The 144,179-nt window shown below is 45.6% G+C and overlaps 2 protein-coding genes across 3 annotated transcripts; one reads left to right on the top strand and one right to left on the bottom strand.

The window, feature by feature from the left end:
* Positions 1-18,210: 18,210 nt before the first annotated feature.
* On the top strand, positions 18,211-25,885 carry MRO (maestro; the record flags this gene model as incomplete). Of its 2 annotated transcripts, XM_082641015.1 has the most annotated exons (6): positions 18,211-18,309; positions 19,585-19,731; positions 20,798-20,980; positions 23,664-23,819; positions 24,893-25,000; positions 25,390-25,885. In XM_082641015.1, the coding sequence occupies 6 exons, from the start codon at positions 18,211-18,213 to the stop codon at positions 25,441-25,443; spliced, it is 747 nt and encodes a 248-aa protein (XP_082497141.1). In that variant the 3' UTR covers positions 25,444-25,885. The 2 variants fall into 2 exon arrangements, with proteins under 2 accessions (XP_082497141.1, XP_082497142.1); XM_082641016.1 differs by lacking the exon at positions 23,664-23,819.
* A 40,870-nt stretch (positions 25,886-66,755) lies between these two features.
* MAPK4 (mitogen-activated protein kinase 4) lies at positions 66,756-141,577 on the bottom strand (the record flags this gene model as incomplete). Its single annotated transcript, XM_082640786.1, has 5 exons — positions 141,017-141,577; positions 77,175-77,319; positions 75,279-75,440; positions 70,439-70,640; positions 66,756-67,461 (listed from the first exon to the last, which is right to left on the bottom strand). Exons 1-5 carry the CDS (start codon positions 141,560-141,562, stop codon positions 66,756-66,758), a joined length of 1,761 nt encoding a protein of 586 aa, XP_082496912.1. The 5' UTR covers positions 141,563-141,577.
* Positions 141,578-144,179: the final 2,602 nt, after the last annotated feature.

The raw sequence follows: 144,179 nt of genomic DNA, 5'->3' as shown, positions 1-144,179 counted from the left end.
AGAGGGAGTTCACGCAGGGGTGAATCGGACCATGAGCTCTGTAAATCCAGAGGCACATCTTGGGGCTTTGTTCACCTGGATGAGCTCAATGCCCAGAGAGAATTGACATCAGAGCACTTAAGTTCAGCATTACTCTCTGCATGTTAAAGCATTTGCAGAAAACACTCAGCACTCTTTAGGGGCCACCAATGCTGTGCCAGCCCTACCGTTTGTCCTGGGCATTCCGCCATCGTGACGATGGAGGGGCACACATTGCTTCTGCAAAGTGACATCTTTCAGAGACTTGGCGGTTTTTTTAGATATGCACACTTTGGTGGTCTGGGCGGTGAACTTGGAGATTTGAACCTCGATTTGCATGATTCTGTCAGCTTCCTGGGTCAAGTGAGTAGCGAAGCATTTTCAGAGATCGTTGCAGGCTATTTACAGAAGAGTTTGAAATATATTCTCGCATCCCAGTACTAATAAAGACTGCCAAGTAATATAGTCAGGAAAACAGAAGGCAGGACAGCTGGACGGTGGGCTGGATAAGAAAACAGCTGAGAGCGGCTTTCTGTTCATAGTTTGTAGAACTGGAGAGACCTCACAGGCTCCTGCTTCTCTGTGCCTGAGGGTATTTGAAGAAGAGGGATAAAGCCGGCGCTTCTCCCTGTGGCATCTACTATACTCAAAGATTTGAAACAAAAAGACTGTTGCTTTTATATTAAAATAAACCAGATATGTAGTAGAGTGGGAAGCAAACAGGGGGTGGGGGGGTGACGTTTGAGAAGAGCTTCCCAAGGGGTGTCTGCCTGCCACGGGCAGCTCTGGGCTTCCATCGGTGCTGGGGCCTCGCGGAAGAGTCTGGGGAGCACGAGGTCCCCTGGTTCATCCAGGGTCCTCCATCTGGGGCCACGCGCCCGTGCTCCTCCTGTCTCCTGGGACGCCTTTGCCTTTCTTCTCTGCCTCTCCCTGCTAAGCCAGTATGCCCAGGTGCTGATGCACCTTCTTTTACGAAGGATATCCTGAGAGACTGCTCTTCGTCACCTCCTTTCCATGGCTCTTACCGAGACCATATCTCACCTGCGTTCCCAGTGGTCTCCAGAGGGCACAGCGCCACCTGATGCACGCTCTGCCTTGTTGGAAGTAGGATCTCCATAAGCATTTGAAGAACAAGGAACGAATCAATGAGAAGTTGGCATTCCCAATTAGTGGCTCAGCAGACAGCCAATTTGATTTCTTTTTAGAAGTGAAAATCAAGACAGTTTGGCCTGACCTGGGGGTAGTTCCTGAAAGAAGATGAGAGGGAAGAAATTAAAAACCATTCCTTTTAACAGTTTCCTGATGAGACTACACCCAGGGAGGGGCTTCTGAAAATCCTGACACTAGAGATCAAGCCATGTTGATTGCTGCCGTCATTTGTCTTCACTTCCCAAGTCTAAATCAAAAGTGAATTGCTGAACTTCCCTGGTGGCACAGTGGTTAAGAATCTGCCTGCGAAAGCAGGGGCCACAGGTTCGAGTCCTGGTCCGGGAAGATCCCACATGCCGCGGAGCAACTAAGCCCGTGCGCCACAACTACTGAGCCTGTGCTGTAGAGCCCGCGAGCCACAACTACTGAGCCCACATGCCACAACTACTGAAGCCTGCACACCTAGAGCCCATGCTCCTCAACAAGAGAAGCCACTGCAATGAGAAGCCCGAGCACCACAACAAAGAGTAGCCCCCGCTCAATGCAACTCGAGAAAGCCCGCGCGCAGCAACAAAGACCCAACACAGCCATAAATAAATAAATAAATAAATAAATAAATAAATAAATTTTAAAAAAAGTGAATTGCTGATTGATTAATTCTGCCTGTTGCCCTTTTCATCAATAATGCAGACTCAGTAATTACCCTCTTTTGATTTTTTCCAGTGGCATCAGCCCCTGCACTTCTGACAATAAGGAAATATTAATTGAGAGTGAAAACCGAGTTGTTAAACAATAAAATTAAATAATTATGATATGTGAAGGACATCATGTCATCAGCCCATCAATCTGTTGCAATCGAATTATCAGAGAGACTTCCCCTCTCATTCCCAGAAGAACTGTACTGTGTCATAAGGCCATGTTAGGAGAACCTTTGTTCTTTTGGCATCATGTCCTGGTCTGGATGCTTCCCAAGTTTGTGCTGTGTCTGGGACTCTTTGGGGCTGTTAGCTGTGTCCTTTGTGGGAAGAGTTTAATAGAGCTGAATTTGGATCAATAAGTCTCCTGGGTACCAATTCTGGTTGTGCCCTGATTTTCTCTGTGACCTTAAGCTAACCAGGAAAACTTGTCTGCCCTTTTGTTTTTCCATTTGGCAAGTGAGGAAGACATTATTTCTCTGCAAAATGTCTCAACACCTGAACACAAAGAAACTTTAGACATGAGGGGTTATTAAGAGTCTATCTCTGTGACAAAGTGAGAGAGTGTCATGGACATATATACACTACCAAATGTAAAATAGATAGCTAGTGGGAAGCAGCCACATAGCACAGGGAGATCAGCTCGGTGCTTTGTGACCACCTAGAGGGGTAGGATAGGGAGGGTGGGAGGGAGACGCGAGAGGGAAGGGATATGGGGATATATGTATATGTATAGCTGATTCACTTTGTTATAAAGCAGAAACTAACACACCATTGTAAAGCAATTATACTCCAATAAAGATGTTAAAAAAAAAAAAGAGAGACTATCTGTTGTATTTCTGTCCATGGTGTGTGTGTGGGGGATTTCAGTCCTGAGTCACCAGTGAGACTTGGCAGAGAATCCTTATACTTGCAGCACAGATTTTATTTCTCCAGCTGCTTCTGTGGCCTGGTTTAATTTTATCTGCTTTTTGGTCATCCTAAGCACTACACGGATTAGTTGAATGCAAGGATATGACCTCCTCAATTTTATTCTCACTCTTGGCAGATAACCCAACTCTGGTCTTATTGAGAAGACGGAGGTGGATTTGGATGAATTGAACTTGCTCATCCTGCTCATTTTCACGCTGATGGATCTCCATATCTGCGGTTGTCTCCCAGTCTCAGATAAAAAGAGGAGGCATCTCTCCCCCTCCTCCCCAGAGCTAACCCTGTCCCCTGTTCCCTCCCTTCAGCTCTTCCTATTTCGCTTTTCACTGCTTGCATTACCCACCTCTTAGGGCTCCCTTGCAACTCTTTTCAAACATGCCTAAGCTTTATTCTATTTTAAAATCACACAACAAAACCGAAATGGCTTTCTTGCTGTCTCTTCTAGTCTATTTATTACCTTCCTTTTGCAGCAAGATGCCTCCATTTCCTCTTTCCACATAGCCCCTGAGCTCTGCAGTCTAGCTTCTTTGTTGACTTTTTTTTTTTTTTTTTTTGCAGTACGCAGGGCTCTCACTGCTGTGGCCTCTCCCATTGCGGAGCACAGGCTCCGGATGCGCAGGCTCAGCAGCCATGGCTCACGGGCCCAGCTGCTCCACGGCATGTGGGATCTTCCCGGACCGGGGCACGAACCCGTGTCCCCTGCGTCGGCAGGCGGACTCTCAACCACTGCGCCACCAGGGAAGCCCCTAGCTTCTTTGTTGAAATTGCATTCTCAGTAGTCACCTGGGTGCCCTTGTGCACCCAAAGAGGGCTTTGTTTTAGCCTCATTCTTATTTTCTCAGGGCATTGGTTTTCTATCCCTCTGCTTTTTTCTTCCAACCTTCCACTCTGATATACTTCTCTGGTTTATATTTGCCCATCTGACTCCTAGTTAGAGTTCCCAAACTTGCCCACTGCCTAGCATTGTGACTAAGGGTCTAGGTTCTGACATAAGCCTGCCTGTGGGTGATTCTAACTCTGCCACTAATGAACTGTGTGACCTTGGGCAAGGTCATCTCTGTGCCTCAGTTTCCCCATTATGAAAATGAGGATCATAATAAGAGTACTAACATAAGGGTCAAACAAGATAGTCTATGCAGTATTCACCTCAATGTCTGGCACATAGAAATAGTTAATGAACATTACTTATTAGCATAACAATAAGCTCCTAGAGCTTTGAAAATATAACGTTTTCCTTTTAGGACACATTGCCCACATCACCCAACACAGAGCCAGACAATAAATAATTATTGGTAAATAGATTCTCACACTTGGATGGAGAGTCCAGGGAAGGATGGGGGGAAGGAAGCTCCCCAAATCTGCAAGTACCCCAGGTTTTTTTGGTTTGGTTTTCCCAATAAATCATTTAAATTGTTGAGAGTTTAAATCAGTCGTTTCAGGTCCTGTGGTGTTTGTTGGGCTGGAAGGGGCATCAACGGTAAAGCTTTGGCTGGTGGTACCCCAATCAGTCACAATGAAGCTACTTGGCCTGGAGCACAGTGTCCTGTCCTGAGATTAAAAGCTGCTCCAACAGGGATTAGGGAGGGAAGCGCTGCAGCAGCTGCTGGGTACGGAGGCTGCCTGGAACCGGTCCATTGAGTGATGCCGCCATCTAGTGGTCTCACGGGGAACGGTGCTGGGCAGAGCCCTTTCATTCGGTGCAGGGGGAAGGACCTTAGAATTGCAGTCTTTTCTTTAGAAACTGTGGGTGGGACTCGGAATGAGGGACGAATAAGGGGCAAACACAGCATAGGAAAGGAGGAAAAACACCTCAGCACAGTTTGGCGAAGTAAAGGGCCCAAGGGATGCTTATTCCCACCTAGAACAACCTTGTGGGTATCAGGGGACAGTTCCTTCCCCCACTTCAATTCCATCTACATTTTCTTTTTTTTTTTTTTTTCCCTCGTATGAGTCTCTCTTTCCAACACTCTGCGCTGACCCGTTATCCTGAACAGACCCTGCTTCACCTTCTCATTTCCCTTCTTCTATGTTAGGAACTCAGGGCTGGGAAAACTGACCCGACTCATGCCATCTGGCTGCTGCCCCGGAACAGCCGCTCTCCGCGCCTCCCAGGACCTGAGCTTCGGCCAAACCGCGTTTCTTCACCACGTGACCGCCGCAGGTAAGGGCCGGCTGCTGGCTGCGGCGGCCCGGGCTGCGGCGGGAAGAGGCTGAGGTCCACTTGGGTTCCCCAGTCCCTTCTGGAATGTCACTCAGGTCGTTGTATCAGAGAGCTGACGTTCTCTTTGTAAAAATGTACTAGGCAATGTTGATGAAGCCGTTTTTTCTTTTCACAAACTATGTCAATCCATCTATGATCAATAGATGGATTATAGATCGTTATATTAAGATCACTGTATTAAGAGCTTTAGATGGGAGGGGACTGAAGGGAAGGTACGGATGCTTCAAACTGAAGTGTCTCTGCCGTGTGTCCTTACCTGGTCAGCACGCAGGACACCGTCTAGGAGCTGGATATAGGCTTAGAACATAGTTATGGAAAGTATAGATGTTGGAGTCTGGAACTCTACTTTGCCACTACTAGCTATTTTACTTTGGGTGAGTTGTTTGTATTACTCTAAGCCCCAGTTTCTCCTCTAAAATGGGCGTAAGTAAACCTGCCTCTCAAGATGATTGTAAAGGTTAAGTGAAGTACAGAAAAGACCTCTTATTTGAGAGATTGGGACTGGATTTTTTTTTTTTTTTTTCGGTACGCGGGCCTCTCATTGTTGTGGCCTCTCCCGTTGCGGAGCACAGGCTCCGGACATGCAGGCTCAGCGGCCATGGCTCACGGGCCCAGCCGCTCCGCGGCATGTGGGATCCTCTGGGACCGGGGCACGAACCCGTGTCCCCTGCATCGGCAGGCGGACTCTCAACCACTGCGCCACCAGGGAAGCCCTGGGACTGGATTTTAGAGAGCTTATGGGAGAAGTTGGTTAAAGCAGTGAATCATAAAAAATGATACGTAATCCAACATTTTACCTTAAAATATAGAATTTCCCAGTCTTTAATGTAGGGCCATGGCCTTTTCTTTGAACATGGATCCTCTAGTGGGCATTTTTTTTTTTTTTTTTTCCCGGTACGCGGGCTTCTCACTGCTGTGGCCTCTCCCGTTGCGGAGCACAGGCTCCGGACGCGCAGGCTCAGCGGCCATGGCTCACGGGCCCAGCCTCTCCACGGCATGTGGGATCCTCCCGGACCGGGGCACGCACCCGTGTCCCCTGCATTGGCAGGCGAACTCTCAACCACTGCACCACCAGGGAAGCCCCTAGTGGGCATTTTTTGATATGTCTCTCTTGCACAAGCCCCACGCATAATGCTTCATCTATGAGTTCTAGTTTTGGTTTCTGTCCATATAGTGAGACTTTAAAGGCTTCTGGGAAGACGCGTGTAAAATCTCTTTCTGTAAGATCATCCTAATTCCAGTAAATCATTCCAGATTATTAAGACTGTTTCCAAACTTCCGTCCACACGAATCCTGATTGGACAGCAGTTATTTTTAGCAGCTTCCCATTGTTGAATCCTTCCAAAATATTCAATTTTGCTTTCACAGAAACAACTTCCTTTCTTTGTATACTCCTATTTCATCAGTTTCTATAATATTTAAATTTCACAATTACAGTAACAAGTACAGCTGTCATAAACTGATTCTTGGTAAGCCTATGAGGACTGGTGGAGCAGAAGTTGGCAGTGAGTATTGTCAGCCACAAGCACTGGTTGGTACCGTTGGTGGAGGGCCTGCAGAATACGGTTAACCTGACAAGTTGGTTAAGTAGAGGTCAGCTAAACAGGCTCTCCTGCAGTGTACACAAAATGCTAAGTATAGGGCTTCCCTGGTGGCGCAGTGGTTGAGAGTCTGCCTGCCGATGCAGGGAACACCGGTTCGTGCCCCGGTCTGGGAGGATCCCACATGCCGCGGAGCGGCTGGGCCCATGAGCCATGGCCGCTGAGCCTGCGCGTCCGGAGCCTGTGCTCCGCAACGGGAGAGGCCACAACAGTGAGAGGCCCGCGTACCACAAAAAAAAAAAAAAAAAAAAAAAAAAAAAAAAGCTAAGTATAGTGCCTAGTATATACGATACGTGTCCAGTAATAGTAGCTACTAATATTATTATCATTAATACCTTCAGTGTTGGAAGGATTGTTACAAATCTAACAGTTTCTTCCCCTCATTTTACAGATAAGATCAAAGTATTATGTAATTTTGGCCTTCATAATATAGATTTTGGCTTTAATAAGTTAAAGGATTATTGACGATAAATATAATATTTTGAGTCGGGAGGATTTAAATTTGCAAAGGCATCTGGGAGTCAACATAAAGCACAAAACTCATCTAAGTCACCCCAAATCCATGTCTGTTCAGGAAGACCAGGTAGGACCACAACATGGCAATGGAGACAAGCTGCAGGGTCGTGGTGACGGTGAAACTGTCCCCATCGGGGACAGGGCATTAGCACAGAGAGAAGGACTTCCCAGAGGGGGAAGAATTCATTGAAGAATGTACGCAGGGATGAATGAAACTACAAGCAGAGCCTTGCCTTAGGTGTCCAGGTGTCCTCCCAGACTCAGTCACACTAGACAAGGTACCTGGGAAGCCCAGAGCAACCTGCCAGAAGGAGGACCCAACACTCCCAGCAAAGAACGACTGTTTGGGGGTGCGTGGGTTTGTAGGTGGAGTTATGAACACCTAAGGATTCTTTGAATCCATATACTCTGTTTCTTCATAGTTTATTTACAACATTCCTCTGAGAGCTCCTGTATTGCAACAGGTTTGTTTGATTGGGTTGGGTCAAAAGGACCTAATTTGCCAGAGAGGAGGAGGGAGGCCGGCAGCAGGGCACTTGGGTGGAGGGAGGCCTTTAAGAAGCTGCAAGCTCAGGAGACACAAAACTCAGGTAAGGGGCTCTGCAGCCCCGAATGAACTTTTCTTCTGTGTTATTCTTTAAGCAAACTTTTTTTTTTTTTTTTTTTTTGTGGTACGCGGACCTCTCACCGTTGTGGCCTCTCCCATTGCAGAGCACAGGCTCCAGACACGCAGGCTCAGCGGCCATGGCTCACGGGCCCAGCCGCTCCGCGGCACGTGGGATCCTCCTGGACCGGGGCACAAACCCGTGTCCCCTGCATCAGCAGGCAGACTCTCAACCACTGCGCCATCAGGGAAGCCCCTAAGCAAACTTTTAATTTAAGAATAGTATCCAAGAGGTGTGTACAAATCATAGCCTGTGCAGTTCCATGTGATTTTAATTTTATTTCGAAAGAGAAGTTCAGTGTGCTTCACACACATGTGCCCTCCATCCCCAGTTCTCTGCAAAGACACTGACCTATCCCCTCTTGTGCCCTCTGGCCCCAGCTGCTCCTTCCACTTCCGGGATCTCATCTGCCAGTGGCCTCAGGTGAGTGGAGTATGCCACTTCTGGAGGTAGTTAATTTCCTCTGGAGTATTCCGGGGGTTTCTTCTACACCAGTGTGTGTGTGCCATCACAAGGCACCTTGTAAAAACGGGCAGTGCTCAGGCCCTCCACTCCCTGAGACTCTGATCCCGTAATTATGGAGCAGGCCTGGGGCTTATAACAAGCACTCCGGGGGATTCTGATGTAGGAGGCCCAGCCAAAGAATGCTTTGCTTTCTGTGCGCCAAAGATGGAGATGAGCCCTGATGACCTGAGATTGAACTAGATCACAGTTTTTATCTTGTGCTGGGGAGGCCGGAGGTGGGAGGTGGTGAGCCCTGTGTTTTTCTTTCTTTTTTTATTAAAACTATTCTTATTTATTTATTTATTTGGCTGCGCCGGGTCTTAGTTGAGGCATGCGTATGGGATCTAGTTCCCCGACCAGGAATTGCGAACCCTAGCCCCGAGCATTGGGAGCGCGGAGTCTCAAACACTGCGCCACCAGGGAAGTCCCATCCTGGTTTTTCTAACCACACGCTGAATCTCCCAAGCAGGGGGCTCAACCCTCATGTACTTTGCTCTGCTTGAGAGCCTTCCATGACCTTAAATTCTAGACATGGCTTTTAAGAAGTGACAAGGCAGGGGCTTCCCTGGTGGCTCAGTGGTTGAGAGTCCGGCTGCTGATGCAGGGGACAAGGGTTCGTGTCCCGGTCTGGGAAGATCCCACATCCCACATGCCACGGAGCGGCTAGGCCCATGAGCCATGGCCGCTGAGCCTGCGCGTCTGGAACCTGTGCTCTGCAACGGGAGAGGCCACAACAGTGAGAGGCCCGCGTACGGCAAAAAAAAAAAAAAAAAAAAGAAGTGACAAGGCAGGATGCTTGGCTTCTGAGGCCTGGGGAAGTGGCCTTGGGTGGCTAAAGCCCTCAGCTGCTGTGCTAATGCTGCAAGAGAAGGCCAGTGTGAAGAACAGGGAACCACGTTTGCTTTCCTTCCCAATGGAGAGAAGCTTCAGGCATGATTTTCTTATGCCTCAGAACAGGGACACCAGCTGTTTTTTAATGAGGCCTGTGCCCCCCTTGGTGAGTGACCAGCAGCTTGAGGGAACTTTGCTTCTTCTAAGCCCCCCATACCCACTGTCCGGCGCCCATTGGCTCTGATCCAGAGCATTCAACCTGAGGAGTGGCAGGTTCCATTGATACAGAAGGTTGTGTCCAGAAATTCCCCAGAAAGAAACGACCAAGCATGTTTTTTGCCTGTGTGAATTTTTAAATCCTCTTGTTCTGGAGAGGAATCGCATAGTAATACTGGTTTCTTTCTGTTAATGCATTGGTTCTCAAAGTGTGGTCCCCAGACCAGGAGCATCCCAGCATCACCTGGGAGCTTGTTACAAATGCAAATTATTGGGTTCTGCTTCAGATGTACAGAATCAGAAACTCTGGGGACTGGGTGTGGGAATCTGTGTTTTAACTAGTCCTCCGGGTAATTCTGATGCGGACTCGGGTGTGTGAACCACTGGCTTAATGTAAAGTGTATGGGAACATCTTTTCACTCAAAGAAAATCTTGCTAGTTAGTGGCAGTACAATTTTCTGTGGGGGGTGGGTTAGACTCCTTCATTTCCATGGTGAGGGGAGGTCTGCTGGCCAGAGATGGAGAAGAAATAGAGAATGTGGCTCTGGGGTAAAGAGGTGTATTCATGGTTCTCTTGAGTGTCTTCTGACAAGAGAGCATGACCTAAACCTGCTGGGGGGGAGGGGCACAGAGATGATGGAGAAACCAAATCCCCATGTACCTCCAGGTCAAACAGAGTCAAATGTTCCAAAGCACAGCTGTTTAACAGGACTGGGCTCTATCCGTAGCTTGCATTAAATAAGTTCCAAACTCCAGTAAAATCAGCATGGCCAACTTGCCCTTGTTTGCCCAGGACTTTCCTGGTCTTAGCACTGAAAGTCCCATGTCCCAGGAAAGCCTTCAGGGCCAAGCTCCAATGTGTGTTTTTTGCACACCACCAATCAGTTCTCCAGTTCTCGGTGGATACTGACCGGGTGTCCTACAATTCAGTTCAATTCACTTCAGTTCAACTCAGACACTACTTGAAAATTGCGTCAGATCCCACAGGTTAAGGGCTCAGTCCGCATACTTTAGGGGCCAATCACAAGTCCATGTTGTCACCTCTGCTTGTGACCAACATGCTAAAGATTGAAGGTTCCCACAACCCTGTCCTTGGGTTCGATTAATTTGCTAGAGCAGCTCATAAAACTCAGAGGAACATTTTACTTCCTGAATCACTGGTTTATTATAAAAGGATGTAACTCAGCAATAGCCAAATGGAAGAGATGCATAGGGCAAGACATGGGGAAAGGGCGAGGAGCCTCCATGCCCTCTCCAAGTGCACAACTCTCCCTAAATCTCCATGTGGTCACCAATCCGGAAGCTCTCTATCCTTTTGTTTTTTTGTGGAGGCCTCATTACCTAGGCACAATTGCTTAAATCATTCACCACTGGTTACTGAACTCAATCTCTAGCCCTCTTCTCCTCCCAGGAGAAGAGGGGGTGAGATTGAAATTTCCAACCATCTAATTACAGGATTGGTTCCCCTGGCCATCAGCCCCCACCCTTAGGTGACCTAGGGTCACTTCATTAATATAATAGAAGATACCTTTAATCACTTAGGAAATTCCAAGTGTTTTGTGCCAGGAATGGGGACCAAGACCAAATATATATTTCTTATTATAAATCATAATATCACAGGGACAAAACAAGATGATTGGTCACTGGTCACCCTATTCAGTGACTGCCCATTGGAATTACCTGGTGAGTTTTAAAAATTACTGATGCTCAAGCCCACCTCCAGATATGATGGTAGACTTGGTCTGGGCTATAGAGACAGGGCATTAAAATGTTTAAAAGTTCCTTAGGGGATTCTAATGCAGCTAGGGTTGAGAACCACTGTTATTTCTCCTACTAAAAAAAAAGTTAAAAACCAAAACAAATAAAGGTCAATAGTTCTGATGAAGTTGAACCCCTACTGTACACCATACACAAAAATTGACTCAAAATGGATCAACAGCCTAAGAGGTAAAACTATAAAAATTTTAGAAAACATAAGGGTAAATCTTCATGACTGGAGTTGGCAGTGAATTCTTAGATATAGCACAAAAAGCCTGAGCAACAATGACAACAACGAAGATAGATAAATTAGACTTTGTCAAAATGAAAAACTATTGTGCATAAAAAACATTATCAAGGGCTTCCCTGGTGGCGCAGTGGTTGGGGGTCCGCCTGCCGATGCAGGGGGCGCGGGTTCGTGCCCTGGTCCGGGAGGATCCCACGTGCCATGGAGCGGCTGGGCCCGTGAGCCGTGGCCTCTGGGCCTGCGCGTCCGGAGCCTGTGCACCGCGGCGGGAGAGGCCACGGTGGTGGGGGGCCCATATACTGCAAAAAAACCCAAAAAACAAAAAACCATTATCAAGAAAATGAAAAGCCAACATACAGAATAAGAAAAAAATATTTGTAAATCATATATCTGATAAGAGCTAGTATCCAGAATATATAAAGAACTCTACAACCAAAAAAACCCAAAAGGATAGACAACCTAATTAAAAATGGGCAAAGGATTTGAATAGACATTTCTCTGAAAAAGGTACACAAATCACAAACAAACATACAAAAAGACACCAGTAGTCATTTAAAAAGTGCTAATCAAACCCATAATGCCATACCACTGTACACCCACTAGGCTGAATGTGATAATAATAATTTTAAAAACTGGAAAATAACAACAGTTGGTGATGTGGGGAAACTGGAACCCTTGCACATTGCAGCCACTGTGGAAAACATTTTGGCGGTTCCTCAAAAAGTTAAACGTAGAATCACTCTATGTCTCAGCAATTCCATTCCTGGGTATATACCCGAAGAATTGAAAGCAGATACCAAACACTTGCACACCATTGTTCATAGAAGCTCTATTCACAATACCCAGAGGTGAAAATGACCCAAGTGTCTAACAACAGATGAATGGATAAACATATGTGGCCTATCCATATAATGAAATATTGTCCAGACCTAAAAAAGAATGAAGTACCCATACATGCTACAACACGGATGAACTTCAAAAACGTCATGCCAAGAGAAAGAAGCCAGACACAAAAGTCATAATATTATTTGATTCCCATTTATATTAAATATCCAGAATAGGTAATCCATAGAGACAGAGAACCAATTAATGGGACTGGGAAGAGGGCAGAATGGGGAGTGATTTCTTAATGGGTATGGGGTGTTCTTTTGGGGTAATGAAAAAGTTTTAGGACCAGATAAACCTGGTGATTGCACAATGTTGTTAAAATAGCTAATTGTATGTTACATGGATTTCATCTCAAAAAAAAAAAATCAATGGTTCACCCCATCTACAAGATACAGTTAAAACTAAACTCTTTAGCAGTCAGTCCTTCACAGCTGGCCCTTAATTACTTCCTGTAGCCTTATCTTTTACCACTCTCCTATTTTAACTGTTATTACTACCACTACCATGATACTTACTACATAGAATCCCATTAGAATCCCAATGTGTGAAATACACTCTGCCTCTCCGTTAAAGCTCACCCACGTGCAGTGGAACGTCTCTACCAGTTCTTCCAGCCCACAGTCCTCTCTTATCTCTTGGAGCTCCTAACTTTGCATCCCTCAGAGCGTGGTACTTGGGACCCGGCAGCATTGGTGTCACCTGGGAGCTTATAAGAATGGCAGAATGTGGAGCCCCCGCCCGAAACCCAGAGTCCGAACCTGCATTTTAACAAGTTCCTCTGATGATTCAACTGCACATCAAAGTCTGAGACGCACTGGTTTACTTTAGTGGTTTACTGGTTTACTTTAGTCTCAAGTCAGGCTGTAGATCAGAATCACTTTGCAAGCTGTATTTATTTATGATGTATATTTTAAATAGTATATACACATGGAAAAATTACAAATTCTATACCTCATAAACAAACAGCATTGCTCTGGCCATTCAGGTTTTGTGTTTCCATACAAATTGTAAAGTTTTTTGTTCTAATTCTGTGAAGAATGTCATTGGTAGTTTGAGAGGGATTGCATTGAATCTGTAGATTGCTTTGGGTAGTATAGTCATTTTCACAATATTGATTCTTCTTCCAATCCAAGAACGTGGTATATTTCTCCCTCTGTTTATGTCATCTTTGATTTCTTTCATCAGTGTTTTATAGTTTTCTGAGTACAAGTCTTTCACCTCCTTAGGTAGGTTTATTCCTAGGTATTTTATTCTTTTAGTTGCAGTGGTACATGGGAGTGTTTCCTTAATTTCTCTTTCTGATTTTTCATTGTTGGTGTATAGGAATGCCAGAGATTTCTGTGCATTAATTTTGTATCCTGCAACCTTACCAAATTCATTGATTAGTTCTAGTAGTTTTCTGGTGGCATCTTTAGGATTTTCTAGGTATAGTATCATGTTATCAGCAAACAGTGACAGTTTTACTTCTTCTTTTCCAATTTGGATTCTTTTTATTTCTTTTTCTTCTCTGATTGCTTTAGCTAGGACTGCCAAAACTATGTTGAATAAGAGTTTCGAGAGTGGACATCCTTGTCTTGTTCCTGATCTTAATGGAAATGCTTTCAGTTTTTCACCATGGAGTATGATGCTTGCTGTGGGTTTGTCATATATGGCCTTTATTATGTTGAGGTAGGTTCCCTCTATGCTCATTTTCTGGAGAGTTTTTTTTATCATAAATAGGTGTTGAATTTTGTCAAAAGCCTTTTCTGCATCTATTGAGATGATCATATAGTATTTATCCGTTAATTTGTTAATGTGGTGTATCATATTGATTGATTTCCATATATTGAAGAATCCTCGCATCCCTGTGATAAATCCGACTTGATCATGGTATATGATCCTTTTAATGTGTTGTTGGATTCTGTTTGCTAGTATTTTGTTCAGGAGTTTTGCATCTATGTTCATCAGTGATATTGGTCTATAATTTTCTTTTTTGTGATATCTTTTTCTGGTTTTGGTATTAGGGCGATGGTGGCTTCGTAGAATGAATTTTGGAGTGTTTCTGCATCTGCAATTTTTTGGAAGAGTTTGAGAAGTTTATGTGTTAGCTCTTCTCTAAATGTTTGATAGAATTTGCCTGTGAAGCCATCTGATCCTGGACTTTTGTTTGTTGGAAGATTTTTAATTACAGTTTCAATTTCACTACTTGTGATAGGTCTGTTTATATATTCTAATTCTTCCTGGTTCAGTCTTAGAAAATTGTACCTTTCCAAGAATTTGTCCATTTCTTTGTGGCTGTCCATTTTATTGGCATATAGCTGTTTGTAGTAGTCTCTTATAATCCTTTGTATTTCTGCAGTGTCAGTTGTGATTTCCCCTTTTTCATTTCTAATTCTATTGATTTGTGTCCTCTCCCTTTTTTTCTTGGTGAGTCGGGCCAAGGGTTTATCAATTTTGTTTATCTTCTCCAAGAACCAGCTTTTAGTTTTATTGATCTTTGCTATTATTTTCTTCTTTTCTATTTTTTTTACTTCTGCTCTGACCTTTATGATTTCTTTCCTTCTACTGACTTTGGGTTTTCTTTGTTCTTCTTTCTCTAGTTGTTTTAAATGTAGGGTTAGATTGTTTATTTGAGATTTTTCTTGTTTCTTGAGGTGAGATTGTATTGCTATAAACTTCCCTCTCAGAACTTCTTTTGGCTGCGTCCCATAGGTTTTGGGTTGTCATGTTTTCGTTGTCATTTGTTTCTATGTTTTAAAAAATTTCTTCTTTGATTTCTTCAGTGAACTGTTGGTTATTTAGTAGCACACTGTTTAGCATCCATGTATTTGTGTTTTTTACAGTTTTTTTTCCTGTAATTGGTTCCCAATCTCATAGCATTGTGGTCAGAATAGATGCTTGATACGATTTCAACTTTCTTAGATTTTCTGAGGCTTGATTTGTGACCCAAGATGTGATCTATCCTGGCGAATGTTCCATGTGCACTTGAGAAGAAAGTGTATTCTGCCACTTTTGGGTGGGATGTTCTATAAATATCAATTAGATCTAACTGGTCTATTGTGTCATTTAAAGCTGTGTTTACTTATTTATTTTCTGTTTGGGTGAACTGTCCATGGGTGTAAATGGGGTGTTAAAGTCCCCTACTATTATTGTGTTACTGTCGATTTCTCCTTTCATGGTTGTTAGCATTTGCCTTATGTATTGAGGTACTCCTATGTTGGGTGCATAAACATTTATAATTGTTATATCTTCTTCTTGGATTGATCCTCTGATCATTATGTGGTATCCCTCCTTATCTCTTGTAACAGTCTTTATTTTAAAGTCTATTTTGTCTGATACGAGTATTGTTACTCCAGCTTTCTTTTGATTTCCATTTGCATGGAATATCTTTTTTCATCCCTTCACTTTCAGTCTGTATGTGTCCCTAGGTCTGAAGTGGGTCTCTTGTAGACAACATATATATATGGGTCTTGTTTTTGTATCCATTCATCCAGTCTGTTCTGTTTGGGGCATTTAATCCATTTACGTTCAAGGTTATTATTGGTATGTGTGTTCCTATTACCATTTTCTTAATTGCTTTGGGTTTGTTTTTGTGGGTCTCTTGAGAAAGAAAAACTTAGTTGGAGGAATCAGGCTCCCTGACTTCAAACTATACTACAAAGCTACAGTAATCAGGACAGTATGGTACTGGCACAAAAACAGAAATATAGATGAATGGAACAGGATAGAATGCCCAGAGATAAACCCATGCACATATGGGCACCTAATTTATGACAAAGGAGGCAAGAAGGCTTCCCTGGTGGCGCAATGGTTGAGAGTCCACCTGCCGATTCAGGGGACACGGGTTCGTGCTCTGGTCCGGGAAGATCCCACATGGCGTGGAGCGGCTAGGCTCGGGAGCCATGGCTTGTGAGGCATGTGCGTCCGGAGTCTGTGCTCTGCAATGGGAGAGGCCACAACAGTGAGAGGCCCATGTACCACAAAAAAGAAAAAAAAAAAAAAAAGGAGGCAAGAACATGCAATGGAGAAAAGACGGCCTCTTCAGTAAGTGGTGCTGGGAAAACTGGACAGCTACATGTAAAAGAATGAAATTAAAACACTGCCTAACACCATACACAAATGTAAACTCCAAATGGATTAAAGACTTAAATGTAAGACCAGACACTATAAAACTCTTAGAAGAAAACATAGGAAAAAACACTCTTTGACATAAACCACAGCAAGGTCTTTTTTGACCCACCTCCTAGAGTAACAGAAATAAAAACAAAAATAAATAAATGGGACTTAATTAAACATAAGTGCTTTTGCACAGCAAAGAAAAGCATAAGCAAGACAAAAAGAAAACCCTCAGAATGGGAGAAAATATTTGCAAATGAAACAACAGACAAAGAATTAATCTCCAAAATATACAAACAGCTCATGGAGCTCAATAGCAAAAAAAACAAACAATAAAGTTAGAAAATGGATGGAAGACCTAAAGAGACATTTCACCAAGGAAGACATACAGATGGCTAAGAGGCACATGAAAAGATGCTCAACATCACTAATCATTAGAGAAATGCAAATCAAAACTACAATGAGGTATCACCTCATGCCAGTCAGAATGGCCATTAACAAAAAATCTAGAAACAATAAATGCTGGAAAGGGTGTGATGAAAAGGGAACCCTCCTGCACTGTTGGTGGGAATGTAAATTGATACAACCACTATGGAGAACGGTATGGAGGTTCCTTAAAAAACTAAAAATAGAACTACCACATGACCCAGCAATCCCACTACTGGGCATATACCCTGAGAAAACCATAATTCAAAAAGAGTCATTACCAAAATGTTCATTGCAGCTCTATTTACAATAGCCAGGACATGGAAGCAACCTAAGTGTCCATCGACAGATGAATGGATAAAGAAGATGTGGCACTTATATATAACGGAATATTACTAGCCATATAAAGAAACGAAATTGAGTTACTTGTAGTGAGGTGACGGACCTAGAGTCTGTCATACAGAGTGAAGTAAGTCAGAAAGAGAAAAACAAGTACCATATGCTAACGCATACAGATATAGAATCTAAAAAAAAAATGGTACTGATGAACCTAGTTGCAGGGCAGTAATAAAGAGGTAGACATAGAAAATGAACTTGAGGACATGGGGTGGCAGGGCGAAGCTGGGGTGAAGTGAGAGTAGCATCGACATAGATACACTACCGAATATAAAATAGTTGGCTGGTGGGAAGCAGCCGCATAGCACAGGGAGATCGGCTTGGTGCTTTGCGATGACCTAGAGGGGTGGGATAGGGAGGATAGGAGGGAGGTTCAAGAGGGAGGGGATAATGGGGATATATGTATACATATAGCTGATTCACTCTGTTATACAGCAGCGACTAACACAACATTGTAAAGCAATTATACTCCAATAAAGATCTATATTTAAAAAAAAGAGCATTGCTCACCACCCAGTTCCTCAAGAAATAAGTCCTAACCCACTGCAGTCTGACCGACAGTGCACTCTCAGAGGTGTGAGGTGATCCCTCCTTGTGGTTTTGGTTTGCATTTCCCTGATGATTAGTGATGTTGGTGTTGCTCTTTATCTTTTTTTTTTTTTTTTTTTTTTTTCTTTTTGCGGTATGCGGGCCTCTCACTGTTGTGGCCTCTCCCGTTGCGGAGCACAGGCTCCGGATGCGCAGGCCCAGCGGCCGTGGCTCACGGGCCCAGCCGCCCTGCGGCATATGGGATCCTCCCAGACCGGGGCATGAACCCGTATCCCCTGCATCGGCAGGCGGACTCTCAACCACTGCGCCACCAGGGAGGCCCGCTCTTTATCTTTTGATGCGACTGTTCCATCTGCTCACCAAGGTGACGTCCTGAGGAGGCCTCAGGGATGCGGCTTCTTTACATTCTTACCCTGGCACAGGGCTTTGTGTGATGATGCTTGTTAATGATGAGGCTTCAAAGAGTGTTTGTGGCTCGTATGCTGATTTATTCTTTTTTAGTTCCATGGACCAAACACAGAGAAGAATGCTGGACCAGCCCCTTTCCATCCCTACTGCTCAGCCCAAGAAGAAAAGGACATCAGTGATATCTTTCTTTTCCAAGGTCTGAGACAAATTATTATGAACAAATGTCCCTGCTCAGCAGCCACTTTGTGTGCTTGCTGTTCTGCCTTCGTTTGGTTCCTTCCATTCCTTCTACTGAGGTTCCTTCTCCTGAAAAAAGTTTGATGACAGCTCTTTTAACACGAATAGGATGTTTATATGATAACAAGAAGATGAGTTGGGAAGAATTTAGCTTGCTGCAAACTTAATGATAAAAATATAGAATGAACTGCAGTGAATATTCAGAAATACTGATGAGACTTGGTAATCACCTGAATACCAAATAGGGCTGTGGGTCTCCTCTCCAGCCCCCACCCACTAATAAGGATGGTGAGGAAGTAGTTTGTTCTTGGATCTTGTCTGGATCTTGGTTCTGACTCCAGGACATCTTGGTATGTCCTGTGATGCACAGAACACCAGGACCTTCCTAGCATCAGGGGTTAAATGCTCTAAAAACCTATCTCTTACCTTGCAGTTAGAGTTTAGTCCTTGAAGTACAGATTTCTGCATCAGCCACACAGTGCTTCCAATTTGCATTATTTATGAATTTCTTTTCCTAATCTTAATTGCTCAGATGCTCGCATTCTGAGGTAGGACATCCGTCAGGTGTCCTGAAATGCCTGTAGATGTGCTTTGCTAATTGTGTCAAATGCTGTTGAGAGGCTGAGTGAGGTGAGCTCTGAGAATTGACCCTGGGATTTAGCTACACTGGGGGGGAGGGGGTGGGGAGCCGGTATGGATGCCATCAACCTGATTGCAGAAGGTTCAAGGGAGAATGGAGGAGAGCAGCTGAAGAAAGCAAGTATAGACATGTCTTTCAAGCTTTAGCTACAAAGTAGAGCAAAAAAATGGGGAAGGGCCGGGGGAGGGAGAAGGGTCAAGGAAACTCTGAGACAGGAGGAACACAGCTTACCTCGTCCTCTTAAAGGGATCCCTATTCTCAGATCACATCAACACTTCTAAAGCCCCCTTTTCTCAGCTCTGTCGCACCCACAACTGCCTAGACACCCCTCTCCATAATGCCCCCAAACCTACCTCAACATTAGCTCTGCATTATTTTTCTCCACCCTTTTCCTCTTCCTCCATCCATTTCTTCATTATGTATATCAAACTAATATATTCCCAGCAAAAACAAGATGTCTTTAGGTGGAGAAATAAGGATTAAAATTGAGCGGGCAACACAGGATTTTCTTTAGAGGGAGGGATCAGGGTTGGCGATGTGTAGGGTGTGACTCTGAACACTCCCAAATCAATACATTTTTGACTCGCCACCCAGGTCTCTTGGAAACTGAGGCTCCAGAAGCAGGAGCCTCTGAAGAATGTGTTTTTCAACTTGGCAGAGAGAGCCTGGGACCCCAGTTTTAAAAAGCGTCATATGGCAATAAGAAGCCTGGGAACTATGGCCTGTGAGACCCCGGACAAGGTAGGGAGGGCAGGGGGGGCACTTGGCCAGCCCTCATGGCCTGGAGTCCTCAGCACTGGGATGGGGGCTTCAGGTACTAGCTGTCTACTGCTGTGTAACAGTACATCAGGGGCCTGGCATTTATTATCTCACAGTTTCCTCAGGTCAGGAGTCCAGGTACCACTTAGCTGCATCCGCTGCTCAAGGTCTTGCAAGGCTGCCATCAAGGTGTGGGCCAGACTGCATTCCTTTCTGAAGTTCAGGGTCATCTTCCAAGCTCATGTGGCTGTTGGAAGAATTCATTTCCTTCTAGTTGTAGGACTAAGGTCCCTATTTCCTTGCTGAGTGGCCGCCCTCAGCTCCTTGAGGCCACCCTCTCACAATATGGCAGCTCACTTCTTCACAGCCAGTGGGAGAGTGTGTCCCACTCCTGTCTGCTAGATGGAGTCTCATATAATGTAAGGGAACCATGGGAATGACGCCCGTCACCACTGTCATGTTTGAGAGGCCACAAGCAAGTCACTGGCTCCTTACACACTCAAGGGAAGGAGATTGTACAAAGGCACACATGACTCATTTGGGGTCATCTTAGGGTCATCACACCTCAGTATCATCAGCCTTGGGAAACAGAGCTGCAGGTAGGATTAACACACAGCTGGACATCACCCTCTAGTGAATTTAATTTTTCTAATAATCAATGCTTGTTTAGTAAAAGATGTTTTCCCCACCTCTTCTTTCAGCATCTGTAGACTTAAGTGACCATTTCGCCTTATCCCCTGTAAAGGTACCCAATACACCCAGATCACTAGATCGTCCAGGTCCACCACCCTCCTTGACGTGCCCTCCCCAGCCTCACCCACCCATAGGCCATGCTCCAGACTGCTCTCCTTCCAAGACCGAATTGGGTTCTTGGGTCGGGTTAACGGAAGCATTTGTACTTTGCTGAGAGTTGTGTCAGCAGATGCTGAAGAAAGCCATGGCCTCTTAGTCCAAGTCCCGGGTTATTGGAGGATTAGGAGTGGAGATACTTTTCAACTCATAAGGAGCAACTCCTGTGCTGCTAATGCTTTCCAAACCTTGGTAACAGGTGAGAAAGTATAAAATGATTGTCCTGGACCTGCTGGTGCATGGACTGTATGAGCCCGTGAGTTCTGAAGTCATCCACGAGAGCCTGAAGACCCTGACCATCATCCTGGGCAAGATCCAGGGGAAAGCCTTGGGCTCCTTCTTCATAGACATCACCCTTCGGACCAGGATTTTGTTGGATGATGTAAGTGAGACAACACAGGAAGATTCCAGGTTCTTAAAGTCAAATGTGAGCCCTGGTTGGTGTGTTGCTCAGGAAACAAGGCCTCTATTGTTCACTATTTATTAAGAAATCTTGTTGAGAGACTGGTACTGTGCTGGGGGTTATGGAAGACGTATAAAGACATGTAGGATTTCATCACCCTCCGCAAGGAGTTTTCACTGTAATAGAGCAGTGAGTACATATACGCGGATGATGGTGATGCACACGTGTACTCAATGATGTCTTATAAATGTAACAATAAGAGTAGTTTGTGCTTAGTGAGCCCTTACTGTGTGCCAGGCACAGTGCTGGGCAAGTTACATGGATTGTCTCATCTAATCTTTACAATAACCCTGTGAAGCAGGCACTGTTATCTTCACTTTATAGAGGAGGAAACCAAGGCCTAGAAAGGTTAGGTAACTTGCCCACGGTTCACAGAGCCAGTAAGTGGATATGAAGCCAGGCTCTTTGCCCAGGGCCTGCACTCTTAACTGCTGGGTGACAAGGCAGGTGGAGCAAAAAGTGCACAGATACAGAAAACGCGAGGACTCAGAAGCTAATCAGTTAGCTTACCCCAGTTACACACACACACACACACATACACACATACAGACAGAAAGATAAGACCTTTAGAACAGGGAACAGAGCCACAGGGAACTTGCATTTACTCACAGAGCGTCTTGCGTGAGTTCCCAGCACCTAATTGCCCAGGAGTAACCCAGCGAAAGAAAGCGAGGTGCCTGCACCTCACGGGAGGAAGAGAAACCTCGAAATTATAAAACCTGGAGCCTATAGAGGAGCTGCTGGGACATTTGCCTCTCCTCACGCTCAGAGAGGCAGAGAGGCCTTTGCTCTGGGATGTAAACCAGCCGTCTCTGGGGCTGGGAGAGGAAGGTGTCTACTCCACCTCCCTGGAGTATAAGCAGATATCTCCGGGTAAGTGTCTCTAAATCTCTCTGGAGGTGCCATCTTAATGGCCAGGGCTTGTTTGCCACGCAAGTATTTTTTAAACCCAGGTCGACTGTAATTTTTTTTTTTTTTTTTTTTTTTTTTGCGGTACACGGGCCTCTCACTGTTGAGGACTCTCCCATTGCGGAACACAGGCTCTGGACGCGCAGGCTCAGCGGCCATGGCTCACGGGCCCAGCCGCTCCGCGGCATGTGGGATCTTCCTGGACCGGGGCACGAACCCGTGTCCCCTGCATCGGCAGGCAGACTCTCAACCGCTGCACCACCAGGGAAGCCCGACTGTAATTTTTGATCAGAAACTCCTTGTCATGGTGAAACCTGGGAATACTCACAGGGAGCTGTTTCTGACAGTTTGTAGCCCTGTCATGGTGCTGTTCACTGCCTGCCTGGGCTGTGCCCCATCAGATGATTGTCAGACTCCCAGGGGGACAGGCACCCCCTTACACATCTCTGTACATCTCACAGCGTTAGGGTCATGCTTCAGGTAGAGTTAGGTCTCCATAAGTACTAGTTGAATTGAATTAAACACATACAATTAAACACATACACACACACACACATGTAGAACAGTGAAGAAAGTGCAACACTAAAGCAATTTCTGTATGTGTCATGTGTGCTAAAGAATTGTTTTAAATACTTCAGAAGATGATCAGCGGTCTCCACTCTTGCCGAGTGTCTGTGACCCCCATTTCTAGGTGAGGAGGCCTGTCCCAGACCAGTCCCTTCTGGTTCACTTGGAGCTGGACAAGATCAAGAAACATTGATATAAAAATCCCTTCACCACGAGTCAGGAGGCTGAGTTGCTACCCTGGTTCGCTGTTCCCTGATGGTGTGACTCTAGGTGAATCACTGAAATGCCCTGGGCCTCCGTCTCCTCACCTGGGCAGGGAGATACTCGGACCAGACAGCTCCCCTGGGAGAGGGAGGAAGTGTCGAAGCCACTGACTTGCAGTCAGGGACAAACCAGCGAATCAGACCCAGAGCAGGGAGAGCTGGCAGGGCGTCAGGGAAGAAACAGAATGGTTATTTCTGCGGCAGGTGGGAGAAACTCAGACCAGGGTAATGAGAGATGGCCTGGCAAACATGCTGGAAGTAGTAAGCAGGGGATGGGTCAAATGAATTATGGTGCAGCCAAAAAAAAATCCCTTTACGTATTGACATGGAAAGAGCTCCCAGAGAGAATGATGAAAAATCAAGGTGTATAACAGTGGGATGGTCCACATCCATTTGTTTAAAAATGTGGGAAAGGGCTATGTAATATATATTTCATTTTTGTCTTCTTTATGTTTTGGAGGAATCACTCAAAATTTATGACTTTGTAGGGAGGGAAATTTGGTGGCGGGTGGAGAGGTATAGGAAGGGAGACAGTTTTTTATAAACCTTTTTGGTTATTTTGAATTTCGGACCAAGTAAATAGAATCAATCTCCAAAATGTTAAATAATGAAGAAAAAAGCTGGGAAGCTGGGAGTAGCACCAGTGAGCCCCCCGTCTAACCCTCTCGTCTGCTGAAGGAGTTTCACTGAAGACTCAGCCCGTCTCCGCTCTGCCCCGGAGCCCGGCTGGCTGAGCGCCAGAGACTGGATCTGATGTCCCGCCTGTAACATGCAGCAAGGACCCAGGGCTGTGCTGTTCTCTGATGCAGCTGCCTTTTGGTACTGACCTGAGGTTTCTTGTTTTGTTCATGGGGGACCCACAGGAGAATGACAGCCTGAGATACTCGGCCTTTGTCTTGTTTGGGCAACTGGCTGCCTTTGCTGGGAGGAAATGGAAGAGATTTTTCACCCGTCAGGTGAAGCAGACTCAGGATTCTCTCCTGACCCATTTACAGGATAGGAATCCCCAGGTTGCCAAGGTGAGTCCGTGACTCTAGCCAACAGCATGAAACCTCAATGCCATTCCTCAAGGGAGTTGGAATGCAGCCCTGCTGAGTCGAGATACCAGGCCCTCAGTTTCTGCCAGTTCAGTTACGGACACTCAGCCGTGTATCCATGTGAATCCTGGAGAAAGCGCCTCTTCAATGGCTAATCTCTCTCTGAGCAGGAGTATTATTTTCCATTTGCTCTTGCCCCACTTGCCCGGTCCCAGCACCTGTCAAATGCCAGATACACTCAGGTTAATGGCGGGGGGGGGGGCGGGCAGGGAGGTGCTGCTTGCTCCGTGGGGCAACACCTCCTATCAGAGGAGATTTATTCATACCCAGTTAGCTTTTGTCACTGCACCTGGTACAGATTTCCCACCCTTGGCTTCTTAGTTTCCTATGAAGCTTTTGTGTTATTCTTGGAGAAAATGTGTCCTAACCGGGTTGGATCAACCTCAGGGCTGCTTTGGAGCAGGTGAGTGTTTCAAAACCATCAGGAGCAAAGGTTCCACCAAATCACCTGCCTTCTTTAAGGTCATGCATGAGGGAGGGGGAGAGAGAGAGGGAGAGAAAGGTTGAGATTGAATTTAGGAATCCAGCACTACTTTTTTTTTTTTTTTTGCGGTACGCGGGCCTCTCACTGCTGTGGCCTCTCCCGCTGCGGAGCACAGGCTCCAGACGTGCAGGCTCAGTGGCCATGGCTCACGGGCCCAGCCGCTCCGCGGCATGTGGGATCCTCCCGGACCGGGGCACGAACCCGTGTCCCCTGCATCGGCAGGCGGACTCTCAACCACTGCGCCACCAGGGAAGCCCCAGCATTACTTTTGATGAGACAATAAGGTCTGTGATAAAGTGTAAAGCTTTGCCCTCCCTACCAGCCCCAAATTACAGACATGGTCGTTTTATAAGCATAAATCCTTTAAGATTCAAGTTTTCAAACTTCCTGGAAGTTACTTTCACTCTTAGTGGCCCCCAGACCACAGATTGGGTGCAACACTTTTCCTTGCTTGGGATTATAAAACTCTCTAATATTTTTGACAATAAGCTGGTAATATTATTTCTCTCAGGCTTGCAAAACAACTTTTCGAGCCTGTTCTCCGTATCTGAGACAAAGGAAGGACTACAGCTTCCAGAGTGAAGAGGATCAAAGGAACCCTAAACTCTGCCGGCAGCTGGTGAGTGAATAAGGGCAGGAGAGGTTCTCCCAGGTTCCCTGCCCTCCCAGTGTTAATGCAGAAGGTGGTTGGACACACCAGGGAGTTACCCCCCTAAAACGACTCAGGCCAGATATGTTTCAACTGTAATTGACCCATAATGCAATGTAAATGGCAAAACACCCAGAGGATTATGCATAAAATATATTGGCAGTTCCAGCTTAGATCATTGGGTGAAATATATTGGCAGTTCCAGTTTAGATCATCATTTGGATAATGATGCCTCCTCAGCTGAGAATCTGAAGGTTGTTTATCCTCATGCTCTGCCTTTGACAACTGTCTACTCGTTCTAGAGTCAAGGAGGTTTACTGACTCCCTTACTCACGTGTCCCTTTGCCAATTTCTTTCAGAGCCACTATCATCCAGAGCTCCTGCAGTTCTTCTATGCAAATAAAATCCTGTAAACACAGAGCAGCAGGGAAATGGTTCCAGTGAACACATTGCTGGGGGCTGATATTCCCCCTTTTAACTCTTTGGATACTTCTGCTGCTTCTTGTGATTATGATAGAAAAGGGGATGTTGGGAGAGCAATTGATGGCAAAAAATAATACAGTGGAATTGTATAATTACACCCAAAGTACATTCTAAATAGCTTTTATATGTCTCATTTTCTCCCCACACAAATTTTATGAGAAGGTGCATACTTTAAAACATTTAAAGTATATGTAGATTCAGTGCTTATTTCTCAGCTATTTTCTTCTTAAGGATATCTCTGTCACCAATTTTTATTTTTAATTTTACTTTTAATTTCTAAGGCTTAAGAGAATAACTACTACCTGAAGTGTTTTTTTTTTTTAATCTGCTATTGATACTTTGCCATTTGCTATTAACACCTTTTTTTTTTTTTTTGCCGTACATGGGCCTCTCGCTGTTGTGGCCTCTCCCGTGGCGGAGCACAGGCTCTGGACGCGCAGGCTCAGCGGCCATGGCTCACGGGCCCAGCCGTTCTGCGGCATGTGGGATCTTCCCGGACCGGGGCACGAACCCGTGTCCCCTGAATCGGCAGGTGGGCTCTCAACCACTGCACCACCAGGGAAGCCCAACACCTTTTCTTGGCGAGACCTATTTAAAGTTGGCCAAGGTACCAAGACATTGGTGTGGAGGGGGATCATTAGCTTCTCATCATCTTCAACAGTCAGTGCCTCCAAGATCATTCCAAACAAGAATTAATAAAGAGAAAAAAATCGATGAACATGTGTTGAAAAACCTTAAGTTAATGGTAATGTGTGGAATAATAATAATGAATAACATATATTAAGAATGTTTGTACTTTACTGGGCACTCTCTAAGCGCTTTGCGAGTATTACTTAATACTCACAGCAAGCTGTGAGAAAGGTACTGTTACTACCCTCACTGTGTAGATGAGAAAACTAAGGCACAGGGAAATTGACCAAGATGACCAGTAATTGATGGAGCTGGAATTCAAACCCTGATTTCTGGAGCCTACGTTCAGTCATCCTGTGATACTGCCTTGTTATGGAATAATTGACGGATGGTTAGAAATGTAAAAAAATAAAAGAAATTGAAAAAACCTGCCACTTCTGCTCTTCTGTTTGACTCAGTTAACTTTCACTTTTGTATGTACTAAGTACACATTTTTATTTAATTTGTGAGCTAAGTGTATATTTTTATTAATCATGTCTTGGCTATTATGTCAGTTTTTTGGTGGTCAATCCTAGTTATAAGTAGGGTCACATTACTCTTACGAAAAGTTTCAAGAAAACTCTCATAGTCCCTCTCACCTTCCCTCCAACCAGATTGCTACCCAACCTTCTCCCGGAAATCCTGTTACTACCACTGAACTTGGCGTTTGGGTCATACCTGGAACAACTATGTCCAGTATTGAAAATGGAAAACACAAGAAGGTCACACATGCTACAGAGGGATCTTAATGTCAGTCTGAGGACCAGGAGCTCAGTTTTTCTGCCCTAGCTCTCCAGAGACAGGACCATGTAACACAGATGAGGGGCGAGGTGTGTCCTAGAAGAGACGGGATGTGGGAGGTGGCCGAAGGGGCAGTTGGGGCCAGACACGAATGGGGTTTCTTTCTTCCTGTTTTGAAGCTTGGGTACTTGACCAGGAGCTCTTGGGAGTGACCCAGGCTCAGGAGTGAGCTGGTGAGATGCTTCTGAGCTAAGAGCCCTCTTCATTCCTAGATGTTGGTCTGTTTGAAACTATGTTGCAAGGTTGGTTCATTCTAGAATCTGATGCAGTTCTAGTAAGTGATCAGTAAGTGGTGTGAGAAATGACTGCATTCTGCCAGCATTCAAAAAGGCAGGGGTAGAGCAGGGCAGACAGGTTACATGCCCTAGAGTACAAACATCTGTGCACTGAATGCCCCTCAGTTGATTAAAATTGTGGAAGATGCTGTTGAATTATTTGACTTTAAGACATGTGGTAGACTGTTGCTTTGGTGGCCTCCAATGAATCATGCCTCCTGATTCTCATGTCCTTGTGTAAATCTCTCCCCTCAGATCTGAGCTGGCTTTGGGACCTGCTTTAACCATTAGCATGTTCTGGAAGTGCCATGTGCTAGTTCTAGGCTATGCTTTAAGAGCCCAACAGCTTCCTCTTTTGCAGTGTGGGTTAAGCCAGCTGCCATGTAAGAAGCCAGACTACCAGAAATGAAGAAGAATGTCTAAAGTCTCTATTTTGGAAGGAAGACCAAACTAACCTCATGGAGAGGCCACATGGAGGAGAACTGAGGAACCCAACTGTACGGTTCAGCCACTCAGGACGGCTCTTCTCTTGCTCTCTGTACATGCCCTGCTTTGCCAGACCCTGCTTCACTCACATGACTATCCAATCCTCTTAATTATAAGGCTTAATTAGCCCCTGGTAACCAATGAGCCCACCTGATGTCAATTCTGCCTATAAATGGTAGCCGCCTTCTCCCCTGAGTAGTAAGACTGCTGGCATGTCCTGCCTGGAGTCTGTTGCACATGGTGGGGTGTTCCTCCAGGACCCTTTGTGTAAGATCCCCCTGTCCAATAAACGTCCCCGCTGCCGTCTCCAGGCTCTTTCTTTGGCCTCAAGGCTGGGCAACTACAAGGCTTGCAGGCCTGCGAGGTGCAGCCCAACACCAACCCATAGTGAGGCCTGAGACCCAGACATAGGACACAAGTTGGCCGTTCCAGCCAGATCCCAGCTGTTCAAGCTACTCCAGCTGTCGTCATGTGGAAAAGAGACCAGCTGTCTCCATCAAGCCCATCCCAAGTTGCAGAATTGTGAGTAAGTAATCAAGTGAGTGTTATTTTATTTATTTATTTTTTTGCAGTACGCGGGCCTCTCACTGTTGTGGCCTCTCCTGCTGTGGAGCACAGGCTCCAGACGCTCAGGCTCAGCGGCCATGGCTCACGGGCCCAGCCGCTCCGCGGCACATGGGATCTTCCCAGACCGGGGCACGAAACCATGTCCCCTGCATCGGCAGGTGGACTCTCAACCACTGCGCCACCAGGGAAGTCCTAAATGAGTGTTATTTTAAGTCACTAACTTTTGGGATAGTTTGTCACTCAGCAATAAGTAACCAAAAAAAAAAAAATTCCTTGTCACTAGTGTTGTCTTTTGGTCAGTTTTGTTTTGCTCTTAATAAGTCCTCTTTGAGTTTATACTTCTAGAAAGTTATGTCGTCATGGAATATCAACATGGAGAGCAAGGGCCCATGCCTTGTTTTTCTTTCCGTATCTCACTGTATCTATCCCAGCACCCAGCACATAGCAGATGATGATAAGGAAACATTTGCTAAATGACTGAATAGTTCCAAACTAGTGGGAATAGAGTCCAAACATTAGTTTGCCATTCTGGGCTCTCAGCCATGGGCTCACACTCTTCCTTGCCAGCTTTTTCTTCTGTTACTCTCTTTGCTTCAGTGAAGTTTGGCCCATCTCTTCCCTAAACACTGCTGGGTCTCTTAGGTTCCCTGCCTTTGCTCAGTCTGTACTTTCTGCTTCGAATCCCTTCACTCCCACACCCAGGCACACTCACACGTACACACACGCACATCTTGCATGTATTTCTTGTCCCTACTCCAAGACCTGGGTCAAATGCCTGATCCCCTCAATTAGGGAAGAACTCGCATCTCTGAATGCCCAGAATATTCTAGCAATCTTCTGCCACTTAACATGTTTTACCTCATTTGAAAGTTTTTTAACCTACAGGTCTTTTCCCCCTCCATTAGATTGAAGCTGCTAAAGGTTGTGCCCTATTTTGTATATTTTTGTATCTCCTATATGACCTCAAAGGTGCTCAGTAGGTGCTTAAATGAATGTTGATTGGGGGTGAAAAGTCAGAAAGTCATCTGAAGCTATTGCCCCTTGGGAGGAGCCTGTTTTGACAAGTGAGGGTGATCATTTCTCTCCTTATAACCAATTTACAGGTTACTTTTACGCTTATGTATTTAAAGTTTTTCTTCCCCCATGAGATGCCTGTTAATTTGAATGCCAACCTAAAGACAATGCTTTGACATTTCTTACTTTGAAACACTAGACATAGGATGGTTGAATGAATGAAAGAGAAAGGAAAGTTCAACTGCTACCATGCTAAGTGGTCAGGGAGGGGTGTGCATAAAACTTGGTCCCTGCTTTCAGGTCGCTCATGAAATCGGTCTTTTTAAAGGGAAAAGAGAAGGGAGAGAAAAAGGCACAGAAAGAAGTTGAGGATCTAACAAGTGTGATCAGTACTGGTCATCGGTGTGAACAGAATCCTGGGGAGTAATTGAGGGAATGCTTTACACGTTATAAGAACACTAGAGTGTGGTTTGTAAAGAGGAATGGGCAGCCGAGTAGGAGAGCCAGCAGGTAGTGTTGGTAAATAAGGCAGACACATATTTCTGCTCTTCTATATTTTCCAAGTTTTCTGCAATAAGCATGTATTACTTTACAATCATAAAACACATGCCAAAATGCTCTTTTAAAATTAAAGGTAAAAATGTCATGTCTATTGATGTGTAAAGTGATATATTTTGGAAAGCTTGGGATGGTTATTTTTCACTCTCAGTAGTATGTGTTTGCCTTTGTCCTTTTGTGGCATTTTTTTTCCTTTATTTTTTGGCTGCATTGGGTCTTAGCTGCTGCACACGGGATCTTTGTTGAGGCATGCAGGATCTTTGGTTGCGGCGTACAGTCTCTTCATTGCGGTGCTCAGGCTTCTCTCTAGTTGTGGCATGCGGGTTTTCTCTCTCTAGTTGTGGTGCAGGGGCTCCAGAGTGCATGGGCTCTGTAGTTTGAGGCACGCGGGCTCTAGTCGAGGTGCACGAGCTCAGTAGTTGTGGAGCAGGGACTTAGTTGCCCTGCGGCATGTGGGATCTTTGTTCTCCGACCAGGGATCAAACCTGCGTCCCCTGTATTAGAAGGCAGATTCTTTTACTGCTGGACCACCAGGGAAGTCCCCTTTCATGGCATTTTTGTTTTAACTTGTTGATGATATAACTTGTTGACAAGTGAAAGGGCTTATGGGTAATGATCAGGGTATTGATGTTGCTGAATTTACATTCTTCCAGTCTGACCATAGGAGAATAAGTCTCTTGTTTCTGTATTTATTTATGTGTTAAATGTTCTTAGAAAATCCTTGGGTTCTAGATAAACCCAATACATCCCAATTTACTGAGGAGAGATGGTTTGATACTCAAAGGCCCCTGTTATTTACCAAGTTAAGCACAGACTTCCAAGCCTGACATGTAAGGCTCTTCAGAGTCAGCAACCTCTAACTTCCCTTGACTCTTCTTAAATTCCTGCTTCCTGAATGCTTCACCCTCCATGTCCTTGTTTCCACCCACCATTCCCTGGGCTGATTCCAAATGCCCTTCTTCTTCCGAGGGAGGACAAAGCAGTTGGGAGGATGGGGCCTGGAATTAGCCACCCTCCTGCCCGCCCCCCCAGTGTGAATCTGGCTCTGCCACTTACTCATGTGATTCTGGGTAAGCCAGGGCACCAAGCCTCAGTTTGCTGATCTCTGAAATGGACACACTAACCCAACTCAAAGAGTTGCTGTGCTACACATATTCAATTAAATAACTTCACACAGTGCTTGTGTAACAGGGAAGAACAAAATCTGCCTCCATGTTGGATCTGTTTGTTTTACACTTAACCTTTGCTCTTGTTGCTTTTTGTTACTATAATCACTAAAATGATGTTGTCTATAGCTGTTGGCATAAATAATGTCACGCCTAGGGGGACCCTGCCCGTCTCCCTGAATGTTAAACTAAAGTGCCTTTGTTCAGCTCACAGGGAGACATTCTGACAGTGCCCACCTGTGAATGGCTGCAGAAAAGGAGAAATTATCACATTCCCTCCCTGTTGCTGGCCAAGCCAAGAGATATTTTGCAAGACTAATGGCCTCTTCGCTTTACTTCCTCACCTCCTCCCCCTCTCTGTTCTATAAAGGAAACTGGCATCCATACCTCGATAAGATGGTACTCTAGGATATTAGTCTGCCATCTTCTCAGATGCCTAGCTTTCCGAATAAAGTCGCTATTCCTGGCCTCAGCACCTCGTCTTCCGATTTATTGTCCTGTTGTGTCAAGCAGAGCAAGCTTGGACTTGGTAACAAATTTGGCTTATAGAAGGTGCTCTGGAAACTCTAGTTAATTTTGCTTCTCACCTGCAACCAGCTCTCCAGATATTGTTCCTTCTCTTTCTGAAGGCACCCAGGTCTTCAGCAAGGCCCATTCTAGCCTGCAGTATGGGGATGTGAGTCTCATCCCAATTCTCCCCAATGAATGACTGGAGTCCCAGGGGTAGCTGTGCATCCTGCTCCTCACCAGGCCCCCAAGGCTGTAGCTTTGAGCCTGGCCCACCCCCCACATTCAGTGAAGATGGTTGAGTTTATTGAATTGCAAATGCCGGTGCCTCAACCAAGCCTGAATCTGTCACCTTGTAGGTGTTGGAATGGCTTAATACATCTTAATAAGAAAGAATCGTAACTGAATAAGAACAGCAAGTTGTTCTTTTCCACTGGGCTCTTGCTGGGGTGCTGTGACTGCTCAGAGCAGGAGGTGGGCCTTTTCGTGCGCCTTTTCTTGCTCCAGAGATAGCCTCAAGGGCTCTCTTCATTCCGTCCTAACAGTCCCAACAGCTCTGTTAATCATTCTGTGTTGTATCTTGGGAGTGATCTCTTGTTAATAATTAACGCCTTACCTTCTGTTTCCAAATGTGACTGCTGTAATCATGTTCCTTTCAAGCTAATGAGTTTCCTGCAGCACTTTGCACATGTTAACCAGAAAATGGCCCAAATGTCTCCCTGCAAGAAGAAATGCTTTTCAGAAATGTAGATCAGAGAGTTAAAATGTCATTTCTTAACCCATGCTACTAGAGGCACAGGCCTCTGCCATAGCAAAAATGTGACCAGAAGTCCAAAGCTTTCCACGTGCTTATATTGACTGCATCAGCAGATATAGTCTCCCTGGAGAAAGAGAGAAACTTGATTCCCAAATGTGACATCGTGTGCACTGGAAGGACACAGGACTTGGCAACAGAAGACCTGCACCCTGACTTTGTCACCTACTGGCTTATTACCTTCAGCAAGTCACATAATCTCTCAGAGCCTCCGTTCCTTCATCTGTGAAGTGGGAGGAAAACTCACCACACAAAATATTCTGATGATCAAATGAGATAGTCTGTGTAAACTGTAAAATGTTACCCCAAGATGAGGTGTTATTTACATGGTAGCCACTCATTATTGTAGCCTAATTATACAAGGGAAAGCGGTGGAAAGAATGAAATACAATATTAACACAGGTTTCTATTTAAAAATAACGAACAATCGGGACTTCTGTGGTGGTCGAGTGGTTAAGAATCCACCTTCCAATACAGGGGAAGCAGGTTCGATCCCTGGTTGAGGAACTAAGATCCCTCATGCCATGGGGCAGTTAAGCCCGCGTGCTGCAACTACTGAGCCCACGTGCTCTGAAGCCTGTGAGCCACAACTAGAGAGCCTGTGTGCTGCAGCTAGAGAGCCTATGAACTCTGGAGCCCACACACCACAACCAGAGAGAAGCCCACGAGCTGCAACTAAGACCTGACGCAGCCCCTCCAAAAAAAAAATCCATATATAAAAATCTTAAAAATATAAGAACAGTAAAAATAGGTACACTACATGGCTTTATATCAAGATGCTTTGCCAGATAACAAGTACCCCTGTTACTCTGTGAAATAGGATTCCATTTACAAGTTCAAGATGGATCTATTTTGGACAATTAATTACACCCAAACCTTTTCTATATGATAGGAAGAGTAATGTTCAGAAATCATGGCGATTTCCTTTTGGATCACTCGAATATTGGGATCAAATTTAACTCAAAACATTTGTGACTCTGTTAAGGAAAAATAAAAGTTTCAATCTGTTTAGATTTAAAGCTGCTAGAGTGACAGTTTATTTATTAGACCCTTATAAGCCTGAGAAAAATGAACCCAGGAATTGGAGATTTTCTGACCAGCGATAAAATCTATACCATGTGCAGAATGCTGGATTAAATTAATTCACTAGTGAGCTCATCTTACAACCTTAGCAGACAAATTCAATTCCCTAAACAAAAATTTTATGACATAAGGGAACAAATCTAATTTCCTGTATGAAACACAGTTTACTTGTTTAGATGGTTAACCTATTTTATTTATGTGTTGCTTCTTATTAGCTACCAGTAAACAAAGAAAGGATATTATCTTGATAATGGAATATACACAGTTAAGTCTGTTTTCAGGTGTACCTCATTTTATTGTGCTTCGTTTTATTGCCTTTCCCAGATATTGTATTTTTTACAAATTGAAGTTTTGTGGCAACCCTGCGTTGAGCAAGCCCACGAGTGCCATTTTTCTAACAGCATTTGCTCACTTCATGTCTCTGTGTCACATTGTGGTAATTCTCTCAATATTTCAAACTTTTTCATGATTATATTCGTTATGGTGATCTGTGATCAGTGATCTATGTTGTTACTATTGTAATTGATTTCGAGGGGTCACAAACATGCCCATATAAGACGACGAACTTAATAAATGTTGTGTGTGTTCTGACTGCTCTACCATCCGGCTGTTCCCCTATCTCTCCCCTTCTCATTGGGCCTCCCTATTCTCTGAGACACAACAATATTGAAATTAGGCCAATTAATCACCCTACAGTAGCCTCTCAGTGTTCAAGTGAAAGGAAGAGTCACGTATCTCTCACTTTAAATCAAAAGCTAGAAATGACTAGACTTAGTGAGGAAGGCACGTTGAGAGCACAGACAGGCCGAAAGCTAGGCCTCTCATGCCAGTTAGCCAAACTGTGAATGCAAAGAAAAAGTTCTGGAAGGAAATGAAGAGTGCTACTCCAGTGAACACATGAATAATAAGAAAGTGAAACAGCCTGTTGCTGATGTGGAGAAAGTTTTTTTTTTTTTTTTTGGTACGTGGGCCTCTCACTGCTGTGGCCTCTCCCGTTGTGGAGCACAGGCTCCGGACACGCAGGCTCAGCGGCCATGGCTCACGGGCCCAGCCGCTCCGCGGCATGTGGGATCTTCCTGGACCAGGGCAGGAACCCGTGTCCCCTGCATCAGCAGGCCGTCTGTCAACCACTGCGCCACCAAGGAAGCCCTGATGTGGAGAAAGTTTTAGTGGTCTCAACAGATCAAATCAGTCCCAACATTCCTTTAATCCAAGGCCTAATCCAGAGCAAGGCCCTAACTTTCTTCAATTCTGTGAAGGCTGAGAGAGGCCAGGAAGCTGCAGAAGAAAAGTTTGAAGCTAGCAGAGGTTTGCTCATGGAGTTTAAGGAAAGAAGCCATCTCCATAATATCAAAGTGCAAGGTGAAGCAGCAAGTGCTGATGTAGAAGCTGCAGCAGATTATCCAGAAAATCTAGGTAAGATAACCAGTGTGGGTGGCTATACTAAACAACAGGTTTTCAATGTAGATGAAACAGCCCTCCCTATATTGGAAGAAGATGCCATCTAGGACTTCATAGCTAAAGAGATGTCAATGCCTGGCCTCAAAGTTTCAAATGACACGCTGACCCTTTTGTTAGGGGCTAATGGCAGCCAGTGACTTTAAATTGAAGTCAATGCTTATTTATCATTCTGAAAATCCTAGGGCTCTTAAGAATTATGCGAAATTTCCTCTACCTGTGCTCTATACATGGAACAACAAAGCCTGGATGGTAGCATATCTGTTTACAACATGGTTTACTGGATATTTTAAGCTGACTGTTGAGACCTATTGCTCAGAAAATAAAGATTCCTAGGGCTTCCCTGGTGGCGCAGTGGTTGGGAATCTCCCTGCTGATGCAGGGGACATGGGTTCGTGCCCCGGTCCGGGAAGATCCCACATGCTGTGGAGCGACTGGGCCCATGAGCCATGGCCACTGAGCCTGCACGTCCGGAGCCTGTGCTCCGCAATGGGAGAGGACACAACAGTGAGAGGCCTGCGTACAGCCAAAAAAGAAAAAAAAAAAGAAAAAGAAAAGAAAGATTCCTTTCAAAGTTTTACTGCTCATTGACAATGCACCTGGTCACCCAAGAGCTCTGATGCTCCATGTACAATGAAATTAATGTTGTTTTCATGCCTGATAACAAAACACCCATTCTGCAGCCCATGGATCAAGGAGTGATTTTGACTTTCAAGTCTTATTCTTTAAGAAACACATTTCATAAGGTTATAGCGGCCATAGATAGTGATTCCTCTGATGGATCAGGGCAGAGTGAATTGAAAACTTTCTGGAAAGGATTCACCATTCTAGATGCCACTAAGAACATTAATAAGAGTTTGGAAGAAATTGATTCCAACCCTCACAGATGACTTGGAGGGTTTTAAGACTTCAGTGGAGGAAGTAACTGCAGATGTGGTAGAAACAGCAAGAGAGCTAGAATTAGAAGTGAAGCCTGAAGATGTGACTGAATGGCTGCCATCTTATGATAAAACTTTAGTGGAGGTGGAGTTGCTTCTTCTGGATGAGCAAATAGAGAGGTTTCTTGAGATGGAAGCTACTCCTGGTGAAGATGCTGTGAAGATTGTTGAAATGGCAACAAAGGATTTAGAATATTCCATGAACTTAGTTGATAAAGCAGTGGCAAAGGTTGAGAGGATTGACTCTAATTTTAAAGACGTTCCACTGTGGGTAAAATGCTTTTAAGCAGCATTGCATGCTAAGAGAAATAGCTCATGAAAGGAAGAGTCAGTCGGTGTGGCAAACTCAATACGTCTTATTTTAAGAAATTGCCACAGCTGCCCCAGCCTTTAGTAACCACCACCTCGATCAGTCAGCTGTCATCAACATCAAGGCAAGACTTTCCACCAGCAAAAAGATTATGACCCACTGAAGGCTCAGATGATGGTTAGCATTTTTCAGCAGTAACGTATTTTAAAATTAAGGTGTGTGCATTGCTTTTTCCGACACAATGCTGTTACACACTTAATAGACTACAGTATAGTGGAAACATTCATATGTACCGGGAAACCAAAAAATTCATGTGACTCACTTTATTGCAATAGTTGCTTTATTGCAATGGTCTGGACCTGCAATAACTCTGAGGTATGTCTATAAACTTAAAAGACCTTTGCCCTACTTGGTTTATTTCTGGACCTAACTATTGACTAAGCTCCTCTCTCTACCTTTCCCAAGAAAAGTAATGGCTGGCCTAGCATTTTGGATTTCACAAGGCTTTTTATTAAATATGATTTAAACTTACATGTCAATAAATGAAGTCTGCCTGAGAAATCAAAGCCTGTAACTTCTGGTTTCCCCAACATTGATGTAAGGCTGTCCCCAGCTGGCTCCTGGGAAGGCACTTCTCAGACTGTAGCATGGGGAGGTGTCAGAAGGGGGGACGTGGGGTTATACCTTTTCTAAGGGGGCATCCAAATCTTACCCTTCAGGCTTCTAGGTGTTTCTAGAGCTGGAGCCCGTGGTGTGGCAAATGACCCACAGTCCACGGCAGGGGACTGAGCTTTGGGGCTTTTTTCATTTATAATGTTCTTTTAAAAGAGCAGTGAATGGTGATCTCTCAAACAATTAAAGGCACCCGGCAATTTTTTTTCCATGCGTGGGCGTGAAACAGCTATTCAAAATAAAAAAACAAACTGGCTGCCCCCTTTGCCTCTTCTTTGGCTCATCCTTCCAGTCTCCTCTTTCTGGCCCTCCCCTGGCTCCCCTGGGCTGAATAAATGCAGTTTCTGTGCTATGTGATGTCCTTGCATGAAGGGGTGGTGGACAAGACAACATAGGGGGCTCACCGGAAGTGGGGGTCTGACTAGGATGGGATTTGCCTGCTGGGTCTGTTGGGTGGAAAGTAGAAATCGTTTCTGGCCTCAAAACTCAACTCCTCCCTCCCCGCTATGAACAGAGCTGCCCTCAGGGGCCCATCAGGCACTTTTCCTTGTTCTTTTGAGCACAGCCCTTTCGCTTGAGGTCAGCTCCGTGAGTGAACACTTATTATTCAGTTTAGGCTTCGTACTCTTCTGCTGGGTTATTCACTGTAGCCCTGCCTGTTATGGCAGGTTTGAAGGTTGCCTGAAGAACTCCGAGTTCCTCACGCTGCCCTGTCCTTTCTAGGACTATTCAACAGCACAAGTTGAACTAACCACGCAGAATCTGCAAGGAAGGCAAGCGTAGTCAATTAGGATCACTGTACACCTCCTCCTGCCATCAGACTGTCACTTCTTGCCAAACTTAAACCTATTTCTTTGGTATTAATTCCAAAAATCAGTGGGGCATGAATGTGTGTGTGTGTGTGTGTGTGTGTGTGTACAAGGTATGGTTGGGTAACTGCAGAGAGAAAAACTCTTCCAAGCATACTCTACTTATTAAGGAACCTGTATCACAAAGAGTGCTAGAAAACTCAGTGCAGCTGCTTTAAAAACACCTCCATCCCACCGCAACAAATAGCCCAGTCTAGCCGGGCTCCCATTTTGTCTTCTCAGTTTTTTCTTCTGAGGCGCTTAGGATTTGACAATCTACTTTTGGGCTCTAGGGATAAATCCCTTCTCTGATCCATTCATTACATGCAGGGCCCTTAGAGACCATCCAGGACCTTGGCGCCCTCTTGATCTCTTGAAGAAGGCGTTCTATATTAAGAACTGCTGCTCTTTCCCTGGGACCCCATTTGGAAGCGCTGCCCGTAGGATTCTGCCTACGTGGTGCTGATATGAGCTAATGTATTCACTTCAGCTGCATGGAATGTTCCTGGGACGAGAGGTGCTCTGAGTGGATGACGGCTAACAATGTTGTCAGCTGAGGCAGCCTAGCTGGATGGGGATGGAGGCGTGAGGCCCTCCTCATCTCTCTGTATGGCCCCGTGACCCCCCTTCTCACTTCCTCTTCTGAAAGTCGTCGCCAGGGGCCCTCAGCCCTGGGTGTAATTACCCTCTTGCAGCCCCTTGGCCTGCTATCTCAGACCATGGATCCAGGTGGAGAGCTTCTAGTGTGGGACCCCTGCCCAGAGGCGGGTGGCCACAGCCCCAGGTGAACCTACACTTCTTAGTCTGGCCTTGACTTTTCTCTACTACAATCGATAATCAATAATTCCATATCCTATTTCATAAGGGCCCTGTTCCCTCTGACCTCCAAGGAGACAGCTGTTGGATTATGACACATGAACAGTGATTGTGCAGTAGTACCCTCCTCAGGGATGTTTGCATTGTGTCCTGGGCTTCTAGTATACACAGTCCAGTATGGTAGCCACCAGCCACAAGTGGCTACTGACTACTTTAAATATGGCTGGTCTGAATTAAGATGTGTTGTGAGTGTAAAAAAAGAAACTCGTAGTGCTCCACTGTGTGGTTGTATTACGATTTATTTAACCCGTCTCCTACTGAACATTGAGGATTTCCCCACCTTTTGTTATTAGGAGCTGTATTGCAATAAACATCCTTATCATTTCATCCATGTAGAAGATATATACTTGATGATACGTGAAAGTTGAATTGTTGAGTGAAAGCCTCTGTGCATTTAAAATTTTGACAGTTATTGCCAAGTTGTTCTTTGTAGAGGCTGCACTCATTTTCACCCCCATGTGCAATGAATAGGAAACGGCCTGGCTTTGCCAACTTGGTAAATTATCAAACTTTTTTTTTTTTTTGGCGGGCTGTGCAGCTTGCAGGATCTTAGTTCCCTGACCACGGATTGAATCTGGGCCATAACAGTGAAAGTGCTGAGTCCTAACCACTGGACCACCAGGGAATTTCCTTATCAGACTTTTTGATCTCTGCCAATCTGGTAGTAAAAAATAGCATCTCACTGCAATTTCATGTTGCGTTTCTCTTATCAATTGTGAGATTGAGTATATTTCTGATGGTTTATGGATATGTCAAAGTAAAGTGGTCAGCTAGTAAAGGCTGTATCTTTGGGCGGGCAAGCTAGTCGTGATCTCTCCTGTTACCCTGAGCGGGCAGCTCTTTATCTACATAAAAGGTCCAGGGCAGAAGTTCCTGGGTCTGGGCAGCCCCCCATTAGGTCTTCAGAGATGAAATGAGACCACCTGAGACAAAGGGGACACCTGTTTGCCAGTCTGATCTTTGTCACTGGCCTGGGAAGAAGAGTCTTCTTGGTGAGCAGTCCCAGTGGCCCTCACTGTGTCTGGGCAGATTGAAGGAGAGAGTGTAGGAGAGTTCCCTCCCTAGGAATGGAAGCTGGGGTCATCCCCCATTTATCACCCCACAAAGGAGAAGTCTGGCACTACAAATGAGAGGCATTATATCTTTGTAATTTCTCCAGGTTCTCAGTAGGGATTAGTTGTGAACATGGAGGAGGGTGTGAACCTGTCTTTTGAGCAGCGAGTAGAGGGATGTGGGTGTCTGCAGGGTCAGATGGGAGAGGAGGACGGGCTGGGACCCAGGAGCCTGCCGCACGGGAGGGTGGAGGGTGCAGGACACCAGAGTGTGTGTGTGTGTGTGTGTGTGTGTGTGTGTGTGTGTGTGTGTGTGAAGGGGTGAGGGGACAGCAAAGGGTGTGCTGCCTTCACAACCCCAGTCCCTTAAGCTTCCTGAACATCTCAAGACCCCAGAATACACACACAGAGTGAGGGGGGGACCTCTGGTGCCTCAGCCAGCGGGTAGTAACCACCTTCCGGGTGGTTTTCTCAGAGGGAGCAAACCAGAGCTGCTCAGTGACCAGAGGAGGGCGACAACACCCTGCCTTTCACCTTCTAAGAGGCATTCTTCAGGTGGTGGTGATGGGGGGAGGATGACTGAGGATTTCCAGGGCACACTCGGAATTCTCAGGGGAGAAAGGATATGTTCTTCTGCTGCAGGTGAAGTGGGGAGGGGGAAGTATCATTCTTCACTGCAAAGGCAGGGAGTTTCTTTCATTTCTTTCTCCAGCCCTTCAATAGGAATTTGTTGAAGTCTTTTATGTGCTTAGTTGGCAACTGCCTAAGGGTCACCTTAGGCAGTTATGTGGAAATTGCAGGTGCACGTCTGGACTTTTGAGATGTCCCTGGCCTGCGGCTCCCCTTGGTCTGCGTTGCCCCAAGGGAAGCACCTCTCCCTGTTTCCTGCGGCTGGCTAACACCCCCTCACTCCATGCCAACTCCTTTTCCATATGTTTTTTGTTTTGTTTTGCTTTTTTGTGTGTTTTTTTTTTTGGTGGTCATATTCATATAACATAAAACTCACCATTTAAATCACTTTAAGTGTACAATTCAGTGGCATTCAGTATAGTCACAATGTTATGCAATCATCACCACTATACAGCTCCAGAACTTTTTCATTACCGCAAAGGAAAATGCTATACCCTTTAAACAGTCACTCCTATTTCTCATCCACTCCCCCCTCCAACCCAATCCTTGGCAACCAGTAATCTACTTTCTGGATATTTCTTATATGTAAATGGAATTGTATTGATACAATATATGGTCCTTTGTATCTGGCTTCCTTTGCTTAGTGTAGTGTTTTTAAGGTTCACCCATGTTTAGTGTTGTTATGACTTTGTGAAATGAACATTTGTTAAGTGGAGCACAGGGTGCTGGTGAGCCCCCTAGTTCAACAGACCACAAGAGAAATTGAAATAGAGATGTTCATTACCCACAGGTTCTGGAGGAAATACATGGCATACCTCAAGGGGCCATGTGGGCGGGTCAAGGCAGGGGCAGATAGAGAGAGGCAAGACCCGGGGCACATGCCTTTATTAGGCTCCATGGATGGAGTGTTTTGTTTTGTTTTTGTTTTGCCATAGAAGTGTTTTATTATTCCATGTCATCTTTCCTGAATTCTTTTTTAAAATTTTATTTTAATTGAAGTATAGTTGATTTACAATATTATATTAGTTTCAGGTGTAGAACACAGTGATTCAATATTTTTAGAGATTATACTGCATTTAAAGTTATTATAAAATATTGGCCATAGTCCTTGTGTTGTACAAGGTATCCTTATTTATTTTATAAATGTAGTTCATACCTGTTAATACCCTACCACTATCTTGCCCTTCCCCGCTCCTCTCTCCCCACTGGTAACCACTAGTTTGTTCTTTATATCTGTGAGTCTGTTTCTGTTTTGTTGTGTTCATTCATCTGTTTCATTTTTCAGATTCTACATATTAGTGATAATATATGGTGTTTACCTTTCTCTGTCTGACTTATTTGACTAAGTATAATACACTCTAGATCCATCTATGTTGTTACAAATGGCAGAATTTCATTATTTTTTATGGCTGAGTAATAGTCTATTGTATCTATCTACACCACATCATATCTTCTTTATTCATTCATCTGTTGATGGACACTTAGGTGCTTCCATATCTTGGGTATTGTAAATAATGCTGCTATGAACATTGGGGTTCAAGTATCTTTTAGAATTAATGTTTTAATTCCCTTCAGATATATACATGGGTGGAGTGTTTTGGGGTGCCTGGCTTAGGGCCAGATTGATCAATTCATAACAAAAGAGTAGGGTTTTGGTAAGCTCCACAGGGGGTCTCTCCTAAGGGACGCCTAAGGAACACAAGTTCTGGGCAGTGGGGAGGCTGTTGATCACAAGGGCTGTTGGGGAGACATATCAGGAACTTACATATGCTTGTAACTCTGGATGCCATCTAGGGCATGTGCTTGCATGAGGGGATAGTGTCAGTTTAAGGTCCCTATAGGCAACTTGGCCAAACAAAATGGATGCCGAGGCAGCAATACACAGGAGTAGCTTAGCTAAACTCTTGACAAGCCTGCATCAGTACTTCATTCCTTTTCATGGCCGGATAATATTCCACTGTGTAGACATACCACACTTGGTTTATCATTCATCTGCTGATGAATATTTAGGTTGTTTTCACCTTTGGGCTAGTGTGAATAATGCTGCTATGGACATTGGTGTATAAGTATCTGAGCCCCTGCTTTCAATTCTTTGGGGTATATACCTAGGGGTGGAATAGCTGAGTCATATGGTAATTCTATGTTTAACTTTTTGAGGAACACCCAACTGGTTTCCACAGTGGCTGCAACATTTTACATTCCCACCAACAATGTATGAGAGTTCCAACTTTGCCACATCTTCACCAACATTTTATTTCATGTTGTTATTGTTATTATATCCTTCCTAGTGGGTATGAAGTGATATGTTATTGTGGTTTTCATTTACATTGCTCTAATAACTAATGATGTTAAGCATCTTTTCATGTGTATGTTGGCCACTTGTATATCTTCTTTAGAGAATTGTCTATTTAAATCCTTTGCCCACTTAAAAAAAAATTGGATTTTGTTTGTGTTTTTGTGGTTGGATTTTAAAAGTTCTTTATGTATTCTAGATACTAGAACCTTATCAGATATTTGCTTTGCAAATGTTTCTCCTGGTCTGTGGGTTGTCTTCACTTTCTTGATAGTGTCCTTTGATGCACAAAAGTTTTTAATTTTGATGACATTAAATTAATTTAATTTAGTTGCTTGTGCTTTTGGTGTCATATCTAATAAACCATTGCTAAATTAAAGGTAACAAAAACATTAACTCCTATGTTTTCTTTTGAGAGTTTAATAATTTTATTTCTTATATTCAGGGCTTTGACCCCTTTTGAGTTAATTTTTTAATTTGGTATGAGGTAAGGGTCCAAGGGTCAACTTTATTCTTTTGCATGTGGCTATCCAGTTGTCCCAGCACCATTTGGTGAAGAGACTATTTTTTCCCCATTGAAAGGTTTGGCGCCCTTGTTGAAAATCAGTTGATCATAGATGTATGGTTTCTAGATTCTCATTTCTATTTCATTCCTCTTTGTTTTTAAGCCCCCCGGGCTATTTGAGAATAAGGTGCTTCCCTTCTATTTTCCTATTCCTTGTCACTCTTCTTAGTTACTATCGTTGATGCTCTCTTTTCATTCACCATGTGCTCCCCTCCAAACCTTTGCCTAAGATTCTGTAATGTCTGTGTCCATGTAAACAATTCTATTTATGACCTGATCTCTCAGGTCTGAAGCCTCTTCTAGTCTAGTATTTTTCCCTTACCCTACCGTATCTGCCCACTTCCACTGATATTCCGTTGACCTTGTCGTCACCAATAGCTCCACTCTCCATAATCATAGTTTCAGAAATCCCAGGTTTCAACCATCAAGTCATACATCATTAGAGGATTGCAAATTAAAACAATGAGATACCAATACACGCTTACTAGAATGGCTAAAAGCCAACACACTGATAACACCAAATGCTGGTAAGGATGTGGAGCAACAGGAACTCTCATTTATTGCTGATGGGAATGCGAAATGATACCGCCACTTTGGAAGTATCCGTCTTGCAACTGTAATAAGGCTGAGCACAAGACCAAACTCCCCAAAGCAAACAGAATTTTTAAAGTCCCATCTTTGAAGATATTGAAGGGTAAGATTAACCCCAATCCTTTCTCGTAAGAAAATAAATCTCTCATTGTTGTTACTTTTAATTGATCTTCATTTACCCTCAGTTGAAAACATCCTAAACCATGTATGAGTCTAATTAACCCATTTTATACGTAAGTAAACTGAGGTTAGGAGAGATTCATTGCTTTTAGGTAGATAAACTGCTTGTCCAAGATCACACAGCAATAGAAAACTAAAAAAACTATCCCTTGCATGAGCCATATTTTGATTCTCCACAATTATGTAAATTGTGTTTTACAAACCTTGACATTGATACAAATATTAGATTTATGTTTCAGATGGGTAAACAATGATTCTGGAATGAAATAATTTGCCAGCAAGAGTTCTTATTTTCTGTTTTGGATTTCAGAAAAAAACAAAAGAAATGTGTGTCATTTGAACTGAACATAATTAAACTGTCTTTCTTGAGAACTTGTATCAATCTGATTAGCAAGCAAATTGTTTTTGCTTTTAGTTCCCTGGGTTGTAAATATTCTCTCTATCTTCTAACTCCTTTTTCCAGAAGGGATTGATGACATAAATAACACAGTACTTTCTGGTCCCAATGATTCGTTTCATAGTTTTTTTTTTTTTTTTTTTTTTTTTAATAATGAAAAGCTTATCCTATTTTAAAGAGACCCATGCAACTGATTTTATATTTCTCTTTCTAAAATAGGGACTTAAATACGCTAACTATATGCATAGACCTCACGTAAGCAATTCCTGTTAACAGCCCTCCACCAGACAAAGGGTAAAATCTCTTATATTGTGGAGGTGTAGCTGAGATGCAGCCTGGAGGGAAGAATCATGATTTCCTAGCCCGGTCACCCCAACTCACAGGTTTGACTTACAAAAGTGAGATTCCGTTAAACTGAGGACCAAGGGGGTGGAGAGAACTCCAAAGCCAAGTCCAGGCCCGATTCTAGACCATGACATTAAAACTGGCCAAGAACTCTGGTTTTGGGTTACTAGCATGTGGGGCTGACTAGAAACAGACCGGAATGCCATTAAATTTTAAGGAAGCTTTATTGCCAAAGAAATTCCAGAGCTGGCAGACAATCACTAGGTCAATCCTTAAGTGGCTCACAAAGAAAACGCTGCCAAACCTGTAGGATCCTCAGAAAGGACATTCTTTCCAATGGCCACCTGAGAAGTGACTGTGGAAGACAAGCTTCCCCTTCAGGGAGCAGAACTCTGGGCAGACACTGGACTGCCACCAGGATAGGGAGTCCTTGCTATTTCTATTCTAGTGACCCCGGTGTGTGGTTTACCTTTCTTTTTCCAAGTGGGAGTTCATATTGCAGTTATCCTTTTCTCTTCATAGCTGGATTTTGGGCTTGATGGGATAGATTGCTTCTTCTTTAGCCTTTGGTCACTGACTTGCTCCATCAAGGCCTGTTAGGGGATTGGTCATATCTCAGTGATCCTCTGTTTGAAGGTGGATGAAGCAACTAGCTCAGCCTTTAGGTACTCTCTCAGGGAGGGACTGACCATACAGCATATGGCCTGAGCTTTTGGAAAGTGCACTTACTAGAAGAAGGACATAAATGGAAGTCAGGTAGCCAAGGGCTGAACTGTATTAGATACTTTCTGGTTGTCTCTCTCTCCTCCATTTCTGCCTTTTCACCTGGAAATTTCTGGTGGTCTCTTTCTCCCCATTTCCGCCTCTTCACCTGAAAATTCCTTATGGCAACCGTGAAAGTGGGTGCCCATCTGATAATAGTTCTTTGAGAAGTTGACCTCTCTCCTGTCATTTGTATGACCTTGGAAGTTATGACTGTTAAGCTAGATAAAGTCAGAGAGATCTGCAGAATCCAATCAAATGTCATTTTGATGGATTCAAATGGATTCATGGATTGTAGGGCGACCATGAAAAGAATTCACAGGAGAAATAAGTAAATAGACAGTGAAATCCCATCAAGTGGCTGCCAGTGACTTAGGTACACAATCATTTAGATTTAATGAGGTAAGGTGTAATGAATTCAAGCAACTTAATCAGTAGGATCACCCTGTCAAACGGTGGTTAAGGTTAATCCGTTAGAACCACTTGACTAATAAATGCATATTGCAAGTAAAAATGTCCCTTTAGCTATGTGCCTGATGTTAAGAAAACTGATTCAGTCCTTTTCTATGAGTTGAGTTCCTTTGAGCCAGACAAGTGCTGTTATAGTGAATTAATTTGTCACCAAGATTGCTGGGAAAAATCAACTTCCTATGACAAGTGCAGCTTATAACTCCAAGTGAACAAACACCATTTTCTGCAATAAACATCCTCTCAAATGTAGTTACACAAAACAAACATATCAGTCTTAAGATTATAAGTCAAAATCCTTGGAACTGTAAGAATAAAACTTTTAATACTACAGCAAAGCTCCTTGTACTTTTTAGCAAACTAGACAGGATTTCAACTGTGATGACAAGATACATACAGAATGTGCATAGAATTAGCTTATGTTATCTGTTCACAGGCGTGTAAATATTCACTACTATTTCCTTTTCTACCTAATAAGATTTAATGGCTACCCCAGGACTTATGTTTGCAGGGCACCTGTATCAACAACCTCTCATTTTCTCAGGAATCTTCTTTAACAATGGCTGAGTCTTAGAGATTCTGCTTCCTCCTCCATTTTCCAGCCAAAGCTGAATGAAAGAATTTGTAGGATATGATCTGTGTTTCCATAATTCCGTTCAGAAGGCATGGACTTGGATTCACACTGGCCTAGTGACTGTGGACGATGTTTCTGTGTCTCCTCATCCTGGAGAACCACAGTTTCTGTTCTCACATCCTGCCAGACTCTCTGGTCAATTTGAGAACTGGTCAGCTGAAAGGTAACCTCAAAGTTTGCTTGGAAATCCACTAAATTGATGAGAATAACTTAATTGTTCCCTTAGTGTTGTTATGAATTGAATTGCGTCCTCCAAGAAAGAAAAATTGAAGTCCTCATTTCCAGTATCTCAGAATGTGATCTTATTCGGGAATAGGGTCTTTGCAGGTTTATCCAAGTTAAGATAAGGTCGTTAGGGTGGGCCCTAATCCAGTGAGTGGTATCCTTATAAAAAGGGGAAATTTGGACACAGACACACACAGAGGGAAGACAATGTGAAGAAACACAGTGAGAATGCCGTGTAAAGGCAGAGAGTGGACCTGACCGATGAAGCTGTGAGCTGAAGGACTCTAAGGATTGCTAGCTGCCACCAGAGCCTGGGAGAGGTAAGGAAGGATTCTACCCAGAGTCTCAGAGGGAGGAGAGCCCTTCTGCCACCTTGATTTCAGACTTCCAGCCTCCAGAACTATGAGAGAATAAATTTCAATTGTTTTAAGGCACCCAATTTGTGGGACTTTGTTATGGCAGTTCTAGTGGGTCTTTAAACCTGGGGATGACTTAGAATTGAGAACAGAGATTATGAGGCAAAACAAACCCATGGTATCACTATTGTGTGAAATCTGGGAATCATATGTGTGTACTGGTGTTTGTCTTAGCCTGCATCACCCCCAGGAAGCAGAGCTGTTATGATGATGGCGTTTGGGCAGGTAATTTGTTTTGATAAGGAATCCCAGGGAATAGGAATAAAACAATAAAACTGGGTGCATAATTGAGTCGGTCATTGCTGTGGGTCACTGAGGCTCCATCCTTCAAGCACCTCTGAGGAACCTTGTGGAATGTGCCATAGAATTGTCTGCCCAAGGAACAGTAGAGGAGAATGTGGAAAGAAGCACTGGCTTCTTTCTCCCACTGGATTTCCCCTACATGACATCAAATCCCTTACACTTCTGGGTCTGTGCTTGTATGGTTGCAGAGTGGTTCCCAAGGGGTCCTTGGCCTTGGGTCTGAGAAGCAAGACAAGGGTGAAAAGCAAGAGAGACTGAGGATGGGAGATGCTGTCAGGCCTCGTCTGTGCAAAGCTAGGGGCCGCAGCAGTGACTAGTGCAAAGGATGTGAGGTGAGACACAAGAGTTATCCAGAAGGATTTGGAGAAGTTGGCTTATTAGAGTTCCAAACAATTAATTCTGATTTTAAGCTGAAAAGCGCAAAAGAGGTGTAGTCTATAAACAACATCAGAACATTTAGAAGAACTTAACCATCATATTGATAAACTTTATTAGATTTCTAAGAATTACTTAAGTACTTGGAAAAGTTGTTCGGTTTGCCAGCCACTGACTTACTTTAAAAAGGAAATTGAGTATGCTGGATTTATCCATATAGTTAAAAATAGTTAAAGGAATTTAATTAAATTATAAAAGTCTCCTTAAACATTTTTGTGGAAATTTGAAAGATGTATAAATAGAACTTATTTCTAAATTGAACTTAAAAACTTAAGGCGAACCAGGACTTTGAGTGATTTGAATATTAACTTTAAATACCAAAGTAGCTCCTGAGTGTTCTTTTCTGTAAAAAAAAAAAAAAAAAGCCACTCCTAAAGACTAAAAAAAATTCATAATTACATCTTCCAATCCAATGGAAATCATCATTCTTTCCTATACTGTTCAACTGAAAAGTGGGGATAAATATAACATATCCATTTAATTTACAGCTTAAATTTTGTTTTAGTTGGGGTTCTTTGGTTGCAAACAACAGAAAGCAATTTTGGCAAAACAAAGGGAACTTACTGGAAGGATTCTGGGTAGCTCAGAGAGTCAATGAAAAGGCTGGGATGCAGTCTCTGAAATGGTTAGGAATCACGTTTGCTTGGTAGTCTAAGCAGGGTGCATGGACTCTGCCCCAGCGCGATTCAGTTGCAGGTATCAGAAGCCACTCTGGCTCTCGTCTGTGGAAAAGGATTTAATACTGGGAGTTGGGTGCTTCCGAGATCCATGGAAAGGCCAGAGGAGCGGGATGTAGAACACCACCAGAAGACTCACCTGCCAAAGGAGTGCTAACTTCGCCACTGCCAGGAAGTCCGAGAGTCCTACGAGCTGTCCTTCCCTCCCCATAGCCTCACCTTTCCTGGTACCAGAGCATCTAAGTTCCCCACAGGTCTCTCCTGGTGCTGGGATGACTGGAGCTCAAGCCACTTTCTCCTGCTGTGCACTGGAGAGTCGTCCTCAGCACCTGGGGCTGGCCCAGTGTCCTCAGCTCAGGCCTTTGTTGTGATTGATTCATTGCTGCAAAACAACTATGCTGATACCTCGGGGTGTAAAACAATGACCATGTTATATCACAGATCCTGTGGGCCAGCAATATAGACAGGCACAGAGGACAGGGCTTCCTCTGCTCTGCAGGGTCTGGGAAGACTCGAATGGTTAGACTCTGGAGTCACTGGAAGGCTTCCTTGCTCAGGTATCAGGTGTCTCTCTGAAGGATGGGCTAGGCAGGGGCTGCCATCCAGAGCTCACACATGTGGTCTCTCTGGGATGCCGTCTTAGGGTAGTGGAATTTCACATGTGGAAGCTCAGTTCTCCAAGGGCGCAGGTTCCAATGAGCAAGATGGAAGTCCAAGGTCAAGGTGCCAGCAGATTTGGTGTCTGGTGAAAACCCACTTCCTCATAGGCGGCCTCTTCTCACTGTAACTTTACATGGCAGGAGGGGCACGGGAGCTTTCTCAAGCCTCTCTTATAAGAGAACTGAACCCGTTCATGGCTCCACTCTCATGAACTAATCACCTCCCAAATTCCCCATCTCCTAATACCATCACCTTGGGGGTTAACATTTCAACATGAATTTTGAGGGACACAAACGTGCAGCCTATAGCACCCACTTTCTCCCCAAGACCGCCATCATAGTCTACCTCCAAACCTCTGGGCCATCTGGGCCTCCAACCTTGGAGGCTCAATTCCATAGCCCAGTCCAGCCACGGACCAGTCATGAAGGCGTGGACAGAGCGCTGAAGCCCCCTCCCTCGGAGTTCTTATCTAGAACTTTCCTGCCTCCCTCCTGGGCTGTGTGGGGTCATAGTGGAAGCCCTCTCTGCAAGTTCAGAGGCTTCTCAATAGGGAGGCACATGTGATTTTTTTTTTTTTTTTCCCGGTACGTGGGCCTCTCACTGTTGTGGTCTCTCCCGTTGCAGAGCACAGGCTCCGGACGCGCAGGTTCAGCGGCCATGGCTCACGGGCCCAGCCGCTCTGCGGCATGTGGGATCTTCCCAGACTGGGGCACGAACCTGTGTCCTCTGCATCGGCAGGCGGACTCCCAACCACTGCGCCACCAGGGAAGCCCCACATGTGCTTTTAGTTGAAGGTCTGTAGTATTTATCTGTTTTCCCAGGTCTCGGCCCCAGTCGCCGGGATATAGTAGATCCTCACTCCGTATTTGTTCATTGAGGGAATCGTTGAAGTGATTTTAAATTGCCCTGGTTTTGCACCTCAGGAAATAGAGGCACGGAGGCGGGAGAGGCCTGACCTGGGCTGAGGGACAGGTGAAGTTTCAGATGGACACTTGCTGAATCGCCCATTGTCTTGGCCCCCAGATGTCCTCCTTTCTTATTGTCCGTGTCGGTTGGAACAATGAGACCCGAGGATCAAATTCACACCGTGGCTGCGAGAGCGCTCAGGCTTTGTCAACTCAGCATCTCTTTCTCCTCAGTTCAGCCAGTTCCTGCTCATTTCATTTCGTCCCTGATTCTGATGGAAGTTTGGCTCTAGGTGCCGGGTCTGCAAGTCAGGTTCTTGGATGCAGAGAGAACATTCCTGGCCGAACAGTGCAGAGAAGAGCAGAGACCCACCAGCTGGGAGTTAGAGGTGATTGGTGCAGACTCCTCTCGCAGGGGTCTCATTCCAAGGGCAGGAAAGGCTCGTTCCACGTCTTTCTCCTGTCCTCTAGTTTTCCCACTTGGTGGGTGTGTTTTGCATGTGTCCAAATAGATGTCTGTCCTTGGCCTCCAGAAGGGCAGGTTGTGAATTAGGGGAGCTGCTGGGGAGTGTGCTGTGAGAGACACTGATTAGAACAAATAGCTCTTGAGGGTAAGTACACAAAAAACAAACTGAGAGACATTCTCATTCATATGAAAACAAGCCCCTGGGTCACGGGCGCCAGATGAGGCAAGTGGAAAACATGATGTCATTATTCAGGCAGGAGTCTCTCTCTCTCTCTCTCTCTCTCTCTGGCACCCCTTCCCCCTCCCTTCTGCTCTGTGTCTTTTTCCATCACCTCTTGTTGCCTCCCTCCGTCTCCCACTCCTTTAATCTCAGGGTAAGCTCTCCTCCTTGCCCTCTCTCTCTCTCCACCAGTCTTGGGGGCATCTTCTCTCCTTCCCTTGGGCCCTTCTGACAAGACCCATGCAGGGTATCTCCCTTCCTTTAAGATAAACTCAGTAACAGTGAGGTGCCAACGACTGACAAGGCATGAAATCTGTTGGTTTCCGAGGGTACTCTATTGGCCTTTTGACAGGTGACACGCATCTCAAAGCCTCCTCCCCAAAGGAGAAAAGGGGTCTCTGATGGTGGAACTTCCTTCCCCATCCCAGGAATGCGGGGTGCTTTTCTGTGTTTGGGCCTATTTTGGAGTCGTATCCTACAGACCCTACCTACGAGGCTGGCAAATTCAGAATTCAGCTGAGTCGAAGCATCTGGGAGGTGGGAAAGGAAGGGACACAGTGAACTCGGCCCAGAAGCAAATCTGGTCCGTTTTGCGGGCCTGTGGACCTCCCGCCACCCCTCCCTTCTGGAGCAGGTGGTCAGTAGACCCTGGACAGGAGGTTGGTCCTGCCTGTTCCTTTGTCTCCGCTCAGTCGGGTCAGATCTCATTTTCCTCTCCTCCAGGTCTTTGCAGCAGCTGCTGGCTGCTTTCTCCTCGGCAGTTCCCCCCGCCCCCAGCCTGCTGCCCTCACTTCTCCCCCTCCCAACACCCTCAGTCCTCCTTGCACTTCCTAGTAATTCCATCATCAGGCATTTGATCCAATTTTGGGTGCACAGCTTCCCAGGAGTGGCAGATGGAAGGCACCAGAGTCCCCAAGTGAAGAGCTGGCTTGGGATTTCCCCTGAGTCAGACTGGAGATGCTTGAAGCCTAGAAGCAGCCATGGTGGATCAATTTCCAACTCCCTTCACCTGGCTGCCAGGTCCTTTAGGGGAGGAGTGGATTGGTTTTGTTCATGCTGCATCTCAGCTCTAAGCACCATAAAAGTGCTTCATCAACCGTGTCCAGCGTGTTCAGTGTTAACTTTGTCCTGTCCTGCCTGAGGCTCTTGTTGCTGTGGAGACTTGCCCAGCGGAAACCTCTTGTGGCCCTAGAACCATCCATCCAGGTGTGTGTCCACCTTAGCTCTGTCTTGTGAAGTAATCTTTCCCACTACACGTACGTACAGGACTTCATAAGAGGGCACACTTCTGGACCCATCATCTCGTGCAATGGACACAAGGCATGGTGCACACTCCCCATGGTACAGGTGGGCAGGCGAGGGACCCAGAACTCGTATCTCCTGGCCCTGAGGTCATCTCACTACTATACATACATGTGCCCCAAGCCTCCTTTACATTTCTGCTTTCCCACAGTCCACCTCACTGGAGAGTGAATCCACTCTCCTTCCCTCTGTCTGGACCAGCCATGCCAGGTTTAAACCTGGGCTCTGTCGTCTAGCCCTACATCTCACAACCAGAGCCCTGCTTCCCTGACCCAGCTGCTTGGATTTCACAAACGCTGCCCAGGGCCCCTCTCTGTCTCAGCCAGATTCCCCACGTACTCTTTGACATCCTCCTCAGCATAGCGAAGGCCATCTTCTGGCCCTGACCTGAGGATTGGTCCTCTCCTTAACACCCCCCGACCCCTACCCCCTCACGTTTCACACTGGTTCTGTGGGTAGTTTCCAGCAAATTCTTAGCTTCTTGAGATATCTAAAGATAATGCACCTCCTCCCACTGTTTCGAACTGCCAACCCCTCTGCTCAGTATGTGGGGTTTGCATTTCAAAGCCCTAATTAAAATTGCTTAACATTCCTTTATAGCTAACTACCCCTAACCACTACTTCCCAGGCTGGTTAGGAACAAAACAGCAGTAAAGGTAGAAGCTATGGTTCCTTTGACAGTGGTCACTGTTGCTTCCTCGCACCCCACTCTTCCTCCACATCCAGCCGAAGGGAGCCGGGAGCCATGGTGGGGTGTGGGGAGTGACAGGAAGATGAAGGATGCTCTGGGCAGGTGAGTGCACAGTGAGGGCAAGGTGCCTTTGATGGAAACCTAGCGCGACGGCTCCGTGTGGAAGCTTCATCCTGGGGCAGTCGCTGAAAACTGTCCCCTTTCAGTTGTGAAGGAGACCAGAATACGCCACCCCCAAAATATGCCACTTTAGCATAAAGATTATTTTGAGCTGAAGGCAATTGAGAATCAAAAGATACAGAAAGAAACCTCCTTGGGGCTGCTTTCCTCATCTGATTAAAAGCAACAAACTCTGGGAAATAAGCCTGCCGTAAAGTTCTTCTACAGGGCAGATCTACCCCCCAGAAGGGAGAATGCGAATAAAATCCACATTAAATCTCTCCTCTAGGGGAGTTTTGAGGCCCTGAAGGAGATGGAAAATTTATTCATACTTGTGCAGACAAACACTATCACAAATTTTATCACTTGATTGCTCTCCTAAAAACTCATTTATTTTTTCCAAAAGCCCATAAAAGACTTTTCCTTCCCCTATCTTTCCCCTACTAGAGGTATATAATCCTCTAACTTCACCTACAGTTGACCCTTGAGCAATGCAGGGGTTAATCTGTGTATAATTTGGACCCCCGCCTCAGAGGTTCGTCTGCACCTGTGGACTCAACCAACCCTGAACCGAGTAGTACTGTAGTATTCACTATTGAAAAAAATCCATGAATAAATGGACCCTCACAGTTCAAACCTGTGCTGTTCAAGGGTCCACTGTACTGAACAAGCCAGTTACTTCTTTTGTTGGCTTTCATGTGTACACAAATAAACCTTTTTGTCTTGTTAATCTGTCTTTCTTCAGTTTAATTCACAGACCCCAGCTTAAGAACATAAGAGGGGGGAGGAAAAGTTTTTCCTCTCCAACAGTCACATGTCTTGATGTGGAGAGTGACAGCCAGCAGCTTGGACTCTGGACCCAGGTGTCAAATTTTTGGTTGGCAGTGAGAGTCCTTTCTGGGACCTCCACCTTCCCAGGGGAACACCTCACTCACCTTCTCTGGACTACTGCAGATGATTTTAATTTAGAACGGCATAGTTTTCCACTGCCCATTACCTCAGCCCCCAAAGTAAACACATTTAGCCTTCATCTTGGGTGGTTTACAGAGGGAGGTTTATATATAAGGTTTATATATATATATTATATTATGGTTTATATATATTATTATTATATATAAAAATAATAATGTCAATAATAATAATAAACTGCTTCATAATCTTTACACACAAAAATTCATACTCACAATCATTATTTTTCAAAGCACCCTTGAACTGGAAATACAGCTATTAAAATCAAGGCCTCCAAAAAATGAGAGTTTGTCACCATATCCCAGTCTCATCACTTGTTTGGTTCTCATTAAACCTCCATAGAGCTACGAGCCATGTAAACAGACAGTTAAAATGAAGCATGGCACTTTGCAGGGAGGGGTGAGGTCTGGCCCCAGCACAGTGGAGCAGTGGTGTCCTTGGAGAGAGTGAGAGGCTGGCTTCCAGTTCTTTCCTCTCTTGCCATCTCACTTGCGTTTGGTTCCAGGAAGTAAATCAGGGGCCTGGGAGGTGGAACTGCCTTGGGGTTACTCCAGGTCTAGTTACCTAGTAAATCAATTCTCTCAAATGGACACTCCTTCAGGGTGCCTGGATCTTCAAGCATTCCTATGGGAGTCCTCCTTGGTCCTTTCTGTTGTCAGTCAGATGGTGTCACTAAGTCAGATGGTGGAAGCTCTGGCCTCTGGGGCGCATCACCACATCTGGACACCAGCGGGGATTTGCAGGTGGGGCTGAGCCCTGTTTGACGGATGATACGACTGAGCTGCCACTTAGAGCAGAGAATGCTGAGCTTGATCCTGATCTGTCAGCCCAGTCTACCCAGGAATCCTCCCCCTGGAAGGGTCAATTCCTGAGATTCCAGGCCATGAATATTGATGGCCCATCTGTCATCCTACTGGTTTGTGCAAAAGAAATGTCTCCCCCAGGCTGGACTGCAGCAGGTGAGAGAATAAGTGATGGGGAGACACTGAGGTGATTGATTTTAGCCAGTGGCCCCCGCAGAGGGGTGTGACAAGAGAAGGGAAAACAAAAATTACACGAAGCAGCTAGGAAGTGTTCCCTCGCAAGCTGCAGAGGTGTTAGCAGTGAGAGTGTCCTGCTCGGAGCTGCTCTGGGCATGGAGGCCTGGCTCCTGCCTCGCCTGTCCAGGCAGAGTCAGGCTGGGGCGGGCGGGAACAGCAGGGAACAGCTGGCGGGCCGCACAATGATCACCTCACAGCCAGGCCTGGTGTTCCTAAACTTGAATGGTGACTTCACAGAGTCCAATCCCGTAGCCTGACAGGATTTCCCCCTCCTTCTTTGAAGTCAATAGACTTTCTTTCTAGAAGAGAAGATCCAAGGAAGTGACCTGCTTCTTACTTGCACAGCAGGGACTCTGGATTGGGCCCCAGAGCACAGACAGGACTGGCCGCTCAGAGGCAGGTGGGGAGGCCCTGCTGGGACTCTACCTCAGGGGACTGAGCCTTCCCGCTCCCTCTGTCTAAGTGAAGGGAGCCTTGAAGCAGTAGGAAGAGGCAGGAAAAGGAAGAATGGCTCTATGTATAGAATTTCTGAGAAGCTCTGGCAGCTACAGGAAGGGGCTCTGAGTAGGGCTTCACTGTAGCTTCTCTGCAGCTACTGCCACTTGGACATTCGTCCCAGGGTCCTCGCAGCAAACACGGCCTCTCAGAGCCTGCGCTGAAGAGGGGAGACATGGTAGGTGTCAGGAAGTGGCCAAGATGGCGTCTTTGGTGCACAAGTGGAGAAGAAGTTGGCTAAGGCTGGGAGTCCTGCACGATCTAGAGAAGAGACAAGAAACACTGTCCCATTGCTCTTGCTGCAACAGGCCAACTCAGCTCTCCGGCTACGCGGCTTGGGAAACATGGCGATAGAGTTTCTAGAAGGAGAAATGGTCAACTTGGGCTTTACTACCACGGAAGGATGCACTACGGGGCTCCAGATTAGCAGCCAAGCCAACCCTGGAGGCAGCAACTGAAATATTGAAGGTTCCCAGTGTGGAAGAAAAGAAGGTGAAGCTCTGGGGCCTCACATTGCCAAGGGTTTCTGATCTGAATGCTCCTCCTCTATCATCCCCACCTTTTCATAGTCTCTCCTGGGATGGATTTCAGAGCCTTTGTCCAGAAAAAACTTTTCCCAGAGGCCCTTCCCCACATCTCCCTGTGGAAGTTCCCCCTTCATTCTCAGCCCAACTCAACCTCCTTCATCAAGTGGCCAGTGATTCTTCCTCCTGGTTTCCATCTCTCTTCCTTTGAAGAGAGGTTCTCGTAGGGGAGGCCAAACTTCACCTCTAAGCATCTTAGGTTTTCAGGTGGGACCCTAACAAAAAGCTTAGCAAGAGAAAAACAGTTTATTAACATACAGTGCATATCACATGGGAGAAACCCAAAATGAAGAGTAATTCAAAATGGTGGCTCAGAACTCTGGTTTATATAGCATCTTCAACAAAGGACAATGCATCCGTAGAGAAATGACAGACAAAGGAAAGCAGTTTCAGCCTTCCAAAGGTGGCAAGTGGCAGGAAGGTAAATTAATGGGAGGAAATGGAGGGAGGTTTGTTTGCAGATTCCTCTGGTGCCTTCTCTGGGCTGATAAGAGTCTGTCTCCAGTAAAAGGAAAATTTATATCTTCTCTTTAGTCAGAAAAGAGGACAGATACGGAGAGCTGAGCTTTCCTGCGCTTGCTGCTATTTTTTTTTAAAATTAATTAATTAATTAATTAATTTTTGGCTGCTTTGTGTCTTTGTTGCTGCACGCGGGCTTTTCTCTAGTTGCGGTGAGCGGGGGCTACTCTTCGTTGTGGTGCGTGGGCTTCTTATTGCAGTGGCTTCTCTTGCTGCGGAGCACAGGCTCTAGGCGTGCGGGCTTCAGTAGTTATGGCGCATGGGCTCAGTAGTTGTGGCTCGTGGGCTCTAGAGCGCAGGCTCAGTAGTTGTGGCGCATGGGCTTAGTTACTCCGCCGCATGTGGGATCTTCCTGGGCCAGGGATCGAACCCATGTCCCCTGCATTGGCAGGCGGATTCTTAACCACTGTACCACCAGGCAAGCCCCATGCTTGCTGATTCTTCACTGCCTTCAGCTCAAAATAAATTTTAGGCCAAAGTGGCTCATTTTGGCCTGGTATATCCTGCTACTCTTCATTCCATTGCAGGTCACACTAGTTGCAGGACAAGTTTGGGTCTCACCCGAACTGGTCTGACCTCTGTCGCCTTCTCTTAGGCCTTGCTCTCAACGTAGCTGGTGAAGGATCTCATGCTAATGCAACGTGTTCTTCCTTCCAGGTAACATGGTGCACGCAAGAATGGCAGGACTGGAATGTGAGAGGTGTTGGCTCGGGAAAGAATGGAGGAGGGTCGGTGAGGGGGTCTCCTCTGCAGAGCTTGGTTCAGTCCATTCCGGGAATGTCTGCCACCCACACGAGAGGTCTAACCTTGACTGCTTTTTTAAATCTGACCAGGTCCCATTAGGGTTTTAAGGGATGACGTTTTGTTTAGACAGTCCTCCACATACGCAGATCTTTGTAATAATGAGTTATCTTAACGAGTTCCCTCCCTTTTGACCTAATTTTACAAGCTCCCTGATGGTGAGGACCACCATTAAATCAGTGCCCATTCTTGGCACAGCTCCTTCTGCTTTCTGATTCAGACTGAAATGTCCTCTGTGCACACCAGGCAGACTCATCTCATTGTCAAGTCTAACATATAAATCACAGCTCAGCGTGACGGGATCCAATGTAAAATGCAGTCTCTGGCACCACTGGAGGTAAAATAAATTACCTGTAATCTGGTAAGCAGGTCATCTTGATCCTCCACTCTGTTCTGGTGACTTCAGTGATTGATTTTGCTAAACTCAGAAAAAGCAGAAGGATGTTCAGGTTCAGGGCTTCAAGTGAAATGAAAGTGGTTGGGTGGGCCAGGAGATGAGATAATAAAACCCTTTGCAAAGGGAGGTGAAGAGAAGAACTCTGATTCTTGGCTTCTCCAGGGCTTCTGTTTAAGTCCCTCATGAGGCTCGATTCTGCTCTGGCCTTCAGATTTCAAGAGCCACTATTGTATCTGTTTAATAAACACTATTTTTTTGTTTGTTTGTTTAGGGCAGTTTAAGTGGGGCTGCAAACAATCTTTAAGACAAGAGGCCAACATGATCTGATTTGATTTGAAAGAGACCTGTTCCACATAGACTGCTTGGGGCCTGGAATTCTGGGGTCACTCTTTTAGTTTGAGAAGATGGAGACCTCACTGAAATGAAATATTATTGCAGAAGAATTAAGGCCATAGTCAGCCCATAGCATTCTAGAACTGTACTGTCCAACAGAAGTATAATGCGGGGCACTTATATAATTTTAAACTTTTGTATTAGCCAGCCATGCTGAAAGAAGTAAAAAGAGACAGGTGAAGTTAGTTTTAATATATCTTATCTAATACGATTTCAAAAATGTTATAATTTTAATATGTAATCAATATAAATAATTATGAATGAGATATTCTACAGTCTTTTGCAGGGGGCACTAAGTCTTTGAAATCTGGTGTGTATTTGACACAGCACCTCTCAACTAGGACCAGCTACATTTCAAGGTCTCAGTAGCCACATGTGGCTGGTGGCTACTGAATTGGACAGTGGCTGGAAGTCATGAGGGAATGGGACTTGCAGATAGGCACTTCTCTGGATAGACGTCTATCTTCTCCCAGGAAGTACAAAGGTGGGAGATAGGAGCAGATATGAAAGCCAGGGAGGAGGACTTGTAAATCGGGGACTGCGGCTATTTCTGAGTGGAGCTAGGTGTCCAGTAAACATCTCGGGAAAGAGGCTGGAGAAACAGGATGGCTAGAGAACTATAGGTTAAAGACACAATAAATAATGCAAGAAGGTTTCCCTGGGTGACAGTTGGGGGTGAGAGCAACATTTGGCTGTCTCTACAAGGGTGCCCAAACACTCATTTTGGTTGGGAACTTTTGCACGTATGTTCTAGGAAAAGCCAGGTTCTTTGCAATAAAAGGCATAACCCTGAGCAGAAATATGCCCCTGGGGTCAGCCAAGAGTCTATCAAGCTGCAGGAGCCCGGACTGTAACAGTGACAGGAATGAAGCAGAATAAGATAGTGGAGGAATTAGAGACCTTCAAATAAGTATTCACTGGGATGCTTTCAGCTGCCAGTTTAAGAAATCTTGTAACTGAAGAGTAATGACTTAATCACAAGGATATTTATTGTTTTCTTAACAAACAGTCTGAAAGTAGGCAGTTCTAGGGCTGGTTCAGTAACTTCATGACATCATTATGAACTTGGGCTCTTTCTATCTCTCTTTTTTCACCCCCACAGTCTGTTTAACTTTTGTACTTTGGCTTTGTTGCCTCATGATCTTAAGATGGCTGCTGCAGTTCCAGCACTGCATCCAAATTCAAAAAAAAGCAGGAAGCAGAGGTAAAAGGTTTTCTTCTCATACGTATTGAGAAGATCCTCAGGAAACAGCCCTTTATACCTCATTGACGAGAACTGGGTCACTTGGCTGTAGAATGCTTCCAGGAAGGTTGGAAAAGCAACGTTTTTCAGCCTCTAGGGACATAGACAAGAGGAAAGGGTGTTGGAAATTACTTCTGGATAGCCAACCACAGTGAAGGCTTCAAGCCCCAAGATAAGGCATCATGCTGTAGAAGGAAGAGCATTAGATTATGAGCCAGAAGCCACCATCTTGCTCTACGACCTTACTCTGGTCAGCTAGCTCTCCCTGAACCTACAACCTTATCTCTAGGGTAAGATTCAGTAGATGGTCTCTTTCTGCTCTGACAAAGCTGATTTTATTAAAACTCCTTGAGGGCATTGAATGAGCTGTCCAGTGGTAATGTAATTAATTTAATGAGATCCATTTGGTAAAAAACAGCTGTGTCTCTTTTCCTTCCTAGGGTCAGAGGACGTTTGTTGGCTGGATAAACTCTCATGCTCACAGATTTTGATAGAAGTTTAATTATACCATCAGCTTGGTGTCCTTGATCTTTTGAAGTTTGTTCCCAATGAGAGTGTCAGAGAGTGCTGTCCAATGGAAGTAAAAGGTGGGGCACATATGTAATTTAAAACTTTTGTATTAGCCAGTCATATTAAAAACAATAATGGGACACAGATGAAGTTAGTTTTAATATATTGATATTTTATTTAATACACATCAAAAATGTGATTTTAATATGTAATCAATATAATTATGAATGAGATATTTTACATTCTTTTTTGAATGTAAATCTTTGAAATCTGGTGTGTATTTGACACAGCACATCTCAATACGGACCAGCCACACTTCAAGGGCTCAGTAGCCACATGTGGCGAGTGGCTACCAAATTGGAAAATGGCTGGAAATCATGAGGGGATGGGGCTGGCAGCTGGGAGCTGCCCTTGCCACTGACTGACCTCTGCCCTGCTCAGTTCAGCGCAGCCTTAGGCAGAATTTTAGAGGAGATGAAATTGGCCCCAGAGTTCCCTCCACATCTTCCCCTCCCACCTGGCACTCATTACTCCCCCACAGTTGGGTTCACACAATTCTGACCCAGGTGAGGGCTTTATCTAAATCCTTCCCAGAGCCCCTCACTTCATGGAACTACCACGCAGTCTCCTCCCTTTTTCTGCAAAGCACTGCTCACAGGAGGCTGCTGTGATGAGCGACCTTTGCCAAAGTGTGAAAGGATGCTGGGGGATACAGATCCTCCACATCCAGGTCAGGTGTGGAGCTTCAGCACAGGCTTGGGCAGGAAGGCTGCTGAGTCAAGGATCTTCTCAGCCCCCAGAGTCCAGCAAGGGAGTTGCACATAAAGGGGTGTTTGTCTAAGGTCATGGGGTAACCAATGGGAACCAGGGGCAGAAGGTGCAGTCAGGTCCCCACGAGACACTGAAACTGAGAGAAACCTGACCAGCACTAGGGTAGTTTCTTTGTCTCTCTGTCTCTCTCTCCTCTTGCTTTTCCCTCTCCCTTTGTGATTAAAGATACACAGTGAACTTGGTCAACTCACAGTTCTGAGGTTGGTTTGTCCTCAGTTCAAGCAACAACAAACACTGACAAATGTCTCTGCATCTTAAATCTAAATTCCCAGGAGAAAGAACGTGATTGGCCAACTCAGGTCAGGTGTGTCCCCTGGTCCAGTCACCTGGGTGGAGGTGGGACAGGTGAGGGAGGAAGGTCACCAAAACACAAACGTGGATGCAGAGGACTCCCCTGTGAATGCGGGAGTACACTTCTCAGAGAAGGGAGGTTGTGGGCTGGGCAAATACTTCAGATGGTGGGGTTTTGCTCTTGACTTTTGTTTTTAATGGAGATGTGGATTTTCCACATGTTTGATGTAATGTAAAAACCCCAGAGAACAAATAACACTCAAAGTGTTATTCATTAGGGACAAATTTGGATCCACCATTTACTATTGGTATTATCTTGTTTATCTTAATTACTAATCAAACACTTATAAAGCACTTTCTACACATCAAACACTGTATTGTACAAAGACTAAGGGCTTTACATATTTTAACGTCTTTAATCTTTGCAATGATTCTATGAGATAGCTATTATTATTATTATCCCCATTTTACAGATGAGGAAATGGAGGCATAGAAAGGTTATGTAACTTGCCCCAGGTCACACAGCGTGTGAGTGGTGGAGCTAGAATTCCAGCCCGGGCTGTCTGGATCTATTATTCCTGTTCTGAAACCCTATGTTATACTGACCTTGGATAAGTTATTTAACTTCTCTTTGGCTCAGTTTCCTCATTTCTAAAATGGGTTTAATGACATCGGTCTCCTCAATTGTGGTGAGGATTAAAATGGATAGTACATTTAAAGCCCTGCCCTCTTTACTAGTCAGGGCTCTTCAGAGAAACAGGACCAATAGGATGTGTGTGTGTGTGTGTGTGTGTGTGTGTGTGTAGAGAGAGAGAGAGAGATTTATTTTAAAGAATTGGCTCACACAATTATGGAGGCTGAAGTCTGACAAACCTGAAATCTGCAAGGTAGCCCAGCAGGCTGGAGACCCCATGAATAGTTGACATTACAGTTTAAGCCCAAAGGCTGTCTGCTGTCAGATTTCCTTCATGCTCGGGGGAGGTCTGTTTTTTTCTCTATTCAGATCTTCAACTCATTAAATAAGGCCCCACCATATTATGAAGGGCAATCTGCTTTACTCAAAGCCCACTGATGTAAATGTTAATTTCATCCCCAAACACTCTTCAAGAAACATCCAGAATAATGTTTGACCAAATACCCAGCCACCATGGCCCAATGAGCCTGGCACATAAAATTAACCATCACACCCTCTAATCACACCTGGGGTGCCCGTAGGTAAAGAGTCTGATCTTTTCCTTCCTTCTCACCTCCAGAACCCCCAGAGCACCGTCTTCTTGAGGACTGGAGCTGGCCATGGCGCAGCCTGACTGTTGCATCCTCAGTTCTCAACTGTGCCTCTTGCTTCACGTGGTCATCCCTCAGGCAGCTGCACAGCCAGAGAGCTCCTTCAGCCACAGAACTCCGCAGCTGCAGCGCGGTGTTCCAGTGCAGATCTGGTATCGTTGGAAATGATTGCTTCCCAAAGCAATCCATCATGCATGTGGCACAATTGCCCCAGTGGTAATAACCACGCTGACAGAATGAGCAGTGAGCTAGCTTGCAAATCTGGTGACAGTCTGGGCTTTCATAAGCAGACTGTGATTTAATAAGAAGAGGCATCTCAGGTGTTAGATTGCCTAACACCTGCCTCAGCATGCATGCTATTTCTATTATATATATATATATATTTTTTTGTATGTGTGTGTGGTACGCGGGCCTCTCACTGTTGTGGCCTCTCCCATTGCAGAGCACAGGCTCCGGACGCGCAGGCTCAGCGGCCATGGCTCACGGGCCCAGCCGCTCTGTGGCGTGTGGGATCTTCCCGGACCGGGGCACGAACCCGTGTCCCCTGCTTCGGCAGGCGGACTCTCAACCAGTGCGCCACCAGGGAAGCCCCGAGTGTCCTTGTTTCTGCAAAGGAATTTCTCAGTCATTTAAAGTTCTATCTTAGTTTTGAGCCCAGGAATTAAAGTGCAGAAGATGTAAGCCTTGTTTTGGTCCAGACAGAGGGTGGAACAATTGTTGGATGGGAGGTTTTGCTCTTTGACACAAACTTGTCATTCATATGCTTGTTCTTTCCCATAACAGAGCCTGTTTGCAACAGGCCTGTCAACTAAGATTGCCCAGAGGGACTGGGTGAAGTAGGTGTTCCGAGGGCCAATCTGATCCCACATTGTCATTCCCATGGGAATTAGCCCCTGGGCGCTCAAGTAACAAGGCATACATCCAGTTAGTCAAGAATGTGCAGAGCAAGAAGGTGACATCAGTGGAGACTAAGTAACTTGAACTCTGAATGTCAAAGTCTGGAAGGGTTTTTTATGGTCTTCGTGAAGTCCTTAGTGTAAAAAGCAAAATTCAAGCCTCAAGGATCAAAGTGGCCCTATGCACAGGCAAGAAAAGAGCTCCTGCACTCACACCACAGGCCTGCCAGTAGGTTCTGACACAAAGACCCCCATTGGTTTGACACCAAATCTTCTCAACAGTGACAGGGATTGCTGATCCCAGAGTTTGATGAGTGGGACTAATGGCTGGGACACTGATGCTGGGCTTGGGATGTTTAGGAGATTGAAAGGAAAAGCCACGGGTAGCTTAGGTAGCAACCCAGCTTAGGCAGTACCTCCAGCTTCTTTCACCTCTACTTGCTGAAGTTTTTTTTTTTTTTTTTTTTTTTTTTCAGTACACGGGCCTCTCACTGTTGTGGCCTCTCCCATTGTGGAGCACAGGCTCCGGACGCGCAGGCTCAGCGGCCGTGGCTCACGGGCCCAGCCGCTCCGCGGCATGTGGAATCTTTCTGGACCGAGGCACGAACCCGTGTCCCCTGCATCGGCAGGCGGACTCTCAACCACTTCGCCACCAGGGAAGCCCTTGCTGAAGTTTTATGAAAGTGCAGCTTCCTGCCCTGTGACCAGTTTTAATTGTTATAGGCCGGGAGGAGGGGATAGGAAGGGTTGAGAAAACCTGAATGTATTGCCAACACTAGGAGGTGTTCTCTGTCTGGGTCCTGAACACTCTTCAACATTAAATCCCATTGTTGACACCTGTGGGTGTAGTTGGTGCTCTACCGAGACCCCCTTTGTCCTCATCTTTCTGTGCGCGCCACTCCAACTTCCACCTGCCAGCACCTGTGTCCTTTTGCCTGTGGCCTTTCTCTGTCCACTGGAGCCTGTGCTGCAGTGCAGAACAGGCCAGAAGTGCTGGGGAAGTAACAGCCAGGAGTGTGTGCATCAGCCAAGGATGGGCAGGCCCTGAGGTGGATGTTCCTTCCACTCTGCCTAATGGAGCTCCACACTGGAATGAAGCTGCTTTGCCCACAGTGGTGACACGCACCCTTTGTTGGTTTCTTTCCCCTCCCCATCACTTCCCCATCACCTCTCAGTGTCTCCTGAGGTCACCCCCAAATTATTTGCACTTCATTCTTTGTCTCAGACTTTGCTTCTGAAGGAAACTAAGCCAGTGCCCCATTTGACTTTCCTTACTGAGAGAGCCCCAAGCTAGGAAGAAGCTACCGGACCAAGGACCAGCCTTGGTCAGAAGGTTTGGAATTGGCTCCAAAAGTTGGTTTGAAATCTACTATATGGACACTGGGCCTGACCCAGGTGATTCTGGAATGTCTTCCCTTTCTACCAATCTGTGTAGATTCTCCCCTCGCCTCCCCTGCAACTGCAAACCCTCAAAACGCTGGCCTTCATGGGTGCAGGGAGAAGCCAGCCAGGCTCCAATGGCTCATCTGCTGTTAAAGACGGGATCAGATAATGTGTAAATGAATGAGAGAGTAAGTAAATGAACAAACGAATCTATGTTCCAATAAAGCTTTATTTGGCCCATCCTGATCAAGTTTAATAAGGTTTAATAGATTTTTTTAAAACATGAGTAAGTAATAGCAATTCCTCTGTAATAACAATTATATATGAACTCCTGGTCGAGATCAGCAGCTTGTTCCTTTACCAAAAAAGTAAAGCCGCCCTTTGAGGACAAATGGCACATGAGAAGTGGTGTACATTTCCTTTTCTTTAAAACAAAAAAGAAAGAAAAGAAACCCAGACACTTCATATTTACATAGTTTCCATTTAAAAATTGGTCAGTATGGTTGTTTTTAAATATAAGTTTCTAACGTGTTGCAGGTTTCAATGCACAGATCCTAGTTAGCTGATTAGATTTAAGGTGCTGTTGAGGTGAGGGTGAACCCAGCCTAAGATCAACACTGAGGAATCCTCTGTTTCCAGACTGGCTCCTGTGGGCATCTTTGGGGGAAGCTGAACGCCAGTGGTGGAAATGGCAGAGCATTTCCAGGGGGCTGGGCTCCATGCTTCTGCAGAGGGCCTGCTGTGCCCACACACCATCCTCCGCCCCCAGGCTCCGTGGACAAGTGCACCTCTGGTTTGGCATGCTCCGAACTCATCCGGGCCTAAGCTAGGAGGGACATGGTGGCCTCAAGTCCTTTCTTTTGTCGTGGGGTCCCCATGCTGGTGCCTGACCCCTGAGGGTCCTCGATGTTGGCACCCCGCCTTTCATACCTTCCTACCTTTCCGGATTCCCTGTCCCCAAGGCCTCTGGCTCTCCAATGCATTTCTTTAGGTCCCGCTCTTTGCCGGGGCTAAATGGATGATCAAAATCAAGGGCAGTATTAATGAAGTTGGATGGGCCCTGTGTGAAATCTTCTCTCCTAACACATTTGCTCTAGGCAGGCACCTCGCTGCTTTCCTCCAAATGAGCAATTCATGCCGAGAACATGAGTTCCCAAGGTAGGCTTGGAGCGGGGCTATGAGTATGGGGGTTGGGGTGTGGGGCAGGCTGGAGGGATTCTTGGAATTGCTGTCTTCAAACTCACCCGTGTATGATATTCCCTCGGGAGCAAGAGCTGTGTCATTGTGTCTGTGCGTGTGTCAGGAAAGTGCATAGGAAGTTCTGGAAAAGGTGTGTGCACAGGCCTGGGAGAATGGGTTCTTTTACCCACAGAGCCCAAACTGGTCTGGTCTGCAACCAAGATTTCAGACCACACAGGGGTGAGGCAAATACTACAGGGGTGAGGCAGATGGGAATATTTACGTACTTGAGGAGCCAGAAAAAAGTATGCTTGGTGACTAGGGGAAAGAAGCTGGCTCAGTTTCCAGTTTCAGAGTTCAAGGGGCATTGCTCTGAGTAAAAATGCACGTAGAATGGGTCAGATGGTAATGGACAGGGAAGAAACATCTTGAACCAAGTTTTCTGAGCAAAAAGCCAGAGTGACGCCAGTAGAGGAAGACACTGTTTAGTGGACAGACACTGGCCTGGGGGCCAGGGGACTGGGATTCAAGGCTTGCCCTGACACTGACTAGGCCCTGAACTTATAGTCACTTTGCTTCTCTGGGCCTCACTGTCCTTCCACATCTGTCCGCTGAGGCTAGTTGGGCCAGGTGGTTCCAACACTCTGCCTGCAAGGTTCCACTGCACACAGCCACCCAGGTGGGGCCTGCAGACTGCTAAGACATGCTTCTGCCCTGTACACCGCCACTTATAAAAACACAAGGGCCTCTTTCTCACTGGGAAAGTGATCAACCCCCAATCTCGGTTCCTGTTCAAACCCACTCCCAGAGGTTAAAGGCTAGTTATTAAGGCAGTTTAAGAAATGGACATTCCTCTCGCTCCTCGGATCCTTTCTGTGTTCTGCCAACCCCAAGGCAGCAGAGAGGGGCGGCAGGGGTGGTGGAGATGCCAGGGAGGCGGCCCCCTCCTGCCAGGCCCTGCTTTCCCAGGATGGTCTTCGGGATGGCCTGGAGCGCCCCTCCGCCGCCCTCACCACCTTTCTTTGGAGAAGGCCTCAGTCTGCACGAGATCGCCAGGGTGCTCGGCGATGCACGCGCCGTTGAGGTCGCCCAGTTTATTGTCCGGCAGGTCCTCGGGCTTGGTGCAGAGCTTCAGGGCGCGGGAGATGAACACGTCCAGGTCGAACTGGGGGCTGGCGCCCCCGTCGATGGGGGCCCGACGGCCGGGTGGGGAGGCCGACAGGCGGCGCTCGGGGCCGTCGGGGGGCGGGCTGGCGCGCTCGGGGCCGCCCTGCGTGCTCTGGACCCACTGCGCGATCTCCAGGAAGAGGCTGGCCGGCTCTTCGTCGCGCGACCCCGCGTCCGCCGCCCCCGCGGCCACCGCGGCGGTGGGGGGCGCCCCGGCCGCCTGCTTCCAGTGCGACAGGTCCAGGATGAGCTTGGGCTCCGAGTAGTGGTGCGGCTTGTTGTCGCGCCACAGCAGCTTGTCCAGGTAGGACGGCGACCCCACCTTGTAGTCGCAGGAGCGCCCGTAGTCGGCCTCGAAGGCGCGCTCCATGGACGAGTGCGACTGCTCCAGGAAGCGCTCCGAGCTGCTCTGCGAGTCCTTGCGCGGGTCCACCTGCACGTCCTCCGCCAGCGGCGCCGATCCCGCGCGCGGGTCGAGCTGCACCTCGCTCGCGTCCTGGTACCTGTCGGGCCGCCACTCCAGGTCCGACGACAGGCTCACAGGGTACCTGCAAGGGTAAGACAGGATGGCGATTGGACCCTTCCAACCGGGTGGGCTTTGTGGGGGGAGCCAACCCCCCACCCACAGGCCGGCTTTCCATTCCTTCTCAGCTCCTTCCCTCACCTCCCAAGGTGGGAGGGTGATGGGACAAAGTAACGGTGAACCTCCAGGGCTCAGGCAGAAGGACTGATTGCCCGGCTTAACTCTTGTATCCTTTTTTTTTTTTTTTTTTTTTTCTGTGGTACGCGGGCCTCACTGTTGTGGCCTCTCCCGTTGCGGATAACAGGCTCCGGATGCGCAGGCTCAGCGGCCATGGCTCACGGGCCCAGCCGCTCCGCGGCATGTGGGATCTTCCCGGACCGGGGCACGAACCCGTGTCCCCTGAATCCACAGGCGGACTCTTAACCACTTGCGCCACCAGGGAAGCCCTCTCTTGTATCCTTTTGTATTCACTGAATATCCTACAAATATTTCTTGAGCACTTGCTATGTACCAGGTGCTGTTCTGGGCATTACCAGACAGCAGGGAACAAAACAAAATCCCTCTCCTCATGTAATGGTACTTTCTAGTGGATGCACCTAGGCAGTGATCCTCAAATTGTGATGTGCACACAAATCACCTGGGGACCTTGTTGAAATGCAGATCCTGATCCAGTAGATGAGGTAGGGTCTGAGAGTCTGCATTTCTAACAGGCCCCCAGTGATGCTGATGCTGCTGGTCCCTGGCCCACACTTTGAGTAGCAGGGCCCTAATGAGGGCTTCACACCCTTGGCTCAGATTAGAATCACTTGGGGGGGGGATTAAAAAGTTGCATGCCTGCCCCACATCTCCAATGCTGATTCAGGAGGTCCAGGGAGGGGCCCAGCATCTGCGTGGTTTTCAAACCTCCCCAGGTGTTTCTTAAGTTCCAGCCAGGGCTAAGAACCCCTGCCATAGTGGATCTGGTTGGAGGCCCTGCAGCACCTTGCATAGATGCTGAGCAGGCAGGGCGTACTGACAGATTACAGACCCCCTCAGGAGAGGCCAGAGATCCTTGGAATTCCTCCGTCAACTGTCCTGCAGCCCTGAAGAGCAAAGTCCGCTAGCCAAGAGCAAAGGAAGGGCAGGTGGGCAGGCCATCAGCTTGGGCTGAGCCCTCCCTCCCTGTGCCAGGTGTTCTATGCAGAACTGAGGGGGCGGGGGGAGGCAGGGAGCCCAGGGGAAGCCTCAGGCAGCAGCCAGCCGCTCCTGAACAGGAGGCCTAGGGCTCACACAGGAAAAACCAAGGACAGGCAGGTTTGGCTGTGTGACTGGGCAGGCGGGCAGCTGCAGTCCGTGCCTTGTGGTTTGCGAGGCACAGGAAGGTCCCACTTGTGTCCACCCTCCCAGTGATGTCATTAAGGTAGGAGTCACTCCTAGAGGTGAACGCTGCCTCCTCCCACGAGAGTCCTTGAAATTGCAGGGATTTCTAGGAGGAAGAACTTGTGAAGCCTGTCACCTTTGGCTGCTACACACCAAGGGCCAGATGTAAGGTGTCTGCAGTCTCCAGGCAACCCTGTGGAGTGAGTGCTACCACCCGCTTCATAGACGAGGACACTAGCGTTCAGAGGTAAGCAGTTTGCCCAAAGCAGCAGGGCCTGTGGGAAGGGGTTTGTCATTGCCTTTGTCATCGGCCTTCCTCGTGCAGGTGTGATGGGAGAGGTCGGGAGCAGGGGGGCACCAGGTTTAGAAGTGGTCAGAGTTGATGGGCAGGGGCTAAAGAGACCCTGCTACAGTCTTCCTGACACCAACGCCATGCCATAGCCATGATAAGCAGGCACAAACCCTGCAGAGCCAATGCTCCGTGCCCCCAGATGCTGTGGAGTGGAGGACGAGGGGCTGCAGGAGCCACAGTCAAGGGCAGGGCTAGCATGGGGGTGGCAGGAGAGAGAGTCTTCATTAATCTCTATTTGCTGGCAACTCTTGATAACAACAATCAACAACAACAAGCCAACAAACCTGTCCCAAAATAGCAACGTCGCCCTGACCCTCCCTTGGAGCCTCCTTAGTCTGAAACCCATCACCTCTGTCACTTATGTAACTAGCGGTCACATTCTCGCAACAGCAGTGTTCCCACTTAGGCCCCCTCGGAGTCCTAGCTTCTAAGCCCTCGACTTCTATTTCTAAACCGAGCGGCTACTAGTGCTTCCTCCCAGAATTAGCAGATGGTGATGCCCAAATGTTTAGGTGCCTGATCTAGGAACATCAGAACAGGAAGGGACCTAAGAGATCATTGTGTGCTTATGCGAAGATTGTCAAAAACTGTATCTTCTACCCAACTCTGATTCATTGGTAGTGACTTACGGGTACACTGTGTTGAGAAGGATTCTGAGGCCTGGCTCAGTTTAGCCGGGAAGAGTCCTGTGATTGCTTAGCAGTGTCTGACACGGGTGCAGATTGGGGAGGGCCCCACATAGGCCAGGAATTAGGTGTGTGACACAATGCCAATCTCTAACCTCTCTGAGCTGTGGCGTCCTCGTGTGTCAATGAGCAATAATAATAATGGTGCCCCTCTACTGGCATCTCAGGAGGTGCAAATGATGTGAACGGCATGAAGGTGTTGTGTGGTGGTAAATGTCACATTGTTTTCTTGTCTTGCGTTGCTGCATTTTGCTTTTCTGGGGAAAATTCCCAGCCTACTAGACGTGAGCTCTGGCTGTGGGTGCTCATTAAATGCTTGCCCAACATTGTATGGAGCCCTGTGTGCAGTATACTCGGGGTGGGTTGGAAAGCTGGTGGTGACCGGTGTTGCACAAAGGCAGGCCCCTGACCACGCATGAAGGACATAGGTGGTCATCTACTGGGAATGTCTGGGGACAGGAGAGAAAGGCAGGAAGCTAAGCTGGGGAAAGCGCCCTATGGGCTATAGAACTTGGGAGACAGAAGGAAAGGTCATGGAGGATCAGAGGCAAATAGAAATGGGAGGACAGGAATGTGGGTTCCAGACTCCAGGGCTGGAACCGCACCTGTCCCAGTTGGAGAGCTGGCTCTGGTTGGCGGCCATCAGCAGGATGTCGTCAATCTCATCCTCTATGCGGAAGGGGTGCTGCGAGGTGGGCTCGTCCTCGGGGCAAGAGTACGGGCTCATGTAGGGATGCTGCAGCCCCATCTCGGCAGTCAGGCGATCCATGGGGTTAAAGGTCAGGATCTTCTCCAGAAAGTCGATGGCTGTGGAGAGCAGAGCGGGACAGGAAGGTCATTTGTGCCCTTGCCAAGCTGAGAATAAGGCTCCTCAGCATGGGGACACCCCCTAGTGTTTGTACTTTTCCATTTGTAAAAGTACAAACGTTTCCAGATGTACAAATGTTTTTTGTACAACATTTGTACAAAAGTACAAATGTTTTCTGGATGTTTCCTTTCTCAGGATCCTCACCACAATCCAGGGACAAATTCAGAGCAGATGCTGCTTTTTGACTTCACTAATGAATTAATAGAGGTCCAGAGGGGTACAGTGACTTGCTCAAGGCCACCGTTGGTTACAGGAGGTCCAGGGCTAGAACTCTGCCTTAGGCTGGATTTCCCCAGAGACAGGGAATGGGGTGGAGGTAGTTTATGTGGCAGTGATGCCAGGAAGCACCGGTAGGGCAATGGGGAAGAAGCCAGTAGAGGATGTGCCAATGAACAGTTCCTGCTGAGAGCCCCTGGGGCTCTGTTCCACTGGGTCCTCCAAGAGACAGCATGGGACACACCTCGGAGATGGTCCCACTCTGGTGGGGGGAAGCTGGGGTATCTCCATCCCCACTCTCATTTGTCATGGGTTGAGTGCTACTGGAGTGGGTGGAGGACCCAGCAGCAAAAAGCCTCAGTGAGAACGGTCGCCGTGGAGCTAGGCGGGTGGGATAGAGCCTGACAGCCCAGGGCTCCTAAGTCCAGAGCCCTTTCTACCATATGTTGCCCCTGGGGGTTTGACAAATAAAGGCCATCTTCAAAGTATTTATCCCCTGGGCTGGAGCCCCCATGCTGTGCCAGGCAGTAACCCTTCAGTGGCTAGATCAAGGCGAGGACCTGGCAGCTGAACCTGGGCATGGAAACGGACACTCAAGAGCCCTGTGTGGTGGCTATTTGCCAACCAGCATGAAGGTATATCAAGATGGCAGCAACCTGTAGGGCGTTGTGGGTGTGCACTGGCTGAACATCAGCTCCGTGCACAGGTGCCCTTTGTCCTGAGTGGGGGTAGGCACACCTGTCTGCCCTGTGAGCTCAGCCCTGGGTTATCTCAGGGCAAGTCCAGTCCGGGGGTTTGTATTCCTTCTCAGCACTGGAGGCTCCACTTAAATCATGGCTTGGCTAACCATGTTACAGCCCACATGGAAAAGGAGGAAAGCAGCTGAGCTCAAGGCCAGGCTTCTGTGCCCTCTGAGGGGCTCCCGGGTGGGCCTCAGCCTGCACCATTACCCTGCCCCTCACACCAGCCCTGGACCTCTCTGCAGAAAAATTCATCAGTGATTCAGGAAATCGATGGCTTCTGAAGGTCACTGGCCTCCCAGGAGGATGCATTTCTGCTCCATAATCCTAGACTGAAAGATCAGTTAAGCAGCAGTGACTCTGATCCCTCCCCAGTGCTCTGGGGCTCAGGGCATGCTTCTGGGCCCAGGGCTGCAGACCTGAAAGAGAATCAGCCTCACAGGTTCCCAGGACTGGGAAGAAGCAGGCAGTGCAGGGCCCAGCTCTGGCTGGGCAAGTCTTTCCTTCTTTGGGCTCCCAGCCCCTCGCTCGGCCCCACCTACTACCCTGAACCTTTTGACGAGGAAGTGAGAGAGTTGGAGCTCTAAACATTGGCAGGCATCCTCACCATTATCATCATTATTAAGAAAGACCCAGCGAACCCTGACGTTGGAAAGTGCCAGCCCCGAAGGCCGCTCCACTGACTCTAGTAAGGATGGGAATCTCCCCTTCCCTCTCTCTGACAGCTGGTCCTCCAGCAGGTGCCCAGACACTTCTGGGAAGCCCAAGTGTTAGAAAATCCTGCCTTACAGCAAACCTAAATCTGCCCCTTTAACTCCTCCCCTTGAGCCTCGCCCCGCCCTCTCTGGTACCCCCATGTCAGCATGCTCTCTCTCTTCCCCATGACTGTTCCCATCATGTTTCAAGGCAGCAGTCATGTCCCACGCAAGCCCCCTGTCCTCCTGGCACACAACTGGCCTACATCTCCTAGCCTCCCCTGCAGTTCGGTGTGGCCGTGTGACTGGGGCCAATGGAAAGGGGTTGGAAATGATGTGTGTACCCCGCTTCCAGGCCAGACCCATAGAAACCTCCTGCAGGAGTGTCTGCTCTCCCTTCCCCTGTCTTCGGCCGGAAGTTGGTGCCCTGTGGGTAGCGGGGAGCCTTGAAAGCTACGAATGAAGATGTCACATGGCCGGCATCCCAGGCGTGGCCCCCAGGTTCCCCCACTCTGTCTGAACTTGAGTTGAGCAGTGAATAAATACACTGCTAGCGGGTAAGCCACAGAGACTTCAGGTTTATCGGCTACAGCGCTGGCTTCACCTTAACTCATAACCACACCGCCCCGCCTCCACCAACTCCTTTTCTCTACATGTTTCTCCACATGTTTTCTTCGGTGCTTCTAATATAATGAGGCTTCTGTACAATTGTGTCACCTCTCTGTGGCCCCAGTGGATTCCCAGCTGGGCTTCTCAGAGCCCCAGGGATCCTCAGGAAGGATTCTCAGGGGCGTCTCTGGAGATCAAGGGGCAGGTGGGCAGGACCCCTCACCCCTCACCCCTGCTGCACCCAGAGGACTCCTTTCCCTGTTTTGTGTATTAGATTTCCTCATCAGTTCTGTCATTTGTGATATGGTTTCTTCTTGTAAGTGGAGCTCAGAAGTGAACGCGCTGGCGTGGTCTCAGGCCTGCTCCCTTGTCCTGAACTTGTGGTGTGACGGCTGTCTCGGCTGCTGAGGGATACAGTCCACCCAGACTATGTCCTTCGAGCCTCTGAGGGTGACAGCCAGAGAGGACTCCCACCTCTTCCCAGGCCTACGGGGCCTCAAATGGACAATCCAGGACAAACCGAGGGTCACCAACTGACTCTTATGGGCAGGTGGGCGTGATACCCTTTCTCCCACTGAAGTTTCATTTCAGCCATACCTCATTACCCTGAGGCCAGGCTGATTGGGGCCACTTTCCAAGCCCAGTGACAGACAAGAGAATTGTGGTTGAAGCTGGCACATTGGGAGGGTGAAGCTTTTGTGAACGTCTGTTCGGCTACAGGATCAAGTCTGTACACGTCAGCTGGGTATTCAGAGCCCTGCAGCCTTTGGCCCTTCTCACCTATCTAGCTTCACTTCCTACAGTCAGTGTCCCGCTGATCTGAGCCCTCACCAGTCCTCCAGGCCGGTTCTTTATCCCTCTCAGTGCTTGGTGGCTCTCTTCCCCTCCCCCAATACACAGAGCTCTGGTTGGCCCCTTAGGATGTGTTCCTTCAGCTGCATGCTCATCTCTGACGTGTACTCCATCTTCCCAGCTAGACCATCACTTATGTCTCTGATCTCTGCGAGACACGTCCAGCACGCTCAGAGCCAAGTCACCGAGGGACTGCTGTGCGTGTGGTGGTTTGGGGGATGGGGACATGGGTGACACATCCCTGATCCAGAATTCCTGAGAATTCTGAACCTTGTGTCACATGGTGGGATTTCTACAGAGGCCTAGGAATCAAAGTAAATGTGGATGGGCTGAGTCTTAATTTGTGGGGAATCAGATTGTCCCCCTCCCTTACAGATGGGGAAACTGAGACAGACTGAATGGGGATCATGGCCAGAGAAATTGTTAGTCCAAGTTCTCGGTTTCTTGATGGGGAGGAGTGTGGCAGAGACAGCTAATTTGTACCCCATGTCTGTTCCCCTCTTTCATAGTAATGGACACAGAGTGGCAATGGAGTAAGTGTCCACTTCCCAGCCTCACTGCAGCGAGGTGGGACCATGTGACTAAGTTCTGGCCAACAGGACACGAATGGAGGTGAGGTGAAGTCAAGGGAACTGCCCTCCTTCCCCACCTTCCCCCAGCTTGTAAGGGCAACACCCTAAGGTGGCAGAAATACAGGACAGAAGGGGCTTGGGCCCTGGATGACTGTAGAGCAGGTCTACCACATTGGCCCTAGACTATCTACTTTGGATTATTATATAAGAGAGAAATAAACTTAACTTCTTTTTTCTTAAATGAGAAATACATGTTATGTAAGCTGTTGAGAATCTGGGTTTCTTTTACAATTGGCAAACCCATATCCTACCTGGTATAGGGGTTTCCTAAGGGAGCCTCTAGCAGGTAGAAGGCTGGTGGCAATGTAACATCTCAGATGATGGAGCAACTATCCTATGCTAAGGGCTTTACAAATTCTATTTTACTTACTTGTCACAGTGACCTTGTGTGTCATGTATTATTATATCCATTTTACAGTTAAGGAAACTGAGATGCAGAGAAGTTAAGAAACTTGCCCAAGGCCAAACAGCTAGTCACCGGTGGAACTGGGAACTGAGCCTGGCTCTGCCTTTGAAGCTGATGAAACCATACCATGCCTTCCAGAGGGAAAAAATAAAGGGAGGTGGAAGAGAGGGAGGGAGGCAAGTGAGAAAGAAGGAAAAGGAAGCAAAATCAGTAGAGTATGGAGGACCAGCTGTGACCGCCTTGAGGGTGACCTGATGGCCAAACTCAGTCTGGAAGTAGCGAGGGCAAATGCCCGCTGCCAGGGGTCCCCAGCTTCTGTGTCTAGGGACTCTGTTTGGTCCTTTTGGAAGAGACTGCCTGCCCCAGCCCCCAGGGTGAAACCAGAGAGCTGCCTCCAGGTGCTGGCTCGGCCGTCGGGCTCTGGTACCTTCGCTGTTCACTTCAGGGAGTAGCTTGCGCAGTGGCCTCTTCACCTCCCAGGTGCTGCTGACGAAGGAAGGCATCACCTTGAGCAGCTCGTCCTTGTCCTCCTCCCGGATCACAGGGATGGTCTCCAGGATGAGCTGCATCTGCTCCAGCTCGTGAGCCCCTGGGGAGGTAAACACCAGATGGTTGAGCATGCTGCCCACGTGGCTGGCGTGTGTGGAAGCTCCCGGGCCGCTCTAGGACCTTGGGACAGGGGGACCAGAGCTGGGCTGGAAGCCAGGGGACCTGAGTTCAGTCTGCCACTAACTTGCTGTGTGACTGTGGGCAAGTTGCTTGCCATCTCTGGGGCTTGGTCAAATGTAGAAAGAAGGGGTAGTCTCTGGGGCCCCATCCGTTCCCCTAGCATTCTGTGCCTCTGGAATGGACCAGTCTCATATAGCCTGAGTCAGCCATCACTAAAGTGATGGGAGCAGCCTGGCCCAAGGCTTTCCAAATGCTCTTTCCCATAGGCCTCTCTGTATGTCCTTTACTGGGCTGGGGAAGGAAGTGATTTTAAGGCCAGGAATGAGTCTTACCTTTCGGATTCCCATTAGGAGGAAAAAAAGTCAGGAAGAACAAATGAAGCTTGGGACGTGTCATGAGCACACTGCCTCTGTGCTCCTTTGGGCAGAGGGAGGAAGACACACTGTGCCAGGTCTGTGGGACAGGATGGAGTTGAGCATTCAAGCACTCATTCACTGACTCATTCATTCATTCAACAAATGATTATTTATGGAGTGTCGTCTCCCTGCCAGGCATCATGCTGGTTGTTGGGAATGAATACCATCCTCATCCGTAAGAAGCTTCAGGCTTTGTGCATCTTGGAAACTCAACTCCTCTTCTATGCTTAGGCCATCACGGATGCTGCTTCAGAGCTTTGACACTGCTGGGATGGGTCAGGTCTGAATCCTTGCTGCCCACTCTGACTTCCAGGCTGTTCTTACCTCCAGTTCCTCCATTTTCCCTTTTGGCATGAGTAGCCTTGCCATTTACCTCTACCAGGTTAAATCCAACCAGGCCCCATCTTCCTTAAGAAGTGCCCCTGACTCACCCAGCTGCACAGAGCTCCCTCCCCTTACCACCGATTCCCATGGGGTCCCAGTCTTCCAGAAGCTGGTAGCCAAGGGCGGGGCTCTTCTGTGTCCCCCATGATGCCCTGTGTAGCACTAAGCACTTGTGGATGCTGTGAGCCCTGACCCAGAAAGTGCCTACGGATCAGCATCTGCTCTGAACAAGTCCCTTGGCCTCTCCCTGCAGTGGGCTCATGTAGGCTCAGTTCGGAGACTCTGGGAGACTTGTGGGGTCCCCTCTCCAATTGAGCACTCCAGACCAACCTCTCACAGTGGCAGGGAGAGGAGAGGAAGGGGCTGAAATGTAGGATGGGTGTTTTCAGGGGTCAATCTCAAGGTGTTTGAATGTACACGATTATTGATTTTGAAAGTTCTGTGCTCAAAAGGCTTTTTTTAGCCTCTCCAGTATTTTGCCTGAAATGGTGTATAATCAGGTGCCTCCAAGTGGTGCCATAAAAGCTGCAGAGGTAATGTCAAAGAGAAAGACTAGCATGTTTGTGATTAACATGTGTTCCCACCCCCACACTTTTTTTGTGTGGTACACGGGCCTCTCACCGTTGTGGCCTCTCCCATTGCGGAACACAGGCTCCGGACGCACAGGCTCAGCGGCCATGGCTCACGGGCCCAGCCGCTCTGCGGCATGTGGGATCTTCCCGGACCGGGGCACGAACCCGCGTCCCCCGCATCGGCAGGCAGACTCTCAACCACTGCGCCACCAGGGAAGCCCTGTTTTCCCCTTTTATTGAGCTACAGCAGAGGAGAAGGAAGGTGCCTGGGTAGCAGCTTACCAGCAAAGAGCATCCTCCCCGTGAGCATCTCTGCCAGGATGCAGCCAGCGGCCCACATGTCAATGGCTTTGGTGTAGTTGTTAGGGCAGAGGAGCAGGCGTGGTGAGCGGTACCATTTCGTTACCAACCCTTCTGACAGGTAACCCTGGAAGACAAAACCCCGGCTTCCAGTAATCAGTCGTTTGTAGACACCCCCCGTCACATGCCTCTCCTCCTTTCCCTTCCCAGGGAGACAGGACCACTTTCACTCTCCATACTTTCCCATTGATCGTCTGGTTAGAGGGGTTCAGGCAGCTTTGTGGAGCTCAGAGCCTTTGGTGGGGGAATCTTATGAGGCCCTGGAGTTCTCTTCTGTAGAAAGGGATCCAGGATGACACTATTTAAGAAGCAATGCTTTCCCACCCCATCTTGATGTAACGACGCATAGCACTCTACCCTCACCTAGGAAGAAGTTGGAAAAATAGGAGCCATACTTGAGTTTGTTATCACCATCAACAGAGTAACGGTGAGACAGTGGAATTTGATTTATTCAGTGGCTGAATGTCAGAAAGAGCTGTAAAATTTAAATCAAGCCAGTTGCTTTGGTGCAGATGATTAAATTAATTCTGCCGTGATGCCAGACGCCAAGCCCCTGCTGGGAATGGATGAGGCCAGCTTCATAATGGGTGCGGGTGAAAGGCTTTTGGAAGCAGCCCTGAAAGGCAGAGTGGACACAGCTTTGGTTGGCCCAAAGGATTCTGGGAGTTCTACAGAGTGTCTTTGGGGGGATAGATGTTCTAGCTGATTTCAGCCACTGCTCAATGTGCGGTCTGGAGTGGAATCCCTCACTACGGGATACAGTGACAGCATAGGTGCTTTAGCACAGATAGGGAAGTACAGCCAGGCAATTCGGAGCTTGTTCTCTATGTAATTCACAAAGCTGGCCCAACAGTGGAATCTGGGAAATGTCTGTTGAATTATGTGGAACGGTCTCTCTAAAGTGAAAAAGTAGACCTATTTGGTGGTCAAGGTCAGATAATTAGCACCAGGGGGATCCAGTGAGAAATTCTAGGGATGGTTTTGTTATTTGCTGTTGTAGTTTCCGATTTAGCATCTAATTTTCCTTTTTGCTGATGTAAAAAGTATCACAGACCTAGGTTAAAAACATGAAACGTTAGGAAGCCCAAGTACCCAGGAGCTTTTGATCAATTAATCTGAAATCTCATCACTTGTTGAGCAAAGATTTATTATGTTTTAAACCTGAGAGCCCTGAGTTACAGCAGTTTTCTCTCCTCTGTGGCACATATTTCTTTAGAGCAGGTCCTCAGACTGGTGGAAGGAAGGAAGAAAAGACTAAGCTATACCCATTCCCCAGCCTCGATGCTCCAAAATGAGCTCCTTATAATTTTTAAAATATGCCCCCTTTCTCTGTCCTTTGGGCCTTTGCATGTGTACTTTCCAGGGATGGGTGTCCTCACACCCACTGTCCTTCCTGGCTAACTCACACTCAGGCCTGCTTCCTCTCAGAAGCTTCCCAACTCCCTGGGATTACGTTGAATGCCCCTTCCCAGGAGCTCCATGATCCCTGCCTTGTTACTGTTTCTTTACTTCTCTGCAGTTCCACCTTCACGCACCCCACCCCCAGGACCACTAGACTATTCACCCCTCATGGGCAGAGGCTGTATCTTGTTTCACAGCCATTTCTGCGTTGCCTACTTCCAAGTCTGCCTCCTAGGAAATGTCCAATGAACACGGATGGATGGATGAGTAAGGAACGTCTCACATGGTCTGAGCCCCTTCAAAACGGGGCACCTTCTGGAGGAACCACTGATCCTCTTCTTTAACAGACCTGATTTTATGGAGAGATCCAGTTCCCACTTTCAACGGTGGATGAGGAGTTTAGAAAAGTTGACAGCTTTTGCCTTATGCCTTGCCTTCTTCCAGAAAGGACTGGCAGGTGTAAGTAATTTTTTTAAGTCAGGTTTACTGAAGTATAATTTATAAACAGTAAAATTCACTCTTTTTAGGGTACAGTTCTATGAGTTTTGACAAAGCGTAGAATCATGTAACCACCATCACAATCAAGAGACATACAGTTCCATCAGCTCACGCAATTCCCTCGTGCCCCCTTTTGGTCACCGCCGAGCCCCAGTTCCCTAGAAACCACTGTTTTCCATCCCTTTAGTTTTGCTTGTGCAGAACGAACGTAATATAAATGGGATCACAGTGTGTGGCCTTTTGAGTCTGAATTCTTCCCCTTAGCATAATGCATCTGGACTCATCCACATTGCTGTATGAAGAGTAATCTGTTAGGAGTTTAAGTTTGATTCTGAAAAGGAAAGAGACAAGCCAGACTGTAGAAGCTCACATCTGGGTGGGTGGCTTATAAATAAAGAATGGTCCAATTTTATTTTCCAGTCAGAGGGTGAGAGTGTCAGAGGAAGACTAAAGCAGAGTACCCAGAGGGGAGGTGAATTTACTCTGATGTGTAAATGAGCAATCTTTTATGGGACGGAATTCCCTATAATTAACCCCTGCCTATCTGCAGAGTCTGGAGCTGAAGTGGGACACAGAGAGCTTCCTTCTGAAACACCTGCCCTGAAAGTAAAAGATGTTTGCATGGGCAAGGCTGCCCCAGGGCCAGAATTATGGGCAAGGCCATGATAACTGCTGAGAAAGTTCACCCCTGGCTCTTCCTTACCTTTGAATGAAAACCAAGAACCTGCCAGATTTTTGTCAACTACTAGCTGCTTCCCTCAAGTTATTTGTCCCTCAGGTCAGAGGATTTACTGATATATTTTAGAAGCCACAGGACAGAGGAGAATTTGGGAAGGTGCAGTGGCTTTTCTGCCAGGCTCTGGAGCAAGGGGAGCCCTGGGGAAGGGGGGGATGGGAACAGAGGGGAGCCTCCATTCCTGGGTCTGTGGGGCAGACATGGGGAGGGGCTGGAAGTCTTGCCCTCAGCTGAGATGAGCCCTGGGTGTCTGAGTGGGAGAGACACTGGGGCCCACCGCATACTACTGGTGATCTGAATTCAACAGAGGAGTTTTAGTTGAGTGGATGGGGCAAAAGTCAGAATTTTCTAGAACAAAAAAAAATCTTTAAAGGTACCCAGGAGTGGAGACTCAATTTTATCAGAAGGGCCCATAAATCCATAAGTGTACTGGCTCAACAGAAACCCTTAAATGGCTTTCCTGCCGGAGCCTGCAGGGTGAAGATAGTTTCAGCTCCTTTTGGATGTAGAGGAAGCTGTCTTCAGTGATCAGACATGGTCTCTCCTGGGTCTCGCCCATCGGCAGGCTGACCAGTGGGTGGGACAGCGGGCACAGGCAGGGCGTGTTGTCTCATCACCACGCTGGGGAGACGGGAAGTGGACACTCCTCGGGTCGCCCCCTGAGTGTAAGAGGCAAGACCAGAATCACCCTTTCCCTAGTGTCCCATTCCTCCTGCCAACCTGTCCCTTGGTGTTTCCGGTGAGAAGGCAACTCCGGAGGCACCACTGGGAGGGGTGGACACGGTTTCCTGTCTAGACCCCACCATGGGGCCTTTGGGCTTCTTCAGCTATTACTCCAACCAGCCCATTGTGCTGGAGTCATGTCCAGCCAGTGAGAGGCTTTGACTTTGAAAGCCTTAAAGGTGTTTGGAAATAATCTGGTAGCAGCTGCCCCAGGAGGAGAGTAATTAGGGACCCCCCACAGATCCAGAGGGAGGGTAGAATTAAAGCTGAGCATTCTCTTTGCTGAAGGAGCAAGGAAACCACACTCAGTCCCAGCTGCCTGCCAAGGAATTCAGAACAGCCTCCATCGAACTCCACCCCTGAAGGGTGGGCACCCCTCCACTGCTCCAGCGAGCCTGTATTGGGTGGGCTTCAGCTCTGCTCAGCTTGCCTTCTCTGTGCCTCCACTGGCCCAAGCCTGATCTCTTGGGTCTGGGAGTCAGAAGGCTGGAGGAGAAGGCTTGATCCCATAAACTTTCCACTTCACCCTTTAATGCACCTACTGGCACCTCACAGAGGTAGGGCAAATTTAACTAGGGACAACACTCTCCCAAGAATAAAAGCCCTGGGTGTGGGAAGACACCAAGTTAGCATCTCCCCACAACTAGGGCGCCTTCCGGCTGCTGGTGGGGACCCTGATGCCCAAGGAGATGGGAGGAACCCCCAAGTGAACTGGTAGGATGTGGGGGGACTGAAGGGGGAGGATAAGTGGAGGCTAGACAGAATTGGCACCCCTGAGGCTGGGGAGATCAGGAGAGGCAGGCAGGAGGGACCCTCATGGAAGAGCAGGAGAGGATGGAGGGTGATCTCCTGGCCCACTCAGGCCGGGGAGCCTTCTGAGCTCCCAGGCCGATACCCCCCCTCCAAAGCCCCCTCCAGGCTGCATGGGTCCTGGGGGCATAGGAAGGAGGCTGAGAGGAGAATAGGAGAGGCAGGTGGGAGGGTCCCTCCCAGATGGGAGGAGCAGGAGAGGGGAGGAGGGCGTTTGCCCCACCCACTCGAGTCCGGGAAGCCTGCTATGCTCCCAGGTGAGGTCCCCTGACCTCTGAGACCAGCAGTGGGGGGCACGCCTGGGCCCCTTCTGTTCCTTGAGCCTAAGCCCCACCCCCACAGCCCCCAGGGCCTTTTCCAGCCCTGTGGGTCTTGAGCATAGGCCCCACCCACCACCAAACCTCGCCCTTGCATAGACCTCGCCCTCCACAGCCAAGGCCTCCCCCCCCCCCCCGCCTTTCTTTCTTTCTTTCTTTCTTTTTTTTTTTTTTCCTTCTTCCTCCTCCTCTTTCTTACTATTGTGGTACTGATGTACCTTCTGGTTGTTGATTCATCTATATTTTTATCTTTATATTCTTTCTAACATATCTGTTAGTTTCCTAGTCTAATTTTATTTTTTTACTTTGTTATTGTTCTCTCTCTCTTTTTTTTTTTTTTTCTTTTGCCACCCCACATGGATTGCGGGATCTTGGTTCATGAGCTGGGGGTTGGACCAAAGCTCCTGTGGTGGGAGCTCCGAGTCCAAACCACTGGACTAACAGAGAACCTCAGACCCCAGGGAATATTCATCAGACAGAGGTCTCACAGAGGTCCTCATCTCAGCACAGAGACCCAGCTCTACCCAACAGCCTACAAACTCCAGTGTTGGAAGCCTCAGGCCAAACAACCAGTAAGACAGGAACACAATCCCACATTAAAAAAAAAAAAAGAGAGAGACGGCAAAAAGTATGTCACAGATGAAGGAGCAAGGTAAAAACCTACAAGACCAAAGAAATGAAGAGGAAATAGGCAACCTACCTGAAAAAGAATTCAGAGTAATGATAGTAAAGATGATCCAGAGTCTCGGAAATAGAATGGAGGCATGGATTGAGAAAATACAAGAAATGTTTAACAAGATCTAGAAGAACTAAAGAACAAACAAACAGAGATGAACAACACAATAACTGAAATGAAAAATACACTAGGAGGAATCAATAACAGAATAACTGAGGCAGTACAACGAATAAGTGAGCTGGAAGACAAAATGGCGGAAATAACTGTCAAGGAACAGATTAAAGAAGAAATAATGAAAAGAATTGAAGACAATCTCAGAGACCTCTGGGACAACACTGAACACACCAACATTCGAATTATAGGAGTCCCAGAAGAAGAAGAGAAAAAGAAAGAGTCTGAGAAAATATTTGAAGAGATTATAGTTGAAAACTTCCCTGACATGGGAAAGGAAATAGTCACCCAAGTCCAGGAAGCACAGAGAGTCCTAAACAGGATAAACCCTAGGAAAAAGACACCAAGAAACATATTAATCAAACTAACAAAAATTAAATTCAAAGAGAAATTATTAAAAGCAGCAAGGGGAAAAAAAAAGCAACAGACAAAGGCATTCCCATAAGGTTATCAGCTGATTTTTCAGCAGAAACTCTTTAGGCTAGAAGGGAGTGGCAGGATAAACTTAAAGTGATGAAAGAGAAAAACGTACAACCAAGATTACCCTACCCAGCAAGGATCTCTTTCAGATTCAATGGAGAAATCAAAAGCTTTTCAGACAAGCAAAAGCTTAGAGAATTCAGTACCACCAAACCAGCTTTACAACAAATGCTAAAGAAACTTCTCTAGGTGGGAAACACAAGAGAAGAAACCCAAAACAATTAAGAAAATGGTAATAGGAACATACATATCAATAATAACCTTGAATGTAAATGGATTATATGCCCCAACCAAAAGACACAGACTGGCTGAATAGATACAAACAAGACCCGTATATACACTGTCTACAAGAGACACTTCAGACCTACGGACACATACAGACTGAAAGTAAAGCTATGGAAAAAGATATTCCATGCAATTGGAAATCAAAAGAAAGCTGGAGTAGCAATACTCATATCAGATAAAATAGACTTTAAAATAAAGACTGTTATAAGAGATAAGGAGGGACACTACATAATAATCCAAGGAACAATCCAAGAAGAAGATATAACAATTATAAATGTTTATGCACCCAACATAGGAGCACCTTAATACATAAGGAAAATGCTAACAACCATGAAAGGAGAAATTGACAGTAACACAATAATAGTAGGGGACTTTAATACCCCACTTAAACCCACAGACAGACAATTGAAACAGAAAATAAATAAGGAAACACAAGCTTTAAATGACAAAATAGACCAGATAGATCTAATTGATATTTATAGAATATTCCACCCCAAAGTGGCAGAATACACTTTCTTCTCAAGTGCACATAGAACATTCTCCAGGATAAATCACATCTTGGGTCACAAATCAAGCCTCAGAAAATTTAAGAAAATTGAAGTCATATCAAGCACCTTGTCTGACCACAATACTATGAGACTGGAAATCAATTACAGGAAAAAAACTATAAAAAACACAAATACATGGAGGCTAAACAGTGTGCTACTAAATAACCAACAGATCACTGAAGAAATCAAAGATATAATTAGAAAAAACATAGAAACAAATGACAATGAAAACACGACAATCCAAAACCTATGGGATGCAGCAAAAGCAGTTCTAAGAGGGAAGTTTATAGCAATACAATCTCACCTCAAGAAACAAGAAAAATCTCAAATAAACAATCTAACCCTACACTTAAAACAACTAGAGAAAGAAGAACAAAGAAAACCCAAAGTCAGTAGAAGGAAAGAAATCATAAAGGTCAGAGCAGAAGTAAAAGAAATAGAAAAGAAGAAAACAGTAGCAAAGATTAGTAAAACTAAAAGCTGGTTCTTTGAGAAGATAAACAAAATTGATAAACCCTTAGCCAGACTCATCAAGAAAAAAAGGGAGAGGACGCAAATCAATAGAATTAGAAATGAAAAAGGGGAAATCACAACTGACACTGCAGAAATACAAAGGATTATAAGAAACTACTGCAAACTACTGTGTGGCAATAAAATGGACAACCACAAAGAAATGGACAAATTCTTGAAAGGTACAATTTTACAAGACTGAACCAGGAAGAATTCGAAAATATAAACAGACCTATCACAAGTAATGAAATTGAAACCATAATTAAAAATCTTCCAACAGGGCTTCCCTGGTGGCGCAGTGGTTGAGAGTCCGCCTGCCGATGCAGGGGACACGGGTTCGTGCCCCGATCCCGGAAGATCCCACATGCCGTGGAGCGGCTGGGCCCGCGAGCCATGGCCGCGGAGCCTGTGTGTCCGGAGCCTGTGCTCCGCAACGGGAGAGGCCACAGCAGTGAGAGGCCCGCGTACAGCTAAAAAAAAAAAAAAAAAAAAAAAAAAAAAAATCTTCCAACAAACAAAAGTCCAGGACCAGGTGGTTTCACAGGCGAATTCTATCAAACACTTAGAGGAGAGCTAACACTGATACTTCTCAAACTCTTCCAAAAAGTTGCAGATGGAGAAATACTCCCAAATTCATTCTACGAAGCCACCATCACCCTGATACCAAAACCAGAAAAAGATATCACAAAAAATGAAAATTATAGACCAATATCACTGATGAACATAGATGCAAAACTCCTGAACAAAATACTAGCAAACAAAATCCAACAACACATTAAACAGATCATACACCATGATCAAGTGGGATTTATCCCAGGGATGCAAGGATTCTTCAATATACACAAATCAATCAATGTGATACACCACATTAACAAATTAAGGAATAAAAACCATATGATCACCTCAATAGATGCAGAAAAGGCTTTTGACAAAATTCAACACCAATTTATGATAAAAAAACTCTCCAGAAAATGAGCATAGAGGGAACCTATGCCACATATGACAAACACAAACACAGCAAGCATCATACTCAATGGTGAAAAACTGAAAACATTTCCACTAAGATCAGGAACAAGACAAGGATGTCCACTATCACCACTCTTATTCAACATAGTTTTGGAAGTCCTAGCCACGGCAATCAGATAAGAAAAAGAAGTAAAAGGAATCCGAATTGGAAAAGAAGAATTAAAACTGTCACTGTTTGCAGATGACATGATACTATACATAGAGAATCCTAAAGATGCCACCAGAAAACTACTAGAGCTAATCAATGAATTTGGTAAGGTTACAGGATACAAAATTAATGCACAGAAATCTCTGGCACTCCTATACAGCAACAATGAAAAATCAGAGAAATTAAGGAAACACTTCCATTTACCACTGCAGCAAAAAGAAAAAAATACCTAGGAATAAACTTGTCTAAGGAGGCGAAAGACTTGAACTCAGAAAACTATAAAACACTGATGAAGGAAATCAAAGATGACATAAACAGATCGAGAAATATACCATGTTCTTGGATTTGAAGAATCAATATTGTGAAAATGACTATACTACCCAAAGCAATCTACAGATTCAATGCAATCCCTATCAAACTACCAATGGCATTCTTCACAGAATTAAAACAAAAATTTTTACAATTCATATGGAAACACAAAAGACCCCAAATAGCCAAAGCAATCTTAAGAAAGAAAAACGGAGTTGGAGGAATTGGGTTCCTTGACTTCAAACTATACCACAAAGCTACAGTAATCAAGACAGTATGGCACAGAAACAGAAATATAGATCAATGGTACAGGATAGAATGCCTAGAGATAAACCCACGCACATACAAGCACCTAATTTACAACAAAGGAGGCAAGAACATACAATGGAGAAAAGACAGCCTCTTCAATAAGTGGTGCTGGGAAAACTGGACAGCTACATGTAAAAGAATGAAATTAGAACACTCCCTAACACCATACACAAAAATAAACTCCAAATGGATTAAAGACTTAAATGTAAGACCAGATACTATAAAACTCTTAGAGGAAAACATAGGAAAAACACTCTTTGACATAAACCACAGCAAGATCTTTTTTGACCCACCTCCTAGAGTAATGGAAATAAAACCAAAAATAAACAAATGGGAATTAATTAAACTTAAAAGCTTTTGCACAGCAAAGGAAACCATAAACAAGACCAAAAGACAACCCTCAGAATGGGAGAAAATATTTTCAAATGAAACAACAGACAAAGGATTAATCTTCAGAATATACAAACAGCTCATGGAGCTCTCTATAAAAAAAAAACCCAATCCAGTTAAAAAATGTCTATATAGACATTTCACCAAGGAAGACATACGGATGACCAAGAGGCACGTGAAAAGATGCTCAACATCACTATTAGAGAAATGCAAATCAAAACTACAATGAGGTGTCACCTCATGGCGGTCAGAATGGCCATTATCAAAATATCTAGAAACAATAAATGCTGGAAAGGGTATGGTGAAAAGGGAACCCTCCTGCACTGTTAGTGGGAATGTAAATTGATACAACCACAGTATGGAGTTTCCTTAAAAAACTAAAAATAGAACTACCATATGACCCAGCAATCCCACTACTGGACATATACCCTGAGAAAACCATAATTCAAAAAGAGTCATGTACCACAATGTTCATTGCAGCTCTATTTACAATAGCCAGGACATGGAAGCAACCTAAGTGTCCATCAACAGATGAATGGATAAAGAAGATGTGGCACATATATACAATGGAATATGACTCAGCCATAAAAAGAAAGAAAACTGAGTTATCTATAGCGAGGTGGATGGACCTAGAATCTGTCATACAGAGTGAAGTAAGTCAGAAAGAGAAAAACGAATACCGTATGCTAACACATATAAGTGGAATCTAAAAAAACAAAAAAAATGGTACTGATGAACCTCGTTGCAGTGCAGGAGTAAAGATGTAGACATAGAGAATGTACTTGAGGACACAGGGTGGGAGGGGGAAGCTGGGGTGAAGTGAGAGAGTGGCATGGACATATACACACTACCAAATGTAAAATAGGTCGCTAGTGGGAAGCAGCCGCATAGCACAGGGAGATCAGCTCGGTGCTTTGTGACCACCTAGAAGGGTGGGATAGGGAAGGTGGGAGGGAGATGCAAGAGGGAGGGGATATGGGGACATGTGTATGCATATGGCTGATTCACTTTGTTGTACAACAGAAACTAACAGTAATGTGAAGCAATCATACTCCAATAAAGCTCTATTAAAAGAAAAAAGAATAAGAGTGCAGTCAGCCGTAGCTCTGTGCGTGCGTTGGGGTGGGGGGATGGCAGGGCAGGCAGGAAGGTTTGCTGCTCCATTCGTACCGAATGGAGCGGGGCTCTGACAGCCTCACCTTGCCGACCAGAAGTCTGTGGCATGTGTCCTGGGAGTCCAACATTTGTCATCCATGTGTGGCAGAAATGAAATGACTAAGATCATCCCTGGCTTCAAAGAGCATGTAATGTGGTTAAATAGATGAAACGTTCAATAGGAAAAGACGATCGGAAGGACCAGGAGAGGATCTCGGTCAATATTTATGTAAGACTTGCTCTGTGCTGGGCGCTGTGTTAGCATTTTACCTGAATTTATTCAACAATCCCTCCACCAGATTCTAGATGCAGGCTCTCTACACAACTTGTCCAAGTTCACATGGCTGGGAAGTGGTCCAGGGCATCCAGCTGCAGAGCCCATACCCTAGCCTGTATGCTGCTGGACCTCCACCACCTCGCATACTAAATAGAGTCGATGGTAGGGAGGAAGGCAGAGGCGTGCTCAGAGCACAGAGGGGTGGTATTTTGTCCTGAGGTGGGTCAGAGAAAGCTTCATGAGAAGAGGTTGGTTTCAGTTGGTCTTGATGGTTGGGGACATCTTGGATAGCTGTGCTGGGGAACATCTGAGGGGGTGGTGGCCGGGGGGAGCCAGTGTGAGTAAAGGTTGGGGGTCCGGCGAGACCTAGAGTGTGCTCAGAGGACAGACATCTGGACGTGTGGACAAATGGGACATGGGGAGGGGCTGAGGACACTGACCTTCGCGAAGGTCAGTGGTCCCCAAGGACCTCCTGTATTGGAATCAGGGGAAATGCTTGTGAGATGTGCAGACTGGCCAAAGCTGCTTAGAGTCCTCCAATCTCCATCTCATATGAGCTCCCAAGGGAACCCTTATGCCCCTCCTACTTTGAGAACCCCAGGAAGGACGCAGGGAGCTGTGGAGGGACGCCGAGTGGGGAGGAAGGGATGGTGGGTAGGATGGGGCTTTCAGCATAGGCTGTGGAAAGCCCTGGGCAGGCCTGTGCCTGTGATTGGGCTCCTGCTGATTCTGACTAGTGGGAGGGCCGTTCTTGGAGCACTCGTGGCAGTTGCAGGCTCAGCACACCTGTCACTGGAAGCTGGAGAGGCTTGCAAGCTGGGCTGGCAGCAAAGATGCTGCTCTCCAGATAGCAGGGGGTCAACAGTCTCAGAAAGGCTTCGGGAAGGCCCCTGGGTACCACACTTCCTTGAAAGCGGGTAGGAATGCACACATGGACTCCTGTCTGATCTAGAAGAAACTAAGTCAAGGGAGAAAGGAATCAGGCTATGGAGAAGCAAAAACTTTGAGCTTTAGGGGGTCAATGGTGGCGGTTGCACGATTGCTGTGATTTTGTGGAGGTGCAAGTTCCCAGAAGAGCTCCTGATGGACGTGCTGTGGAAACCAAAGGAACATCACATAAGGAATGGGAAAGACAGGGCACGCTGAGCCTGGAGAACATTGTGGGGGGCATGAAAGCTGCTTCTAGACACATGCAAGGCTGTCATTCGGACCAGGAGCTAAGCTTGCTCTCTGAGGCTCTTGGGACAGACATGAGCCAAAGCGTAAGGCAGAAATCCATGCAATACGCTGATAATAGCTAACATTTATTGAGCTTCTCGAACTGCTCTCATGCTTCATATGGATTAACTCATTGCATCCTTGCAACAACCCCATGAGGTACGGACTCTCATCATAGTCATTTGACAGGGAGGCATCTGAGGAACAGAGAGGGTAAGCAACCTATCCACAGTCACACAGGCTGTAAGTTGCACAGCTGGGATTCAACCCCAGGTTGTGCTGATGTAGCACCTTTGATGTGAATATGCAGCTGTACTGCCTTTCAAGTAAAGAGAGCCCTCGAAAGCCACCGGGCTGTCCAAGGGCGGCTGGGCTCCTGACAGGCAGAGGCGGGCAAGCACAGAATGGGCAAGCTCGTGGGAGATGTGTCAGCACCACCCTCCAGAGCGCAGCTCCTCAGGCCTTGGCATGCACTCGAATTCCTGGGAATCCGGGCTGAATACACGTAGATTCCATTTCGTCAGTCCAACAGGGTGATGCCGATGCTGCAGGTCAGGGGACTGAACTTGGACGAGCAAAGCCCTGGATGACCTTTAATATCCTGCCCTGCCTGAGGGATTTATGACTTTCCTTGCTCACAGGCCAGGCAGATTTCTCTAACTGAGCAGCAGACTGACCTGTAATAGGGGCTAATTCTTTGTTACAGACACTCATCAGAAGATCATTTAGAAAAACAACACCCTCCCAGAGGCCCAGTTTAGGAAGAAATATATGGCCTCCCTCTCCACAGCCTCCTTCCTCTGAAGGTATAATACTTATTTGTGCCAATATCCATGTCATGTTCATTAGAAGCCTTTTAAAAAAGAAATAACATCACAGCGGAATCACCTTTCTTATTGATGACTCTAAACTCAGTCTATTAAACGCATTTCCATGAATATATGCAGCAGGGAATCTCTCAGGCTGAGGGAAGGAACACACAATCTTAAAAGCCCATCATTACAACACAGTGATTGGTAAGTCACCTGGTACATTCTGTTTGTGCAGCTAAAATACACACGGTGAAGAAACAGTATTGTTCAATCAGCTGCACTGAGTTTTCATGAACTTCTAAGATGCCCTTAAATGCTGATCTGCTGCCTTCCTTTCTCAGGGCTGCCCCTTCCCCACTCCATGCTGTGGGGAATCCTGTCCAATGAAATTCATCTCTTCCCCAGTTTCCATGGAAATCAACCAAAAGCCCAGTTAAGTTCCTATAGGCCTGCAGCCCCCATGTGGTCCCTTCGTTTTACATTAAAAACAATTATAATAGAATTGCTTTAAAAAACAACTTATTTTTAATCGTGGTAAAAAGCACATAAAGTTCACCATCTTAACTGTTTTTAGGTGTACAATTCAGTAGTATTAAGTACATGTTATGCAACCATCACCACCACGTGCAAAACTGAGTAAACAGTAGCTTACCGTACTCCTCCCCCCAAAGCCCCTGGCGACCACCACTCTGCTTTCTGGCTCTATGAATTTGACTACTCATCTAAGTGGGATTATATAGTATCTATCCTTTTGCGACTGGCTTCTTTCACTCAGCATACTGTACTTCTCCTTACTTTTTTTTTTTTTTTTTCCGTACGCGGGCCTCTCACTGTTGTGGCCTCTCCCGTTGCGGAGCACAGGCTCCGGATGCGCAGGCTCAGCGGCCATGGCTCACGGGCCCAGCCGCTCCGCGGCATATGGGATCCTCCCAGACCGGGGCACGAACCCGTATCCCCTGCATCGGCAGGCGGACTCTCAACCACTGCGCCACCAGGGAGGCCCTCCTTACTTTTAAACAGCAGGAAAGTGGAAGCAATGGAGTTGGGCTTCTTTTTAAAAAGCACTTTCTTGAAATGTTGTTGTCTTCTAATTCAACTAGAGCTCACCATCACAGATAAAAGCTTTGGACATTATCTCCTGGGGTCCAAGTCATCAACTCTGAATTCTCTTACAGTTCAAAGACATGATCAAATGTTTTGTTTGTTCGGTGATGTGCGGGGATCGCCAGCTCTAATCCCACCGTCCTCGCTAGGACCAGGGCTGGGCTGGTTAGAGAGCTGGGTGGAGGGAAGGCTTGGTGTGGCTGCTTCAGCCTCAGTTTCCCCATCTGCTTGTGCTGCTGGTCTCGTAGCTTCCCTCTGTGGGGCACTAGAGTCCTAGGATTCTGCATCACAGTCACTAGCAACCTCTAAGTGAGGGACCCTGCTGGGCCAAAGTGATTAATTTTTAATGAGCCGGTCTGTGAGCAAATGGCTCCTTTTAGGAAGATACATTAACCACCAGACCATAATTAGACATTTGTCTCGCTGACTTTCAAGGGGAAATCTGGCAGCACACTGGAGCAGCAGCTCTCAAACCTGATACACATTAGAAGCACCTGGGGAACTTAAGAAAAATCCCAACTCTCAGGCCACCCACCATGCTGATTACATCAGAATCTCTGTGGGAGGCCCCAGGCATCAGTCATTTCAAAAACTCCCCAGATGACCCCAATGTGCAGCCCTATTTGAGAACCGGTATCCTAGGGATCCTTCGCTCATCAGCTATGGAAAGGTAGGCAGTATTTTCACAGTCCCCCAATTAGTGCAGCCTTCTATTTCTGGCTCCACTCAAGACGAGATGATTCCTTGAGTAGCCACAGTGGTCTCCAGACATCTGACCCACAGGAAGTAAAAACTTACTGGAAAATAACCAATAATAACAACGGCTGCTATTTATTGAGAACTTAGGATATGCTCGGCACTGTGCCCAGTGCTGCTTTATTATCAGTGCACTTAATCAAAGCGACCCTATGAAAAAAGTATAGAGAGATGAAAAACTTGACCAAGGCCAAATTAGATACTAGCTGGCAGCACTGAGAATCCACCCTGGCAGTGAACAAAACAAAGTCCCTTGTAGTCATGGAGCATACATTTTGGTAGGAAAGACAGCTGAACAAATAGATGTATAATATGTCTGGTGGAGAGACTGTGAAGAATAAAAAATAAAGCAGGGTAAGGAGATACAGTGATGGATTGAGTGGGTGGCCCAGGAAGGCCTCTACAACAAGGGGACATGTGAGCAGAGAACAGAGTGAATCAAAAGGAGCGACCATGTCGGGGGAAGAATATCGGAGAAGTTGGTCTCTGAGCCCCAAGGCCTCCCCTTCTCTCCCCCACTCCTGTCCCCAAATGGGGGCATCTCTCTCATCTTCCCCTCTCACCCAGCAAGCCCTCCTCTCAGTCCCTGATTAATCCCCACGTGTAAATAAATGCGAACAGGTTAGAAGTGGGAGGGAACTAATATTGGTTGAGCCCCTGTTATGCACAAGGGATTGTGTCAGCATTAGCTCAGCTGACCTCCTGATAACCCTGTAAGGTAAGTATTTATTTTTTCATTTTCTCTGTGGGGAAATTCTTGCAGGCCCCTCTCCTCTGCCTGGCTTAACTGGTAAGCCTTTGTGATCCTGGCACCTTTCATCTCCAGATCACCGCTCCATAGGAGGGGAGGCCCTGAAGGCAGGGACCAGCTGTTTTGTCTATGCCTTGCAGGGTAGACGCTCACTTTAAATGCGGTGAATGAATTGGATAAAAATCTAAGCCAAAGGAATGATTGATATGCCCGTGGTGGAATTTCAGACACTGACCACCAGTCAAGAGGAGATTGTTTTGAAGTTTGTTTGCTTGGTTTTTTTGAATTTTATTTTATTTTTTTATATAGCAGGTTCTTATTAGATATCCATTTTATTCATATTACTGTATATATGTCAATCCTGATCACCCATTTCATCACACCCCCCCCATCACTTTACCCCCTTGGTGTCCATACGTTTGTTCTCTACATCTGTGTCTCAATTTCTGCCCTGCAAACCAGTTCATCTCTACCATTTTTCTAGGTTCCACATATATGCGTTAATATACGATATTTGTTTTTCTCTTTCTGACTTACTTCACTCTGTATGACATGTCTCTAGATCCATCCACGTCTCTACAAATGACTCAATTTCGTTCCTTTTTATGGCTGAGTAATATTCCATTGTATACATGTACCACATCTTCTTTATCCATTCATCTGTCGATGGGCATTTAGGTTGCTTCCATGTCCTGGCTATTGTAAATAGTGCTGCAATGAACACTGGGGTGCATGTGTCTTTTGGAATTATGGTTTTCTCTGGGTATATGCCCAGTAGTGGGATTTCTGGGTCATATGGTAGCTCTATTTTTAGTTTTTTAAGGAACCTCCATACTGTTCTCCATAGTGACTGTATCAATTTACATTTCCAACAACAGTGCAAGAGGGTTCCTTTTTCTCCACACTCTCTCTAGCATTTGTTGTTTGTAGATTTTCTGATGATGCCCATTCTAACTGGTGTGAGGTGATACCTCACTGTAGTTTTGATTTGCATTTCTCTAATGATTAGTGATGTTGAGCAGCTTTTCATGTGCTTCTTGGCCATCTGTATGTCTTCTTTGGAGAAATGTCTATTTAGGTGTTCTGCCCATTTTTGGATTGAGTTATTTGTTTTTTTAATATTGAGTTGCATGAGCTGTTTATATATTTTGGAGATTAATCCTTTGTTGATTAGTTTGCAAATATTTTCTCCCACTCTGAGGGTTGTCTTTTCATCTTGTTTATAGTTTCCTTTGCTGTGAAAAAGCTTTTAAGTTTCATTAGGTCCCATTTGTTTACTTTTGTTTTTATTTCCATTACTCTAGGAGGTGGACAAAAAAAGATCTTGCTGTGATTTATGTCAAAGAATGTTCTTCCTATGTTTTCCTCTAAGAGTTGTATAGTGTCTGGTCTTACATTTAGGTCCCTAATCCATTTTGAGTTTATTTCTGTGCATGGTGTTAGGGAGTGTTCTAATTTCATTCTTTTACATGTAGCTATCCAGTTTTCCCAGCACCACTTTTTGAAAAGACTGTCTTTTCTCCATTGTATATCCTTGCCTTCTTTGTCATAGATTAGTTGACCATAGGTGCATGGGTTTATCTCTGGGCTTTCTACCTTGTTCCATTGCTCTATATTTCTGTTTTTTGTGCCAGTACCATATTGACTTGATTACTGTAGCTTTGTAGTATAGTCTGAAGTCAGGGAGTCTGATTCCTCCAGCTCCATTTTTTTCCCTCAAGACTGCTTTGGCTATTCGGGGTCTTTTGTGTCTCCATACAAGTTTTAAGATTTTTTATTCTAGTTCTGTAAAAAATGTCATTGGTAATTCGATAGGGATTGCATTGAATCTGTAGATTGCTTTGGGTAGTATAGTCATTTTCACAATATTGATTCTTCCAATCCAAGAACACGGTATATGTGTCCATCTGTTCATTTCACCTTTAATTTCTTTCATCAGTGTCTTATAGTTTTCTGCATACAGGTCTTTTGTCTCCCTAGGTAGGTTTATTCCTGGGTATTTTATTCTTTTTGTTGCAGTGGTAAATGTGAGTGTTTCCTTAATTTCTCTTTCAGATTTTTCATCATTAATGTATAGGAATGCAAGAGATTTCTATGCATTAATTTTGTATCCTGCTACTTTACCAATTCATTGATTAGCTCCAGTACTTTTCTGGTGGCATCTTTAGGATTCTCTATGTATAGGATCATGTCATCTACAAACAGTGACAGTTTTACTTCTTCTTTTCCAATTTGGATTCCTTTTATTTCTTTTTCTTCTCTGACCGCCATACCCAGGACTTCCAAAACTATGTTGAATAATAGTGGTGATAGTGGACATCCTTGTCTTGTTCCTCATCTTAGAGGAAATGCTTTCAGCTTTTCACCACTGAGAATGATGTTGGCTGTGGGTTTGTCATATATAGCCTTTATTATGTTGAGGTAGGTTCCCTCTATGCCCACTTTCTGGAGAGTTTTTATCATAAATGGGTGTTGAATTTTGTCAAAAACTTCTTCTGCATCTATTGAGATGATCATATGGTTTTTCTTCTTCAATTTGTTAATATGGTTTATCACATTGATTGATTTGAGTATATTGAAGAATCCTTGCATCTCTGGGATAAATCCCACTTGATCATGGTGTATGATCCCTTTAATGTGTTGTTGGATTCTGTTTGCTAGTATTTTGTTGAGGATTTTTGCATCTATATTCATCAGTGATATTGGTCTGTAATTTTCTTTTTTTATAGTATCTTTGTCTGGTTTTGGTATCAGGGTGATGGTGGCCTCACAGAATGAGTTTGGGAGTGTTTCTTCCTCTGCAATTTTTTGGAAGAGTTTGAAAAGGATGGGTGTTAGCTCTTCTCTAAACGTTTGATAGAATTCACCTGTGAAGCCATCTGGTCCTGGACTTTTATTTGTTGGAAGAATTTTAATCACAATTTCAATTTCATTGCTTGTGATTGGTCTGTTCATAGTTTCTATTTCTTCCTGGTTCAGTCTTGGAAGGTTATACCTTTCTAAGAATTTGTCCATTTCTTCCAGGCTGTCCATTTCATTAGCATAGAGTTGCTTGTAGTAATCTCTTAGGATCCTTTGTATTTCTGCAGTGTCTGTTGTAACTTCTCCTTTTTCATTTCTAATTGTATTCATTTGAGTCCTCTCCCTATTCTTCCTCGATGAGTCTGGCTAATGGTTTATCAATTTTTTTTTATCTTGTCAAAGAACCAGCTTTTTGTTTTATTGATCTTTGCTATTGTTGTCTTTGTTTCTATTTCATTTATTTCTGCTCTGATCTTTATGATTTCTTTCCTTCTTCAAACTTTGGGTTTTGTTTTTCTTTCTCTAGTTCCTTTAGGTGTAAGGTTAGATTTTTTTTTTTGAACTCTATACTTTTTAATGGTTGGCTTTGTTCATCACTGAATTTTTGTCTTTTGTCTTCCCCTCCAGTTTCAGAAAATTACAGGTGATGCTGGGATTCCTTTGCCTGTCGACTCCTTCCATGTCCCAGTCTCTACTCAGGAGGCCTTAGAAACTTCCAAAGACAACCTGGGGGTCGCAGTCACAGAGCAGCGGCAGGAGTCTTTTGAAGATTTCATTGCTAGAACGTGTTCTCTTTCAGCAGATGTCATTTCTGGAACTTTGTTAACATAGTTAAGTCTCTCTCTCTCACAACTAGCCCACTTGGCTCCACGTTCCTTAACGCACCCGATGCACTTGCACAGCATTGATGGGCTTTACACAACTGGAAGGTCACATCTTTATTTCTTGTTGCAGGAACACAACATCTGGAAACTTTATTTCTATCGGAAGGTAGACCGGCAGCAGCCACGGGCAGACGGCGGGCTCGGCCCCCACGAGCGACTCCAGCCTCAGCTCCAGCTTCTCTCCCATGTCTTCGCGCACGGCCCCCGCACCGTGCTAGTATAAGGTTAGATTTTTAATTTGAGACGTTTGTTGTTTCTTGAGGTAGGATTGTATTGCTATAAACTTCCCTCTTAGAACTGCTTTTGCTGCATCCCATAGGTTTTCAATCGTTGTGTTTTCATTGTCATTTCTCTAGGTATTTTTTGATTTCCCCTTTTATTTCTTCAGTGATCTCTTGGTTATTTAGTAACATATTATTTAGGCTCCATGTGTTTGTGTTTTTTACATTTTTTTCCCTGTAGTTCATTTCTAATCTCATAGCTTTGTGGTCAGAAAAGATGCTTGATATGATTTCAATTTTCTTAAATTTCCTGAGGCTTGATCTGTGACCCAAAATGTGATCTATCCTGGGGAATGTTCCATGCACCCTTGAGAAGAAAGTGTAATCTGCTGTTTTTGGACGGAATGTCCTATAAATATCAATTAAATCTATCTGGTCTATTGTGTCATTTAAAGCTTCTGTTTCTTTATTTATTTTCATTTTGGATGATCTGTCCATTGGTGTAAGTGAGGTGTTAAAGTCCCCCACTATTATTGTGTTACTGATGATTTCCTCTTTTATAGCTGTTAGCAGTTGCCTTATGTATTGAGGTGCTCCTATGTTGGGTGCATACATATTTATAATTGTTATATCTTCTTCTTGGATTGATCTCTTGAACATTATGTAGTGTCCTTCCTTGTCTCTTGTAACATGTTTTATTTTAAAGTCTATTTTATCTGATATGAGTATTGCTACTCCAGCTTTCTTTTGATTTCCATTTGCATGGAATATCTTTTTCCATCCCCTCACTTTCAGTCTGTATGTGTCCCTAGGTCTGAAGCAGGTCTCTTGTAGACAGCATATATATGGGTCTTGTTTTTGTATCCATTCAGCGAGCCTGTGTCTTTTGGTTGGAGCATTTAATCCATTCACATTTAAGGTAGTTATCGATACATATGTTCCTATGACCATTTGCTTAATTGTTATGGGTTTGTTTTTGTAGGCCCTTTTCTTCTCTTGTGTTTCCCACTTAGAGAAGTTCCTTTAGCATTTGTTATAGAGCTGGTTTGGTGGTGCTGAATTCTCTTAGCTTTTGCTTGTCTGTAAAGCTTTTGATTTCTCCATCGAATCTGAATGAGATCCTTGCTGGGTAGAGTAATCTTGGTTGTAGGTTCTTCCCTTCCATCACTTTACATATGTCATGCCACTCCCTTCTAGCTTGAAGAGTTTCTGCTACGAAATCAGCTGTTAACCTTATGGGAGTTCCCTTGTATGTTATTTGTCATTTTTCCCTTGTTGCTTTCAATAATTTTTCTTCATCTTTAATTCTTCCCAGTTTGATTACTATGTGTCTCGGTGTGTGTCTCCTTGAGTTTATCCTGTATGGGGTTCTCTGCACTTCCTGGACTTGGGTGGCTATTTCCTTTCCCACGTTAGGGAAGTTTTCGCCTATAATCTCTTCAATGTTTTCTCGGGTCCTTTCTCTCTCTCTTCTCCTTCTGGGACCCCTATAATCCAAATGTTGTTGCGTTTAATGTTGTCCCAGAGGTCTCTTAGGCCGTCTTCATTTCTTTTCATTCTTTTTTCTTTATTCTGTTCCGCAGCAGTAAATTCCACCATTCTGTCTTCCAGGTCACTTATCTGTTCTTCTGCCTTAGTTATTCTGCTATTGATTCATTCTACTGTATTTTTCACTTCAGTTATTGTTTGTTCATCTCTGTTTGTTTGCTCTTTAATTCTTCTAGGTATTTGTTAAACATTTCTTTCATCTTCTCAGTCTTTGCCTCCATTGCTTTTCTGAGGTCCTGGATCATCTTCACTATCATTATTTTGAATTCTTTTTCTGGAAGGTTGCCTATTTCCACTTCATTTAGTTGTCTTTCTGGTGTTTTATCTTGTTCTTTCAGCTGGTACATAGTCCTCTGCCTTTTCATCTTGTCTATCTTTCTGTGAATGTGGTTTTTGTTCCACAGGCTGTAGGATTGTAGTTCTTCTTGCTTCTCTGTTCTGAAGTTTGTTGACCATGTTTGAATCTCAGGACAAAGGCAGCTGCCATGTTCAAGTCCAACACCCTGAAATCTAGGGGCTCCCTCAGTTGTGGGGTGTGGCCTTGGATTTCTGTTTGACCTGACCTTGATGCTGGTAGCTGGGCCCTTGGCGCTGTTATTCTTGCCTGGGGCCAAGATGGAGGTCAGACTCAGGGCTTTAGTGCATCCCTTCTAATTCACTCTCAAAAAGAAAGAAAATATTCATCCCAAAGCACTACTGAGTGATGCATACAACAATAATGAATGTTTGCCAGGAGCTGACCACATCCTAGTTAGCACCTGAGCTCTCTCTCAGTCCTTTCATTTGATTATCAGCCTCACAAGGGGGGCACTGTTATTGTTCCTGATGGGAAGGGGTGCAGAGCTGAGGCAGAAGGTCAATTATACAGTGCCAAGGTCATCAAGTCCCCCAGCAGACAGTTCAGTCCCCAGAGTTCCTCTTCTGCTACCAGCTACCCCACTTCTGCTCATACATCATCCCCTCACAAGAGGGTTAGTATTCTCCCCTGTTCAGCTTGCAGGGAGAGACTGTCCAGAAGAATAAAAGGCACTTTGTTGGGCTACCCCCTTCTCAGAAGGCTCTGGGGTATAAAGCACCACCTTTATTGAAGATGGACTCAATGGACTAAGAAAAGTAAGAGAGAGGTCCCTCGCTGTCTTGCTTGTTTTCATTCAGGATCAGGTGGAACTTAGCAGGGCAGATTTTAGAGACACCAGGTGGCTTCATTACACAGATGGCTGTGGGAGGGGACAGGCTTTGGGCTTGAGCATGCTTACCTAAAGGTGTTACAAGTCCCTCTCTCCCGGGGTCCTGAGAAAGGCAGGGGTCTGGGGGAAGGAGGCAGTGGTCATTCAGGGCTCCTCCTGCAGGAAGGCCCCTGACCAGGGTCCAGCCTGTATGTAGGAAGGAAGTCGCTGCCTGCAGAACTTGATAGAAGGAGCCAGAAAAGCCCTGCTACTGCTGAATTTGACTACCTACCTGTCCTGGTGAAAGTCTTACCCACAGTTGCTTAAGGCAGTTTTCCCCAAATGGGTCCACATCCCAGAGATGCTACTAGGGGCAGGTCAGGTGTGCATACAAACACCTTTGGGACAGGTGGGCAGCAACCAACAAGATTATTTACAGCCTCAGAGATTAAGGATGCAGTACTTGCCACACCTCTTTGTCCACATAACCATTTGTTTTTTCTAGGTGCATCTTGGGGACCAATCTTCTGCAGGATCCACTGTGGGAAATGCAGGGTAAGGTCCTTGTTAGCGCGTTTACCTGAAAGAGGAAACATACTGACCCATTTGTCCACTGTCTTCTATTACATTGGCAAAGACTACTGACATCCTGCCTCCTGCAGAGTGTGCTCTGTGTGGATGGAAACTCACCACCTCCTCCACTTATCTCTGAGCATCCGAGGGCAGGGACCACCGGACTCGCTGCACCGTCCAGTGCCTGCAGGAAGATGAGGCTGAAGGCAGGGTGGCTGCATGTTACAAAAGCCACTAGAAATGTGGGGATTGCAGGCCACTGGGTGAATAGCATCGAGGCCACTCCACCCCTCTCTCCAGGGCACAGGCTGCATGGGTGGAGAGGAGGCAGCAGAGAGGCCCTGAGACCAACTCCAGCCCTTCTGCCATGTTGCTTCTGTCAGGGTGTGAGTCCAGGCTCAGCAACCCTGCCCAGCACTCACCTTGAGAAGGATCTTCTCTCCTTGGTGACCAGGCAGCCAGCCCGGATCACATTACCAACATGGGCCACAGCCTCCCTCTGTGGAAAGACTCCTCTTCTTAGAAAAACTGCAGGTCCCTGGCCCAAGTGAAGTGTCCCAGCACTGAGAGGCTGCCCAGGTCACCTGATCCAGGGAGTGCCGGCCCCATTTCAGACAGGTATTTTGACAGGCATTTCTTAAGTGTTTCTGGTGGTTCTGGCCCTGTGTGTGGTGCTCTGAGTCAGGGGACTGTCCTCAAGGAGCCTACAACCCAATTCTGGGCAGTGAGTTTGCTGCTTCAACTGCAATCATTCAACCAGCAACAAGTCAACACTGGGTGAGGGAGGGAGGATGGGGCAGTCACCAAGTGAAGGATGAAACAACAAGGGTGCCACGGTGGATCCAGGCTTGGGGGGTGCTTAAAAATAGGAAATTATGAACACAAAATTAAGTATGAAAATGAATATTTATTTTTGAATCAGAAAATTGCAGCAAATTAAAAAGTATAAAAGGCTGGCAAATACCACAAACATCACAACATTCATAAAAATAACATTTTTACTAATTAGCTGCTTGGCAGACTGTGGGTAGCACACGTGAATGGATTGCATAACCTCTTATCATCTTTTCTACGACAATTTTGTAATATAATTTTTTGCAGACAGAATTTAAAGCTAATTCAGTATTTGAAAGATAATTGAAAAGATAACTCAGTCTTTCCTTTAATACAGTCAATTCTTCAGTATGGTTGATATTCTAGAAGTTTCTTTCACCTTCAAAACTAGTTACCAGTATATCATATAAATTTTCAGGATTATTGTCAGATTAGGGAAAAACCTTATTAGGTATTCTTTTGTTGATGAGCTGTAAGATTTGGGGGTATTTCCAGTTTTCTTACGTGGTGACTAAACATCTGTTCTTTGAATCAATGATACTCATCAACCAGGCTGCCTATGATGTCCTAGTTGTTGTCATGTACTATGAGCTGTAGGGTGGGACCTGCTGCTTTGTCATGACACTCCATGAATTGATTTGGTGGGCCACAGAGGGATTCCTAGAAGTTATTCCTACACCGAGATGCTGGCACTAACTAAACTCTGTATAGAAGTAGCTGCAAACCATATCAACATATCCCATTAAACCCAAACTAAATGCATCCCTAGCCCAACCTACCCTTAATCAGATTCTCTGAATGCCCAGTCACACCAGCACCATCCAACACAAGGGGAAGTGTCGGGGAGGGCAAGTCAAAATGGGAATAGACCACTTCCTAACAAATTGCTGCCAAAATATCTTACATTGCAAATATTACAAAAATATGTGATACATCGTTAGGGTTCCTCCCAGGGCCTTGGGTGGTGGGGGTGGTGGTCATGCAGCTAAGAAGCCCTGAGTTGAGTCACAAGCTCTATGGTAAATCTGACCCCCACCAGGAGTAAAACAGGCCAAAGAAGGGGTCAGTGGCCAAGGAGGACAGGGAGGCATCTTGCCAGGATTTTCAAGATAGGAAACCAGGTACCCATTCTAGGAACATTCTCAGAAGTAAACCACGACAGGGCCCATCTTCTTATCGGTCGAGGCAAACTGTCCAGAGAGCTGGTCACCAAGGGAGTTTGAGAAGAGGCCATAGGAGGAATGTGGGTGTAGGGAATGATTACAGAGGGCTGAGGGATGTTTCCTTCCCTCCTCAGATAAACAAGCTGGTATGATTTTTAGCCACCAGAAAAGGTCTGTCTGATTTTTTGGTCATCTAAAAATGTCCCCTCACCACCTTACTCCCTTAAATCCATTTACCAAAGGCCCAAACCCCTTGGTTTCACTTTTAGAGGAACAGCTAGCAAAGCAAATTCCTTGCTGCCCAGAAGAGAATATGCAAGGATTTTATTCTCCACTCTCAGGAATGCCTCTGGAAAGTTTTGGAGAGCTAAGAGAGGTAGGAGAATACAAGAGCCCTGGACACGTTGAGGGAGGGGGTGGGGGGCTGTGGAGGGGAAGGGGCACAGGAGGAGGTGGGAATGGGTCCCAAAGAGAGAGTCTGCCTTCTTCCCAATTTTCCACCACCCCTCTTGGTGGGCCCTGCCCACTCTTGGAATTTGGTTCTGCAAAAGAGTGGTGATCTTTCTTTCACTGTTTATTTCAAAGCACTGCCAGTGAATTTGGTTTTCAAAACTGTACTTCATACAGCAGTTAATGTGTGAACCTGTAGCTCATTCATTTTCACAGCTGTATAGTATTCCAGCATCTTTATAGAGGGAGTTTGTGAAGAGGCACTAGGTATTCTTTTGTTAGATTTACTTCTAATAAAAGAATTATAATAAAGAATTTGGCTGGTCTTTATTCCCAGTTCCTGGGAGGGAGACTCTAAACCCTTTGGAATTTCCTGAGTAATAGGAATGTCTTTGTGATTCATGGTGGACCCCTAGACATTTTCAGGATGGGTCTAGCCCAAAAGCCCAACCATATGATTAGAAGATTATGGGGCTGGAGATTGAGTTCATTCAGGTGGTCAATGATCCAATCAACCACACCCCAGTAATGAAACCACAATTAAAACTCTGGACACTGAAGTTTGAGTGAGTGTCCCTGGTTGTTGATGCACATCAATTTTCCAAGAGGGTGACCAAGAAGCTTCACATTTGGACCCCTCCTAGACCTTGCCCTATGGGTCTCATCTTTTGGCTGGTTGTGATCTGTATCCTTTATAATAACACTGTAGTTTTAAGTATAGGGTTTTCCTGAGTTTTGTGAATTGTTCAAGTGAGGGGGTGTGGGAATCCCCAAATTTGTAGCCAGTTCATCAGATATGCAAGTGGCCTGGGAAACCCTGAGCTTGTGGTTGATGACTGCAGTAAGGGCAGTCCTGTGGTGGGGAGTGCCCTTAACCTGTGAAGTTTGTCCTAACTAAGGGTAAGAACTGAATTGCCAAATTACCAAGTATTTTTGGATTGCTATTATAAATGGTATATTATTTAAAATTAGGTTTTCTGCTTTCAGCCAGTGTGTAGAAATGAAGTTGACTTTTGTATATTGACCTCATATTCAGCAAAAAAAAGACTAAGGTCTTTTTATTAAATCTATTGATTTTGCTGTAGATTGAGGTTTTATTTAGACAGTCAAGTCATCTGTGAATAATAACAATTTTGCCTTATTTTGTTTGCCAGGACTAGTGTAATCTTAGCATGTTCCTAGTTTTTTGTTTTTTATTGTTTTGTTTTGGCCACACCGTATGGCTTATGGGATCATATTTCTCAACCAGGGATTGAACCTGGGCCCTTGGCAGTGAAAGTGCCAACTCCTAACCACTGGACCACCAGGGAATTCACCAGCATGTTCCTTGTTTTTAAAAAAGGCTTTTATAAAAAGAAACAAAATTGAGTTATTTGTAGTGAGGTGGATGGACCTAGAGTCTGTCATAAAGAGTGAAGTAAGTCAGAAAGAGAAAAACAAATACCGTATGCTAACACATATATGTGGAATCTAAAAAAAAAAAAGGTTCTGAAGAAGCTAGGGGCAGGACAGGAATAAAGACGCAGACATAGAGAATGGACTTGAGGACACGGAGAGTGGGACGAAGTGGGAGTGTGGCATGGACATATGTACACTACCAAATGTAAAATAGCTAGTGGGAAGCAGCTGCATACCACAGGGAGATCAGCTCAGTGCTTTGTGACCACCTAGAGGGGTGGGATAGGGAGGGTGGGAGGGAGATGTAAGAGGGAGGGGATATGGGGATATATGTGTACGTATAGCTGATTTACTTTGTTATACAGCAGAAACTAACACAACATTGTAAAGCAATTATACTCCAATAAAGATGTTAAAAAAATGTGAAAAAAATTATTGATAGGCTTAAAAAAATAAATAAAAAAGGCTTTTAACATTTCACCGTTAAGTATAACATTTTTGAAGATTTTTGGTAGAAACCATTTTTTAGGTGGTTTAGGAAAAAAACATCTAAGAATTTAGGAAATGCTTTTATCCCTAGTTGGTATGAGTTTTATCATTCACATATATTGAACAGATATTGTATTTTCCAGAATGTTTTTCTGCATCTATTGAGATGATCATGTGGTCTCTTTTTTTTTTACTCCTTTAACTTGTTTCTGGTTTTGTTAGCAAGCTTTTAACGTAGCAGAATATTTCCTTTTTCTATTCTCTATAAGAGTTTGATAAGACTTATGTTATTTAAAAGTTTGGTTGAACTTGCCTGTAAACTACAGAGCCTGAGGTTTTCGTTCTGAGATTTTTAACTACTGATTCAGTTTCTTCAATGATTATTGCATTATTGAGGTGTTCTACTTATTTTTGAGTCAAATTTGATAAAATTATATGTTTATTTATCAAATAATTATATGAAATGAATAAATTCTTAGAAAATATAAGTATATATTTATTTAATAAATGAACATTTATGAACATAGGGTTCATAGTATTCTCTTAGTTTTGAATCTGTTGCATCTGTGGTTACATTCTTTGCTATTTTAGGGCTGTTGGGATAGTCTGATCCTAGAGCCACTCGCCTCTCTGTGGAAGGCTGACACTGAAGCCTGCGACTTGCTGCCCGATTTGATTTTATTTCATGTTGATCAAAGATGTACCACATATAGGAGTTTTGGGGGACATGACCCAATAATGTAACCTAGGCCTGACTGGGTTTCTTCCTTCCTTCAGGAGACTGAAAACCATGATCAGCTGTCATTTTGATTCCCAGAGGGAAAGAATATTATTGTCCTTTAAGAGCTCATTTGTGTGGTCTTACTATGGTTGAGTACTTTTTAGAATGACAGAGGAATATGGGTGATCTCCTCTAACTGAGTTAAGAAGGCTTCACAAGCCCATCCCTTAAGGCAGCTCTAAGAAACTGCTCACTGGGCAGGGCCCATGAACCCCTGTACCCGCAGGTTGTCTGGGGCCTCATGTTGAGCATTTAGGACTCAGACTCAGCTGATAGGAATGACTCGGGCCAGTGAAACCTCCAAGCTGCTCAGGAGACCTTGAAAACTCTCTAGATGGCTGAGAATGCTCTGTACTTGTTGGGCCCAAGGGCCAGAGGTGACCATTATCATCCTGCTTCCTTCTATTCCCCTCTGTGGCTGAAAGGACAGCCTACCTCCCTTCTCCTCCCCATTTAGATATTTTGGTGCACAGTTAGAACCCTCAGAGGCTGTGGATCTGATCTTCTGACTCTCCCTCTGAAAGAGATGTTATAGGTCATTTCAATCAAGCCTCTCATTTTGCAGAAGAGGAACTCCTGGCCTTCACCATCATCATTATCAACAGCAGCCATGATTACTAAGCCCTTACTAGATGCCTGCCAAGTACTGTATCCATACTTTACATAACGAACTTCAATGAATACTTCACCAGAGTCTTGTTAAATCATGAATACAGCAACTATCTACTGAGCTGCTATGTTCCAGCTACTTTTTCTGAGTGCCGGGTCAGAGCAGTGAACAAAGCAAAGTTCCCACCTCTGCTGTCCACATGCTACTCCTGTAGAGGAGGTGTTTTTATTCCTATTTTACAGATAAGTAAAGTAAGGCTTAGAAAAAGATAAGGTGACCCAGCTAGTTAAGTGTTGAAGCTGTGAATAAGCCAGGTCTTGTTTTGAACAGCTTTGCTCTACATTAGCGATTCTCAAACTGAAGCAGGCATGAGAATCACCTGGAGGGCTTGTTAAACTCAGATCCCTGGCTCCATCCCCAGGGAGTTTCTGATTCAGTGAGTCTGGAGCAGGGCCAGAGACTGCACAGGTCTAAAAAGTTCCCAGATGATGCTGATGCTATGGGTCTAGGGGCTGCACTTGGAGAAATCACTGCTCTGTATACAGAACCAGGACTATGAGTTCCTCGCTGCTTCTTTCACACCCCACTTCCTCTCTTCCTCACCGTGTCTCTCCTTGCAAGGGGCCCCATACCAGGCCGACTCCCCGCACGTTCCCAGGACCTCAACTCCACTGCTGCTAGCCAGCGCTGGTGGGCGCTGCCATCATCATCTGTGTCTATGTGGATAATTACCCTAATTAAACATGTTCTCACACTCCAGGTAAACAAGTTACGCTGGGAAAAAGGGCTGTTCCTGCACCTGATTTCTCAGGCTGTGTTATGGGCAACGCACACAGCTCACGCCTGCTAATGCTGGCTGCTTTGGCCCTGAGTCGGATGAGGAGGAAGGTCTCTGGGTCCAGAAAAGACCCCAGATTGGAACCTCATAGTCTTTCAGGGTGTACGGTTAGGCCACTTGAGATGCCTGTCCTCTTGTTCTCTGTACCTCCCCTGCTCGACTAAGCCCTGCTTCACTCACATGACTATCCAATGCTCTTAATTACAGGGCTTAATTAGCCCCTGGTAACCGATGAGCCCTGACATCAATTCTCCCTATAAACAGTAGCCTCCTTCTCCCGCAAGCAGTGGATGTTGCTGTCATGTCCTGCCGGCCGCACACGATGGTATGTAGCTCCAGGACCCTTTGTCTCTGACTTTTAAGATTCCCCTGTCTCTTCTGTAAGACACTGTAAGATCAATGTCTCTGGGCTCTTTCTTTGGTCTTGAAGCTGGGCAACTATTATACAAAGCTTGCAGCCCTGCAGGGTGCAGCCCAACAGAGGGTGAGTACGGCCGAGTCCTGTTTTCTCAAATCTGCAGTTTCTGCAGAATGATTCTTTTTTTTTTTTTTTTTTTTTTTTTTTTTTCAGTACGCGGGCCTCTCCCTGCTGTGGCCTCTCCTGTTGTGGAGCACAGGCTCCGGACGGGCAGGCCCAGCGGCCATGGCTCACGGTCCCAGCCGCTCTGCGGCATGTGGGATCTTCCCAGACCAGGGCACGAACCCACGTCCCCTGCATTGGCAGGCGGACTCTCAACCACTGTGCCACCAGGGAAGCCCCAGAATGATTCTTGTGTCTCTCCAGGGAAGCCCACACTGTCCTCAAGCAGCCCCTGTGGTTGGACGTTGGGGTTCAATGCCAGGGAGCACCATCTCATGCTGTTCTCCTGGCTCTTAAGTGTCCAAGCCTCATCCCAACTCGTGGTCAGGACCTCATGGTCTGTTCTCTCCACACTCCTCTGCTTGGTGGGTCCCCAAGGCCAGGAGAAGCTTTAGAGGCCCTTAGGGCTGATCTATCTTGGTGCTCCTTTCCTGTATGTAATTCAGATAAAATCCACACAAACTATAGAATAAGTGTAAGGAAGCCTGTTTTAGGCTGAATTGTGTCCTCCAAAATTCGTATCTGGAAGTCCTAACCCCCAGTACCTCAGAATGTGATCTTATTTGGAAATAGGGTCATTGCAGATGTAACTACTTAAGATGAGGTCATTGGGGTGGGTCTTAATCCAGTATGGCTGGTGTCTTTCTAAAAAGGAGAAATTTGGACACAGACATCCATGCTGGAAGAAGATGAAGGCAGGCATCAGGGTGATGCTTCCACAAGCCAAGGAACACCAAAGATTGCCAGCAAACTACCAGAAGCTAGAGGAGAGGCATGGGACAGATTCTCCCTCACAGCCCTCAGAAGAAACCAGACCTGGCGTCTCCTTGATCTTGGACTTCCAGCCTCCAGAACTGGGAGACATTAGATTTCTGTTGTCCAAGTCACTCAGTTTGTGGTGCTTTGTTACAGCAGGTCTAGCAAACTAATACAATGTCCGACAAGGGTCTAATTTTCTTCCCACAATGATTACTTTGATTTTTTGTTGTTTTTAATAGCAAAAATCAAATTCCTTACAAATCCTTTTGGGTGTTTCTGTTCTGCTGGGGCCCTGACTCTTGGGTACAGTGCACTGAAATATCTTTGGGTTTTCTTAGCAGGAGGACCTGGCTCTGGCCTCATCCAGTGCAACCTGCACTGCCCCGCCAGACAAAGATGTCTCAGATGCTGGGTATCTGTGTTGAGAACGTGAGCTTGGGTTCAAATCCTGGGCCAGCAAACTTCCTTGCTTGTGACTCGCAGTAGCTTTCTTAACCCCTCTGAGCCTCAGATTCCTCATCTGCAAAACATGGGTAATACTTTCCAAGGTTGCTGTCAGGGCTCCATGGGAACATACGAGAAGCACCGAGTTCTGAACAGGTGCTCCTCCGCCCTCTCTTTCTCAATCTCTGTGTCGATAGAGACGTTAAGAGTTCTTTCGCTTGTTGTGTTATTGCTAAACCCACCAGCCTGTGCACTCTGGTTCTTCCTGCCCTGCCTTGCTCTCCCCGCCTTCTCACGCTTCTCCCACCGGGGTCACGCTCTGCTGTGGATGAGATGCCCACCACCTCTGCTCTTGCAGTAGCCCTCGCCTGGAATGGCTCTTCCCTCATTCCTATTTAGATCCTAACAACCCACAAGGCTCACTCCACGCCCCACCTCCTCAGGACGTCCTCTTTGACCCCTTCAGCTCCAAATGACCTCTAACTTAGAGGAAACATGCGCCAGAAAGGGAAGCAGGGAAAGGAAAGTTTTCGACAAAGGATCTCATCTGTGTCACTCATTCCACACTGACTAGATGCCACCTTGTCTGACTTGCTAAGATTTTAGTCTATCTTCTGTCTTTCCCGTTGGATCATTGGCTCCCAATAGGCAGGGAGCAGCAGTCATAGTCAACACTGCTATTTATCAAGCACTTCCCATTCAGGCTGATTACTTAGAGTGGCCAGGTGAAGGAGAAGTAGTATAATTTCCTTCTTAAGATACCCAGCGCAGATTTTCCACATTCAGCAAGTGTCTGCTGGTGGCAGCAGGGGTGACGTATTAATGAGTAACCTCTGGTTGTCACTCTCACACTCTTTCTTCCTCTCAGGGTGGTGTGGGTGCAGAGTGACAAAGCGAGCAGGGCCAGATCGTCCTGGGTGAATTAGTGGCCACCAATATGGTGTCGCGGAAGCCTGCTCTATGCAGATAACTCTCCCGGGGGCCTATCGTGGGGCCTGATATTCCCACCTTCAGATAAATGACATGGGGTGATATTCTGGTGTGTAAGAGGCCACTTGTTAAAATGCAGAAAGATACCTGTCATTCATTTGACAAGTATTACATGTTCACAGCTGGGGAGACACATACAGACATGAGCTGGTGTTAAGGACTTTACCACGTGCTCTGTTGGGGAGAGAGGACACCATGTGAGGTAAGCTTTGTTAGGGGGGAGTGTCACTGAGGAGTTTGCCAGGTGTCTCCCAGCGGGACTCTGAGGGAACAGGACACCAGAGGTGCAGAGGAGGGACATGTTTGGCCCATGAGACAGCGATGGCAGAGGGCATCGGTGGCCCTGGGTGGCCTGAGGACCCTGCGTGCATGCGTGGTGGGTGGGGGGAGAGTTAGTAGAGAGTGGAAGCTGAGAACTTTCCATGTAAGGTCGGTGGCTGAGTCCACCTGGGGCAGCCCTCAGGGAACCTGCATCCCAGAGGACTGGGACATCCCTGGGGGAAGTCACTCTGGCCAGCTGAGATTTCCAGAGAGCAGAAAGTTTGCCTGTGTGCACAAAGCCCCATGCCATTCTTTCGATTTTAATAGTTTTGGATAGAAATGTTCCCAAAATATTTAGAGCAACATTTTCAGTAGCTTCACAGTTTTTTCTCTTTCTTCAAATTTTTTTCTAGGCAGCAGGACCTTTTGATATTCCCCATCCAAAGTCTCTTGCAGACAAATACTGAGCACTCCTCATTGAATCAGAGGTGGGAAGTCACAGCCCTGAAAGGGGGCCACCCCTGCATCCCTGCAGCAGCCCCTGGGCAGAACCCTGGGGCTCCAAGGAACACAATCTGTGAAAGCATCTGTGGTGGAAACAGCATTGGACCACAAGTCAGAAGTCCCGGAGGGAAGCCCAGCTCTACCATGCACAAGTCACGTGAGTCTAGGCCAGTCTCTTGGTCACGCTAAGCCTTCGTTTCCTCATCTGTCAAATGGGAGACGATAGCGTGAGCCCTGCCTTTACCCCAGGATTATCATAGGAATTAAATGATAACCAAATATGTGGAAAGCATTTGCACACTTGAAAGTGCCTCCCACCCAAGGTTCTATTGTTCTTCAAGTTAGACACACCACTGGCTGCTTAAAATACACTGAATGTGACTGAACATCCTTCGGCAGGGTCAAGAATTTGAATGTCGTGATTCTGAGCCATCACACACAGCAGCTCTCAGAAATCAGAGGCAGAAACTCCTTTCAAGAGCCTGATGGCTGTGACTCTTAGTTAATTCTAATGTCTGTCTTTCTATTTTTTTCTGTCTCCTTCCTTGTCAGACTACCGACTGTCACTTCTCCCTGCTCTTCGGTTGCCGGTCTCGTCCCTAGTTTGCTGCCTCTTATCCATTGTGGACTTGACAACCAGATAATGAAGTTTATGAGAACTGTGCCTAAGGCGAACAGGCTCAGGTAAAATGTGTAATAGACGTCATGCACGGGCTATACACCATCTGTTCGGCAGTTAAAGATCTGTTTAGCTTCCGTCTTGCCTGTGCCTCAGATGAATGAGGCTGCAAAACAGAGGGACTGCTGTCCTCAGTCATCATTTCAAAACTTGTGCTGGGCTTGGGAGCCACCAACCAACCCTCATGCGTGCTCGCCCACTGCAGGACCCATAGGAGGCTGCCGGGTCAAAGCTGCGCTGACAGAAACAGGTGTCTTTGTGCCAAGTTCTCTGACCCCAGGTTCTGGCTGCCTTTGGGCCTTTGGTTTTCTTTCCTCCCACATGCCCTGCTCTGTTCCACCAAGTAAGAAGAACTCACATTCCCTAAGGGCTTCTTCCCTGCCAGGCCTGTTGCTGAGCACTTTGCGTTCTTTAGCTCAATCCATCCTTAACACAACCCGAGAAAAACAGATGCTGTTATTTCCTTCTTACAGGTAAGAAAACTGAGCTTAGAGAGGATGAATAGCTTGCTCAAGGTCACACAATTTTTCAGAAATAGAATCAGGGCTGGAACCCTGACTGCTATGCTCCAGAGTTCCTTCTCCTGGGCTCTCAACAGTGAATCCCAGGCCCTGCTGCATCCTGGGTGTCCAGATTCTCTCCTACAAAAGGTGAGTGGTCTGCGCCAGAAACCTCCATTTAGTCTGTGGAGAACAATGAAAGATGTCCTCTGGAGAGCAGAGGGTCCCCCAAGGACTGGGGGAGGCCCTGTACTGAGGCTCTGGGTGGGAAGACCCAAGACCTAGGCAACAGTCAGGTGGTGTGATTTCTGGAGCAGCAGGAAAGTTGCTTGAAAAATACTGCCTCCACCTGGTGGCTGATGGCTGAAAATTCCTTTCCCTGGGATTCAACCTTTCCTTTCACAGTCAAGAGTAAAACTTACTTCGTCCCAGCTTACCCTTCCCCCTCCCCGTGTCCTCAAGTCCATTCTCTACGTCTGCGTCTTTATTCCTGTCCTGCCCCTACGTTCTTCAGAACCTTTTTTTCTTTTTAAGATTCCATATATATGTGTTAGCATACGGTATTTGTCCTTCTCTCTCTGACCCATTTCACTCTGTATGACAGTCTCTAGGTCCATCCACCTCACTACAAATAACTCAATTTCGTTTCTTTTTATGGCTGAGTAATATTCCATTGTATATATGTGTCACATCTTCTTTGGGACGAAGTGAGAGAGTGGCATGGACATATATACACTACCAAATGTAAAATAGATAGCTAGTGGGAAGCAGTCACATAGCACAGGGAGATCAGCTTGGTGTTTTGTGACCACCCAAAGGGGTGGGATAGGGAGGATGGGAGGGAGGGAGACGCAAAAGGGAGGAGATATGGGGATATATGTATATGTATAGCTGATTCACTTTGTTATACAGCAGAAACTAACACACCACTGTAAAGCAATTATACTCCAATAAAGATGTTAAAGAAAAAAAAGAGTAAAACTTAAAATATAAACATCTCCTGGCCCTGTGGCCATATTTTAACATTCATACTAAAGTGTAAATGATTGATACCAGCTTCCCTTTTTAAGATCCATGGAGGCTTTTGAGAAAAGGAGGAAGCACCCAGTGGTGCTCCTGTGGATTTAAGGAAGGGTGGGAAAGGAGATGGGGCATGGCAAACTGAGGAGGGAAGCTCTAATGTGAGCAAAGGGAGGCAGAGAGAGGAGACTAAGAGATACAGATTCTACTAGCTCGGCAGTTTTGGCTAAAACTAGTCCTGGCTCTAGACACTCTCACTCTCTTAAACCATCGGAGGTGTTCTCTGCACAAAGGTACATGGGGCAAGAGCCTATTGAAAACCTTGAAGTAAAACCTGAGAGTGACAAAAACCTATTTTGCAATGAAATTATCCAGGCTTTTTTTTTTTTTTTTTTTTTTTTTAATGTTCTGACTTTAGGATGGTTGGTTTTGGAAAACTGCTTCTCCTTGAATGCCACATGGGCATTTAAATGACAACGTGTGGGTATGTAGGAAGTCCCCGATATCAGCGGTCCCCAACCTTTCTGGCACCAGGGACCAGTTTCGTGGAAGACAATTTTTCCATGGACCGGGGCGGGGGCGGGGAGAGGGGGTTGTTTGTTCACGCAGTAATGCGAGTGACGGGAGGCGGCAGATGAAGCTTCGCTCGCTAACCTGCTACTCACCTCCTGCTGGGCGGCCCGGTTCCTAACAGGCCCCGGACCGCTATCGGTCTACGGCCCGGGGATTGGGGACACCTGCCATGTATACATAGAGTAGGCTCTTACACAGACTGTGCCCCAGGATTTAAGTTCAGTAGCACAGACCTCCATCAGAAAGCAGAAAATGTTAAATTTCAACTGACCACGAATCCTTTCTTTATAGAGTTAAGTCAAACTCTTGCTCCTTCCGTATCTCTCCGGTGCCGTGCCCTTCCTGGAGACGCTTTGCCTTCCTGGTAGATTCATTTCTGGAGCTTTCATTTTGCTGTCTTGCAGGACAGATTTTTATTTTATTTTTTAATTGCAAAGTGGTACAGTTTCCCTTTAAAAAATTTCAGCCATCAAAGAAATAATCCTTAAAGTGAAAGTTATTCCTTGATTCTCAGGGTACCCCACACCCTAAAGGGAATCGCAATTTAGCATAAGTCCTGTTTTTTCCTTTCCTCTCTCCATCCACACACACATATACTTTCTTCCCCCAAATGAAATAATTCTATTATACTTTACCTTAACCTGCTTTCTTCACCTCAGTTACAGACGACTTCTCATTAGGATGAAAAGAGCTTTTTAAATGGTTATACAGTGAGTGCAGAATCCCTTTGTCGTTTATAATCTCTGTTCAAAGCCCTTAAATTTTTGTTCCAAATGCCTTGTTCTCTGTGGGGATTTGGGTGCTCTGAAATGTCAGCCTAGGTTAACTCACTGTGTCAAGCTGTTGTTAGCAGCAAGATGCTCTTCCAAAAGGAAATGAGTATAACTTACCTATCAACTCTCACCTGGATCTGAATAAGTAGAAATGGGGGTGGGTTAGGCATGTGAGAGCCCAACCTGAACAGTTATCAGTTTAAAATAGAGGGACAGCTAGCACTTTCCTTTTCTACTGTCTATTATGAAGAGGCCCTGGAGGGAAGCAAGGTCAGAGGGGCTGGCCGCAGAGGTCAATGTAATGACCTGAAACAGCCAAGGCAGGTGAAGCAGAAAAGCTAGCTTGGGAGACATGAACCTTCTGGGCTAACTCAGGCCTTGCACCCCTCCTTTTTGGGCTGTCCCCGTCCAGGCTTTGTGGGGAAGGCTAGCGGGGCAGAGTCGGAGGTGGATTTGCCAGGGACTTCACATCCATCCTGTCTTGCTTCCTGATCTCACTGCTCTGAATCTGTGACCTCAGTCCTGACTCTGTTCCTTTCTCCTCCAATCAGCCAGAGGGGAGCTGACAAAAGCAGTATCCCTTTCTTGGATGGCCCTGGGCACCTATGCCCCTAAATAACAGAGACAGATTTCAGGAAAGTCTCATTGCATATAGCAGACGTGTCCCTGAAAACTTGAGCCCATGCTGGATGGAGGAAGATCTCGATCTGCTTAACATGTACAAGCTTAAAGGGAAGTACCTTTGCAAAATGGACTTTGGGTTTGTAATGTGAACGAACACACCTTATTTAGCTCTCCAACAAGCACAGAGTTGGGCAGGTTGGTTTGCTTAAATCAGGACCCACTTCTGAGAAGAAAATCCGTTGCTCAAGAAGGAAGCAGAATGTTACAAAGAATATGGTGTAGACAAAGTTTCAGTGCTTCTGAGGGGGCGGTTTGGTGTTCTGGCTAAATGCGGGTTAAGCAGAAAAGGCTTTTTGTTTCAACCCCTGCGGCTGGAAGTATCTCTGAAATGTCCCCATTCGATTTCCTGCCTCGGTGCATAGCACCCAGGGAACAGAATTCAATTTTTGATGACTGAATGACTTTCTTTGCTTCCGGGTCTTTCTGAATTTTAGTTCATTATGGTGCCAGGCACCAGAGAGAAGCATAGAGAATGTGGAAGACATTTGGCATTTGGTCCACAGACTTCAGAACCGAACTGAAGTGAAAATCCAAAGAACAACGGAATTCTTGATGAGACTTGTATTTATTTTGTTGTCATCTGTTTGCTCCTTAGGGCCAAATCTAGACTTTACTATCAGGCAAGTCACTTTTTGGGGGGTCCTTTCTGGGTAGTGAGATGAGTTGATATCTAGGCTCTAACGTGGCCCTCACATTCTGTGTCCCTGAGAACCATGCCGCTCTGGTTACTTGAGCGTTCCCGTTGATTGCTATTTTGCTAACTGCCGCCTGCCCCAAGCTCATCAGGAAACTCATCAAGCGCTGACACGCTGGCTCCCGCGGCAGGACGCGCTGGGAAGGCAGCAGACTTACATCACTGTGACAACAGAGCCCTCCAGGGGAGCTGGACACGCCGAGGGTCATAATCTGGCACCACTCGAGAAGATGATAGTCTTTAAACCTGGCTCTTTCTCCCAAACACAGTCTGAGGGTGATGTGAACAGAAATGGCCTTCCTGGCGGAGGCGGAGGTACAGGGCAGAGACCTGACGATCAAGGATAAAGGCTGCTTTGATCTCGTACAGCCTTGCATCTAAAATTCTGGGGTCTCTGTCTTGCGATGGACTGAGGGGAAGGCCCTGGGACGTGAGTTCTTGACTGGCTTGATAATTAGTCTGGGGGCTGGTGTTCTGTGGTCACCGTGCCTCGCACGCATGCGTGGCACGCCTGCATCTCCGATCTTCCCAACAAGCACAGAGTTGGGCAGTTTGGTTTGCTTAAATCAGGAGCCAGCAGCGTGTGGGATGCGGGTGTACACTCTCTTGCATTTACAGTGAGGAGGCTGAGCCCCGCAGGGTGGGGTGACTTGCTCAAGGTCACACAGGTAATGCGTGGGAAGCAGGGCTGGAACCCAGGTCCCTGACGCCAGCCCCTTGGTCTTTCTTCCGGTCTTTGAAAAGATTCTACATTGCTTTAAATTCTGATCTTCTGTGCCCACAGGAGGGAAGAAGTCCAGCCACTGTTCCCTTTCCCAGTTGGGGAAACCAAGGCACAGGGCAGGGATATTTGCTCCTGGTCACTTGGTGAGTTGGGAGTGGAATGGAGCCTAGAAATCAGACTGAATCTCAGGCCAGGGTTTTGTTCCCAAACGAGCAACTTCTTTAGTCCCGTGCATTCGTGATGGTGTGTGGGACGCCCACTGGGAGTGTCCTGAGCAAGGAGGCTATAGGCAGAGGAACCGCGAAGGCGTGGGGGGAGGGGGGAAGGAGGAATGGCAGGTGAGAAAAGCTGGGCTGGGACCGCCTCCTGGGAGCCAAGCCTACAAACGTGGCGCTGCCTGCCGGTCACCCCACACCCCATTCCTGGCCCTTTGGCCCCAATCCTGACAGGCCTGCCGAGAACCTACTTCTTTATCCCTGCAGCACCCTCCATCCTATTCAGCTTCATCCCAGGGCATTCCTGAGGATGGTCTCTAGAGCCCCGGTGGGGTGCTCACCCAGGCCTGCCTTCATCTGTACACCTCAGGACAGACCTTCCTCCCTCCTGCGTGGCTGCTCTGAGGACAGTGGGAGCTGCTCTAAGGAGCTGATCCAGCCCACACCCGTGTGCTGCTGAGGGTAGAGGGTCCTGCCCACCACGCCTCGCCTCCTGCTCTCCTGAAGACAGAGGCCGCCCCGAGGAGTGAAGGGCGTCAGAGCTCTTCTTAGCTGCAATAACAGAAGCCACTCAAAGGAGTTTAAGCAGAAAGTGAGGCTCCTCCAAGGGTATTTGATGGAGGTTAGGGTGAGGGTAACGTCCGCAAAGGGCTGAAAACATTAACCAGAGAGGTCTCTCTCTCTCCAGCTCTCCCGACCCGACTTCCCGCTTCACGTGGCACCTTCCATCTGCACATGTGGGCCGCTGTCTGCTCAGACAAGAGCGACCATTAGGCCTGACCCCTTTCCTGCTGGTCAGGGTGGGACGGCGGATGGTGAGTCAGATGCCTAAAGGGGGACCCCCAGAGAGAAAGGAGAAAATCCAACCATGGTTCTTCTGGGGCTGAGCCCCAGCCCCACGCAGCCCTGCATCCAGCTGTGCTGCCCACTCTCCTGCACTTCTGGAAGGTAGGGAACTTCTCCATCTGGGGCTGAAAGGATTGTGGGGGTGAACTCTGGGACTGTTAAAACATCTAGTCTGCATAAGCTTCCCACTTAAATATAAACTCCATGAAGGCAGGCACCTTGTCGACAGTCTTGTGTTTCGGTTTTGTATCCCCAGCACCTTGACCATGGTTATCATTCAAATATTTGTTGATTGAATATTTTAAATTTTGGGGTCTTTTTATTGAGGTATAGTTGATATACAATATTATATGTTACAGGTGTGCAACATAGTGATTAACAATTTTTAAAGATTGTATTCCATTTATAGTTATTATAAAAATTTGGCTATATTCCCTACGCTGTATAATATATCCCTGTAGTTTATTTTATACATAGTAATTTGTACCTCCTTATTACCCTACCTCTATCTTGCCTTTTCCACTTCCCCTACTGGTAACCCCTAGTTTGTTCTCTATATCGGTGAATCTGTTTCTTTTTTGTTACATTCACTAGTTTGTCTTATTTTTTAGATTCCACATGTAAGTGATATCATACAGTTTTTGTCTTTCTCTGTCTGACCTATATCACTTAGCATAATACTCTCCAAATCTATTCATATTGTTGCAAATAGTGAAATTTCATGCTTTTTTACGGCTGAGTAGTATAACAGAGTTATACCACATCTTCATTATCCATTCATCTGTTGATGGATACTTAGGTTGCTTCCATATCTTGGCTATTGTAAATAACGCTGCTATGAACAGTAGGGTGCGTGTATCTTTTTGAATTAGTGTTTTCATTTTTTCCAGATATATACCCAGGAGTGGGATTGCTGGGTCATACAGTAGTTCTATCTTTAGTTTTTTGAGAAGCTTCCACACTGTTTTCCACAGTGACTGCACCAATTTACATTCCCACCAACAGTGTATTGGATTCCCTTTTCTCCACATCTTCGCCAAGATTTTCATTTGTGTTCTTTTTGATAATAGCCATTCTGACAGGTGTGACGTGATATCCCATTGTGGTTTTAATTTGCATTTCTCTGATGATTAATGATGTTGAGCATCTTTTCATGTGCCTGTCAGCCAGTTGTATGTCTTCTCTGGAAAAATGTCTATTCAGGTCTTCTGCCCATTAAAACTTTTTTTTTTTTTAATGTTGATTTGCATGAACTGTTTATATATTTTGGATTTAACCCCTTATTGGTCATATCATTTGCAAATATTTTCTCCCATTCAGTTGGTTGTCTTTTCATTTTGTCTTTTCACAGTGGTTTCCTTTGCTGTGCAAAAGCTTTTAGGTTTAATTAGGTCCCATTTGTTTAATTTTGCTTCTGTTTCCTTTGCCTTAGGAGACAAATCCAAAAAAATATGGCTACATTTATGTCAAAGTGTGTTTTGCTATGTTTTCTTCTAGGAGTTTTATAGTTTCTGGTCTTACATTCAGGTTTTTAATAATTTTGAGTTTATTTCTGTATATGGTGTTAGAAAATGTTCTAATTTCGTTCTTTTGCATGTAGCTTTCCAGTTTTCCTGGTACTGCTTCTTGGAGAGACTGTCTCTTCTCCATTGTATATTCTTGCCTCCTTTGTCATAGATTAATTGACCATAAGTGTGTGGGTCTATTTCTGGGCTCTCTATTCTGTTTCACTGATCCATGTGTCTGTTTTTGTGCCAATACCATAATGTTTTGACCACTGTAGCTTTGTAGTATAGTCTGAATCTAGGGCACATGATACCTCCAGCTATGCTCTTCTTTCTCAAGATTGTTTTGGCTATTCATGGGCTTTTGTGTTTCCATACAAATTTTAAAATTATCTGTCCTATTTCTGTGGAAAATGCCATTGGTATTTTGATAGGGATTGTACTGAATCTGTAGATTGCTTTGGGTAGTATGGTCATTTTAACAATATTGATTCTTCCAGTCCAAGAACGTGGTATATCTTCCCATCTGTTTGTGTTATCTTCAATTTCTTCCATCAGTGTCTTACAGCTTTCTGAGTACAGGTCTTTTACCTCCTTAGGTAGGTTTATTCCTAGGTATTTTATTCTTATTGATGTGATGGTAAATGGGATTGTTTGCTTAAGTTCTCCTTCTGATAGTTTGTTGTTAGTATATAGAAATGCAACAGATTTCTGTATATTAATTTTGTATTCTGCAACTTGACTGAATTCATTGGTGAGCTCTGGTAGTTTTCTGGTGGCATCTTTAGGATTTTCTATGTATAGTATCATGTCATCTGCAAACAGGGACAGTTTTACTTCTTCCTTTTCAATTTGGATCCCTTTTTTTTTTCTTTTTCTTGTTTGATTGCTGTGGCTAGGACTTCCAATGCTATGTTGAATAAAAGTGGTGAAAGTGGTAATCCTTGTCTTTTTCCTGAACTTAGGCTTTTCACTATAGAGTATGATGTTAGCTGTGAGTTTTTCATATATGACCTTTATTATGTTGAGGTAGGTCCCCTCTATACCCACTTTCTGGACAGTTTTATCATAAATGGATGTTGAATTTTATCAAAAGCTTTTTCTACATCTATTGAGATGATCATATGGTTTTTACTCTTCAATTTGTTAATGTGGTATATCACATTGTTTGATTTGCCGATGTTGAAAAATCCTTGCACCCCTGAGATAAATACCACTTGATCGTGGTGTATGATCCTTTTCATGTATTGTTGGATTTGGTTTGCTAATATTTTGTTGAGGATTTTTGCATCTATGTTTATCAGTGATATTGGACTATAATGTTCTTTTTCTGTGTGTGGTATCTTTGTCTGATTTTGTTATCAGGATGATGCAGGCCTTGTAGAATGAGTTTGGAAGCATTCCTCCCACTGAAAATTTTTTGGAATAGTTTGAGAAGGATAGGTGTTAATTCTTCTCTAAATGTTTGGTAGAATTCAACTGTGAAGCCGTCTGGTCCTAGACTTTTGTTTCCTGGGAGGTTTTTTTTTTTTTCCCCCCACTGATTCAGTTTCATTACTGGTAATTGGTCTGTTCATATTTTCTATTTCTTCCTGGTTCAGTCTTGGGAGATTGTACATTTCTAAGAATTTGTCCATTTCTTCTAGGTCATCCATTTTTTTTTGCACACAGTTGTTTGTAGTAGTCTCTTATCTTTTGTATATCTGTGGTGTTGATTATAACTTCTCCTTTTACATTTCTGATTTTATTGATTTGGGTCCTCTCTTTTTTTCTTGATGAGTCTGACTAAAGGTTTATCAATTTAGTTTATCTTTTCAAAGAACCAGCTCTTAGTTTCATTAATCTTTCCTATTATTTTGTAGACTTGGTTTCATTTATTTCTGCTCTGATCTTTATTATTTCTTTCCTTCTACTAACTTTGGGTTTAGTTTATTCTTCTTTTCCTAGTTCCTTTAGGTGTAGGGTTAGGGTAAGATTTTTCTCATTTCCTGAGGTAAGCTTGTGTTGCTATAAACTTCCTGTTTAGAACTGCTTTTGCTGTGTCCCACAGATTTTGGATCATTATGTTTTTGATTTCATTTGTCTCCAGGTATTTTTTGATCCTCCTTGATTTCTTCAGTGATTCATTGGTTGTTTAGTAGCATATTGTTTAGCCCCCATGTGTTTGTGGGGTTTTTTTTTTTGCAGTTTTTTTCCTTGTAGTTTATTTCTAGTCTCACAGTATTGTGGTCAGAAAAGATGTTAGATATAATTTCAATTTTCTTAAATTTACCAAGGCTTATTTTGTGGCCTAGCATGTGATCTATCCTGGAGAATGTTCCATGTACACTTGAAAAGAATGTGTATTCTGCTGCTTTTGGATGGAGTGTTCTAAAAATATCAATTAAGTCTATCTGGTCTAATGTGTCATTTAAGTTCAGTGTTTCTGTATTGATTCTCTGGATGATCTATCCATTGATGTAAGTGGGGTGTTAAAGTTCCCTACTTTTATCGTGTTACTGTCAATTTTCCCTTTATGTCTGTTAATATTTGCTTCATGTGTTTAGGTGCTCTTACGTTGGATTCATATATATTTACAATTGTTATATCTTCTTGGATTGATCCCTTGATCATTATGTAATGTCCTTCTTTGTCTCCTGTAACAGTCTCTATTTTAAAGTCTACAGCAAGCCCCCTACATGTGAATGAGTTCCATTCTGAGTGCATGTTCATAAGTCCAATTTATTTGTAAGTCCAGTAAAGTTAGCCTAGGTAGCCAACTATTGTGAAATAGGCTATATAGTACTGTACTGTAATAGGTTTATAATACTTTTTACACAAATAATACATAAAAAACAAACACACACAAAAAAGAAAACATTTTTAATCTACAGTACAGTACCTTGAAATGTACAGTAGTACTGTGCAACAGCTGGCATACAGGGGCATGTTCATACCTTTGAAAGTTCACAACTTGAAAGTCCTTATGTAGGGGACATACTGTATTTTATCTGATATAAGTATTGCTACCCAGTTTTCTTTTGATTTCCATTTGCATGGAATACCTTTTTCCATCCCCTCACTTTCAGTATGCATCTCTAGATCTGAAGTGAATCTCTTATAGGCAGCATATATACAGGTCTTGTTTTTGTATCCATTCAGCCACTCTATATCTTTTGAATGGAGCATTTAGTCCATTTACATTTAAGGTAATGATTGATATGTATGCACTTATTGCCATTTTGTTAATTGTTTTGGGATTGTTTTTGTATGTTTTTTTTGTTCCTTCTTTTGTTCTCTTGTGATTTGATGACTATCTTAAGTGTTATGTTTGGATTCCTTTGTCTATTTTTGTGTGTAAAGCTACTATAGATTTTGGTTTGTGGTTACCATGAGGTTTATATATAGCAATCTCTATACATATGTAATAGTTTTAAGTTGCTGATCTCTTAATTTCAAATGCATTTTAACAACCCTGCATTTGTACTCTCCTCCCCTCATGATTACTGTTTTTGATATCATATTTTACATCTAATTGTTTTGTGTATCCCTTAACTGCTTATTGTGGATATAGATGATTTTACTACTTTTGTCTTTTCACCTGCCTACTAGCTTTATAAGTGGTTGATCTTCTATCATTAATGTATGTTTGCCTTTATCAATGAGATTTTTCCTTTCATATTTTTTCATGTTTCTAGTTGTGGCCTTTTCTTTTCCCTCTTAGAGAAGGTCTTTTAACATTTCTTGTAAAGCTGGTTTGATATTGAACTCTTTTAGCATTTGCTTTTCTGTAAAGCTTTTGATCCCTTCACCAAATCTGAATGAGAGCCTTGCTGGGTAGAGTATTCTTGGTTGTAGGCTTTCCCCTTTCATTACTTTAAATATATCATGACACTCCCTTCTGGCCTGCAGAATTTCTGCAGAAAAGTCAGCTGATAGCCTTATGGGAGTTCTCTTGTATGTTATTTGTTGCTTTTCCTTCATTGCTTTTAATATTCTCTTTATCTTTAATTTTTGCCATTTTAATTACAGTGGCTCTTTGGGTTAATTCTGTTTGGGACTCTCTGCCCTTTCTGGACTTGGATGTCTGTTTCTTTCCCAGGTTAGGGGAGTTTTCAGCTATTATGTTGTCAAATATGTTCTCAGCTCCTTTCTCTCTCTCTCTACTCCTTCTGGGACCCCTATTACATGAATATTAGTGCACTTGATGTTGTCCAGAGGTCTCTTAAGCTGTCCTCATTTCTTTTCATTCTTTTTTTCTGTTCAGCATCAGTGATTTCCACTAGTCTGTCTTCCAGCTCACTGATCCATTCTTCTGTATCATTTAGTCTACTATTGATTCCTTCTAGTGCATTTTTCCTTTCAGTTATTATATTCTTTATCTGTTTGTTCTTTATATTTTCTAATTCTTTGTTAAAAAAAAAGTCTAAGTTCTTGTTCTGTGCATCCATTCTTCTCCCAAGTTCTTTGATCATCTTTATGATCACTACCCTGAACTCCTCCTTGGGTAGACTGCATATCTCTACTTCACTTATTCTTCTGAGCTTTTTTATCTTGTTCCTTAATCTGGAACATGGTCTTCTGTTGCCTCATTTTGCCTAGGTTGCTGGGTTTTTTTCTTTGTTTGTTTATTTTTATGTATCCAGTAGGTGGTTACTTTTCCTGACCTTGGAGAAGTGGCCTTTATGGGAGATATCCTGTGCATCCCAGCAGTGCGGTCCCCTCTGGTTACCCTATGAAGGCTGCGTGGGTCCTTCTGTTATGGCAGGCTGACTATGTGAGTGGTGTGGTAGGCTTGGTTGTCCCTGGTCCAGTTGGTTGCCAGGCCCTGCCTTGTGCAGAGGCTGCCAGCTGCTGGTTGGCGGGACCCGGTCATGAGGTGGCAGATTGTGGAACCCTGTGTGTGGTGGGGGGTGGCACTAGTGCTGGCTCACTGGTGGGCAGAGTCGGTGTCCAGAATACTCTGGGGCTGTTGTCCGCCTACTGGTAGGTGAAGCCAGGTCCTGGGCTTAGTGCCAGCCTACTGGCAGGCAGAGCTGGATCCTGCAGTCTGATTGCAGGGCCCAGGGGTCCCAGAGCTTGTGTCAGATCACAGGTGGGTGGAGCTGGTTCCAGACACAGTTGGGTACAGGGTCTGAGGTATCCTGAAGCTTGTATTGACCTGCTTCAAGTGTGCAGGGCCAGGGTCCAGCCAGTCCCAGGTCAGGATTTGGCTTGCTTGTGGGTGGGTTGGGTTCTTAAGCTGTGAGATTGTAGTTTTCTTGTGTCTTGTGTCTGCCCCCTGGTGGGTGAGCCTGGTCCAGAGTCTAGAGCAGGCTCTCTGGAGGGCAGGGCCAGGGTCCAGGGAATTCTGGGGCTGGTGCCTGCCCACTGGTGGGTGGAGCTGTGTCCTGGGCCCTCTGGTGGGCAGGGTTGTGTCCAGAGGCAGCTGTGAGCTTGGGGGGTGGGTACGTGGTGGGGTCTAAGGCAGGCTGTCTGCTGATGGGTGGGGCTGTGTCTCTGCCCAGTTAGTTGCTTGGCCTGAGGCATCCCAGCACTGGAGCCTATGGGCTGTTGGCCCAGAGCAGGCTGGGCCCTGGGGCTAACAAGCTAGAAGGAGGATTCCACAATGGCTCTTGCCAGCACCAGTATCCACGTGGTAGAAAGAGCTCTCCCAAATGGATGCCACCAGTTTCTATGTCCCCAGGGTGAGCTGTAGTTGCCTCTTGCCACTCCAGGAGACTCTCCAAGATCAGCAGGTTGGTCTGACCCAGGCGCCTGTCAAAATTACTGCTTCTGCTCTGGGTCCCGGAGTGTGAGATTTTGTGTGCACCCCTTTAAGAGTGAAGACTCTATTTCCCCCAGCCCTCTAGGACTCCCAAAATTAAGCCTTGGGGCCCTTCAAAGCCAAATGCTCTGGGGCTCGTGTTCCTGTTGCAGGACCCCTGGGCTGGGGAGCCCAATATGGGGCTCAGACCTCTCACTAGTCTGGGAGAACCTCTGCAATTGTAATTATTCTCCATTTTGTGTGTCGCCTACCCCAGGATATGACACTTTATTGGGAGTCTGCCCCTCCTACCCTTCTTGTTGTGATTCTTCTTTATGTCTTTAGTTGTAGAAGATCTTTTCTGGTAGGTTCTGGTCTTTTTCATCGATGGTTGTTCTGCAGATAGTTGTGATTTTGGTGTGTCTGTGAGAGGAGGTGAGCTCAGGGTCTTTATTCCACCATCTAGGCCGATGTCCCAAGATTTTTCACTTTAAAACAGCTTTGAGGTATAAATGAAATACAACAAGCTGTACATATTTAAAGTGTACAGTTCTGATAAGTTTATATACTTATATCTGTGAAACATCACCAATCAAAATAATGAACATATGTATCACCCACAAAAGTTTCCTGATGTCCCTTTATAATCTCTCTCCGTTCCCTAGGCAAACATTAATCTGTTTTCTGTCACTACAGATTAGCTTACCTTTTCTAGAATTCTGTATAAATGGAGTCTTATAGTATTTGCTTCATTCATTCATTTTGGTCTGGCTTCTTCTGCTCAGCATAATTATTTTGAGATCCATCCAAACTGTTGTGAATGGTTCATTGCCTGTTGTTGCTGAGTAGTAATTCCATTGTATGGATATACCACAGTTTGTTCACATGGATGTTGATGAACATCTGGGTAGCTTCTAGTTTTTCTCTATGAAAAGAAAGCTGCTATGAACATTTACACACAAGGCTTTGTATGGACATATGCTTTCATTGCTCTTGGGTAAATATATAGAAGTGGAACATCTGAATCATATGGTAGATGTAAGTTTAACTTTTAAAGACACTGCCAAATCATTTCCCCAAATGGTTAATAACATTGACTTTCAAATATTAAGCCAAACTTGCATTCCTGAGAGAAAACATACTTGACTGATGTGCATTTTCCTTTTTATATATTGCTAAATTCAATTTGCTAAAGTTTTGCTTAGAAATTTTGCATCTATGTTAATGGGAGATATTTCATTTCTTGTAAAGTTTTTTGTCAGGTTTTGCTTCACAGTAATGCTTAGAATAAATTGGGAAGTAGTCCCTTCTCTTCAGTTTTTTGAGAGTTTATAGAATTGGTACTTAAATATTTGGTAGAACTCACCTATGAAGCTATTTGGGCCTGGAGTTTTCTTTGTGGGAAGGTTTTTAACTACAAATTTAATTTCTTTAAGAAATATAGTGATGTTCAAATTATCTATTTATTAACTTTTTGAGATATAATTCACATATCATAAAATTCACTATTTAAGAATCCAGTGGTTTTTAGTACATTGTACAACCTTGCCAATCATCATTACTATCTAATGCAAGAACTTTTTTATCACCCAAACATAAAACATACTTATTGGAAGTCACACTCTATTTTTTCCCAACATCTAGCCCCCAGCACCAAATTTATTTTCTGTCTCTATGAATTTGCTTATTCTGTACATTTCATATAAAGGGAATTATACAATATGAGGCCTTTTGTGACTGGCTGCATTTCACTTAGCATAATGGTTTCAAGATTCATCCATATTATAGACTATATCCTTTTTGTGACCTGAATAGCCAACACAACCTTGAAAAAGAACAATGTTGTCAGACTCACACTCCTGATTTCAAAACTTATACAAAACTTCAGTAATCAAGATAGTGTAGTACTGACATAAGGAGAGACATATGAAAGAAGTTGGACCTCTATCTCATACCTTATACAAAAATTAACTCAAAATGCATCAAAGTCCCAAATGTAAGAGCTAAAACTATAAAACTTTAAGGAATCATGGGTTAAGTCTTCATGACCTTGGATTAGGTAATGGTTTCTTAGTTTTGACACCAAAGGCAATAGCAAGAAAAGAAAAAATATATAAACTGGATATCAAAATGAAACACATTTGTGCTTCAAAGGGTAACACCAAGAAAGTAAAAAGATAGCCCAAAGAATGGAAGAAAAGTTTTTGCAAATCATTTATCTGATAAGGGACTTGTATCTACAATATATAAAGAACTTATTCAATTCTATTATAAAAAAACAATTAAAATGGGCAAAGGATATGAATAGACAGTCCCCCAAAGAAGTTGTACAAATGGCCAATAAACACATGAAAAGATGTTCAACATCATTAGCCATCAGAGAAATGGAAATCAAAACCACAGTGACATGCCACTTCACACCCATTAGGATAGCTAGGATAAAAACAAACAGAAAATCTCAAGGGTGAGTGAAAATTTGGAGAAATTGAGCCCTCATACATTGCTGTTGAGAATGTAAAATAGTACTGCCATTTTGGAAAACATCCTGGTATTTCCTCAAACAATATCATATTACCCAGTAATTCCACTCCTATGTCTACATCCAAGAGAAATGAAAACCACTGTAAACACAAAAACTTGTGCATGAATGTTCATAGCAGCATTATTCCTAATAGCCCCAAAGTGGAAACCCAAATATCCATCAGCTGGGGAATAGGTAAGCAAAATGTTGTATGTCCATACAATGGAATGTTATTTGGCAGTAAAAAGAAACGAAGTACTAAAACCTTCCACCACGTGGATGGACCTTGAAAACACTAAGTAAAAGAAGCCAGTCACAAAGGATCACATATTGCACGATTCTATTTATATGAAATGTCCAGAACAGGCACATCTATAAGGAAAGAAAGTAGATTTCTTGGTTGCCTAGGATTGTGGGGATGGAGACTTTGTGGGATGATGACTCAGATGGGTGAGGTTTCTTTTTGGGGTAATGAGGGTGTTTTAAAATTGGTTCTGGGGATAGATGTGTGACTCTGTGAATATACTAAAAGCCATTGGATTGTACACTTTAAATGGGTGAATTGTATGGTATGTTGAGAATATCTCAATAAAATTGTTTAAAAAAAGAGTTTAAAGGCAAATATAAACCAGTGTTCTACTGAAAGGGATACCCTAGCTGGTAGCCCTTTTCCAGCTGGCTGAATGCTGGGGCAGTGAGCTCTGGATCCCTCGGGGCGAGCCTGTGTTCCAAAGAAGCAGGTCCTGGGCTTCAGTAAGTTTCCAGTGGGGAGAGATGGAGGGAGAGGGTGTGTGGGAGTGCTGGAAGACAGCAGCAGGGACGTGGGAAGGTGGGACACATAGAAGAAGGGAGGGCCAAGGACACAGGGATCATCATATCCTGTCCTGGCTCCATCTCTGCCCACTGTGGGGCACAGGGAAGGTCACAGAACTGCTCTGTTCTCCACATGTCCTCATGAGAAAGCAGAAGCAAGTGCCCCCTGTTTCGTGACTCTTCCCTCATCTCATCATGGAAGGTAGCAGGGGAGTTCTCAAGTTCTGAAGCCGATCCCAGTTGCATCAGCTGCTCCTGGTCCCTGGAGGCAGGTCTGGTCCAGCTCTGCTGCTTATTAGCAGTGGGTCTTAGATGAGCCTCTCAACCCCAGGGGCTCCCTAGTCCTCAGCTGTCAAGTGAGAACAGTAATTAATGTGACCTGCCTCCTTCAGAGGGTTGGTGTGAGGATCCAGAGTTATCATGCATGAGAAAGTACCCCCAAGGTGCACTATTGTGAATTGCAGGAAAATTTTCAGGGTAGATATCATGATATTGGTCCCCCAACTACAGTAGCCATTGGCTGTTCACGCACTCTCATTAGCGTCTGACCCACCCAGCGTATGCGAATTGTTTGGGGTCAGGGTTGAGGGCAGCTGGTGAGCACAGAACAGAGCTCACACAAAAAGCCAAAGACAACCAGACTTACACACTCAGTCCTCCCAGCTTCAGACTCCTCTGCATTCATCATGTGATCTATGGACAACCTCTTTCCACCATGGTGATTCCTCAGGCCTGGGAAGCCAGACCAGGCCGGTCATTCTGTGCTCCTGGGTTTGCTCTCCTACACAGGGAACTGTGACTCCAACTCCAAAATAAATGGGGTAGGGGTTTAAAGTGGGAAAAATTCATACCTAAGAAGATGAGTCCTGCATATCACAACTGCTTAACTGAGCTTACCATCAGGAGGATGCATGGTTTCTGCAGATGGTAGTAGTTCTGTGTAGAAGGTGCAACAATAAAATCTTCATGGCCGTACTCTAGAGGCCCCAACATCCTGGAAACCTGCTGTCCATGTCATCTGGGGACACAGGGGGGGCCAGCATGGCCCAGAAGGGTGACTAAGGAATGGCTTCACTTTTCCTGCTGCGAGGTGTGTGTTGGAGAGCAGAGGGCAAACATGGTATCATGGACGAGAGAGAAGGAAGCAGGAATAAGTGTGGGGCAGCTCTGGGACAAGGGCCTGGCTCTCGGTTGCTGCTCTGCCCGTCTGGATGTGGAGTCACTGGCAGACACCTAAATGAACACCTCTGGAGAGGCCAAGCCCTGCTCTCCAGGCTTTGTAGGGTGATGTGTGCAGGGGTAGCCAGGATCCATCCTGATGGGTCATCACTGATGGCTGTTCTGATTGGTTGGTCCCAAACCTTAGAAATTATTAAGTATTTTGAATATCACTCTTAGCATATAACCTCAGTACTAGAATCAGTCTTTGGCTAAATTGCCAAAGTGTCAGAATTAAGACAGGAGGCTCCCTATTCTGGTCCCCTTTTGGGTTAAACACACTTCCCCCAGCACACTGCTTCCTAATCCATCCATTTTGATAAGTTCATTCAAATAAAGGCTTTCTGACTTGTTCCCCCTCTTCTTCATTCCTTCAGTGTGTATCTTAGAAGAGAAACTAAAACATGGTCAACTGCCTCAATAAAACTTACTGTTAGTGAAATTGAGCAGGACCCTGAGGAGCTCCTGGGCACAGAAGCCTGTGTACCCCATTTCTTGTCTGTAGGGCATAGGCTTCAGCCTCTGTGACTTTCCCTGAGTTCCAAAGGGCAGGTTCAAATGGTTGCTAATCAGGGAAGGGAGGGGATGTGGTGAGGAGGAGGGAGGAGCAGTCAAGAAGCAATAGTGCAGCCTTGGGGCAGGGTCCTGTTTCTGCCTCAAGGGATACACATAACAATACCTTTGAGCTCTTCTGCAGAACTAAAACTTCCAACAAATGGAAGATGTTAATCACCTGATGAAGCATTCTTCATTCCAGAGAGAAGGTTATAGTCTGATAACCTGGAGAACCACAGAAGCTCATCAAGCTCATTCCAGATTAAAGGAATGCAGGCCCTGCACATAACCTGATCCTTATCAGCAACCTCACCCTTGAACAATTGCTATAAAACTCACCAAATCCCCCCAGGTTGGGACACACAGTTTTGAGGACATGACCCTGCTGTGTCCCCCTTTGCCTGGCAAAGCAATAAAGCTATTCTTTTCTACTTCACCCAAAACTCTGCCTCTGAGATTTGATTTGGCACCAGTGCACAGAGGCTGGGTTTAGACATCATTAGTGGTTGAATTTCAGGTATCAGAACTCCCTCCAATGGTGATTCATATAATCATAGTAAAAAAAAAAAAAAAGCTAATATTTACCAAGTGCTCCCCAGATGGCTGACACACACATCACACACATCATCTCCTCCACTCCTCACACAGCCCTTGAAGTAGAATCTATTATCATGAGAGGATGGAGCCAGCCAGAGGCAGGTTACATAACTTGCTCAGGGTCCCATGGTAGCAGTCAGTGTATGCCCACCCCACCTATGAGGAGGGTGATCCTGCTTCCCAGGGGGCATGGCACACCCAGAAGAGCCTGTCCCATGTTCCCATGGAGACAGTGGCCAAGGAAGGGCTGCCACTCTGGGTGAGGAGGTAAGATCTACACATGCAACACCATGGGCACCTCAAGGCAGAACATAGTCGAGGGTCAGCATGCACAGGCTCCTGGGCCAGATGCCACTGTGTTTGACCCTGCTCTCTTAGGGACCAAATAATCTCAGTTTACCACTTTTTGCAATAAACATCTTGTAAACTTACTCTTCCCACCCAGCAAACTTCCCCAACTTCCTACCTGAAAAGGCTACTGTGATAAAATTATGCATGTTCATGCTGTACTTTATCTGGAATTATAGAAAAATAATAAGAAGAAAAAGCCATGTGTAGTCCAATCATTAGCATTTTGGAGTTTTTACTTCTAGTCTATTTTTTATATGTCATTCTTTTCTCCTTGTTTTAAACTTATGATCATACCAGCTATCCAATTCTGTATCTTGCTTTTTAAACCTAATCATTATTACATAAAGAGTGTCTATGTTATTGTAACCTCTTCAAAATCACCGTTGAAAATGGTTGTATAACTTTCCATTTAGTGGATGAACATAGTTTATTTAGCCATGCCCTAACCTCCAACACAAATTTGTTAAGTTTAAATTTTCATGTATCATGTTTTCTCTAAGTAAAGAGGTAGTGTTTGCCAATATCTGAGTTCTGTGTATCTAGGAATCACAGCTGGTCATGCAGCTTGAACTGGGATTTTTTACTTTGGGATGAGTTTAAAATTGTACTGAGGTAGAATGAGTGGATTCTATAGACAATGTTCCTGAATCTCAGTAAGGCATTTAGCTAAATCTCATAGGACATCTTTGCAGACAATGAAGAAACATGGGTCAGACCACTGTATAATTATGTAAATTCACAACTGGTTGGACAACTAAACCCAAAGAATTCTGGCTTAGGGTGAGTGTCACCCTGGAGGGAGGTGTCTGGTGGCCATAAGATGAAGCCTTTCACCGAATCTCTTCACACATTTAAAAACTGGTGATATGGGTGAAGCCATAGAAGATAGGCTTGTGAATTGTGAAGCTGTATGGGATAAGATTATGTGATAGAACAAAGATCCAAAAAGATCTTGTCAGGTTGGAATATTTGCCTGAAGCCAAGAAGATGAAACTTGCCAGGGAGAAGGGTAAAGTCTTGTACTAGGGCTAAAAATCAATGATATGAATGTGAAATAGGGAATACAAAACTTAACGGAAGTAAGTTGGGTACGATCTCAGTATGAGCCAATAGAGTGACATGGTTGCCCCTCAAAATACCAGCAGCATGAGCAGTGAGTCATTTATGGAGCAGAGATGTCACCCTCCCTCTGGGGTCTAATAAGTAGGAGGAGGTCAGTGAAAGGACAGTCAGGATAGTGTAACCTCTGGAAACACTGTCATCTAAATAGTCAACAGGCAGTATGCTCAGTGGATAAAGCATGACCTGAAGCCACTATTAGGTGGCTATACTATTGAGCTTTGAAATCCAACTCTGCCATTTACTAGCTGGGGAACCTTGGACAAGTTACTCTCTGTGCCTCAGTGTATTCATCTGTAAAATGGGAACAGCAGCACTTATTAATATTAATATTACATTGTTGTTATGAGGACTAAATAGGTCTACACCTGTCAAGCCCTTAGAACAGTACCTAAATATTATTGTGTAAAGACAAAGGAGTTCTAGGCTCCAGAGATTTAGAGGGATGTGGTAGATGACTTCAAATATTTGAAAACTGCCCTGAAGAAGAGAAATTATACTTTATCCTGGGAGGTTCTTGAGGATCATGCTTGATTCAATGGAAAGGCATTTAGTCAGTAAGCATTTAATGAGCACATATATGTCAGACACTGTGCTTGTTGCTAGGAATACAGAGCTGAATGAGATTCATACTCTTTTCTAAGGGCCCTACTATCTACTGGGGGAAGAGGCATAATCATAAACATATTAGATCATAAATAAATAATCACAATAGTGTGGGGATGACTGATGTGGAAAACCAGAGGAAGGTGTGATTAACTCTCCCCTGGGGAGCTGGTGAAGCTGTACAGAGGTAGGGCTTTTGAGTGGAGTCTGCAGGAATAAGTAGGAGTTTATGTGGGAACAAAGGGAACAGTGTGTGGGACTAGAGCTGTCACCAAGTATGGCATTTTCCAGCGAATGGTGACAAGTCAGTGATATCACAGCACAAGATGAGTGGGGTGGCAGCAAATGAGGCTAGAGATAAGGATTGGTCTCTCCCAGCTCCCAGAAGTGTGGTACTGAATTAGAAGCTACCCATGACAGTAAGGATAAACATAGCAATATGATACTCCCCTCGAGCCTTCTATTTCTATAGTACTGTCTTCTTAACAGGCTATCAAAGTAAAAGATGAAGAACAAAAACATATTTCAGGAGAAAATTTAAAAGGGTTTGATCCAATTTTCTAATCTTTCTTCTTCAGTATAAACACAGGAATATCTGCCTATAGAATAAGACAGTGTCATGTTCCTGAGACATTTACAACCTTGGAGTTCCCAAGTAGAGAGACTGGAGCCAGGACTGGAGCAATTGGAATCCTTCCCACCAAGACTGAAGTTGCTATCTGAAAGGAGTTTCCTTCCCAGCACATCTCCTAGGTATAAAGGAAGGAGGAGCACATTATTCAACACTTATCTCCCAGACTCTCCACTTAATTCCATTTAATAATATTCATTAAGCATGCTACAGGGAGGCAGAGATAAGTAAGTCATCAACACTTCCTCCAAGGTGCTTACAAGCTAGCGTTAAAAGATGTTCAACCACACAGAGCATTACATCATTAAATGTTGGCACTGGCCATTTCTGATCATGATGGAGTAACAAGTACTGGATTTTCCCTCCTGTTGAAAGCAACTATAAAACTAAACAAACATACATAGCCACTTTCAGTCATCGGGCAATAGGCTGTGCAGGATCCCTGAGAGAAGGGAAGCAAACACATAAGGTGAGCTTCATCTTCACCCTGGCACTCTGCCTGAGTAGATTTCCCAGCCATAGCACAGGGAGGTGGAACAAAGCAGAATATGTTTGTCCTACTGAGTTAAGGAGGTAGAGTCCGGGGCTGCAGAAGCACTGGAGCCAGTGGGGCAGGATACTGGAGAAGAAGCTTCATAGGGTAGGGGCCCAGAAGTTTGTAGGGGGTTCCCCCACAGATCTCTGGCTGAGGGCTGGTCTGCATATGCTGAGGGTTGGTCTGCATATACACAGGGTGAAGTCTAACAGAGAGTAGTTACTTTGGTACTAATAGCAGAACAGGGATAGTAGAGGTTGCAGAAACATTGGATACATAGGAGTTTCAGTCCAGCCAGAAGGGAAATGCCTTGTTAACATTCTAGGCATTCAAGCGAGACAACAGAAAGGTCATACCATAGGAGCAAAGATCATGCTCTGGAGTAAAAACTACTCTAGGCCTGCATAAAACCAAGCCTTAACAGGATCAAGGATTCCATAATTTACCATCAGTAAATTAACTCCCTGTCAGAACAAAATTCAACACTCATTAAAGGAAGACAATATCATTCAAGTTTCTTTCAGAGTACCAACCATAATATCCACAAACACCCCAAAATTACTAGAAATGTGGAGGAACAGGAAAAGTGACCTAAATTCAAGAGAAAAAAAGTAAATAGGAAACAGATCCTGAGATGTCCCAGAGGTTCAAATTAGCAAGAATTTAAAGCAGTTATTATAAATATGTTCAAGGACTTAAAGAAAAATATGGTCTCAATGAGTGAAAAGATGGGGAATCTCAGCACACAAGTGGAAACTTATAAAAAAGAACCAAATAGAAATTCTAGAAAGTACAGTATCCAAAATGAAAAATTCACCAAATGAGCTTAACAGCAAATTAAAGATGGCAGAAGAAAGGGTCGATGAATTTGAAGACAGACCATAGAAATTACCCATTCTGAAAAAAAGAGAGAAAAAAGATTGGACAATCTTTTGGGATGATACCAAGCTGAGTAACATAGTAATCAGAGCCCAGAAGGAGAAGAGAAAGTGGGGCAGAAAAACTAATTGTTGAAAATGTTCCAAATATGGTGGGGAAAAAATCAATTTGCAGATTCAAGAAGCTCAATGAATTAACTAAATAGGATAAGTACAAAGAAAACCACACTTGTGCACATCACAGTCAAGCTGTTGAAAGGTAAAGATCAAGAAAAAATGTTGAAAGCAGTCAGAGAAAGAAAGACATTACATACAGAGGAACAATGATACGAATGAAGACCGTCTTCTGAGAAACAATAAGGATAGGAATAAAGCAATGACATTTTTTAAGTACTGAAAGAGAAAAATACCATAGGTTCAGAGTTTTATATCCCGGGAAAACAAACTTTTAAAATGAGAGTAAAATAAAGACACTTTCTAGATAAACAAAGAATTTGTCCCCAGCAAGCCTGTACTGCATGAAATACTAGCTCCTCTTTAGCAATCCTAGCAGGAAGGCTGACTTGCTGCTTCTTGAATTCTTCTGGAGCTTTGGAGCTTGCCATAGGAGGTGGCAGCTTTAATTGTGAGTAGCTGAGTGAGTATGCTTGTGTTGACAGTAAGGAGGGAGCTAGTGATCTCTTTGCACTATTTAATCCACCATTCACCCCCAGTGGAGAACCAGACCCACAGGCACATGGGAAGGGTGAGCTTTGACATGAAGAGGAAGGCAGCAAAGCATGGCTGGTATGCACTGGTACAGCTAGGCCAACTGTTAGAACAATGAAATACCTGCAAACTGGTTGGGAAATAGCTACTGCTGAAGCCCCTGGTTCCCTCGCTCATCACCTTTGCCTCATTCCCAGATACTCCCAGACCTCCCAAGATCCAGCAATAAAGGGTCAATTTCTGGCAAGCAGGGCACCTCCAGAACCCTGCCTTAGGACTCTGCCAGCTTCCTTTCTAATTGGTTGGTGCCTGAACCATGCCAGTTATTAATGCTTTATAATATCACCCCTGGAGCTAAGTGGGGTTCCTTTCCAGGAAGGGAGGCCTGGGTGTAGCGTTCTGGGAGTGGGTAGACCAGGAGGCCCAGGGACAGAATGAAGACCCTGCTCCTGGGGGCGGGGCTGCAGTGGGAACTAGGGGGCTGCACTGAAAGCCAACAAAATTGGCTTTTCCAAGTCGGCCTAAGTGTTCAGGGACACTTGACTCTCTAGCACAACCTCTGCTCTAATCCCCTAGGTCATATTTTTCCCTTTTAAAAAGGGATATTTCATAGCCTTTTAAATAAATCTTTTCAGCTCCACTGATTTGGAATAATATGCTTAGTGGCTTAAGAACTTCTAGTTGGGCCCTCAGCAAGTTGTCCTTCAATGAGCCCATTTTGTCACGAACCCTGGCTCTCGAGAGTGGCTAGGCCTCTCCCAATGCCAGCACTGTGGACCCCAGTCCTGTTCTGGGATCTCAGGCAAGCCCTTCCTCCCTTCCAGCACCTAGGGACCTGCATCTTCAAGGTAGAGACCATGCAAAATACAGGCACACAGAACAACAAATGAACATTCTCTTGATCAGCTGCAAAGACTCTATTTCAGCCACAGAAATGGGCATTCCTCTTCCTAGGTTCAGTTTCAAGGGAATCCGTGCTCTAGGGGAGCTTTCTGTGCGTCTGCCCAGGCAGACAGAGGGAGATAGACAAGAAGCCATGAAAGGAAAGCAGAGTGGCCATGGGGAGGTGGGGCTGATCAACACAATTTAACCAGCATAAACACAGCTGATCAAAGCTCTGTGCAAAGCCTTTGGAAGCTGGCTGATATATACTCCATCATGTACCTCTTTGCCTCCTTTGGGACCTTGAACCACAAGTCTTACCCAACTGCAGTAATTTGCTGAGCCCTCAATCAAACACTCAATCTCACTGAACTGTGAAAGCAAGGTCTTGTCTTTAAATAACATCTAGTGAAGTAGTTACACCAGGATGAAAAGCATGTTTTCTAAAATCATTGTTCGTATCACCTAACTCTTGTTAAAGTAAAACCTAAACAGAACCAGCACTCCTTTTGATGGAGTTCCCTGGTCTGTACAGCTTTCTGCCAAGCTCAAGGGATGGTGGACCAGGCAGTTTCCAAGTGATGCGACCGAGGCCCTAAAAGCCACGCTGCCTAAAACAATCTTCACAATTCCTTGTCACAGTGCCTTATATCCCCACCATTAACTATCCTTTTTGGTTAAGGTACCTACTTCAAACACACCTGTGTTACCTGGGATGAGTTCCTAGCCTTCTTCCTTGTGCTCAAGTTTGAGAACCTTGGCCGCAAGCAGCAGCAGACACACCAGGGGCGTCTGCTTTCTGTCCACAGACAAGCTACTCCCCATCTTCAGGTCAGTGATGCTTAGAAGTTCACAAGCCTCAGAATCACCTGGAGGCTAAAGCACAGCTTGCTGGGCCCCAAACTTGGTTTCCGATTCAGTAGGTCTGAGGTGGGACCTCAGAATTTGCATCTCTAACAAGTTCCCAGGTAAAGCTGGTGCTGCTGGTCCAGGACCACACTTTGAGGACCGCCGTACTAGTTGATTTCTAAGGAATCTTCGTGATATGGAGGCAGAGTGTGAGAACATTCTGATCATGAACCATGGGGTAAGAAGACAGGGTTCTGAAGTAGAAAGGGGTCAGGGCTCAAAGGCAGGCCAGCCTAGCAGAAAACTTAGACTTGCTCAAATGATCCACAAAAAACATATTTTATGGACCTCTTACTCTTGCTTTCTTTCCTTCGCTTGCTTTTCTGCTTACTGCCCCCAGGAAAGGCAAGTCCGCTGGCAGCCCCAGCAAGGACAAAATGTAGTTCCCTCTCCCAGGCCCCTTCCTGAAGGGACGCGTTCACACAGCTGATCAGGCTGTCAACATGCTGCTCAGCCCCCTGCACCCTCTTCTGGGGGGTCCTGACACGTCTTAGAATTTACACAGGACTTTGTGAAGTCTTAAACTACATTGTTTTTCTCTTTTGAGATCATCTCCTTCCTAATAGGATAAATTCAGTGGAAAACATGCTCTGATCCTTCAGCTGCCTCTTCTTGACACAAACACAAGGAGCTAATTAGCAGGCCTGCCCAGGAGGCAGGTAGAAAGGGGTTCATGACAGGGCCACAGGCTGGGCAGCCACCATCGGGTAGGACCTCATGACTCACCCTTTGGCCATCACATCAGGAGTTGGGTCCATATGTCAGTGGAGGGGAAACTGACATGTGGGTGTCTGCCTGGTGTTACCATGGCATCTACTGGGCAAGTAAGTTCTGTTCATGATTTAGCTCCCTGTATATCTGAAAGCCCTTGACACTTTCATTTGACTCTAACAAGAATCCTGCGAAATAAGCAGAATGGAACTGATGACCCCATTTGGCAGATAAGACAATTGAGAAGGAGCTCAGAGAAAACTGGACATTGTACTCCTGGCTCAGCCACTCCTCGTGTGGTCTTGAGCAAGTAAGTCTCTTCCCCTTCCTAGGCTTCAGTTTTACCATCTGTGAAATGGAAGGAATGGACAAGGTGATTGGGAGGTCTCCTTATAGATCTCTTATTCTGGGAGTAAGCTATACAAGGAAAAGGACTTGCCTAAGGTCATGCAATTAATGACCCAGAGAAACCAGGGGCCTCTATACCATGTCTGTTGAGTGAGAGCCATCAGAGCACTCCCATCGCCACCCACTGCCATCTTCCTGACAGTGTGGGCCAACCGGGGCCTCCAGTTGCCCTCTGCCTTGCAAAGACCAACACCCCTGGGATGGTGTGGTAGGGGAACACGTGCTCAGAATGCTCCCTGACTGTGACTTAAAGCCCCAGTGCTGCCAGCTGCTCATTAGAGAAGGCCATTTCCTCTGGCACCTCGTTTACCAGACAAACACAATGGACACCTACCCTGTGCCAGGCCCTGTGCTAGACGAGGGGAGGTGGAAGGGAAGGAGGCTTGCTGTCCGCCCGTGAGAAAGTCACAATGAGGAGAGTGAACACCGGCTGCTGCATCTGAGTCCAGCCCCCCGTCGGATCACAAAGCCCATCCCTGGCAAGGGGCTGTGGCCCACGCAAAGGCACTAGCTGCAGCCCAGGTGAGCACAAGCCTCTTCAAGGCAAGCACAGTATCCATGAAACTTTAGGAGGGGTCAGTTTAGAGCCGTTCACATGTAGGCATTGTCCTCCAGACACACCAGGGAACGCAGATGCACACGTCTGACCCCCACCAATTCGTTGGCTGGAAGAATGCCGTGCCCTCTCTCTGTGAGAGTCAAGCCTCCCAAGCACATGGAATCAATGAGCCCAACTAGCTTCCTATCTGAAATGTGCTGGCCAATGACAATTCTTCCATTAGTTCAAGACAGTCAACACAATCAACTGGGCCATATCTCAGGCACAGGATTAGACTCCCTGGAGGAACCCAAGATGAACATGACACGGCCATCCGGAACGAAGGAACTCTCAGCCTAGAAGAGCGCGGAAGATGCAGACACACACACAGGAAAACAGAGCAGAGAATGGTGGGCGCTAGAAGATCCAGGTTAGGGGGTGGGGAATCCAAAGGAAAGAATGACTCGTTCCAACTGGAGACCCAGAAAGCCTTCGTGAAGGAGAGAGCACACAGGAAGGTCATCCGTCAAGAAACAAGAAGGCCACGTTCTCGTGTCCCTTCTGCCACAGTCAGCCAAGTAATCGTGAGAAAGCCAGTTCTCTCCATTGTAAAATGGACCATTTGCCCGAAGTGCCTCACGGCATGTTGAGAATTAAATGAGAACTGATTTAAATGCACATCAGATAAATAAAGGCACCAAATATAAAGCTTTCATCATCCCTCGGGGCAGAGCAGGGAGGAAGCTAAAAGCAGAAAGTATATGGGGGAGGAAGCAGGTGGGGGCACGGGACACCTGCCAAACGCAGGGCTGATGGGAACACCTACTGGGCTCGTAGCTGGCTCCAGTGATTTCTTTTTTAACCTCCCATGGCTAATTTTACTGAAGAGAGCACACAAAGAGAAAGAGCATCTAAATTCCTCTGCATCAGGAAAATGGAAGCTCCAACTGGAGAGGTGGCTCCCCACCCCTGAGTGACAGGAGCACAGCCACCTGCGGTGGTCTGTGAACCTGGGGCTCCTCCCGGGCTCCCAGCATAGGGCCCGGGCCCTGTGTACTCAGTAAACGCTCATTAGATGAAGGGATGGGGTCCTTACTACTTTCCAAGGGACTTTGCTTTCATGTTCCATTTTGATTCACAACCACAGGCCAGCGGGGCAGGCAGGGAGCATATTAGCATCCTCGTCAAAGATGGGGAAACGCAGGCTCGCAGAGGGTGACTGTCCACGTCGCAGTCAGTGCCGTCAGAAGGGAGCCTGGGACTCTTCCTCCTCAGACAGTATCACCTCCTCAGACAACCACACACCTCCTAAGAATTGCTGCCACAGCCAGTCTTTGCCCCAGTGACCATCTTCCCTGATTTTCCCAAAAGCTTACCACGTGCTGTTCTGCGCACGTTCCCTGTAATACTTCACTTAATCAGACCCTTTCATCGAGGAAGGTCCTATTATGACTCCCAAATGTACCGGTTTATTCCAATTCAGAAGGTGGTTTTGTGCATCCCAGAAATAAGAGTGTCATGGATTCTCTGGTCCTTTTACCAAATAAGAGCTGATTTGGGTTAAAACCGTTGGTTCAGTTGTTCGGGGTCATTGCTCCTCAGAAGAAAGAGACATAGCACAGGGAGTTAGGAAGACAGACGGGCATGATTTTTTTTTTTTTTTTTTTTTACCATGGACATTCCTTCCTACAGAGTCGGCTGTCAGTTTTGACAGATGGCCTGGCTGCAGGAGGGGGCACAGAGGGCAAGCTCACGGTTAAGGCAGCACCAGAGAACTAGAGCCAGCTGGGCTGATTCGAGGTCTGAAATCTGGGCTGGACCCCAAGTTCCAGCCAGTCAGGGTGGGACAGGGAGCCCTGCTCCGCCCACCCCCACCCTGCTGCAGCTGTACCAGGCAGGTCAGCACATTTCTTGGTGTCCGTGACCTTCTGGCTGCAGGCAAATAGGGTGGCAAGGGAGAGCAGAGGAATGGGGCCTCAGAGAGAAAGCTGAAACATGTTCAAGGTCAGAGCTACCCTCCCCTCTCACCCGCCCCAGCCCCTTGGCTGATAACAGTTTATGGTGCACTTACTTCCTGAGGGATGTATTCATTCTAGTAAAAATTCATGATACAAAAGTTTTGGCAGGAGGCTGGAAATCACAGCCACTCCACAGCTCTGTTGAGGGGTGCCTGGCTGAGGTGCTCAGAGACTCCCCTAAAGTGGCAGGAACTGAGGTAAGGGGAATAGAATTTCAGAGGACTCCCAGTTCCTGAAGGGCACAGTGGATTAGGTAGGAAGACGTCTGGGGCCTTGAGAACAAGGGTCAGTGTGGCCGGGTCAGCTCTGATCTCTGCTGCTTCTGGAGCATTTAGCCGCCCACCCCGTGGGGGGTCAGCACCATCCAGACACCCGTGGCTTTAGCGTCACACTAGGGGGCTAGTACATCATGGGGCCTGGGAGAGCCGAGCCATTAGCTGGTTAATGTACACCGAGAGTTAGTTTATCAGATTCACCGTTTATGCCTCCGTCCACGGACAGAGAGAATGGAACACAGAGTGAGGCAGCTTTGATGGGAGGAGGAGGTGAGATGAACCAGAGCAAAAGACTGCAGTGGTGGGAAGCCTTCCAGGGAGTCCTGAGCAGAAAGTAGGCAGGGTAGGTGGTTAGGTGGATGGCAGGAATAAGAGGGTGCTAGAGGCAAATTCACCAACTGCACAACATTTTTTTTTTTTTTTTTTTTTTGGCTGCGCCGCATGCCTTACAGGATCCCAGTTCCCCAACCAGGGACTGAACCCAAGCCACAGCAGTGAAAGCCTGGAATCCTAACCACTAAACCACCAAGGAGCTCCCCAGCAGCACAATTTTAAAGCCATAGAGTTTAGAGCTGTATCACCTAATCCAACCCCTCTTGTACGGCCTTGAGTCATTGGTCACAGCCATGACTAATGGCCAGAACCATTAGACCAGACTAAGAACCAGAACTTCCCTGCTCCCCCAGCAACAACTTTTCAGCCCCGTGATCCTTCTAGCACCCTCCAGCCTCCTCCAAATACTGACCCCAGTCCTCTGATTCCACTGGAGCTAGGAATACCCTCTTGAACACTGAGTATTCTTGAGGATTCCATGAACCACCCATATCAGTCATTCTGGTCAGACATACCTTGTGTGAATAGTGCTGATCAACAATCCTCGCCAACCCGAAATCCCCAATCTTGAGCACGAGGTCCTCCGTGCTGATGAAGATGTTGGCGGGCTTCAGGTCCCTGTGCAGCACGTTGGCGGAGTGGATGTACTTGAGCCCTCGGAGCAGCTGGTACATGAAGAGCTTGGCATGCTCCTCTGTCAGCGTGCCCTGCTCCAGCAGGCGTGCCAGGTCGGTTTCCATGTACTCCTGGACGATGTAGGCCACGCTGGACTTGAACAGCTCGCCCTGCAGGTCGGCACCCTTGGACCCCAACACCTCATACACCTTCACGATGTTGTCGTGGTCCAGGCGGCGGATGATCTTGATCTCCCGGAGTGCATGCTTCATGCTGCGGGTGTCGCTCAGGGTGATCTTCTTCACGGCCACCTTCCGGCGGGCCCTGCTGTCCACGGCTGACAGCACCAGCCCGTTGACGCCGAAACCCAGGGGTTGGAAGTCAATGAAGCGCCCGCCAAGGTCATACCCGTAGACGCTGGCGATGCAGTCGCCCTTCTCAGCCATCGTTGGCTCAGTGGTCAGGGGCTGCCCGTGGGACGAAGGGGCGGTCAGGCAAGGCCAAGTCCCAGCTCATGGCTTCCCCAGCACACCTCATTCTGTCAAGTCCCAAGGCTGAGGGATGCTTTTCCTCTGGGTGATGTCACTGCAACCAGCTCCCTGGAGACAAGAGTGGCATATGTCCATACTCGCTGAGCTGCAGAAGTTGGAGGCTCAGACTGTTTCCTTAACCTGTACTGGGAAGGCTGTCCACCAACTCCTATGTATCCTGAGCCTCCCTGGAAGCTTAGAATGGCTCATGATTCTTTCAAATATAGCATCTTGGAAAGACAAACCAGTCTCATTATCTATGTGAACGTAAAGCTTTCTATCATGATGGACCACAAAGTAGAGATGCAGAAACTCTCCCCTTTAAATCCTTTGTTGAAAGAGGCTCCTTCTTGCTGAAATGTGGTGCTGTTGTTGAGCTGTGTTCTTTTACTTTCAATGGTCCAAAGCTCAGTGGTATCACAGCCTTCAGCAGCTTGGGAGCTGCCCTCTGTGTCCCGAGCAGTATGAAGAGATGCCAACAATGGATTCTAGAGGCTCGTAGGGACTTCTTTGTACCTCTGCCGCTCTCCTTTCTACCAGCTCCTCTTAGATTCTGAAACCCAAACCAGTCTGTTGAGCATTGGTGAAGAAAGCTGGAGAAATCCAAGCACCTTTCATGAGCTCTACACCAAGTTACACCTGAAGTCCCAGACCTGAGGGCAGCTCAGCTGTCCAGCCAGGATCCTCTGTAGGCTTCAGATGTGGGCAGCATCCTCTGTCACCCCCTCATCCACACTACCTTGAATGAGACAGTGTTCTGCTGGACCCAGAGAGGCTGGCAGGAATGTAGCATCTTTCAGACCAAGTCTCCTTTCCTGTCAAAGAAACAATGTTGGGTAAATTTCCACACTTCAGCTTCCAGCACCTTCCCACTTGTGTGTCTTTTGTTAACCAGCCCAAGTGTTATTTGATCTGTCCAGCCAGCTGAAACACTGCTTGCTCAGGGAATTCCAGGCTTTGCACTGCCCAGCCACACCGCCTGCTGTGTGCAGCGCTCCCCTGGAAGGGAGAGAAGATGGATTGATTTGATAAGACCATCAACTGGTGTGCCTTTTATGTAAATGCCTGCTCCCCGAAGGTTAATATGCACAAACTGTGGGTGGCAATGATCAGCTCTGACCTTTGTGAAAATCATTTGTTATGCTCTCCAGACACACACAGCTGAGAAGGGTGAGAGTAAAAAGTAACTAGTTGCAGACAGAAAATAAAGAATCAATAATTTTGTTTTTCTACTTGGATCCCTTTTCTTCCTTCTTTTGCAAATGTTTTTGACTATTTTGAGAGAATTTGCCATGCACTGAGATTTAATTACTTTGTATCTCTTGCTGCCCATGTAGGCAGCATAAGCATACATACCAGATTATAAGGAAATTTTATTGCCACCCTGGAATAGGGACTTTCTGCACAGCAAAGCAGGGCACAGACTTCTTAACATGACACCAGGGCTGGCATGGTGAACTGTATTCTTTTTGATAAGGGGGACCTAGCTCTTCAAAGCAATGAGTCAAATCATATCCTGATTGCTCCCTGGTGGTTGCTGACTCAAATTACAGGCATAGGACCTAAGTGGGGAGAAAAAAAAATGGCAAGACTAGCAATGTAAATTCAGACCTCTGAAGTAAAGGCAATATCATAACTTCTAAGGAAGTGACAGGTTTTATAAGTTTATAAAGTCCACACACAGAGAGAGAAAAAACACTATATCCTGTGCAAAGGACTGAATCTAGCCAGGGCTGCTTCTTAATTCCCATAATCCTGTAGGGTGCCCTGTAGGGATACTTTCACATCTGAACTCTGCAAATGATAAATGAAACAAAACAACAGTCAACTCAATGTTCTAAAATCAAGGGGGCAAATTAGGGGACAGAGATGACCTGAAATAGTAAATAATGAGATGCCCTCTAAAGACTACTAATGAAAGAAATTTACCAAGAGTCTGGAAGATAGTAATTGCTCAACAGATGTTACCTGTTGTTGCTATTGTTAAAAATTCCCTTATGTTTGAATAAGATGTACCTAATATTCTGATGTTTCATCAGTCTTCAGCAATTCTACTCTGCATGTTTTAATCAGGCCCAGCAGCAAAATAATCAGAACTTAAGACTGGGAAATAATTGTAACAAGCAAGTCCTGTGGCCCTCAACTGGGGGTGGTCCTGCCTTCCTTAGCTGCTCTGATGAGGAGTCACTACAGGCCTTTAATGAGCAGGGCCAGATTTGCCAATCATCCTGCCGAGCATCACTATCAGTGAATAACTGACACCCACCCCCAAATGCCAGCATCTCCACTGAGAGACTATGATTCTAGTCTGAGTTCTCACTTTACAGATAAGGGCACTGAAGCTCAGGGAACACCAGCTCAGTGCTTCTAGCATAGACAGGGTCAGTAAACATTTGATGAATTGATAAATGAATACCATTCACTCTGAGGATTCCTAGCCAGTTAGAAACAGTGCTGGGACCACCCACTGAGCCTGTCTATGGCCTGTGCTGTGAAGTCCACCTGGACACCTAATTTAGGGGAACAAAAGAGC

The sequence above is a fragment of the Mesoplodon mirus genome (assembly GCF_964341445.2).
Source record: "Mesoplodon mirus genome assembly, chromosome: 13".
NCBI classification, from domain to species: Eukaryota; Metazoa; Chordata; class Mammalia; order Artiodactyla; family Ziphiidae; genus Mesoplodon; species Mesoplodon mirus.
This window is presented reverse-complemented; position numbering and strand designations above follow the sequence as displayed.